At 30.9% G+C, this 144,179-nt stretch overlaps 1 protein-coding gene across 2 annotated transcripts; it reads left to right on the forward strand.

The window, feature by feature from the left end:
• The first annotated feature begins 31,654 nt into the window (after window positions 1–31,654).
• On the forward strand, window positions 31,655–113,197 carry LOC113560320 (zinc finger protein basonuclin-2-like). 2 transcript variants are annotated; one of them, XM_026966104.1, is made up of 6 exons: window positions 31,655–32,405; window positions 41,368–41,459; window positions 56,773–56,922; window positions 73,958–74,060; window positions 108,575–108,813; window positions 109,579–113,197. In XM_026966104.1, exons 1-6 carry the CDS (start codon window positions 32,330–32,332, stop codon window positions 112,627–112,629), a joined length of 3,711 nt encoding a protein of 1,236 aa, XP_026821905.1. In that variant the 5' UTR covers window positions 31,655–32,329; the 3' UTR covers window positions 112,630–113,197. The 2 variants fall into 2 exon arrangements, with proteins under 2 accessions (XP_026821905.1, XP_026821907.1); XM_026966106.1 differs by having other exon boundaries at window positions 41,368–41,456.
• Window positions 113,198–144,179: the final 30,982 nt, after the last annotated feature.

The raw sequence follows: 144,179 nt of genomic DNA on the forward strand, positions 1-144,179 counted from the left end.
TTGCGAGTCACACTGAAAGCGTTTGCCAACCGTAAGACCACTCAAGACACACGTTTGATACAATGATACCACTATCGTAATAAATGATTCGCGGTTTTTTTTCGAAACTAGAAAAAATATTAAAAAAATTAATAAAATTAAAATGTTGAAACGTCAATATTTTTAGAAAAAATAACTACAAAATGGCTATCTTCAATTTATTTTTGAAAATAATTAAATAAAAAAATATATTTTTTAAATTTTTTACCAAAATAAACTAAAACATGAAATATTTATAGTTCTTATCTCTGGAATCTTATTAAAAAACCAGAATTATGATATTTTCATTATTTCGAGAGATATCGCAATGGGTAAATCCTCAAGGGACACCCTGTATATATATATATATATATGTTATAACATTATAAGCAATATTTCAAATATTTTTTAATGTATGTGCTGTCAATATTGTCGTTGTATGCTATTATTTTTTGAATCATAATATACATATACAGAAAAAGACGAAATATATTATATTTAACCAATGCTGAAAGTTTTATTTTTAATTCTATATAAATCCCTATAATTATAATAATAATAATAATTATTATTATTATTTAAATTACTGTGATTGTAGGTGAATTTTTTAGATTATGGTTTCATACCGTATAAGTGTATAATATTGTAAATTAGCTTCTCTCGATTGTCCCACGAAAACAATAAAGAACTACTGAAATACCAACTTTCACTGTATAATAAAATTTCACTCGAAAAAAAAAGCGTTTGAAATACTTAATACAAGTATAAGATGTTTATGGTATTGATAACAGTGACATATTTTAAAGGAACATTTATATAGCAATGATAACTATAGATAGATATAGTGTGGGTACGGGTATTCATAAAAATATAAATAAAAATAAAAACAATAATACATATATATATATATATAAATATCCATTATATCGTAGAAACATTTCATAAATGGACAAAAGGTTATTTCAAAAGTGTAAATATTGAATGATTCACCAAGCATACTTTTTCCTAATTATTACCCTTCCTTTAATTATAAATTCCTGTATGAATACTGGTTTTTACCAGATTAAAAAAAAAAATGAAACTATATTTTTAAATACTCAAAATTTTTATCTACTAAAAATTATCCAGAAATATTACAAGCTACCCATTTTTCAGTCGAAAATATCACTTTTTAACAAATTGTTAAACCTGTGATTTTTTGAAAACGTTGATGCAATGATGCATCTATTACAATGGAAATTCAAACGAGTAGTTTCTAAGTTATGGTATTGCGAATTATACACGAAGGATTAAAATCGAAAATTAAATAATTTAAAATAGATGTAATATTTATCCTAATATTATTGAACTTGTACAGCTATTACAAATTATTAAACTTTATTCAACTAATATAAATGAATAAGGGTTATTTGAAATCATCATAGACCTTATACATTACCCTCTATAACCCTATTATTATTATTATTATTATTATAAGAATTAGTACACAGCGGTCAGTGACGTAAAGAAGAATTTTGAGAGTGCAGTTAATAAAAGTATATCCATCCCACTCACCCTTTAATTTTTGTAAAAATTGTCTTGTTATGCGCAACCATAATTATTATGTTACATTATGCTTACAAAAAATTATTTAAAAATATATTTTAAATTAGATATTAAGTATTTTAGGACAGTTTAATGTATTTTTGTTTAAATATTTAAAATGTATTAATAAATCACTATAGTTCACATAAATAAATTATTATAATTTATATTTATATATGCTTTCCTGTAATAACGGTAATTTACACCCACCATCTACAAGAGCACATGCAGGTGTATAGTACTTAATATTCTAGTGCCACTGTTAATAAGTACATAAAGATTAATAATAAGTCAAGAAACTACTTTTTTCAATATTCAGGTGCATTGATGTTTTAAAAATATCATCAGCTTAACAATCAACTGTAAAAATGTGATGGTTCTCATTTGAATAAAAGAAGTTTGTACTTTGTACCTTCACAGAAAACTCAACAGTAAAATCTAAGTGAAATTGTATTTATGTTGTATTTATTCAAATAAAATCATGATAACGTATACTAAACAATTTGAAAAACTAGAATTTGGATAAATTTATTAATAAACGGAAAGGGGAATGGTGTGTGGACGCTCGGTGAATCGCACTGTGTGTATAATACAACGATGAGAAATAAAATGTACAATACACTTTGAATATAATATATAGTTTATTGAGATATTATATTTTAATATGTTAATGCTGTTTTCGAAAATATTAGATAGCTCACCTATTGGTCCTATATTATAGTAATAAAAAAATGTTCCCAAAATATAAATATATAACTATTAACTATATTATTCTTAGGTTGTTGGTATACCATCGCCTTTCTAATGTTTCCAAAGTCATCGCGAGGAAGTAAAAAATATCGCATTGTCTCCGTAAAAGTAACATCAGTCCAGCGGAATACATGTAGCGTAAGTATAATATATTTGTAGGCGATGAAAAAAAAAATCGGTATAATTTTTTCGTTATGAAATGGAACACCGTGTCATTATTCGCCAGCAGAGTGAAACGATACACCTGAACCGTGACTCGGTAAATAGGCCTTGCACTAATATATGTGCATTTTTAATGTTCGATTATATCTTCAACTCCGGACATAAATCATAAGACAATAATTCAAATATATATTATATGATATATACATTATAGCAGGTACCTATATGTACTGTGTACACGAGTGTATATAGGTACACCCATATTTCGTAAACAAAACGCACAAGGCACGACGAAAATAAATTAAGAAATTTTTTCCCATACTAACCACGAAACTATCGCGCAAATACACACTCGATTTTATTTCGAAATTCTCAGCAAGTTCACGTCACGTTATTATACGCGTATACAATAATATTATATTATTGTATAAGTACATATTATTGTGCTCTGCAGTCTGCATCCCGTCACCCGAGTATACAAATATGAATACGTCGTATGACAAGTCCAGCAATACGTCTTACACTGTACAGGGATAAGTTTATATTAGTATTTAGTATATTCAACATGGTCAAAAAAAAAAAAAAAAAATTCATCTGCCTAATGATGTGTAATAGTGTTGAATCATCATTGAAAAAAAGAAGTAATATGCACTTATTGAGAGGAATGTAATATACAAATCTAAAAAAATTAAAATATGATCTATAAATATACTAAAAATTTCAAAAATAATACGTAAAAATTCATTATTGAAGCAAAAGTGGGTGCGAGGGTTGACCATTCTTTGTAAATCGCCCTTTATATATATATATATATATATATATATACATAACCGGACATCGATTTTTTTCACATTTTTTTTTCTTTTATCATTCCTGTCTGGTTTATTATATGTTGTATTAATATCGTTATTATACATAGGACAATTATTATTATTATTACTGCGTATGCGTACATACAAACATACACGCGTTGTCGACGAGATAATAAAAACACGAGTTTAATCGTTTTATTAGAGTGTGTGTGGCTATAAAAATAAAAGCCGACGCGCTTTATAGTAGGCGTCGGCGTACTTTGAGTTTCGGAAAACCATATATAAACGTATGACGACAAAAAGGAAATATTTACATCGGTACGCTAATAAAAGCGAATCTACTAAGGCTAAACCTATATATGTAATAATATTATATAATGTTTCCCTCGTTTGACACTGTGTGTGCGTGCTCCGCAGTGACGCGGCATCCGCGCGACCACGCGCATACTTACTGTATATTATTATTATTATTATAACCCCTATACACAAGCAAACAGAATTAAACCACCGCCTCATAATACAATAATATATAATATTGAAACGCACCTGCATGTTATATACAAAATTGATTCAAGTTCCGTTGTGGAAATAACGTTGAAATCGCAGATTGCAGCATTAGAATCTCAAATTTACGGTCAATCAACGGCTAATTAGGGCACGTCGACTTTATATCATGTATGTAGCCCGACACCTAAATTATATTATATACACAGTGCGCGCGTATAAATTGGTCAGACGAATGTGGTGAACGTATTAGTCAGTAGGTCCATCGTGTGGCGTATAATATGCGTTCGTCATATTCGTACGTATAATGTCGAACGCATGTCGTATATAACATAGTACTATAATAAATGTATAATGTATGCGGCTATGTAATCGCACTGAATCGTCGTCATAATAGTATATAATGTACATGTCGTTGAAAATACATTAATCGTAATCTATAAGCACGGCGAAACCTGTTAAATAGTACTAGTAGTCTAGAATATACAGTACGTATAGCCAGTGTATGTCATATTGTATTATTATATTGCCTATTTAATATAATACAATATTGTTTACTGTTTAGTGTGAGCTCGTAGCCTCGTTTTCGTACTATAGAAAATATATTATAGCCCTCTGCATAATATTATAAACTACCTCGTACAGCCTAAACTTAAAATTTCACATAACTGATGAAGACTAAATGGCAATTAATAATTCAACTTTTAAAATATTATTATAGTTTATATAAATAAAATTGTTTATTATCTAGAGTCTTGAGAAATACGAAAAAAAAAAACATTAAAATAGTTTTACTGTGAGTTAAAGTAAACTACAAAAAATGTTTGAGGGGACAAAACCAGATGTTACACAGTAGTCTTACATAAATAATAATATATAGACAACAGATAATGGGTGCCTACTTTATAATTTGTGTAGGTCCTAATGGACTATAGGTATATAGTATTATATATATAGATAATAACAATATAGTGTAGGAATTATTGCAAATAATCAAATACTGCTTTACTCTTCTTTTTCGTTTTTCATACCTAACTACATATACTACTATATTAACCTTAATTTTCATTTAGAATAAATATAATTGAATAACAAAGATGGAACATATTTAGGTGTAGTAATTTGTATAATATAAAATAATATATTTTATTATAGTTAAAAACCTTATATTTAATTTCATAAAAAATGAAAGCTAAAGGTTTTGTGACGACATGCGTGTTAATAAAATAATAATAATAAAAGTGCCAAATTTTTCATAAAGAAATTTGTCTGTAACATTCTTCAAATAGCTGACCCGGCGGAAACTCTTCGACATGTGTTATATCACTTAATATCTCTTGCATAACAGGTGTTTATTTTGTCGTATACGTTATACAATTATATTATAATTATTAAACTGTTATGTCGGTTACATATTATTCATGTTTTAATAATTTAATATAATTCAACAAGTAATATAGTTATACAATACATTTTTTAAATAAAACCGAATAAGTAACCATACAGAAACTTAGCATCGATCATTATAAAGTGTAGTGTTTTATATTTTTTTAAGATTATCTCCACCACCTGTCGTCTACAGTATGGTATGGGGCATAGGCTATATCACATTATTATGCGTGGTACCTACCTATTAATAAAATAATTATTACAATAGCTATAGTTTTCATGAATCATATACCTATTATATATTTGTATAATATGATAACCTAACACAAACCTATAACACAAAAAAATGTGTTGTATTTTTTTATAAAAACAAACTAACTGTTTTAATTATTTAATATATGTACATTTAATAATAATAATGATACAATTTACAATAGCGAAAACCTCTGCTTTGATATATACTTTATACAGGTATCATATTTTCAATATTAAACCGTCTTCGATTAGGTAAATATAAATATTACTTTTGTTCAATACATTTTTAGATCAATTTCCATCGTTCTAGTTTTTCTGCGTTTCTTGTATATTGAATTACAACATAGTCTGCATATGTTATAGAGAATGAGTTGGTGATCACGCAACACATATATTTTGAGAATAGTGAAATATGTGTAATAGGTATATTTAATTTTTCTAAAATCAATGTAGAACTGTACGAAAATAATGAACCGAAAATAATTACATATAGATATGCTGAATGAATATAAATAATTAAGGTTTTTAATATTATCATGTTATCATTATTTATTTACGTTTCCTGTTATTTCAAGATGGTTTGAAATAAATATCGATAAAAAAATGTGCGAGAGAGATAAGAAATGTTAATAGCTTAATGATTAATTATTTTTGAATGTAATAATATATATATATATATATAAATATAGGTATGTGTAAATATATCACTTATTCTCAGTATAATGAACCACAGTAGTTATATTATCTAAGTTAAATAATAATTTTTCGTTTTAAATAATATTTTAATATATTATATTATATACCTATCTGTTTTGAAAACATATTTATTTCGAATATTTAAAATAAGTGGTGAATATAATACGTATTAATATACATTTTTATAAACTTAAATGAAACGAGATTTTTAATTAATTTCATAATGTCATTCAATAGCGCTTAATGAAAGGTATATTATATGTTGTTAATTTTAACAACTTTTATACTTATTTTTTAGATTTTGAGTGGATTAACGAATGTATTAATTTTGTACAATGATATGTGTGTGTGTCTTTTGTTGTTGTATGTCTGTTCGCTTTTAAAGTGGAAAGAATGCTTAGATTTTAAATTTTAAATCATTTTTGGTAATAAAGTGAATCTATATATAGTATTTTAGAAAGTCTAAGTAAAAAATTCTCAATAAATGTTATTAATAATTAAAATAACAATAAAAAAAAATTATCCAAATTAGTACCGCTCTTACCTATAGTAGGGCTAGTAGGGGTCGAGTGTGTCACTGTGATGAATGTGTTAAATATAAATTCAACGACTTATAATTGTATACGAAAAAAGATTCTAAGAATATACAGACTGTCAGAACCTAATATAACCCGATAACCTATATATTATCAAGTGTAATTTAAATTATATTTTTTGATATTGCTATAGGTAAAGAAATGTATTTTATTATTATAGTACGTGATACAGTAGTTTGAATTATTTTTTGTTGAAAATGTTGCATTTGAAATTATCAGTATGTATAAAATATAATAATATAATAAATAAAAATTTTATATCCCCATAAATAATGTTTTTGAATTAAAACATAATGAAGTTATGAATATAATATTGTCCTTCATTTTTAAAAAAATTAATTTCGTACAATTTTAACATAAAATACTTATAGAAAAAATTATGCATAAATATATTTAAGATTTTTTGGTTTCAATATGAAGTACAGGAAATTTATGTATTGAATTATTTTCAAACCTTAGTTATTTAAATTATATATTTGATATATCTTTAACATTTTAATTGCAACATTATATTAATTTTAATAATTTTGACGAATTTCGTAAAAGTTTAACTTAAAATATGTAATAAAAATAAAACTGTGCCTATGTAGTTTTAATATTTTTATATGCAGATACTCGTACAATAAAAATTTATTTGGATCTTGTATTAAATTTTCAAGGATTTTGATGCATAATTTCAAGAAATAAAACAAAACAAATCAAAATTAAAGATCATTTTATCATATATTAAAAATAATCATATAAACATTTGGTGAGAATTAAAAGTATTTACAATTATTCGTTTTTTAATTACATCAACACATTAAAAATAAAATAGGATAAATAGTTTTTTCATGATTTAATAATGAAATGTCATAAAAATTTGAAAAATGTTAGAAAAAGTTTTTTGTATAACGAGTTTTCAGGCAAAATTGTCTTGTATCAAAATGATTAACCATAAATTCTTGATATTTTTACCAAATGTTTATGTTTATAGTTCTTTTATACATGGTATAATTTAAAAAATATTTTATCTTTTTTTAGACACTTGACATTTTTGAATCTTTTGTATAAGTATTGATAAAAAAGTATTGCTCAATCAAAAAGTTTGAAAATGTAATACAAAATTCCTCATAAGTAGTTTATTTTATAATAATATATAACTAAAATATTAAAAAAAAAAAATTATAATATCGTATTTTGATTAAAATAATATCTTTAAACCTAACGCTCAGTGCTAATAAATTAGTAATTGTGTGTAAACAGAATATATCAGCTTATTATATATTTAGTTTTACAGTTTTATAGTCATACATGTTTATACATTGTAAATAGTTTTCGGTTTCAGAGAAAAAAAAACATTTTTCATTTTAAAATGAATAAACACAACAACATTGGTTGTATTCTGGTATACCGTACCTACACACCTAACCTAACCTAACCTAACAGATATTTACACTGCAGTTTTGTATTTATTTAATACATATTAAACGTACAATATTTTACTTGAAGTCGTTTTGTTTCAAAGCATTATGAAAGCACGGTTAAAATAATAATAATAATAATAACCCAATACTGAATTCAAATTACTTAGAATAACTTTGTTTCGTAACTTTTACAAAAACTATTATCAATGCCTAAAATATTTTTATGATTGACAGTTTTATATAGAATGGCATATTAAATTATATAATAAATTAGACAACGTAATATAATGAAAATATAAATACGTGAATCAACATTATCAACTCAATAATAAGTAAAATGTATCATAATCTTTACCTAATAATAATAGTACAAGCAAAGATTGGCCGTCAATTTGTACTCTTTATATTGTACAGTAGTATGTTAAATAAAAACATGCAACAAAATATTATGAATTATAACAAAAGAAATTTCTTTAAAATAATATAATTTTAATTTTAAATAATTTCATACATTTTAGTAACATGGTATGCATTTCTAAATTACATTAATATTTTATTTTCTATAAATATTTCCACAAAACTAATTATGATTTTTAATGAAGTAATAGTATTGGTAGCTTACAAAATAATAGTGAAAAATGACTAGGCTTCCTAAACTTGGAAGTATGGTATGATTTTAATATGTACAAGGTACTGTTAAAATTGACACACATAAATAATTATAAGGATCACTCAATGACGATTCTCAATTTATTCATTTTTAAGTGTTCAAAAAATGTCCATAACTTATTAACGAAGATCAAAAATATTTTTTTGAAACATTTATACAAATATATATTATATATATATAACCTTAATGACAAGTATCATTGTATACGAAAACGATGCTGAACGGAGATGATTTGTCAGTCTAGTATAATTAGTAAGAAATATTGATATATGACCCCCCCAAAGTACCAACTAGATTCAATTTCCTTTTCAAAGAGGGGCTGAAGTCAAAAATCAAAATAACTTTATTACTCAAAAACGTGATGACAGACAAAAAAAGATTAATAAATAAAATAAAAAATACATCATTGTAAAATCAATAAATTCATCACTCCGTTCAGAATCTAAAAATAAAAAACTTTATGGATTTGATTAAATGTATTATTTTTTAGTTAATACAACTAATATATCATGGAGTTTATAAGCTTACATTCTATAATATGTGTTTGATATCATAAAATATTTTCAATCATTAAATAATTATAATATACCTAATCGCAAAAAATCACAATAAAGTTTAAAGTAACTACTAAACATAGGTATTTTTAAACAAAAATAAATTTATGAAATGAATATAAAATAGTCAGTAATCGCATTTTAAAATAACATAAATTCTACATCGTATATTTATACTGTTAATTACAGCTAAACTTTGTATAATTTAAATTTAAATATACATAATTATGTAAGTCAAAACACAAATGTACATTACATCATCGGTAGCATATTCCTTTATGATCTTCATCGTATTTAATTAATAAGTTTCTCTGGTAAATTTTAATTTACCCCATTAAAGCATTCATTTTCATTTCGATCACAGCTAAACGTGTCTTTTGGTAATACAAACTTCTTTTTTTTAAATTAAAATCCCGCTTTTTATTTTTAATTATTCAAAAAAAAAAACGTCTTTGATAATTTTAATACATCTAAATCAAACACTTTCAATTTCTGAATATTATTAAACATTATATATTAATAAGGAAATAAAGACAATATAATGTTAAATTAAATAACAGCGTGCCAGGATCAGAAACCGCGCACAAAAAGGCCAGTAACTTATTGTTAAAAATATCCGCTCTGACAAGAAAACAATATATCTCTAAATACCTGAGAAATAAAGTGAAACGCAGCACCAACGGTAGATGGACATAACAGTTTCTATCCCCAGCATCAACCATTGGCTCGAAGATTCATCTTTATAAATGCCCTTTCATCTCACGCAAACACTGAAGGGGCATATCTGTTTCCAAAGTATTACATTCTGAAAATAAACCGGGCCGACAGAAGTATCTGCTGCTACTGCATTCACATGAATGACAACGCCCAGTACACGATATTCTATTGTCCACAATGAGAATTTCATCGCGAGAAGATGATACCCTTCCTCAATGAACAGGTAACCTCACCTGATGAAGTCTTGGTCCTCCTCTGTGGTCTGCTTGGCTTGGCTAGGTTAGGTAACCTAACCTAACCTAACCTTGGGAAAACAGGATGTCTTCAACTGGGCAAGGGTCACATATTCAAAGCCATGATTGAGAAAATTTTCAAACAGAAGGAGAAGGTCAAAACAGATAGGCAAATTGTCAAAATATGAGTACTACTGCTATAGAACCCTTCATGGAGTTAAAAGATGAAGAACGTACGACACACGTTGTTATCGGTATCGCAACACGTCGGAGGTGTCGCCGATTCCACATTCTTTATCTCAATAATTTATGACATCAAGAGCGGGATGACAATCACAGCACCGTAGGACATAACAAGATTCATAGGTTATGAACATAGATCAGACCGCAAAAAGGAGACGAACACACACGAGATATTTATTTGTTATAATAATCATAATAAATGTAAAGAGGCAAGGCGAGACACGTTCTCTGTATCTGTTTATGGGTGCAACGTTGTATTACTTAAACACAAGTTAAATACTTTAACTCACAATAAAAAAATGACAGCGTTGTAGATTCAAAAAGAAAAAAAAGGTAAATTAATATTATTATATCAACCTAACCTAATATTCTATAATTTATAAAAATTGTCCGAGTATGATACATATTAGATTTAACATAACATAAATTCTATATTTTTGTACGTTCACTTTAAGGACTATTATTTTTACTTTATATACATTTTAATTACTAAGAAACTATTCATTTAAATTTTGATTTAGATATATCAAGATTTAAAAAAAATTATTTATTGAATAACTTCGATAAAAAAGAGTGGGTTCTCATTTGAAAAACAAACATTTTTGTTATGAACTCTTTAAGTGGTATACAACGAATTTCAATTATTCCAAAATATATTTCAAAAATTCAAAATTTGAATAACTATATTATCTAAGGAAAAAAGGGCAGGTGAGCTTGGTGAATCGCTTTATAACATAAGACCATATAGCAGTAATATAGTACATGTTTTTTTTTAATTTTAGCAAGTATCGTACAACTACCGCTGAAGAGTCAACGCGAAATAGTGTATGTTTGATTGGCGTTTCCTGCAGCAGAATAAAACCAAACAATAAGTATTATCGTTGGTGTTGAATCTCTCCCATTACAACATGATCAAAAATATTAAATTATTCATGTGTTTGTGTTGCAGGTATAATTATTTCTCTTTTCCATAAAATTTAATTTAAAAAAAAAAACTCCAGTGTTAACTATTTATAAATTCCTCATAATTAATTTCGTATAGAAGTCAAGCAATATCATTTAAAATGTTACAAGAAATATGAGCTGTATCAATAATACGAATATGTTGATTAAAACGATTATGTACTGATCGCAGCACACTAATAGGTATATTCTGTGAGCTGGCCTTAGATGCGTCACAAAATAATTGAAAATATAAAGCATTCACATGTATTTTAGTACGCACATGGTGCCCTGTCATTTTATTAAACACTAAGAGTACCGTAAACAAAATTGGTTGAAAATCATAATTAGATATAAATTATAGTTTAAAAACAGCAAAATTAAAAATGTCTACTCATTTTTTTATAATCAGAAAAAATCAAAATAAACGAGAATTTTTACAAAAACCCAGTATTATTATTCAAATAATTGCTTTGTAACCATCGTTAATACATAGTAAAACTTATTAAATTTAATCTTTACCTAATTTAATGTGGTTCGTAATAGTCAAAGTTTTTGAAGCATAAAAACAATAAAAACAGTTATAGAGTAAGTCATATAGACATTAGGCGTATTTACAACCGTTTTACTCAGTACCTACTTTGCAACACATGCATGAGTATCGCATTAATTTAATATTTAAAAAGTGTGAAGATGCCAACTTTCTAATAATTGTTTTATCCTAAATTTTATTATTATTCATAGAAAACTATTAATTATTTTAATTAATTACTAATGATTAATGAACTAATAGCTACACCAAAAAAATCATATCATGAAATATACACAGCGATGCAGGCTGATAGACCGTATTCGCTCAGAATCATTTTTCGTATTCACTATACAATGATATATCATTGCATTTAAATTAAACACACCTACAACAGTGACCTACTCGACACTTGATATAAACAACTTATTAGGAACCTTGTATAAAAGTACAAGCTTTTGTATCCATTTTTAAATTTTTAACGGCACTTACAAAAGAAAATTGCTTATGGGTATAAATAGCATAAAATCAGTCAACAAATTTTGAAAACTATAACATATATCATATGGAAAAATATAATAGAAAAATTTGGTGAAAATTCCAGGTATCTACGGTTATTCGTTTTCAAGTTACATCAAAAGAATAAAATCGATTTTATACAAAATCGTATTCGTGTAAGAATTCCAGTTTTTTCTTCAATTTATTTTGTTTTTCATGATTATTTAAAAAAAATACAAGACGTTTTTGATTTCGACTTCTTTAAACCTCTAAAACTAGATCTAATTTTTTGTCCAAAACTACCCTTAAAGTTTCAAATCAAAATATTTTATCGACCACTTATCTTGTACACAAACACGCACAAAAAATAAAAAAACCATTCATAATTGTAAAATCAATACATATATTATACATGTATATATTATATTTGCGGTGTGAGCACGATGAAATTCCATATTCCGCAGAGAAACGAATTCGAAATACTGACTTAGCATTATCAGCGGTCAATCGACCGGGACCGAACTATAGGTACCTCCTTACGCGAACAAATGCATGAATACACACACGCACCGGGATTTATCGATAATGAGTGTATGGACCGTGGACGAACGGCATGCCTATTGCCGATTCATACGTGCGTTACACTTGTGTGCTGATCGCAGTTACACGTGCAATGTAGGTACATATTGTACATAAATATAAATATATACATTTAGGTAATATAAATGTATATATACACGTGTAGGTATGGTGTTTATCCTATAAATCGTTTACAACGTACCTACCTAAATATAATATATTATAAGCATTTTTTTTTTCACACGAAAACTGTTGCGGTACCATATTGTGTATACTTATATACTTTGTAGCATCATACACTTTTTTTTAATTCAAATATTATATGCAACCTACTCGCTTCCAAAAAATTGTTCGTATGTATTGAAAAAAGTCTGTGACCAGCATCATGTACCTACACGTATTATATTATTATGTATAATCAGTGGGGCGACAGTCAAAAACGTACTACTTCATACCATAACGAACCAACATCGCAGTTGTTCATAAATACTGAAAATACGGTTCTGAATAAGATGTATAAAAGCGTGCATTCTATATTTTGAAGTAAAAAAATATAATTTTTGAGTTTAAAATTTCAAAGATTTATATTGTCCTTAGAATTCGATACAAAATGCAATATTATCTGGAATTTTTACATGTTGACATAAACAAAAAATAAAAATACATAGTACCTACGTAAATTATATCATAACATACTATTTTCTATTAACTGTATCACAAGACTAATTTTTACACTTTATACATCTTTATTCTTTAAATATCAACATTATTTTTTTTAATATCTCGTAAACGTAGAATAAATGATAATAATACATCTTCCATATATTATTATTTATTTAATTTTATAAAAATATTTTAAATTTAATTTTGATCAAAAATCACCAAGGAAATATAATGTTTTGGAAAAACTGTAGCTCGATTTTTCATATATAATTTTTGATTGTTAATACTGAAAATATTGACGAAATAAAAATTGTACTGATTGACTCTCCGTGATATTTTCAATTTGATTTGATGTAAATACCTATACTTAACCTCAAAATTAAAAATTTTAGCTATAGTATACATTTTGGATTGTCACCTACATATTCTATTCTAGTCTAAATTCTTAAAAGAAACATGTAAGAGTTTTGGAACTCGCTTTATTTGGCTACTATTAATTGGCTGAATAAATATTCCACGTCTTCTAGAACGACTTAGTATTCAGGAACCTAATAGCACCAAGCTAAAGGACACTTTTTATTTGGTCTTAACATTTCAAGTTAGATGATTAACTTTTCAATAAGTTTGATAAAATTATAAATATATATTACCTACGTAAGCGCGTCATTTTTGTTTCTGATTTCTTTTTATAATTTTTTTTTTTTTTATTATTAGCAACACAAATCCAAAGCCGTTCGTGCGATATTCATTGACAATCATATTACATATGGATGAACACTAATAATCATCGCGAGGAAATATTTAGACCGATGATATTTCAATAGTGGAGTCATAGTGGAGTAAGTTGGTTATATCATGTTTCGTTTGTGTGTGCGTTTGAAAATATCGTTTTACAGTATTCCTTTGCAATATTATTGATTACAGATATTAAACTGCACTATACTACATGTAGCTTTAATAGCTTGTATTGCTATACGTAATAATTAATAATATAATACTATACAAATTTAATAAGTAAATTTGCTTTGGATATAAACAGGGTGGATATTCCGCGAGGATTTACCCATTGCGATATCTCCTAAAACGATGGAGATATCTTCATGTATCTATATATCTTTTTAAAGACTCACACGGACAAGGACTACAAGTATTTTATATTTTAATTTAAATTAATGTTTTTTTAAAAACTTATATAGTATTAAATAATTCACAACTTTTCTTTGAAACTAGAAAAAGTATTAAAAATCACGATGCTAATGAAAATAAAATGTTGAAACGTAAAAATGTTCAGAAAAATAAACTCTACAAAATGGCTATTTTCAATTTTTTTTGCACTTTTTTACCAAAACATTAAATTAAATTAAAATATGAAATACTAGTAGACCTTGTCCTTGTGAGATTTTTAAAAAAAAACGTAATTTTTAAATGTCCAATAGTAGAGATATCGCCATGTGTAAATCCTCACGGGATACCATGTATATATTTTTTTTTTTGTATTTTTTACGTATGATTTAATAATTGAATCCAATATTCTAGATTTTATAACACAAGTGTACCGTTTATTGTTTTTAATATTTATACAGGGTAATTATTTTATCATTAAACACTCATTATTTCAAAAAGTATTGACTTTTCAAAATTTTTAGTTTCATACTTTTCTAAGACTTTACATAACATTTAAATTTTTTTTTCACCCTTATATTTAATAGTGAAATCACTATCAACTTTTGATTTTATTTTCAAATGGAAACCTATATTTAAAATGTGATAAAATAGTAGGGCTAATTTTTTTTATGAATTTTAACGTTAAAACTATTATTTTTAATTTAACCGTTAGTGAGTTGTATAGCTACTCAAAATTGGTTGGTTTGAGGTTTTTAAGTGTTCGTCCTGCAAGTTATTACGGCTGTGAGGCGTTGATGACTAAAGATATAAAGTTTATCAATGCGTCCATAGTCGATAACGAGTTTATTACATATGAAAATATGAAACAAAAAATATTATAAGAACCGAAAACCGCCTAACTTTGATAAGCCATGTGGCTAAAAAATTAACAAAAAATAATAATTTGAACCTTAAAATTCATAAAAAATAGCCCTTTTAATTTAGTACATTCTAAATATAGGTTACCATTTTAAAATCAAAAGTCGATGGAGGTTTCACTATTAAATAAAAGAGTGAACAAATAAAATTCCATACTGTTTAAAAAAAGCATGAAACAAAATATTTTGAAAAAAATAAAGCCAATACTTGCAGACGAAATAATGAGTGATTAATAATTAAAAAAAATCACCCTGAATATATTGTCATAATTTAGTATACACCACGATAACTGTGGTATAAACACAATAGAAAATAAAGCTATATAATTATATGCTATATATTTATGTCACAAATAAAGTTAATAATGCATACAATTTATATTTTATTATAACCACTATTTTTATTTTTATTTTTTAGTCGAGTGAAAATTTATCGATTAATATAAATTACATAACTCATTTATTATTTTCTAAAATCACCATCGCTATTTTCGTACAGTTATTGAGCTTATTTAATACTTGAAACTTTGAGACAATATCTAAAAGTTCGTACGCAACAACCATTTCTCATGTATAATTCACCTTTTAAGTTAAAAAATACGCCTCTTGGTATAATTAATTAAATTAAATTTATACTTTCGGGTACCTTCTTAATCTTTATTGTAGACTAATTTATTTGTTATTGAGATTTATACTATATAATTAATTAATTATATACTATATGTCTACATAGTATGACATACGAACGACAGCTAATATTATACCTACCTAAAACCTACAGGAAATTGTACACTCGTTGAGTATTAATATTATATGACACTTTACTATAACCATCGCATCGGCATTGATTGATCGTAACGTCCTTAAAACGTATGATATCGTTTTAAATAATAGGTTCTTAATTAAAAGTATTCATTGTAAGCAAAAAATTACAATATCATTTTGTTATTAATTCACAAGTCATAAAAGTGATGAAATGTAATAATTTTGAATATGGATACAATACAATACAATATGTTTAAGTACTTCAATCGTTCGTATTGTTTATCGTCTATTTATTTTTATTTATTTATTGTATGACTACTAACTATTATACTCATTCAACACATAACATTATTACAGCAAAATAAATAATTGTTAATACAAGTATACGTATAACAAGTCATACAAATCATGTATAGTCAACAGATAATAATATAAACAAAAATAAAATAAATCATTACAACTTAATGTCTAATTTAAAGAGAGTATGTTGGGTAGCCTGCTCGCAGCCCTCCCTACATATGCTATCTTTTGGACACCAAAGTTCTAACAAACTGAAAAAAATCAACCAAAATAGCATATAACGAATACCATCACCTAGCTAATTCTCAGCATTACTGTTAAGTATTATTACTCTATCGTCTGTTAAAATATAATTACACGATCATTAAATTTATTTAATTGAAAATAGTTTATTGATGTCTAATGAATAAAAATATAAAATATGAAAAATATAATTATAATTTTACTAATGCTGTACACTTCATTATGTATACTTTTATAGTTTTATAAGCCGTTTTACGGTTACCTCAGGTATAGCCGGTCTGTGAAATTTATTTAAATAGTGCATTCCTTTTAAAATATAATATATTCATATTGTGCACTTGTATTATTGAAGTACGCTAAAGAGGCTATACCATATCCATACATATATATGTTATATTATGTATTTATGTCCATGACTTAAGTTTATTACGGCATGACTATCCAAAATTTCGAATGACATTATTTCTGTAATAATATTATGATAAGTTAACATTAATTTAATTAATGTAAATCAAATGCCTATACCAAAATCTGTAAGAATAATATCTATAAACATCATTCCTTGAATAGTAAATATTACCAAATATTGACACAAGTATATTTTAATAAAGTATGATGTAGTTTTAATTTATCATGCTATTCTATCCGACTTCACAGTTAAAACAGTTACTTATAAAGAAATATTATTATAATACAGATACAGATACGTCATGCTTATATTTATGAAAGAAACGACTAATTATTAATTTTATACTTTTTATTTATTTTTAAACCATAAAGCTTTTTTTCCATTTTTTTTTTTTTTGTAAAATGCTTTAAAATGTAATATTTACTTAACCTCATAAGTTTTTTATATATAAATTAAAAATATATATACCTAGTCATAATATTTTTTTATAAAAGTTTAAATTTGAAAATTATTTTCAAGTATTCAATTTCACGTTCTAAGCGGATCAATGAATTGATTTTACAATATTGTATATTTATTATTTTTATTTTTGGATGTTTCTAGTTAAATTTTATAGTCACAATGTTATTTAACAAGCATAATTCGAAATCTCAAAAATTACAAATTCTTTTTTGTTACAAATTCATAAAACAATTTTGCTTATAGAATTATACCTAAGATTTGAAAATTTAATATAATAAGGTTCTTATAAGTTTTAAAACTCCTATAAAAAACAAAATTTTACGTGAAAGTCAAATTAATTATTCATGAACGTTTATTTAAGGTTAAGCTTTTTACAGAAATGGATATTCTCCCATATAATAATTATTTCTTCATTAACGTTTTTTGTTTTTTGTTATAATTCAAAAACGACTAACCGTAACAAAATATTTCAACTCTTTTTAAAATATATGAGAAATAGTTTACGCTTTATTTTTCTATAAATGTCAATAAAATATAAAACCTTACTTAAAGTGGTGAAAATTCTTAAAATTGTAATACAAGTTCCCATATAGGTAAGTTGTTTTCATATGTTTTCATAAAATTATTAAAAATACGTACAGGTACTATTTTATTTTGTAAGAATTTGAAGTTAAAATTTTTACAAAATTCGTCATAATTACGAAATGTATAAACTACAAATATTTTGTACAGTAAACAATTAATAAAACCTTCAATTCGTATGACTGAGGTACCTATAACAATACAATAAAAAGTTTTTCATAGGACATAGGTAGTTTTTACTGGAACTAAAAATCTAAAAAAAAATACAAACAAAATTATTTTTTTTATATTTATTTGTGTCTTAACGAAATTACGCATTTTAACGATAAATATTGATCTTAATTATTTTATTATAATTCATAATTTTTATGTACCTATATTTTATTGTAAATTTTACTATACGCAATGATATTTTTAAAATATCCTTGTATCGATTTATACCTAGTTTGATTTTAAGACGTTATCTATTTAGAGTTTAAACTATAAACCTTTCATACTATTGTATGATATTTGCAGCTAAGTATTGCTAATTCATAAGTTAATCACAATAATTATAAAATTTAATAAATATTATATTTTTGGAAAAAAATTAATAAACCTGCTCAAAGACTAAAAGAAAAATAAATGACAATAATATCAAAAAATATTTTATAAATATAGTTAATACCAAATAGATCTCCATTAAGAATCGTTTTTTGTATACAATAATTTATCATTAAATTCAAATTTAATACATTCATTACACTGACTTGCTAGATACTTGATGTACAGTATCACGAAACTCATCACTTGTCTATTATTTTTAAAATATTTATTTAACAATTTAAAAGTTTGTAGAAATGTTTTTAATTTATTATTGTTGTATTTAAAAATATATTAATCGTAGAAACTTGAAACATTTTATTGATTTATAAATAATTATAATTTTCTGTACTCAATAAAATCTAAAAATATTTATGTTACATTAAATTTATTTATATGCATTTGAAAATTTGAATTTGTTTTAGTTTTTATTTTAAAAAATGTGTTTATAAAAATTATTTGATTCAATGTTCAGTCAAAGATCTTGAATATCTAATATTTTATTTGTAATTATTTAGTATTTCACATAAGTTGTTCTTATTCCAATTCAAAAATATTAAAAATAAATTGACACAATGTTTGTATTTTGTTTTATACACACAATGACATTTTTTAAATATTTAGATTAATTTTCAACTATTATCTATATTATCTTATTACACAATAAACCTATTTACATCACGGGTCTGTTATAAGTCAGTGTTTACTTAAAGGTCAATATCAATAATCTATATACTTTATATATAGTATATACTATATATATTATAATATATCATATAATAGGGCCACTAGGAGTCCTGTGGCGGTGCCAGATATCTTTTATTCGGCAATACCGGGCGAAAATGTTTTCTGATGAGGCATTTATGTATAGCTACTCGATCACCCATTATTTTGTTTATTACCATATTTTCAGGGAAGTATTGCTAATAATGTTTTAGGTATACTAAATACATTTTTCTAAATAAATAATCAAAAAATATACCTAATGTATTATTATCACAAATGTATTACAGTAAGACTTCAAATTTCCTCAGGTTTCTTTTATTTGTATGTAACAATACATAACTTTTTATTTTTTAATGTATGGAATTTTAGAAAGTGTGCCGCTAGTATTTACTCTTTTAAGTATATTTATTTCTAAATGTGCAAAAAAGCATATTTAATTTTAATATAACAGTCAAACTTAAAATAATATAACTTAAGTCTAAAAACTCTTTAAAGTAATTAATATTATTTTATATATTAAAAATAATTTACAATTTCTTTATTTACTTACATATTTTTAAAATTAACTTTTAGTGGGGGCACTCGCCCACCCTGGCCTCCGTATAGCCCCGGCCCTAGGACCGATTGGCTTCACTTTTTTTAAATGTTTATAATAATGTGTTCGTTATAATGTGTTTAGTGGTTACGGAAAGAAACATTAGAAAACTTGTCCAAAAAATTTAAAAATTTGTGAAAAACTGAAACAACGTTTGTCGTGTTAACTAGTATAATATGATATAAACATTAAAGATACCTACAATACTATAATAATTAAACATTAATAAATAATAATATAATAAATACAATGTTTATATCTGTTGATTTCATTAGCACATTATTTTAGTTTTGTATAGAATCATTTATCATTGAATTCAAATTTAACACTTCTATTGCAGTGACCTAGTCAATAACGAAGTACACTTAACACCTATTATACATCAGACCAGTTATAATCTTTTGCTCACTTTTTAATTTTTAATTATTGTGCATTGCGCGCATTATGTTTTCATTATGGAATACATGTACCTACAACCCTATAGATTTTATAATACTACAGGAAATTAAAACTTCAAATTCGTTATTTGAAATATGTTTGGGAATGTATCAGCGGTTATGTCTTTGTAATTTTAGACACCCTATATCACGAACTATAATTATTATTTTAATTTCCAAGATGACGTAGTAATGATTTTTTGTTGTGACTTTATTATGATTGATAAGATCAATCCTTGACTGCCCAAGGTTATGTAATACGTTCACATTATATTCCTATATACATAAATATATATAGAGGGAGAGAGAGAGAGAGAGAAAGAGAGAGAGATAAATATATTTTTAGTTAATAACCCCATACTTTGGACTTTTTTCTTAATTTATAACTTTTAGAACATGATCATATTCAAGAAATGTATATTTGCTGACTGGTACAATATTGTGGGCGATCAAGATTAAATAGTTATTACTTATTACATAATATTGTACTTGAGTACTTCTATACTCAATAATTCTGTCGAACCAATAAAGGTATTTGCTAAAAAGCTAGTATTTACGGTTTTTTATCTAAGATTAGCCTTAAATTTAAAATTTAACAATATAACAATATAGCTATATCACATTATTAATTATATACACAATAAGACTAAGAAATTCACTAGAATTAAAAACGGTTTTATTAATCACTGCATGACAATAGTTTATCATAAGCTTATTATTTATTTACCTATTTTTTTAAAATGGATTATGATATATAATTAATTATGATCATTAAAATAAAAATTTAACATAATCCAAACTACTGTATTTATAATGTATAAGTATTAATAATTAACGTTCCTATATACATATATAAAAAAATTTTAACATATGATATTAATATACCTGTCACTTAAAATATAACGATTATATATTTTACACCATTTTATCAAATCATTTAATATAAAAAGAAAAAAAATGTACCTATTATTATTTTTAACGAAATTCGTCAAAATTGTAAAAAATTGGAAACTATTTTTAGTTAGAAATTTACAACAAAATTTCGTTTGATATTCTTATTTTGAAAATGTGAAACAAAATTCCTCATTAGTATTTCATACTGTAACCATAAAATCTAAAAAAATACTAAGAAAATTAAGTATAGATACTTTAGATTCTAATTAGGACGAAATTACTTATTTTAACGATGAATAACAATATTAATTATTTTGTTATATAATTCGAAAAAATTATTCGTAGTAATTTAGAACTTTTAAATATATTATAAATTTTACTATACGAAATGACATTTTTGATTTATTTTACAATAATATTATCTATTTATATTTATATTTTTATAGTTCTGTGTTATTTACAAAAAGGTTTTATTAAATTTTGAGTTACATAATTTGATATAATATAAATAATATAAAATAAATGCAATACATATTATTATAATAATTAAATACTAATAATATAATAAATAATGTAATATTTTCGAAAAAAATTATATCAACCTACCTTAATACTTAAAGTAAAACAAATGACAAACTTTAATAGCTATTAAAAAAATATGTCACGAAATATATTTAGTGATATAAACTGACGAACCGTCTCCGCTTAGAATCGATATTCGTGTAGGTACAATGATGTATCATTGAATTCAAATGTATAGCACCCATAATAGAAACACACTCGAAAATTAATGTAGAGCAAAACGGTATCCACAAGCCCACCATCCTTTTAAATCCAAATGTTTTATTGCTACTATTTTTCACTAAATTATTCTTTAGATTCTTAAGTCTAAATATAGTCAACTGCTAGTATGAAATTCGGGTTTTGTGTATCAAAATTTTCAGAAAAATATTCTGCTTCAGGATATGAAATTAAAAATTTATAATAATATGTAATGTCAACAGGGAAAAAAAATATTTTTAATACTAATAATTTTCTAGATAATAGCATTTTCTCTGTTAAAATAATCACTCTATATAATATATGTAAGTATATACTAATTCGATACATTTTATGTATCTGAGACATATATACGAAATACTTATATCACCTCACAACTAATATGTGAAGTCCAATGTACATTTAACTATTTTATAACTTCTCTTTAAAAACGATAATAAGATGTCAAAGTCTTCAATTGTATTTTCATTAAAAACTAATCAGTAAGTGTATATAATTTACGTTAACAGTATAACATATAATATTTAAAAAAATGATTTGATTTAAATTACATCATTATTACTGTCTGTATATCATGGAGGTCATAATAAAAAAATAACTTAAAACAATTTTTCGATTTTAACTACCTATTTAAGAGAATTTAAATTATATTATTCCAATATTAAATATAGATAATAATATATTTATTTAGTTATAGTTGCAACTGTATAGTATCAATATAAATTTTAATACGTAAACGGTTTACGGTAAACCTTATAATACATACAATATCAACATGAAACTCTTTTCGTCACAACTCCTAAAATATAATAATAAGTTTGCTCTGGCATCATATTTCAGTTATGATAGATATAAATGCATATGACAAATAATATAAATATACTATTAAATACATGTAATCGAAACAATGTTGAAATTGCTTCCTTTTTATAAAAATAGCTATTTATTGTTTTCTAAAAAGCATAAATAATTATATGGGTTTTTAAATAATTTAGTGATTTTCTCAAAAACAAAATGTACCTACTTATCTACATTTACAAAATTAGTATAAACACTAGGTAACACAATTATTTTTATATAGGTAAAGCTATTATATGTATAATATTATATTCATGTACGAAAATCTTAATACAATTATGTAAAATTATTATTTTTGCAATTTAATTATAAGGCATTAGATTTAATTTAAAATAGACATATGTTTATTCATTATAATTAATATTAATCGTTGATTAATTGTCTATATATTATTCAATCAAAATAATATAGTTTATAAATATCGACTATCATTGGTAAAAATCAACAATTCTAATAAAAACTGTACCTATACAATTTATATACAACGACAAATCAATTTTTTCAGTTATATAAATTAAACAATTAAAATGATAAAGAAAATTATTTTAATTTTAATTAAATTTAAACATTATAAAATTGTAATAGAGGATTATAAGATACGTAACATTAAAGTTTGTATTTAATTGTATTGTTGATTTTTACAGTAATATAATTTAAGAATAATGTTTTATAATTATTTATTTTATAATTAATCAAAATAATTACATAACTATAAAAGAAAATACTAATATAAATTTTAAATCTGACAATAGTCAACAAACTATAAATGCAGTTTCCGACAAGTAGTGCGTTTAACATATATAATTTTAATGACAAATTGTTAATTGATTATTATACATAGCACATTTCTATAGTTACTACTAATACTAATTACTTAGTAATACTACTGTAATGCATCTATATTTATACGCATGTATTATTGTAAACCTGTATATATATATATATATATTATGTTAACATTCGTAACACAAGATAATTCTTCTGAAAATAAATATTCAATATTTTAAAGTATATTCTTAATTTAAGTATTATATATTTTTTTAAATAAATAAAAGGTAGGTAAATGGATGTAAACGACTGCATACATTGAAATTTCCAACTAAATTTACTTTAGCAATTTGGCATGCCGCGGAAATTGGTCAATTTAATAAAAACAAGTATTTTGCACACATTAAAATTAAAGTTAACAACTTGCTATTGGTTCATGTTTGTGCGTTAACAAAAAGCGCCACGCCATCAATTAAAATCAAAAGAATGATTAAATTTCATATATGCTAGGCCCCTGCTAATTCATATGATAAGGTCGTGGACAAATTCCTATAATATTCTTGCGTAAATAAGGCCTGGACTGGGTAATATATTTTAAATTCTGAGTGGGGCAATTTAATGTATTGATTTTATAATGATGTAGTGTTTATTTTATTTTTAATCAGTATACATGATAAGTAGTCGATAAAATATTTCGATTTTCAACTTTGATAGTGCACTTTCACGTTTTGGATAGAAAATTGGATCTAGTTTGAACTATAAAGATGAAGAAATTACGTTAGGTTTTATAAGCTTTGAATATAGGTAATTATAGGTATAACTAATATACTTATAACCTAAAGTAGTTATCAATTACATATGAGGCATGATGGATTTACATATAAATATAATACATAAACATCTTTAAGGTTTAATTAACGATTTATCAACAAAAATATCCTATATATAATATTATAATAGATGAGTCATGGGCCGGTATAAACGGGTAGAACACGATTGCGTATGAAATTTTATACGTTGTCAAATTTATTAATTTTACCATATATACCTAATAAATATTCAGTATAATATGTACACTTCTATAACAATCGATATAAAATAATAAAATATACCTAATGAGAATAACTAATTAATATTAAAATAATTAGTAAATAAATAAAATCGTCAATAAATTATTTTAAAATACCTAAATTTTAATTCACTCTGACATCTATAACATATACTACTTATGGATTTTATACTCACCATCGTAAGCCTTCATAATATTTTGAATTCTATTAGTCTTTTTTTTGCCAATTTTTTGATTTTAATTTGGTTCATGTTTATGTTCACCAATAATACTTACAACTGAAGTTTTATGAGCGTCACCATTATAACTATGCGTCTATGCTTGCGTAACACGTTTTTATTGTATAAAGCTATTTATGCATTCCGTACTTAAGTGTTCTTACATGCCTATATTTATTATTATTCAAAAGAACTAAAAGTTTCTCTTTTTCAGATTCGATAAGTTTTATTTTATTTTTTCATATTATTACACATTACACACGTGTTAAGATCAACGATGAACTGAAAGTCAGAAAAATATCGAAAATAACGAGATGTTGTTGTGTCTAATATATTTGAAATCATACATCTGATAGCATAAACAATAAGCGTAGGTAATAAAAGGTAAATGATTATAAAAAAAAAACGCAGTGTCTATAAATTACTTTTAGTTCACTCGTGTAGTCTATATAGTATATACTGATATGAAAATTGGCAACAACGCTTAATACTTCGTACACAATTGTGTAGTAGTTAAAAATTCGTACGTAAAATCGTACGCAATAGACAATATAGTGTAGCTTAAATAAGTATCACCGATAACGAACGTACGCAATCGTGTTTTAACCGTATAAACCTATATATATATATATATACTGTACCTTTTTAACTGGGATTTTGCATTGATAATACTTAAATTAATTGTAAAAACCTAACTTCTAATACTTAGATTTTAGAATTAGGAAGTTTAATTGATATCATAATTACATTCACTTTTGAATGTCTTTTAAAACGCAGTATATAAACGATGTGTTTGGCCACGTGTTACATATTTACATTGTGTGTATCTATTAACTATAATTTCTATAATATCGGTGGGGCCTAGTTGTTATGTATTATATAATAATTAATTATTTATGATACATTTATATCATATAATAGTTTGGTTGCTGTCGTCACTGCAGCCACTACCTGTGTACTGCTAGTTCCAAAGCCGTTTTTTTCTCACTATTATGCCTATTCAGTGCGGATAGCAGACAGCGGGGGCATGTAGAACACCATCACTCTGTTCGTCAACGGCTTGGGCGTATTTATATACATATGATATGTCTCATAATAGTGACGTATAATATATGTTATATTAACGTGTGTGATGTGTGTTAGAGTGTATAGCGATGATGCTCTAGATGAATTCATCTCGCGAGCCGCGTCCTTCACGACGCTACTGCCTATACATCCGAGGGTTGTGCATTGTTGTCGGATGTAGACGTGCATAATGAGTGTTGGATTGAAATGTTCTTCTTATGTTATGTATAATACAGTTGTGTGTTTTGTTCGGATCCCGTGCGTAGGAGTTTCGTCTATACTTATACATCAAAACATAGATACACGTTATAATAATAATGTGAAAACGGATTTATACAATATACACATAAATATATGTATGTATGTATGTATATATATGTTTATATCTCATGTTAAATGTGTATCTAACTGCTATATATATAAATATATATAATATATTCTACACTAGGTAAAGTATTGCTTCTGTAGTTGTTTCCATTTTGATGAAATCTCGGGCCTAGGTATAAATTGAGTCCACGATAATTTGTGTAGATCTTGTAAGTGGTAAATTGAATCCTGACTATAAACATACACTTACCTATCTAGCTGTTGGGCTCATAGAAAAGTTTAAACACAGCAAAAAGTCGTTTTTTTTTTAAATTTTTTTTTTTGTTTGCCATTTTAATGACTTAAAGAAGTTGACGAATGTCTTGTAGAAAATAGTATGGCCATCGCCATACAACCAAATTGCAAGAAAATACAGTTATTTCGCAATTATATACTTGCCACTTATATCTCACCTAAAACTATATTTCCCCCAAATATTTGGTCTAAACTTGGAGCTACCACTGTGCGTACATCATATAATTATGATTTTATAAATTATATATTCTGTATTAAACCGACGTATAAATCCTCGTGGGACACCCTAATGAATAACTGATGGATAATCATTCTGGTGTGGCGTTATTCATTCATTAAAATCGATATATATATATATATATATTATAAATAAAAATAAAAATATAATATATAATATACATAATAATAATTGTAATAATATAAATTATATCATTATATTATATAGAGTGTAACAGGAGTACAGGACTATTTAACAAATATAGTAACATTTGTAATGGAAGTTAGTCAAATAGTCTTGTTACACCTTATATAATATAGCTTAGGTACTTAGTGCCTAGCTACTTGTAACCTATCTATGTATAATGTTTGCGCCGGATAATCATTTAAAAATCAATTATTTAATTGTAGGTACCTCCTACCTATCTATACTTCATTATTCTTACTTAAAACACAAAATAAATAATACATAAAATGAAATCATAATGATGATTATTTTTATAACATTATAGGTATACGTACATATTAATATAATTTGTATTTTACATTATGCCTTATGGCTTATTGGTTACAATAGAATATGATATTGTAATATAATCTATACAATGCCGTACCTTTTATTTTATGTATTACAATTTTATATTCTACAAGTATAAAATAACCCAATTCCTATCTCTATTAATAAGATTATTGTAGCTGTGACGTTACTTTTTAAAGTAATTTTCAATTTCAAGAGAAAATATATTTCAGCCCACCCCCACCCCCTAAGAAAGACACAGGTCATACCTATGCCATTGAATCTATAAACCTGTTATAATGACAAAAATACATTATTATTTAGTATTTACATATTATTATATAATGCTATATATTTAGGAGCTCTATAAATATATTAAATATTAAACAATTATTAAACATGCCTAAGTATTTATAATATTATAAATTATCTTAACTATATTGTCTATATTAAATATACATATTAACATTATACATAGGTATATATTATTATAATAATCTTAAATATTGTATACCTATGACTGAAGTATTGAATACAATTAGTTTATTATTATAATTTAAAATAACTCTATAGATTACAAATAAAACAGTAGCTGCGATGGTTTAGGAGTTTTATAAATTGTTTTGCTTATATTATTATGATGGCTTATTTATTATGCAGTAATAATAATAATAATAATAATAATAAATAAATAATAAATATTATAATGATAATGAATCTAAATAGCTATAATTGGTATAGGGCATATTGGTATATACTATCTATTACCTATTTACGGCTATACGTTATACCTAATATATAGATGTGATGCATCATTGCATCAAAAATATGATATCATGTATAGTATACCTAGTATACCCAATAAGTCGTAAAGTGAATGTTTCTTTAACACGTGTCGAAGTTAAATACATATAATATTAAGTCATTAGTCAAAAAACTTTATGGGTTATTATACGACCTAAATAATACATGACTAAAAGTAGTACTATATGGTATTCCTAAACATAAATATTAAATAATAAAATGTGCTTTAAGATTTTTATCGGTCGACTATTAAAATAGTGTAAAATATTCGCGTGTGTTGATTCCTATACATACATACAAGTTGTATGATACAACATATATTTATACAGGTACATCATAGACCATACTGCTATTGTCTAATAGTGAGAAATATACAAAATAAGTAGTAACTTGAAACTAGTTATTAAAATCAGTTATTAATTTATTATATTATTAGAACTGGACGGAGGTCAAACTCTAAAACTATTTTTTCATTTTATTATAATAGATATTATAACACACACATATATTATATATTCTTTCTACTTCCAGCGTGTGTCAGCATGCACATATTATACCTAATGGCATATGCAATGTTGTGCATCATGATTATAGTTAACTTTAACGAAACACGTGTGTATATATATATATATCAATGAGTTAACATCAATATACTTACATTTCGAATCATAATAGATATAATTTAATTTTGTTTCCTACAATCATTGGGGCAGATTAGCTATAACTATACATAACACACCGTTGCTTGCCTGCGGTACCGATATTTTAATACACCATACACGTGTTACTATTATATAGTTATATGGATACGAGCACCTATCCATATAATATTGACAATATGTATAACTATTAGAATTACCCACACTTTATCTCATAGTTTCAAACCAGTAGGTTAGGTTAGGTTTGGTTGGGTAGCTGTTTTCTTTTGAAACGTGAACCGATTTCAGCAATAGTACCTAATATTCTATAACTATTGGACGCGTTTTGCAGGATTCGTAAATATACACTTACTGACTGCTAGTAAAACACTCGCAATACCTATTTTAGCCATAGTATAGCCAATGTATAATGTTTTGTACTACTATTATCATATAACTATATTATTATTGTTGTTAATAATATGATTATTTTCATTGTTAATACCTAACCTAACAACCAGGCGCGTGCTCGTAACGGGATTTCATTTTCACGGAAAAGCGGTTTAATGACCGCTGCAGTATGCTGCAGTATAAGTACTGACTAAATTAAAAACGGTTAAATAATAATTATAACTAAAAAACAATCCATGTTGTTGCTGTATTTACAGTGCAATAGTCCTTTTAATAGGTCCATTATATATTATTTTCGCAACAAACAAATTTCCAAAAACCTTTTTCATACGAATTGCGTCCAATGTAAATTGTAAATAGATTACTTTAATTCGCATTTAAGACAGACTTATCTCACTGTGCAATGGGAGTTACACAGCATTGTTGTAATATTGTTTTTATATCACATAAAACACAACCAATTAAACATCAGTGCGATGTTCCATATATAATTGTTTAATAAAAATAAACTTTTATATGTCAATAAATAACATTACCTATGTGTTAATCATGGAATAGTGTAATACTGCAGAAGCGATATATTACATTGTAGCTAAATTACAATGTTTCATTTTTTCTATAAAAATACAAAATAGCTATTAATATATATATATATAATATAGATGTTGCATTTTACGACTCGCATTGCAGTGTTATATATTATTTTACAATAAAACATCGGTACAACATCGAAGCGAAGATTAATTGCACAGTGGGTTAGGAGTGTTATGTAGGACCGTCAACAGCAACATTAAAAATTATATTGCTAGTGGTGTATAGGTTGAAAATATTGTTTTTCATCGTTAATTCTTTAAACTAATAGAAAAAATTAAGTAAAGTACTTCACTAAAACCTAACGTCAGGTTACTCTATTATTATATTATAACGTTATTATAATATTATTGATGGATCGGTGAAAATTTGAATGATACAGTTTTGATATCAATCAAAACGTGTTAATTCATTCACGTCATTAATATTATTTTTGAATTTTTTTCTACATTATCTGAATTCAGGGATGCAATTAGTACAAGCCGTAAAGGAAACCCGGAATGCAATTATCGTACGCCACTGATCGCACTTGTTATACCGGGAGTCAGCTAGGACGCAATTCGTATATGCGCAGCCACGATATATTTTATAATATCGTCCTACACCGGAGCTGCACACAGTGTTTTAGTATTTTACGTCACTATCAGTGGCGGTTCCAGGATTTTTTTTCCTGCAGGCAGGAAAGGTAGGCCCACAAAAAATTAAAAATGAGTATATTATAATGTCTAAGGTTAGGCCAGTAGCAGGGCCACTGGTAGGGCCAGGCATTTTCAAGTAGGGCCATGACCCTACCTTGCCCGTCCCCGGCGCCGCCACTGGACTCACCATTACGACTCCTCCTAATAGTTGACAAAGTTAAATTCGGAGTTATTGTGCTTACTTCAATATAAAGCAGTACATTTCGAATCAGACGAAAAACGCTGTGTATAATTATTATGTTAACAATGTACGGCGTGCGTAGCGGGCATTAGTATTATAATAATAATATTATATGCTAAAGGTTACTACCTCCTACCCATCACTGGACCGACGACGACAATATTATTATTATTATTTCTGGGCGTCGTCGTGAACTGTGTGACGGCGCGGTGACACACGACGCCCCGCCCATCCGGTATCCAGCGACAAATGACATCGGTCGTACGGGGCCGTCCGGCCGCTGTGTGGGGACGCCGCCGTCGCAGCAGCAGCAGCAGCAGCAGCAGCAGCGACACCACGGCCGCACTGACACACCGGCCGCCGCCGCCGCATCGCATCGTCTCGTTGCTCTCCGCACGGCCCACACGACGTCACCGCTGCCGCCGTTGTCGTCCGCGTCTCTGTGTGTGCCCGTTTGCGCGCGCGTCCTTGTGTGTGTGAGTGTCAGCAACTAGCCGCCACTGTGAACCGCGCGCAGCAGTCACACACCGCTTCAGTACGCGGTCCGCCGTCTGTTGTGTTCGGCCGCACGTCGTTACAACGCGTCGTCGTTACCGCCGCCTACGCCGCCGCCGCCGCCGCTTGTTTTTCCGTTGTCACGCATTATTTTTCCACAGTGCGTTTCCTCCTCCGTCTTCTCAAAGAAAAACAATAATATTATCGTCGGTACTCGCGTCCGTCATTGTGTATTTAATTCGTTATTTATATACCATACGACAGTTATTACTGTGCGGTATTCGAAGAAAATACAATTTTTGAATGTAAAGTTAATTTGTTACGTTAAAAAAAAAATTGTTCGTGTTTCGGTCAAAAGTGTGTTTTACTCCGACGCCGTGTCACTTGTTGTATTAATACCTAAGCCCGCCTATCCACGCTAATGCAAATCGTCCGACATCGACCACCCTCGCTAATGTCGCGAAACGGTTAATAGATAAAATAATAATTAGGTCCAATTTTGAGTTTTCGCCAGTGATATTCCATTCGAATTCCGCGCGCGTGTTCTGATTTCGACTGTTTGATGGTTATACACGGAGCCGCCACGGGAATCGCTCCAGCCGACATTCATCGGACCACTGAATCGTTATTCAATACCGGTTAGTATAAAGCATTTGCATATGAGCCATACCCGATACCTATATTCTATAATATATTTATAAGTGCGAATGGTGCGATAGATACGATTATGTACTGCACTACTGCAGGTCTGTAAGAACGCCTATGTATAACCTAGTGTATAATAGATTAGAATACTAGCTATATATAATAGCTATAGTGCATCGTACAGATTTAATGTTATTTATTAGCTGATATAGGTACACATTTTTATATATTATATTATAAAATTAATTTATTATGATATTATTATTTTGATTTATTAAAATTTTACTACATATCTCGACCGTATACTTCATTGTAACAGTAGGTAGGTATATATGTGTTTATATTTTGACAAAGTACGCCCGCGGGCTAATTGGGCTAATTTTAATACCGGTATAGGCATCGGTTTAATACCTATAACTATCAGACACCGGTAATTATTAATTACTTTGTATAATATACCTGCACACGTTTGTAACATATATATATTATAAAACAAGCGAATTTTTTTATTCAATACCAATATTAGACAACACGGAATTTCAACTTCTCGCGGTATCTATAAAAATACATAATATTAATATATTACAATCACTAAAAACTAAATAGTACCTACATTTCCCTATATTTACTTATAGATAGATTTATATAGATTTTTTTTTCGTGTTTGAACCGACAGATTTATATAGATATAGAATTTACAATAATAGGTATATATATAATAAGAGAAGTATTGGCATATTGATTGTTGACCTGTGTGTTTTTTTTTCCTCGTATTTCAAACACTTCTGTTCCACCTTTATCTATACCTAACGATATAAAATATATACTAAACGAATTATAGTTGAAGCTGTAACAAAAATAAATATATCACTTACAAAGTCCAACGAAATTCTCACAAAATTCGCTACACAACATTTGAAAAATATTGAAGTAAAATAATATTTCTTTTTATTTATTAATAATATTAAGTATCAGCTATTTAACAGAAATAATTAATGAAATGAAATATTATGTGTCCTGCACCTATTTACTATATAATACATTATATAACTGTAATAATTAAAAAATTTAAAGATGTATCTTATAGGTACCTATATAGTTATCAATTTATCATTGTTGTCAAAATATTTTTATAATGAAAATTAATATTGTATATATATATTAAATATTATAATATAATATGGTTATGTGAATACAATTCATTTTTTTTTATTATTTGATTTTTAAAAATGTATTGATTACAATATACATACTATGATAAATATAATATCTTTATATCAACTGTTATTTCGTTAAAAAAATTTTGGATTTAAATTTATCTTAACCCGTACACTCGTTAATCGTAATGTATGAGTTTAGGTACACCTATAAACGTCTCATACTTACGATATTATTACAATACTCTTTAATGGATTATTCTTAATAATTGTACAAAAAAAAAAAAATATTAAATATGTCATTTATTGTCGGTGCTTATATATCGTTGTTATGTATAAAATATTTGGTTATTTTGTGTTAGAAATATATGAGTAATTATCAGGAAAATCTTATTTAAGTTTGTAAACGAATATAATATATATATATATAAATAAGTTTTGGCAATGTTCATCTACCTATATTTCATTTCATAATAAATATTGAGAGATTAAATTCTGATAAAACCGTAAAATGTTCAAGCTTGCAAATTCAAATGGAAATTTCTTACTACTCTCTGTACAATATGAACATATAATAGAATTTAGAGAACTTTGAAGTATAATATACAATAACAAAATATATCTACAATCATACATTAATCGTAAGTCGCGAGTAATTTCGTCTTTATCTCATGATGAAAAAAAAAAAAACGTTTCTACTGGTTTAATATATACATTTTCCATATTCAACGGAGAGCATTTATTTTGTAGAAGAATATATAATGTTATATATTATCGTCGAATACAAGAATATAAAAAAGGGGAGGCCGGCGTTGTCGCGCGCACAATGACAGCGGGGCCGATGCGCGCGCGTCTCTACCTCCGCCACCGTTGGTGTCGCGCGATTGTCACGCGACTATAATACGGCTGTGGGCGGATCCCGCCGGCGTGGTCCGGATGCGCCGCATGCGTCCCCCATCAGACGGGCGGGTCCGGTGTCGCGTTGTCGCGGCGTCCGGGGGAGACATCGAACGAGCGGTCCGGGACGCGACGAGCGCAAGCGGGGGCCGGACGCCTGCGAGCGACGAGAGCGCGCGCGCATGCGAATCGCTCGCGGGGACGCAGCGGCGGCGTCGGAGACATACCTGGCGCGCGCGGACAGTATCCCGGTCGGGCGACACTTCGGTAACCGTCTTGTCGCGTGACGCTCGTGTGCAGGAGAACAGCGCCGCCGTCGCAGCCGACGACAACGAACAAAACGCCGCCACACGCAACGCGCACGCCGCGAACACGAATCGCGCCGCCGCCGCTTTCCACGCGCAGCTGCTCCGTGTCGCTCCGTCTTCGCCGCCACTGCGACAACCGCCCTCTACACAATATTATTATATTCGTAAACGCACGCGCGCGCCCGCATATTTATATATAAATATATATTTATATTCACCTATAGCGCGGACCTGTTCTCTATCAGCGTTACGCTATAGCGCCGCCGCCCGGCGTTCGATCGATTGACCCACTTTGCCGGACAACGCCTCCGCCGTCGTCGCCGTATTATAGTCGTCACCACCACCACCACCACCACCACCATCCCCCTTTTACGGACACTCGGCTATCAATCCGGGGGGGGCATAACAAGCGGGGGACGGGGGTGGGGCGCACGCCCTGCGCCGCCCGTTTCATGGACCAACTGCAGCAGTGGCACCAGCAGCAGCAGCAGCAGCAGCAGCAGCAGCAGCAGCAGCGGCGGCGGCCACGGCCGTCGTACCACTTTGGTGGTGGTGAGTATGGATTTTTCGACGCCATCATTGCCGTCACGTCATCTCGCTTGCTGCGTGATGGACGGGGATGACAATTAATATTGTCATCCCCTCACCCCTACCTATCACACATAATTTATCAAAACCTACACGTATTATTACTACTATAGCCTGCAGTTCGCATCACACATATGTTGTTTATAATATACGCAGGTTAGGGTACCCATAAGTATAGGTACGCATCAGCCACACTCGTAGACGACGAATCCAAAATTTTTGTTTACATTTTTTTTTTAATTTGATATATTATTATTTACCCTGGGCCCACTAATATAGTTTAGGTATCTATCCGGGGAATGACTACGGGCAACCGGGGCCGGTTATTACAACAATGGTATATGTACGTGCATTGTTTACGGAAGACGACAGCTGTCCCGTTAAAATTAAGAGGGTTATATCATAGGTACATACTTAATATGTATTGTTATTACTTATTATATATATACTTAAATATATATATATATAATATATAGGTATGAAGTGTGTTAGGTATATGCGCTTTGAAAACTATAGACATTGTTTGATATTGACACGGTGATTTTTCTATACGTACCTATGAATTCAAAACGCGAAGATCGCGTTCGTTTTTAACGTCGTTTTTCATTATTAATTTCCATCATATACCCGTACATATTGTATATATATTTGGATAGATATATGTGCATGAGTATAATATATTTATAGTATTTTTGATACATATGTATAGAAGAAATCTACTATGTGATAACTAATAGTCTTAAACGCGCTTCCGGCGTTAAGTATTTAAATATTATTATATATATATATAGGGTAATATCCCCTTGCGTCGCATCGCCGAAACCCATGTGTATTCGTTTATCAAATTAAATACGCGTCGATTATTTGCGTTTATCGTAATCTATAATAAACAAGCGGGACGCGTTATTCGATGGTCGCACACCGTAACGTCCGTAACATATTATTATAATTTATATTATATTTAGGACATGTGGGTAATTGACACTGTTGATACATAAAATACATTTTACATTCGAAAACAATATTATATTGTCAGTGCTTATATTACTATTAATTTCATATATATTTTTAATCATTTATTATATCTCATTTCATTTAATATAAAATATTATTTAAATGAACACATTTATCTATACGATTACCTCCTTTATAAGTAGATAACTTCAAATATAAACTAAAAGTTATAACTTATATACATTACCAATTTTTAACATAACTTAACGGTACACATATATGTATATACATAATATGTATTACATATTATATTTTAATTTTGATCTTGTAGGATATATACATAGATAGTAAAGCTAGTATATGCCTTGTATAATTATCATAATATACTCATAAAGCTCATCATAGTTTTATATAAATAAAACAGTAACCATTTATCATAAGTTTTTATCTATATTCTATATAACAGTCATAAACCGACTTCATATACACATAATAAATCTAATACGTATAATAACACGTATCTGTTATATAGGTACAATATTAAGTAGGTATACATGAAATATACTTCGTAGATTGATGAATGCTATTGAAAATAGAAGTGAAAAAAAATATTTTAGTGACTATTAACTGCAGCGCACATGCGAATAATGTACTGTTATATTATATTATTTATTACTGTATTTTGAATGACTACAAAATGTTATTATTTCCACGGTTGATTGCACTTACATCTATCACGGATAGATATGACTATGCAAGTACGATTTGCAAATCTCATCTGAAATTTTGATTTTCTATACAATATGAAAAAAATAACGGATTAAATAAAAATTTATGAAATACAACATTATTATAAGACCTTATATTTATATGCCAGATACGGTGATATATTTTCGTATATATATGCATATAATCCTTTTTGTATTTTATAAAATGATATTTTAATATTATTCATAAATTTTTTTCTTAAACTTTTTTGCAATTATAAAGAATATGGATACCTTAAAAGTTATAAGTTATAATAAAAAAACACAGAAATTTCTTTTCAATATAACATTATATATTTATATAATTATTCATATCTACTCATCAATATAGTTTATATTATACAATATGTTATGTATGTTAATATATATTGCTAATATTTTTACCTGAACTACATTATTTTTAAATGAAAAATTACGTGATTGATGATCTTTAAGATACATCCTATATAAACTAATTGTAAAGGTAGCTTATATAGGTACTTAATCTTTACTTCCTATTAACTTTATTGTATGTAAGTACATAATAAATACCATATTGTTAAAAATGTATTTATTATGTGTATATATTTATACATATCTAATGTTCTAATGTTCTAATACATTGCGTAACATTATATAACCAATTAAAATATAGGTTATTTATCACTTCAAGGTAACTTATTTTTTTTTTAAAATTATTAAATATCAGCTGCAGCAAATTCAACTTATTGAGTAGGTATATTATAATGTATATAAATATATAACGTATGTTTAATATATCAACAATTATTATGGGCTGATTAGGACGCGAATATTACTTATAGTTATAATTTAACTTGAAATTGTATCTTTATATATTTTTTTTTTTATTTAGAAAAAAATGTGTTAATGAATTAACATAATAATATACAAAGTATCAATTAATTAAAAAAACAAAAATTACCTACACCTTTAATCTGAGCCTATGATGATATAGGGATTTACAGTGCGCGTAATACATAATACATTATTTTACATAATAAATGTAATGAAAATTATTAATTAAATACGTATAGTGGTATAGATATAATAATATAGACTTATAGAACTACCAAATTATGAAAATTAACTAATTCACTATAAACAAAACATCATTTATTGATATTAGTATTATCATTAAGAATTTTTTTTATATATCTAACAGTCGGCAAAGAGTTAAAATTAACAGGACCAAGATAATTTATGGACTTTTGACTAAAAAATGTGTTAGTATACATCACTTTAATATTAAATAATCTATCTTCACTCGAGGGCTTCTCATTCTGCTTAATAAAAAAAAAATTAGATTTTTGTGTACAAACATTATAGCTTTTTTTAATAGCAATTCAAGTGGAAGCACGTTTAATTCCTCATAGTTTAAATAAGTGGACCCTATGAAATTGTTCTTCCTTAAGCATAAACGAATTATATTATTTTGCTGTACTTTTAAAGGTTTTTAGAAGCACCACCCCAAATTACCATACCACATTGCAGTATATATTGGTATAAAGAAAGAAAACTATTCTCAAAGTATGAGATGAAATTATATATTTTAATATATTAAATTAAAATATTATAGAACGTAATTTAACTATCAGACTATTTATATGAATATTCAATTTACGGTTACAATCAGGTAAAATTTCTAAATATTTAATTCTTTTGACTATATTAATTGTTTAGCAGTTACGCAGTTTGATGCGTTTGAACAAGTATGTAAAGTGATTTCATCAAAAAGCGGTACAATGTTATTTATTGAAAACAAACACAAACACGGTTTTGTTAAAGTTTAAAGATAGCTTTTTAATATTTAACCACTTTATTACTTAATTAAAATTCAATCCCTATTAACATATATAATATAGTATTCAATGTAAGTTATATATTTTATTATTTATTGGTCACCGTGCAATATGTGACTAAAAATATATCAAAACTATAATCCAATAGAGTGAACTGCATTTACTGTATATTAAAAAAAAAAAAAAAAAAATAGGAAAATAAATCGGCGCAGATGTTATATGTGGTCGACCGCAGCGTACGATAATAATAGCGATAATAGAACTGCGCGTGTCGATTAATTGAAAAACGATCTAATTTAAGAAAGACAACAGGCGATATAGACAGCAGAACTTACAAATAATAATTACTATAATAATCTGTTTTGCTACGATGGTTCAGTTTAAATAAGCGATCTTGTGGATGAGATGATTATAATAAAACTATATACATAAATATAGTTATAATATGTGTTATAAATTATAATAGGTTTACAAATAAAATATTATATAATGCATCATAAAAATGCCTTTAAAATAAACAATAATAAACGTACCAAGTACCTATACATTTTAATCACAAATAATACTTATTATAAATTATATATTCTATATATTGTTAGTCATTTTTTATATATATTCTGAATGTAAAATTAGGTATATAATATGTAAATGAATTTCCATTCCCATAGGTACTTTATATACTTACAAAGATAATATATATATGAATGTTTTATAGGTACTTAAAAGTTATAAGTCATAATGTAGTAATATGCATAATAAGCAATGAGAATTATGTCATCATCGGGATCGCGTCTTTGTATAATTAAAATGATACAAATTATGTTTAATTTAATTAAGTTAATAATTAACTTGTGACATTCGCGAAACGGTTTTAAAAAAAAAAAATTAAAAATATAAAGCATATAATGAGGTATAGCTACACAATTAAGTCTATATCTATGTTAGGTATGTATATTAGTATAAGTTACACCGATCATCGATCGACGATCGCATTATCTATAGGTATCATATATATATATATATATATATATATATATGTATATAACAATTATACAACTTAAGTTATCGTCCGATGTCTTTACACATATTTTGTGGTGTATAATCGCGTTTGCCACTGCAGTGCATAATATCATAATATAGTATAATATATTATACTCTGTCGTTAAGTTTATTAGATAAGATAAAATATATAATATATATAGAGCTCGTTAATTGAGACGATGAGACTTCAATGCGTGCACAGGTATAATATAAATGTATATTCTATAGGTGCACGTAAATATTAAGTCATTTGTTTATCTACCATATTATATTATAATAAATATACATAGCTACTTAAGTACCACGTTATATAGTTATATATTAAGTAAGTGGTGTATAAATAATAGCAACTGCTGCGACTCCGGGGGTTCTAAAATTCAGGTTATTTCGGTATAGTGGTGGAGCGGGTGGAGCACTGAAAGCAGTGAAAGCTTTGGAAATTCCTTTATAATTTCATCTTTATTTTATATTTAATAATATCTATAAAACATTAATTTCACTAACTGCAGCTAATCAAAAAATGTACTTGTATTTTATTTATTAGGTAGGTATATATATCATTTATATCTATATATTCTATAATGTGCAAGAAGCCATATATATATATATATATATATATATATATATATAAGTAGGCATTATAAATATATATATTTAATACATTTACGCTATTATGCAAGGAATAAGCCACACTGTTATTACCATTTGGTTTATATTCCAGTATTCTAATCGTAATGAAAATCTTTAAAATGTCCCCAAGATTTCTAAAATTAGAATCGTTAAAACAGTGTTATTACTTATAATCACATTTTTCAATAAAAGAAAGTAAAAATCGTATACATTTTTTTCTAGGGGTATTACCCCTCCCCGGACCCCCTAAAATAAATATTGCCTATAAGAACAAATTATTGTAATAATTATACAAACATGTATACATTATATACATTTATATGATACATGGCTATACCTACTATATGTTTATTATTTAATATACTCAGGTACGTTATATACAAATATTTATTATCATAATTATGTAATTTCAAAATTTCATTGTCCATTTTCTAAATTAAAAATCACGCAATTCAAATAAAAAAATTATCTATTATTTATATTGTTTAACAATTACTAGGTACTAATGGTATGTTATAAATATACACGTATGAAGTTTTTCTTTAAATTATATTACCATATAATGTTTATTATTAGTAACTATATAGTTTTTAATACAGTATATTATAAATATCTTTTAAATATATATTAAGTATGTGTATATATGTGGTTTTTAATAAAAATGACCAAAACATAGGTACCTATACCTTGACACTCACGTGACACGCCTATATCATAATATATGATTTCATTGTTATGGTACGGGGATATGTATTTGCGTGTGTGTTTTTATTTATTTATTTTTTTAACTCGCCGTTGTCGTTTTTGTACACAGGTAATGGCAGAGTGATCGGCGCCCCGCTACGCATGCGCCGTCCAGAAGACCAATCGCCGAGCGCTGCTAGTGCCGGACTCATGATGGAGGTGGTAAGACATTCTATATAGATTCGCTTGTAGTACATATATGTGTAATATATATATGTATGTATTTCGGGGACCCCCTCTCACCACCAACATACTGGGTCCCATCGTACCGTATAAAAATATATGCACACGAGTACCTTTAATATAAAATACAATATAAATATAGATACCACACCGCACACACCATAAGCATTTTAATAGATTAAAAAGCTTGTGATGATTAGATGAAAGCTAAGCAAGGATTTTTATCACGGTTGACATTAACTTATCCTTATGTATGATATTTATACTAACGGGAAGGCTCTGATGCTGAGAGGGGTTATTGCACATTATACTCAACAGAATATCAGAAAAAACTGGATAAACCCAAATTTGCCTATCTAAATATAATAACTAAATAACTCATAGAGAAATTAAAGTTTTTTTCTAATTTTGTATAGAATTTAAAATTTAACGACCCTTATTTCTTCACGTATTTTTTTTCCATTACATGTATAGCATGGAAAAATATGTGCATAATAGATATAATATAGAATATTATTGTAGTGCAGGATGCATATCAGAATTGTACATAACCCAAAACAGCATATATATTATATATACAAAGTGAAATACATAATTTTCGGAAAACTTTACTCACCATACGATTATTATATAAGTACCACTATTATATATATTTATATCAAAATAACCTCCATAAAATTTTAACGGTTACCCTTCAACCTGTCTAGTAAACAATAATGCAAAAATTTAGACTATTAATTTCGACTTGAAGTGCAATTTGAGAATCTTTATAAGTACTCAAAAATCATAATCAAATGTATTATATTGGTTTATACAGTATATGTGCCTAACAAAGTCGTACACATAAGTGCACTTATGCAAAAATTTACTAATTACGGTAATAACGTCAAATCTCTCAAATTTTTATACATAAATAGTGTGATCCACTGACCGCTAAGCATGTTTAACCCCATTTTTTTTATTTATAGGTATCAAATTGTAATAAAATTTTGATTTTCGGAGTTAAATAGTTTTTCTGTTATCGAAATGTTTATACAAAGAATAAATTTTCCTTAAAAATGGTGTTATAAAAACAAAAAAAATATAATATTTTATATTAGATCTAATATTTATTATACTTGGACCATTTTTACATTAATTGTATCTATCAATAAATTAATATAAATAATAAAAAATGTTCAAATTATTATAGCCTCCAGATCCCATGAACCGAAAATAGCGATTAGTCGTTTGGAAAAAAAAAGTTTTTTACTTTCACAGGACACAAAGGTATAAAATATAAATACTCCTTAAGTAATAATACAAACAAATATCGAGAATTGTAAAATATAGTCTTTATAAGTGAGCGTATAGGTTCTCGTATCTATAAATTCCAAAATTCGAATTTTGAATAATTGCAATATTGAAGAAGAAAAAAGAGCTATGCACGCTTGATGTATTCTTCATAAAAATGTACACATATCTATGTATAGCCCATAGAATGACCCTATATAATAATATGTATATGAACATATTATATGGTATATACCCGTTAGATTATATAATTATATACATACCTTTATCGTTTTATCATCTGTCCCGGAGGAAAATAATATAATAATATAAAATATAAACGTCGTTTTTATAAACCAATGTGTATTGCAGGACCAACACTATATTATGTCTACATATACGCTCAGGGGATGAAATTTGTCATGTATTAATGGACTCTACTCGAAGGGGGATGCAATTCTTCGTATTATATATTAATGGACTCTATATCCGGTGTCATGGGCGTCGTCTTCGTCACTTTACCAGTACATAATAAATAAATATATTATATATATATGCGTAGTCGTATACGTAGAACCAATATGTATATAATAATATTATATACCTATTATAGTAGTTAACCGCCGTGTGACGATCGATGCGCTTCGGTCTGCTATTCAGCGCGGAGCGGCGTCAACGACGATGGTAATGGGCGCCGGTCACGACATCGCATCCGCACGACAACCCATCTAAACGCATGTACTCACCACTACAGCGCTTTGCCGTATATTATATATTTATATGATATATCTAACGTCGTGTTAGAAAAAAACAGTCTAACACACACACACACACACACACACACTTCAGCGGTGTCGTCGACGAGTCACGAATACGTCCATGTTCCTCTATGTGTTTAATACCTATATAGCCGGTAAAAACAAATTCCCAAATCCTTTACACGCCGTGCGAGAAGATTACACCGCAGCCGTACGTCGGCTGTTCAACGGGGGAGGCGAACTGTACAGTAGACACGTACATGAAAAACCGGTCGTCCGTCCTCTGTGTCACGATTTTTTTTTTTTGTACAAATTAAACGTTTCTTCTAGCGACGGTGTAATTACACGTGAGGGAGAAGGCGGTCTCTCGAGGGGTATGTCGGTAAATGGTTTTTTTTTTTTTATAAACTCCTAAAATTATCTTGGTTTCTATTATTATTATCATTATAATTTTCCAGCCAAGGTCCCCCAACCGCTTTTGCCGCAATATGTACGTAATAATGTAATATAGTGTGTCGTGTTCAAAACGACGACGACGACGCCGCCGCCACCGCCTGACAGTCTAAAGAATTAGTTTTTATATAGTATAATTATAATATATATATATAGATAGAGAGAAAGAGACACGCTCACGCACCCAACAACCGTATAATTTCGCCACCTCCCACTAATCAAATCAATGCAATTTAAATGTATACGATGACGGTCCTTATGTTATTATTGTACGCTTGTAGGTACATGGATATATAATTCACTATACTCGTGTATCTATTTCTCCCGTATAATCCGTTAAACTGCATTTATGGGGTAGTACTTTCATTATATAAGATTTGTGAGTCCTCTGCGTGTTAAACGGTTTGTTTTTATTTTTTGATTCTCTAAAATTATAGTGCGCGCAAACGACGTTGTCTTTTCATAACCTATATGCATTCTGTTGCCAGACAGTTTTTGTGTGTACACGCTGCGATATATATGTAGGACCTGGGTACCTAATAAAATAAATACTAGCTATCTTGTGGCATGTAACCATCATAAAGCGACGACTGCATCATCGTCAGCGATGGTGGTGGTGTACATAATAGCTATACATATAAACTGATAAATAATAATATAATAACCCTCTTTTTCACGGATCTACACAAAATAATAATAAAAAATAAATCTAAAAAGCCTTCATTGTCTTTTTATATATAAGTATATATTAAAATAATAATAATAATCATACAATGAACGATTTAATTTCGTTTTTTTTTTCTTAAATTATAGGCGTGCGTTATATTTTTTTCTTCTCTTCGAGTGAGTCTGCCTACAATTTATTTCGTATTATATATGTACACAATGAGCATATACACTTATACGTAATTTTTGAAAAAAATAATATAACATACGAAAACGATCGCTTTCTTTTAAACTGTGAGTTGTGACCCTTTATTATGCTTATGATGACCGTTTAAAACAAAATCGCGGTGTACAATAATATATCAGCTATACGCATAAAAATAGCCACAACCTTACAGTCAACTATACTGCTGCCAACGCCGCTGTTAGGTATTATATTATTATTAAATAATATATTATAACCGCCGCCACTACGTTGTCGTGTTTACACGCGTCCTCGTAGAATACCCGCTGCGTTAACGCGGTGTTATCCTTTCTTTCCGCAGGTATTTTATTTATTTATTTATTATTTTTTTTCTTCGAACAATAGATATATGATAACGAATTGTCAGTATTACATTGTGTGTGTGTGTGTGTGTGTGTTCGTGTGACAGAATCTTACATGCATTAAAATGTACATTGTAATAATATATATAGACATCATCGTCATCGTTATTCCAACGCACATTAACAGTAGTTTTATAGTTGTTGTTTTCACACTTATATTATACATAGAAGAACACATTTTACGTGTATATATGATGTAAATTGTAGTATTGTACACATCATCGCATGGAGGCCGAAAATCGATGCGTATAAAACCGATGACAGATTATTTTTTTCTATAGAAATATTATTAATTTGGTCACATGGTTGACCTTGCTATATTTTTATTTTTTCCTTCTTTAGGACACTTGTGAATCTTGATTGTACCTGCAGTAGTAGCATACCTATGTATGTACTTAAAAAAAATTTTAATAAAAATATCATGACCAAGGTCGAGTTTTGTTTTTTTTTTTATACAAAATGCGCTTGCCGGATGTCGAATTTCCCTTTGGACGCATTTCCAAAACAATTATCTAAACATTTATCTAATTATGTATAAATATACATAGATAGTAGACGAGTGCGCATCATCTTCTACCGTAAACAAAAAAGCAAAATATACAATATTACAATATTAAATTGTTATTATATATCATATTTATACGAGTAGCGTGCGTTTTCACGGCAATTACACTGTCAAATCGCCGAAACAGTCCGTCGGACATCTCTGTACAAGAGTGCAAGACGTTATTAGAATGAACTCGCGTGCTGACATTTATGTAATTAAAAATTTGTTATTCTTATATCCTGTATTACGACCGCTATTTGCCGTTTGTCGTACACTCGTATACGAATAATTATAATATATATAAATATGCACAGGTATAACACTGGTGTATGCGTGTACACGAATAATTCAATGTAACTAGTGAGTTCCGACTACATAATACAACATGTTTTATGCTGTGAATACGATTACTTACACGTTTTTTATGCTTGATGATTGATTGTTATTCATACATAATATGATATAATAAATATCAATATATAGGTACATCGCGACAATTATCGTACGCTGTGTCTAAAAAAGCTGATCGGTTATTAGTTTTTAGTGAGTAACTCAGAGCAAATTCTTAAATTATCACATATATTTTTTTTGTAATTTACGCAGCTCAGCAGAAAAAAATTTAAACGATTTGTGTATTACTAAATTCGTAGATTACATAATTTTTTTTTTTGTATATTATAATAAGTATTTTTGCGGACAATTTAACTTATTTTTCATATCTTAAAATATTATATTATATTAATACATATGTATTGTATGAATACAAAATTAATAATGATTGTTAATTTCCTAAATTTGAATTTATTTTTTTAATATAAAATAAAATCATTATGCAGATTAAAATCGTTCAATTACTTGTTTAAAAATTTAAAATATCCATATTAATTATTGTTTATATATTTCGATAATTTGTAGTTCTATTAAATCGATAATCTAAACAAACTCAATTTGGGTACCAAAATTAAAGAAAAAAACGGTATGAATTAGGTCCTGGCACAATTATGTATTTTTGGAAAATTCAAGTAGATATAGGTAGTCCATTAGCATTATCTTGGAGATACCACATGGAGGTTGACTAGAAAGTCCCGAAAACTTGATCTTTAGTTTGTCTGTTAGTTTCACTCATGTATACAATTATTATAAAAGAATTTTACTTACTATTATTACATTTTTTTTTTTTATAAAGCTTGCATTGACACTTGTCATAGATTAAATAATTTCGTTTTGCATTTTTTTTCTTAATTAATATTTGTTTTATAATATAGCTTAAATGAATTTAAGAAATAAAGTTAATTTAGAACCAATGGTAAAACAAAGTATCGTCTGTCTTAAAAATATTTATTTTACGATTGTTCCTATGATAGTTTGTGTTGACCTCTGAAGTGATATATAAATTTTAGTTATGTTTTTCGACCGTATACAGCCACGGTGTCGAAAAATGCCCGATATTACGTCATCGTTTCTGTTATCGATAACATTTTGAGATATAAAATCATATATTACCGTGGACCAAATAATTTCAATATTTAATCAAATAGGTAGGTTCACCGCGGACCCAATTTATGATTAATTTAAGCGGAAAAATATCTCGGAATCTAACTACCGATAATCTTTGTCACTCTTGACGTTTCGCGGGAGTCTGTGATATTGATATCTATTGACTAACAATATGTATAATGTACCCGATGACAGCCGTTTTCCTAGTACTTGTCGCGGTGTCTAAATACAATAAAACAGAAGTTTTCAAAATATCGTTTTTAGATCATTTTTCTATCCGCAGTCCTTCACATATTGTGGTGACAGTCGTCTAGAAAAACTGTGCGTGTGTATCATAATATATACGTTAATAATTTTTGCATCATCTTAAAATATATTTTTCTTCGCGCGTATAATGGGTATACGTGGTATATATAGTGTTTTAATTTTTGTTTGTTTGATTTAGTTTTTTCGTTTTTATCATCAAGATATTTTTGGCGTGGACAGCAACATGCTTTACAAGATCATCCTACACTTTAATTCAATCGTCTTATTAAACAAACATACACGCATATGCTTAGAAATACATAACGTTCATACGGTAATAATATCATTATACGCGCGCATAGGTACATGATGCTGCACGTGCACATAGATCCGTTTTCGCGCATTGTTTGATCGTCAGATTAATTCAACGACGCCGCGCTGACATGTATACAATATTATATACATACAGACATACAGTGTGCCTCGGTTTTAATGAAATCACGCGTGCGTTATGTTTTAACAAGTTTAATAATAATAATGTAGTCGTCGTCCTACTGCACTGCACACGCGAACGATTTAATTAATAGAGTTCCCCATGTTCAATTTGCAATATCCTTTAATATATACGTATATATTCAGTGTTTATGCGTAATCCCAAACTTTCGGTCCGTCCCACTTTTTTTTATTATCATTATTATTATTATTATTATTATTATTTAGCGTTTAAATCACCCACTCCCCGCGTGCTGAACATCGACCAGGATGAGGGAGGGGGACACGCTGTTCAAATGTCGTTGTCGGCCGGCCAATTAGAATCGATGATGCTCCGACCCCACTGGGGTACAGCCTCCTTTTGTGTTGATTTTGGAGTGAAAAAAGGGGTTAAAGTACCGCCGTCGGGGCGTTATGATCTTTTTGTTCCCCGGACTCCGGGCTTCCCGTGCATTTTCCGATATTAGCATTTTGAAGAATTTTACGCTTGGTTGACGCGTGTACACTGTACACACGAAAAAAAATAAATAAAAAACACTCGGAACCGTGCGCAGCTGCTGCTGGTGGTGGAAAGGGTGCACAATTTTTTATATCAACGAGCAATATAATATACGTCGTCGTGCGTAAATATAAACGACGCCCCCTCTTTTCTCGATCATTTATAACGCGTCCTACCTCGGTTCGTTATTTTTTATTTTTCTTCATTTTTAGTTAACACAGTGTGTTTTGTATACCAATATACATATATATATATATGTATTTATATACATAAGAGATACAGCGGCACACAGGGAACTCGCAAAGTATCGATTTCGCGTGCATATAATATTATATTATAATGTTATATATAGTACGAAAGGTACGATGACGAGACGGCTCTCTTTTGAATAATAATAATAATAATTGAGACTTCGTCGCCACCGCCGTCGTCACTGTGGCGGAGCCCACCCCATCCGGACAAGAAGTAAGATACGGAGAAGATGTGGCGGTAGCTCGTTATAATAAATATTCATGAAGAGTGAAGTAAAACGATAGGGTTGAGATCCGCTAATTAGTTTCCTAGGTAACAGATTGTTCCCCTCCAACAACGGCGGAGGCCGTTTGCCCATCATTTTTCGAATAAATATTCACATGTTGTACATGCGCGTGCTTCATTATAAATATACGCATATTATAACAACATTTGGAACTGTATAATATAATATCGTAAATATTATAATCGACGTACCTACACATATCATATTTTGTTATTATACGAATTATTGGTACATAAAATGTTATTGTAATATCCGTGAAATAATAATAATTATTATTTTGTATACTATTATAAATTACAAGATATAATAAAAATAAACATATATTATTTGTATATTGCCAAGTATTAAAATATATATAGTGATTATTTTAGTGATTGTATATAGAATAGAATAATATACATATATATTATTTATCATGTGGCTATTGCGTCTCCTAGGTGAGGTCTCTACGTGTAGGGGGGAACCGGTTGTCACTGATCGACTGCATGCGGACCGAGTAACAAGTATTGAAAATAATAATAATAACCACACAAAGCTATGACAAGACGACTTAAGTAGGAGCCTCCTCGGGGTACGGTTGACCTCAAGAGCCTTGCAGAGTGCGCGCGGAGGTATCACAAGCCATTAGCAGCGTCGGAGGCACATCGTTATATCTAAACGTGCATATATTAATATTATATCATATTATACATATTATAACGCATAAATACATACTCATATTATACGGTACATAGTACTTGCGTCCGAGATTATTATCAGTAAGTAAGTTGTATCCCTCTAAAAAAAAACTTCAAAAAAGGACATAGCCTATTTCGCCGTCCAATAGTATTTTTTCAGACATCCAAGTAGTGTCCCAAGTTTTTATGGCATAAATTATATATTTACAGACTATTGTGACAACACAGATTAATTATATGATTCCATTACATCATACATTTAAATATAAATACGAATTATTTAGATAATCATATTAAAAAAAATTATATGTAATACGTATTTTTATAATTTTTACGTAAATAATATAATACACCTAATATTATTTTAAAATCGTCAATTATCAAATATATTTCTATGCTGGCAAACTAATAAAATAAAAACTTAATGCATTTTTAACTAAACAAAATAAAAAGAGTAAACTAAAAAATAATCAAAAATATATTTTATAAGCTTAAAATGTTTAAAATAACAATACAGAAAATCATGAATTACTTATTTAAATTGATGTGGGATGAAATTTGAGTGAAATATGTTTTTAAATATGTTAAAGCGGAATCTGTTTTTCTCAATTTCTTTACTTAAATTACCAATGTTTTGGTTTTAATTTTTTTTTTTTGTTCTATAATTTTATTTTGAGCGTATTTATGCTATTTATTTACATATATAAGTATTAATTTGAAATAATTTTAATACGTTTACAAATATACGTATATATATTTGAGTGATAGACATAACTTACAATTCATAATATAATCAGTATTATTGAAACATAATTTAATATCTATGACGCAACTCGTTTATGACTATTATATCAGGTAGGAAAAAATATAACATGGTTGAGTTGCGTCCCCAAAATGGAACGTTATAATTACCTATTGAATTTATTATTTACAAAATATACCTTATTTTTGGACGCAAGTAGTACGTACCACATTACAAAGATCCCATTAGCAGATCGACGCGCTCGCCAAGACAACGAAAAAATACATAATTATAGCGACGATATTTATTATGATAGCCATGTAATATATTATTGTTATACACATAACATTATGTACCAGCACTTTTGTATTGTGAACGTGTATTATAAGTATGATTTTATTGTTTTTTTTTTTTCCGTTGAAAAGTCATTTCAGAAGATTCATTTGTTGCAGGCTCCCAAACAAATATAAACGATAATTTCGTATATAGATATAATATTATTATTTATTATACATATAGATATCTATTACAGTTCGTAATTTTTTGCCGCAAGTATATTATAAAATATTTGTATTCCCTCGTATTAATAAAACGTACTTATATAGGTATATACTACAATACACCTAATTTATATTATGTGTGATTATGCGAACTCGTAACAACCATATTAAAAGATTGAAAGGAGTATCAATAAATGTTTCTAATTTCCATAGGACCTCGTACACATATTCATTTGTTTTATTTCATTAGACGTGGTTTAAGTCGTCATAACAGTTGTTATTGTATTATTTTCCCATAATATATATATAATAATAATAGCATTAAACTTATATTTATGCATACGCGTACCACAAGAACGCTGTTATGCAAAATATATATATAAATATTATATAATACCAATAAATGTGTAAATGACTTTGTATGTGTAATGTGTATATCCCTAAAGGTCATGTTAAAAATATAAGATTATACTATCAGCTTGCCCTTCCATTTCAAACGTCTATATGTATATTTTATCGCACAGTCATATCGATAAATTAATCCATATCTGGAGACTGGCAACGGTTAAACGGTTTTTAACAATATGTGCGCGTATATATTTATGATGTACCAAGTATATATATAATATACATTTGGGATAGTAGAACCCCTCCACGGGTAGTAATAACTACTTTCACGTTTCTTCTTTAAATTTAAAACCTTTTTCTGTTGTAGGTATAATCGCGCCCACTATAACCCCCTAAAACTATATATTATAATTACTTTGATTTCAAAATGGTTTCACGTCGTACAGGTAACCTACTATATAATAATATATTGTAATGGAATTCGAGTAACCCCAACCTCGAGTGTACTGCGGTGCCGTTTGTCACTTGGAAAAAATTAATTAATATTGTTATTATTACTCTGGGTATGGCGGGTACGATTTAATACCGTTTGTGAGCACATTTATTTAATTTTGGTCGGTGTTTTATAAGACTATCAGCTGTACACATATTATGTGTGTTTTGACTCCGGGGCGTCAATAAATTATAACGTGGGACGAATGTGTTGAACATGTACGACGACGGTATCATAATGTATGATATACCTAGGCAATAATAAAACGGTTCACACAAAAGTATATAATAATTTTCAATTAAATCAAAAATAATATCATATTATATAGTCGATGGGACTGCGTATATGCGATGATCATCTCTCGTTTGGGGTTCGTTTCATACATCGCACTGCAGATTACCGTATGGTGTAGAATATTAATTAATGTATATAGTATAAGCCACATCGATTTATCCGCGCTGATACGAACACTGCAACGAAATAATAAATACATATTATATACGTGCTATAAGAACGTTTATCGGTTTATATGTTATGTACAGAGAGTCGATAGGTCATAAATTGTCGTATATATATATAACATAATATATAATGATAATAATAATATGGAGCGCGCGCAGGGTCGTGACGGCATTGGCGGCATAGTTGTCGTTATTTTTCTCGCTCATTAATTCGGAACTGTTTTTTCCGGCCGCTGTCATACGTCAGACTCGAGGTTTATGCGACGAGGTTAGGGGGCAGGAAGAAGCTTTTAGCCAGATGAACTCTTACACACATATACAATATACATACATACTCACACAATATAGTATATTATATATATATATATATATATATACTGCCCCTTTGGACGCGCATACACACACCCAAACACACGGATGGATGACCTCGTCGATTATTATATATACAGCGTGTGTGTACATTATTTTATATATCTATAGTAGTTATAATAATAATAATAATAATAATAATATAATCGTATATAGATTTGAACATGCTGCTGTATATATACCGCCATGTGGTCGTCGTCGTTGCCGCAAACTTTTATGGGTGTCGTAAAACCGCAATTTCTCTGGTCCCGAGAGATTATAAATAGACGAAAAACCACCGCTGCTCTCTCGCGGAAAACAGTGCAGCGAGCAGGGATTAGTATATCTATACATTTATACATGAGTATACTATATACAGCGACTGTGCTTCACGTACGCGGAATATCCATGTGCCATAGCCGTGTTTTCCGCTGTAGCGATAAACGGTTTTTGATATTATAGAATATTATATAGATATGTGTTATTTTGAACTAGGGCCAAAACACCACACGGCGTCGCCATCGGCTTCGTTTTATTATTATTTTTATTTACAAGGGATATTATATAACGCCGACAAATTAAATAATATTACACGCTTTATACAGCTGTAAAGTACCCACATATTATAGACATACTTCTACCGTATTGTAGGTACCCTACTACCTACATATAAAGTATGTATGTATGAGTGTACACCGGAGGAGGTGTACATTACAGCAATATAAGCAATACGTTTTAATTTTTATCATATTATCGAGACGCAACGTATTTGGAATATACGGAATTTTTCGGAAGTCACGCGATCCTCTATTATACACAACAATATTATTATAACGTGTACTCACTCGTTTTATTATCCCCATCCCCCTTCCGCGTACCTAAATATATTATTTACATAGACCTGACATTTTAAGGACACACTCTTCGAAAAATAGATCAATCAAGACAAAATAAACGCTTGCAGACTTTTTTCTTCATACACCACGTATTGTTTTAACATAATATCATATTTTATTATATCCGTGTTATTCATATTGAATTATTGACTTCCACGTGAAAAAATATTAAGGCCTAAATTGTATAATCGCGGTCCTCCTCTGTGTATAGATAGTATACCCTATACACGTGCCGTGCGCCATCGCCAGAACCACTATGTAATAGCATAAATAGCAGTAGCAATATATGTAGGCGCTATACAGCGAAATTTTCTCCAAGTTTTTCGCGTGTCCAGCGTGTATATAATATAATATACTTTCCTCTTTATTTTTATTTTTTTTTTCCTTTTTATTGCTGTCATTATTTTGTTACTATCGTGCCGCTCTTGCTAGGTTGCCGCGACTTTGACCTTTTTGGCCCCTATACTGGACACGCGACATTTTATATGCGCATGGTACTTATATATTATATAGTGTATTAAATTATTATATTATTTTATATACTTGTTTCGCGCGACCGTTTCGGCTCGTCTCTCGCCCTATCCTTTCGCTACCACTAAACATTGGGTAAACTGCCATTGCCACGTTGCCGTTGTTATTGATGTACATGTACACAGTAAACGAACACACACACGCGCGCATATAAGAAAATCACTTATAAATATCTAAAAATACTATTAAACTCACTCGAGTTAAATAAACGTGGCTTATTTTAATTATATACCTATATACAGGGAATGCATATTGAAACAGTATGTTACAGTTATAGGTTAGTAAATTTACAAAATATTAAAAAATACTTAAACCTATATAACTTACTTAAACTCGTAAACTGCTGGTATGAATTTTGTTTTGTATGTACCTTTGTACCTATCAAAGTACCTTAAATTTTTTTTTTCAAATTAAGATTGCAAAAAAGTAATAGGTTCCTATTTGAGTTTCTTAAGTTAACCCCTTAACCCTTCTCCCTAAAATATTGTAAAAAATATAAAAATTACTAATCATTTTAGAATTTTAGATATCTATTCTAAATTAATAAAAATTTCATATTCAAATATTTTCTCTATTATGAATAATTTATATTTATATAATAAAATAGCTGTAAATAGGTACATTTTGAACCACTATATATCGCTGGAAAAATTTGAACTTATGATCTCCATTTTATATATTTTATACATACATAAAACTATTATTATTTGACGTTAAATATTATAGGATAATATTGTATTTTATTACTTTATTAGTACATATTAGTATTGAAAATTACACGAAAATCATAGTTACAGTAGGTTAATTGCCGTTGTCTTTTATTTATTACATATTTATTTGTTGTTAACAATTGATGTGCTGTAGAATTACGATTTATCTTTAAAAAAAAAATGTCGTTTACTACTCAAGAGTATTACAAATAATGCCATTTAGTGATATAGTATAAAGGCCAAAGGGATTATATCATGAACAGGAGAAAAATACGCTATATAATGCTATGTTAACTATATTTACTCGCGGATCTATGTATAGAATAAATGCAAACGAATATGAATTGGTATTTAAATGTTTATTAAAAATAAAAATACAAAATCTGATTTCTTACTAACTTTATAAAACAATTAAAAGTACTTAGGAACAATAAGTTATATCTGCTGCAGTATACGATACATCGTATGTATAATATATGAGATGGATTTCATGTACATTTTAAGAATAATTGATGATTACGTTATTGAGATTAATAAACTGCAGAATTAAGTGATGTCTGTAGAGCGTAGTAGATACTAATGAGTTATCATCAAAATCTATCTGTAGCTTTATCTGTACTCTATGTATTTGTGATGTGTGTCGATTCATAAATGTTTGATAGAAAATGCTTAGGTATCGTTTTGCAAATCGTCAAATGCGATGATTTTTTTTTTTTAACTAACCTTTTGTATAAAATGAGTTAATATAGAATATTTATTTTTAAATAAATTGGTTTCTGATTTGTGATATTATAAAAACATATTTGACAAAACCTAACATTTAATAATTATTTAATAAATACTTTCAATTTTTTTTTTTTTTTTATAGTTGTATACTTGTATCTATTTATTGTTTGGAATTGAAATAAATATGTCTTTAAATAAAAAAATTAAACAAAGTTTATTGAAATCGTTTATTATTGTACCAGTTGCGTATGTCCATCAGATCAGACAGTCGAATTTCCAACATTACAAATTCTTGAACCACACATACAACTAAAAAACGTTCTTTAACGGCCAATATTGATAAATTAAATTCATTTTTTATGGGATTTATTAGATCTTAGACCCCCCCAGAAAAAAATTGAAAATACGCCACTGCCAATGACAAAGGGCTTGAAAATACGATAACACACCAAAATCAATGTATCAACAATGTTAAGAGCGCTGTTTAAATCTCAATATAGACCCGGAAAAGTAGGTGTAAAAGAAAAAAATCATAACATAGATAATATCTATTATTATACTATACTACTATAGCAAATTAGCAACGACAAACATTATACACATCACACAATAATATTCTAGTTATACATTCGGTGTACTTATTATATACATCTATATCGTGTATACAATTTCTCCTAATGTTTCCTTCCGAGCAAGTGCCTCTGTTATTAAGAAAAAATTCTATATCAGCTGCGCCGATGGTTATAATATATTACATTGTATATGGCATACTATATTATTGTCGACGATCTTGGCCGAGTCGATCGAATTTAATGTATAAAAATTATACTTTAGGTCTGTAATGTATAATATTATAAAATATGAATAACTAGTTATCGAGTGTCCTTCATCCGCCTTGCTAATTTACCGACGTTTGTATCAAGTCGTTTCAACAGCCGGAAAGTTGTTAGTGTATATTGTATGTACTATATAATATACATATATTATATTCTCTATAAAGATAAATATTATATCTTAACACAGTGGCCGGTTCAGTGTAAACGTTTGACGTGTCCTATGCTTGAAAAAAAAACAACAATAAATATAATTACAATAACACTTTAAATGTATATGTACATTGTACATAAATAGGTATACCACTGGCGTCTTGTTCTGGTATGATACGTATATAATGTGCGCGAAAGATCACATTTATGAATTGTCACCTTGTTGCTCATAATTTTACTGTGATTATCATTCTTTGTAAACATCAACTTATGTACGGTCTTTTTATTTGTTTTTTCCAGTGGGCTTCAGTAGCATCGTGGTTCCTGCGGCCTGAGATGGCCGGAGCCAGCGTGCCGCCGATCGTCCCTCAACCACCCCCCATGCCAATCCGACCTTCCCGGACGTCTACTGATCCCCCGCAAATGGCTATGCCTCCAACCATATGCACCGTAAGTACAGCATGTATTACACGTCTAGCTGTTTTTATTCCATATGTTCTTATGCACGATCGATTCTCATAAAACATTATTTTACGATGTACACACGCACACACAATAAAAAATACAACTTATTGATTTATTTATTTACGTCTATCTTCGCGGAGGACATTTATGTGCAAAATATATATTATATAATAACGTACGATTTAAAACAATAACTCGTCAGTATACCATGCGTATATAATATGATATAGGTGCAACGATATGTTCACCACCGTCCTGCACGACGGCACACGATATGATAAAAATATACTTTATAGCATACCTACAATATAATATCCACATCGTCGTTTTCACATTATATAATATACGACCCATCGTACGACCAACACGCCCAATGTACGAAATTAATTTTGTTATTATTCGCATTATGTAATATTATTTACTTTTCCGTGCGAAAAAATCGTGTTGCTCGCCGTGTTTTACACCGCTTGCTGCAGTATACCGTACTTATATATAGGATACAGCTATAGGGTCGCTGCATTATCGCCGTCGCTGACATTATGTACTTATACTATATGCCTACTCGTATCATGTGCTGTGTCGGAATTCCATATTATAATTTAAATATATTATGTGCGTAAAGTGTAAACGAAAATAACAATAAATAAATAATTGCTATCAGTTTTCCTATAAGTATACATGCAAGATGTGTATACACATCATATATATATATAGCTTCTGCTAGAGGATTTTTATTTATGAAATGTGGACCTATTAGAGTGGAACGCTCGTCCCGCCACGGTAATAGAGTATAGTCGTCATCGTCGTAATAGTAGTAAAGTCGTCGTTGACGGGTACCGCGCCCTACCTCCTTTAGATTGCTGCTCATCCATCAATACCAACGTCGGATTTTGTGATTTGCATTTGAAGTGAAGATAGACTGATGTGCACGTATACATAATATAATAATAAATAATAATATATATGGTGTAGTGTCAGTGTGTACGGTAAACGGCAATATACCCATCGATCTGCCGGTGGATATTGACAGCCTCCGCCGAGCGATAGCTGCCCAACGTCGGTTATAAATTTATAATATTGTAATATAGGTACCCGTTTTATTTTACATAATTTCCATTTCGCTCTATATATATATTACCACTGCCTCGTCGTGTAGTTACGTATATTATATTATATTATGCATCCAATTGTGATATATTCTATATACCCTAAAATATATTACAATATTTATTATCTAATAGTTGCATATGTGTACGCTGTACAGGTCGTAGCAATGGCGTAAAAAGATAGGTAAAACAATATTCAACGATGTTTTCGCCAATTCACAGTGTAAAACTTAAAAAAAATAACTAAATACATTTACAAACACCATATCCTTACATTTACGTATATACACCGCACGGCCGCCTTTTACACTGCAATATAATATAGCGTACTTGTGCGCACACTTTTGCTATACTATAAATGTATAATAATAATATATTACACAACAATGCGATAACGACCACTAGAAATACACACACGCTTTCACGATGTATAATAATACCCTATTGACTGCGTACATGTGTATGTGTCCCGCGTGTAATGTGTATATAGTGTCGTTTTCCCTCGCTATACTTATACATATATTATATTATCTATATATATATATATATATATATATATATTCACTCTTGTTTTTAATGGGCCGTGACAGGCGTCGCGCCCGATCGGCTCGATCAATTTCAATTACACAGCGTCGCGACGTCGTCGTCGTTGTCGTGCCTAGCACCGCGCAACGCCACGATTTTGTAATTTTTAAGGGAGTTGCATGTTTTGTGTATAAGTGTGTCTGTGGACGCGCGCGCGCGAGTTGGGCAAGTGTGTATGTTATTATTTTTACGAGGGGACACGTCGATAGAATAGAAAAACGGTGTCGAGTTGGGTTTTAATGTTTTAAGTGACGCGCGACAATATTAAGTTTAATAACATACGACGGAAGCACTTGACATTTTTAACGTCTGCTGTGTAATACATCGTGTAAATAAATACATCATACAATATTATAATGTGACAGTCTTGAGTTCGATGGGTACCGTGTGTATGTACTGGCTATGACATACATAATATATACATTATACGTATTTTACTGTACAGATGCGTCCTTCTCGTCACCATCGCACTTGACGACCTTGCGGTTACTCTACCAACTATATACTTAGGACCTTATTGTCGTATAGTTAATAATTATACTCGCGTCTATAGCATACGACAATCGTTCACGATACATGCGTAGTACCTATATAATATACTACTAATAATAAAATTCGATTCACAAACGTTGCGGTTATGATATTTTTCGATTTACCTTCAGTGAGAGAGAGAGAGGCGCTGGCCGAGCACAGTGGGTAGAAATTATATACATACGAAATTGACATTATGACATCGTATAATGTATATATATATACGCGCGCACGAGTGTGTATGTGTGTGTGTGTGCGAGTGGGTATGCCAATGACAGTAACAATTTTGAGTGGCCCGGACATTACATTATGATTAGAGGTACCGGTAGGCCTGTGGGCGTTATTTTTTCTTTTTTTTTTTACTTCTATATGAGCTCCGTGCTCAGACCGGTTGAACGACGAACGACGACGACGACGACGACGACGACTATGATGACGACTAAAGCACTCGGTATGTGCACACGACGTATATTATTATTATGTATATACCTATGCACTAGAGGACATCGATCGACGAGTATAATGTATATGTGTGTAAATGTGTAGTAGTAGTAGAAGTTGTACCATGTTATTATGGAGATGAGATGCACACATATATAAAAGGTACGTGACTGTCATCTCGGGGCTGATTACAGGGTGTCTGTCACTGGGGCCGCCGCAGATTGCCTCTCATATAACTGCCGGGCAATATATAGGTACTGGTATAGGCAGGTACAAGAGGAGGAAAAAAAAGCGGTGTGTGTGTAGTAATAATAAAAATGATGAAACACCTGCAACCAATTTTGTATAAATAATGTAATATATTTCTTTGGCCCGCGGTCTCTCGGAGATCATTATCTTTAGGCGGACACCGCTGCCACATCGACTCTTCTATCGCCGCCAAAATATGACGTTACACCCCCTATTTTCCTTTGTCTCCCTTTCTCGTTGCTAAAACCGATGCTACATTACGGTAACGACCACAATATCACAACTAAAACGCGCATGAGAGTGTATTAATATATAAATATATATAGAGTAATATACTAAATAATCTATTTGAATACTTTACGACCATAACAACGGAAATATTTTTATGGAATGTTAACTACGTGTAATATCACTACGATTAATTACTACTACTACCACCGTTGCTATACTATTATTACTATTAATACTACTACTACTACTACTACTAATACTATCATTACACAATAACAACCCTTAGTCGTCAAACAGATCTAATATGAGAGAAAATTAAAATCTGATTGAATTTACCGTATAAAATTAAAGATATAATATGTATATATGTTTCTCGTTTATGTATCTACATAGAGTGAACGTAATGTGCATTATAATAATATATTAGTAGTATGGGCTACTATATACCCTAAACTCGTGACGCTATGTGTGCACTGTGCAGTGGGTATGGAGACCCTTCTTCCGGCACAGAAACTGAAGGGATTATAATTTGCTTGTTGTCCCCTCCCCTTACTTACTCCTACCCATTACCACAAACAGCACAGTAAAATTGAACTCGCGCATGTAGAACGGCACATGATGGCCACTACAGCTTGTATCTGTGTGTGTGTATATAACTACAGTGTGTATGTGTGTTTTGTATAATATATATATATATATATACATATTTATAGGTACGTGTGCAAAAGGGTTCAGCATTAATTCCATCCGGTCCCCGTTGACAGGTCAATATCCCCCCAACGCCCCAACCACCTCCTGCACTACCAATCTATCGCCTGCGATGTACAACCGTCCATCTTGCATCATTCCAGTTTATCCTGCTTCAGTCATTCTGCGCAGTCGTATTTCTCTCTCTTTCCCTCTCTTACCATCTCCCTCTCTCTGTATTACTAAATCCCTCTCCCTTGTGCCACACGTTATCGGTTTTAATATACGCTCTTTCCATGCACGCCTATAACAATAACGGATAATATAATAATACAAATTACAATATAGGTTGACCGACCAACCTACCAGTATCAGCGGAGGGGGCAACGTCATCCGCAACCCTTTGCGTATATGGAAATTACATTTTGCGGTGCACATAATATTTATATCTATAATAGGCGTGCAAGTGAGCATATTATAATATACAGTGTATTGTTGTTTATGTATACTATAAATTGTACATAGGTACACCGCAATCATATTATATTATATCGTAGCGGAAATGCATGGCGACTGTATTTTCAGAAGGAATATATAACTATATAATATAGTAGAGTCTCGATAACTCGAATTTAAGGAAGATAGAATTTAACTCGACTTATGTATTTTCAAGTTACATAACTCGAAATTTATTTTAAATACGAACAAATTCGAGTTAGCAATTATTATGCATATATTTATTAACTAGAAAATTGTATTTTGAAATTAATTTCTTGTATGTTATAATAACTAATAATTTAATAATTTGTTTATATATATATTATTTCTGCACTTGACTCGAGTTGATGGGTCACGTTTATGATATGGGAAGTACCTGTATTATAACTAAATAAATAAATAATATTACCTATACCGTTCTCGCTGTAACTGTGAAGTGAGCGGAGCTTTTTATATGTTAAAGACGCGATTATGTTCATGGTGACTGCAATATAGAAAGAATCCATATAAAAATAAAATAGATTTCGGTCAATTTACGTCATTGCCGCACATTGCACGGTCACCGTGTGATTGATTTGTGCGGTGTCCGCCGCCCCACTCCCGGTTCTTGAACGCTGCGGGCGTATTGCATATGCGTTGTATGATACACGCGATATATTATTAAATTAATTGTCGTCTCATATTTTCGAGAGAAAAAAACAATTCGAAACTAATTGGAAAATCGGCAAGCGCGGCGACGTAGAGTAATATTCATAAAATTATTATATATTATATTATACTTATACATGGATTCCGAACGCGTGCACATAATACAAATCGATCGTCATAAGCTACAGAGATGGTTGTCTCACGACGAGTCCTTGATACGATCACGACCAAAAGACCAGTCAGCCGAGCGGGATACAATGGTGAGCGCGTGTGTCAGTGTCTGTATGTATGTATGTGTGCGGGCGCGTGTAAGTCCGGACATCGCCACACAACAATGTTATAAGTGAAGAAATTATCGAGCACCTAAAACCCGATGCTGGGCCAACAGAAAACCCACACATTACGTCTTTCAGAATTTTGGTTAACCATAACGTAACGACAGCGGGAACAATTCAAATTATATGCTAATCATTTCACTCATTATCCGTATAACAATCGCTACTCAAAATCCTCCAAATATGTTGAGTTTTCACCTTTCCAAAAAAAAAAATAATAATAATAATAACTTATAGTTTTTAATAATATTATATCTGTAGGCCGTATGTACATAATTTTATATGGATACAGCTTAAAGTAGGTGCACTGAATATTATGTACGATTTTCACTGTGTATGCCCATCAACAAACAGCTCGTCCCTCCCACCCCACCCACCCCCTCTCCGCCGATAGCAACAACGCTCTTATACGAATTTATTCACAATACCATTGCATATAAATCTGACTCGCCTAAATGTACACCGTAGCCACTTGAACTCTCCGCTGGCGAACAACATTGTTGTTATTATTTTTTTTTAATTAATGCAGCGCACAGCAAACGCGAAGGTTCTTCGTGAATCTGTATACATATATATATATATATTTGATATATAAAAAGTATACTCCTTTTGCTGGGCATGCTCCCGTGGCTCATTATTTTCGAATATGTATGCGCACATAGACTGGGACTGGAATTGTCCAGAGATTAATTACGAATATTATAACTGCTATTAAAATACTGCAGCCGTACATATTTCCTTCCATCTCGATCCCCACTTTCCCTACCCAAAGAGTTCGGGCGGAAAACTTATTCTCTACAAGGGTCTTTGCCGCACCCGTGGTACCTACTCCGGCATTGCTGTTTATTATTTGCCAAGCGAAAAAAATATTTATACGCACCGAGAATACTTCGTCGTGTGTACTGCAGTTCTTATATACATAATATATATATATATATTATACATAAGTATATAAATACAATATCATATCTTCGTTTACACACCCGCGTGCGCTGTAATACGAAAATAGTATAGAATATAATACATTATACATACACACTTAGTACCTACTTGTGTATGTAATATACGCCTCGAATCTACCGAAACAATATTCCTACGTAATAAAATAATGTGCAGATGTATTTACACAACATGTATTAGTGACGAAGATGAGGCTGTTCTTATATAGTATCACGTTTGATCGTCACGCGATGTGAAAATAACTCGTGTGTGTGGTGTGTGTGTGTGTAGGCCTATACATACATATATATATATATATAATGTGACATACCCAATGTGCGTACGACGAAAGTTATGTTGATACCGTGAGAAAACGATGAAAACGGTCACAAATCAATCCTACGCGGCATTATTCCGCGGTATGCACATGCGAGAAAAAGATAGATCGTAACATTACGATGAAAACCCCAAAGTCCTAGATAATTAACGACGAGTCGTCGACGAATCTGTAAGAACATCACATACATTAGTATACGCAATATTTAAGAGTATATGTACTAATTTATGTAGAAATGCGTAGAATACGACGGGCGGAGAGGAAACTACAGTCGCTCTTGAAAATATATCAAAATACATACGTCATATAAACCGTGATAGATATTTAAAATTTAGCTGTGGTTGTTTTTTTCCTTCTATTTTTATTTTTATTTTTGCTCCGGAGACCGTGCTCATCATTTTCTAACAACACTCAATTTTCCACCTACATTGTTATATTGACGTTATTATGCTATTTCATTTCGATATATTATATTATGTAAAATCGATCATTGAAAATCACCGCGTCATTTAAGATTATCCAAAATATTCGCGCACGTAGACCGCTCGGACTCACGCATATGATATACTACATTATAAGCTATAGGTATACATATGGTTTAGCGTAAACTGTAGTATTATTATATTATTGTGAGTTCAAGTTTCTATTACAAAGCGCGTGTTATTATCGTTAATTGACCAACGCGTGATCGGGATTATGATAATGTTATTATATTATATAATAAACACGGGTGTAGTTATATCTCTATATAATATGCACGAATAATATAGTAATAATAATAATAATAATAAAAAAATATATTAATTTGTTCATTCTGCGCGAAGCGCATTCTTACGCGTTCGTAATATCTAATCGTGTTCGACTGCGATGATTTTTTCAACGGGTTTCTCGTCGGACGCTTTTTGAACATATATATATATATATATATGATATTACTCCCAATGCAAAACCAGCAACTTAACGATTTCGTCCACCCTACCCTTTCGCCACCGCCATTCACCACCCACTTGTCCGTTTGTTCACTGTAATAGGTATACGTATTTTACCACGAAACGCGTGTTTTCATAATCTCGGTCTTCTTATCGGCCCACCGACCGTTTTGTAACAACACGTTCAGCAACAACCCGCAAACAACAGACCCTCTCGCCCCACATCGAGGCGCAGGACAAGGCGTCGGATACCGTGTCGTGTCGACGTGTAATACATGGAAATCGCGTGGCGACGTACGTATTATACACCGGTGCAGTTAACGCCTACATACACACACACACGCACACAATCTGCTATAATATAAATATATAGAATGGGGCGGGTTGACCGCCCTACCGTGTCATGCGTCCTTTATACCTGCATATACATACACTCGCATTTATAATGTATAATGTATATACGACGCAGATAACTGCGACGGTAGAGAGAGTGAGTTGTGTGTCAAGCGCGGCAATCGACCATATCGCGTATAGGCCACTCGTACCCCTTTATAAACCTATAACCAGCTACAGTATATTTTATACATAATGAACTATATATATAATATAGTTTGGATATAACTGCGCCAGGACACGCCATCTCTGGAGCGAGGGGAGGGATAGGAAAATCTTTATTTTAATTTATCGCTCTGTCCCGCCCACTACCTTACGCAAAAACCCTCCTCCACCCTTTAGAAAAATCCTTCCACCGGGCCGACTCGGAAAACAAACAGATACGTTAATTCCGGTGTGTGTGTTCGTCGCGCGTGTCGTGCACGGCGGTGGAAAATGTTTTCCGTTAGGAACGTGGGTGGACGTATGTAATAGTAATAATAGTATTATATTATAGCTGGCTGAAAGTGTATATTATAATATATACGCACATATATATATATATATATATACCTAATCGAATATGATGGAGAACGACGTGTCGTGCGGTGTTCGCGTTACACGCGTATACAATAACATAATAATGATACAATAATGTACGTATAAACGACTAAACCGCTATACGCATACCGTGATATATATAATATTATTATATTATTTCTCATGCGCACAACGATTCTTGCGCACGTGGTTAATGCATATTATATAATACAATATTCCTTTGCAAATATAATTTAAATTATAAAAATCTATTTTTCCCTCTTCTCCGGTCTCTGTACAATTTATCATTGATGTATATTGCCAAAATTTGGTGTTCTATGATCGAAAAAACTGTCGTGGGAGGGTAATTTAAATTGAGAAGTTCACACAAACAAGCAAACGATGGTCAATTGCATACACACGCATAATAATACCCTGCACTTTATTAAAATGGTTTACGCTCAGTCATCGTATTTCTGTTGTACATTTACTACCGCCGTAGCTACATAGAATATAATATACAGGTATATACCTCGGTATTGCGATTATTTATATACTATGCTCTTTCATGAGCGTGCGTGTCGTACATATTTCGGCAAACACTCTCTCTCACACCTATATGTATTGCGAGCGCATAGTGTATGCTGTATGTACTTTAGATCCATCGTCGTGCAAAGAGCTTCGTCATGTGCCCCGTAAAATTGTATAGGGGCTAGATGTGGTTTTCAGACTGCGACGCATTCATAAAGGCGATATATTATAATTATTACACCATATTTACACTTTGCATGTACACTGCACTTTTCTCCTATCATTCCGTATCTGTATATTCAATATATTGTATAATACATTATACATTTATAAATATACAAGTAATATTCTAATATGCTACAGTCTACAAATATTAACAATAACTGAGGGCAGCTATTACAACTTATATACAAGCTCGACGCGTTAACATAATGTATATTATATATTACGTAGGTACTCGTAGGAAAATATCATGAATTATTATAATATATTAATATACGATATACCTATACAGTATGCATTCGTTAATTATCGTCATTGTCACCGTAGACCACTCCTGCATCCCTTTATCGTCGTACCGGCATTCGACTGTCACTCTCTTGGTGTATATATAGAATACTGAAGTTCTCCGGAACCTAAAAACGTATCTAAGCTAGATACCTCACCATTTTCATTATCATATATATATATATATATGTGTGTATATGTATATATGATTACCATCTATGCCACCCCGGTGCAAAAGATTTCCGCTAATGCGATGATGACGACTCAAGTAATTCGATTTCCCCTTTGCAGGGCCTCCAGTCCGTTGGCACGAGTACATAATGTTAATGTATATATATATACACTATATAATATACTGCACCGTCGCACAATAGGTGTGACACAAAGAAATGTGCCAATCACTCGACTCTATTGGTCTCTGTGCCGCAATTTCGATCGTCACACGGACGCACTTGAACGAAGAATTCTATCGCCGTTGCCACCTCGTGTATTACGGTCGAACGGTCGAATGGAGTGGCTCTTGGTCGGTCACCGATACCCTATAATAACAAATCGTTACGTCTTAAAACATATGCCGTTTAAGTTGGGTTATATAGGTGTTCGCTGCGTGCAGACGCCGATAATAATACAATATTCCTATTATGATTGCGAGTACTACCTGCGATAATATCGAACGACAGTCAGCTCTTTTTGTGTGTGTATATATAAATACAATAATGTTATAACAATATGATTCCCTCCAACCTATCCCCTTCACCTTTAATTCGTCGTCGTCGCGCGGTAGCCGTGTCCGATCGTCTCGCATTCTTTTACTCATTGAATTTCGATTTTTCTAAAAATCATCAAACCGTCATATGTATATGTTTTGTTCATATCATCGTCGTCTTACTATTATATAAACTTATTATTTGTTTCTCTTTTAAAACATTTTTTTCGATTTTGAGTTAAAAAGGCCATCCAATGAGGTCGATATTATTATTCAATCCGAAATTGCGAATACACGGCTACCAAATAAATTATGCTACAATATGGCGGCTATTATCTATACATAACTAATTATTATTATTATATATTAAATCCGTATTAAATTTAGTTATATTCCACCGAGGAGCAGTGTCAAATTGTATACAAAGAAAAATTACGTCGAATTTATCTAATTAAATATTAACAAATAACAATACACCATTAAATTTGAAAATTAAAACAAATTTTTTATATATTCGTATGTGCTGGTGACATCACGACGTTATCAAGTACAGCCGTATAGCATATACATATAGATATAATATAATAACGTCACATCTGGATTTCCTTGGGCACGGATGACATTGTTCCGTTCACAAGGTAAACTATTTTGTTTTGTACTCGTGTACTAAGTGTTACGTGCGCAATCTCATCCCCACCACAAAATCATTTGACAAAATAAATCACAGTAAAAAAAAATAATAATAAACAGTAATTACATAATACTCTGCACGCTGCAGACCGACCAATTTCCAGTTACATTTATTATATATTATATTTATGGTTTGGGGTTAGGCCAACGATCATAAACTAATCGTGTTTGTAAAAGTTGTCTCCGTGGGAATAAAATGATATTTTATTACGGATGGGTTGACATCGCCGATGCAATTATAATATCGCGACAACTACGTTCTGGAACTGAATGTTTTATTATACTCTTAACTTGCTCATAACATATTTATAAATTATTCAGTGAATTTATACTACCCATCGAAAATGATTATCTATCATCGTATATTATAAATGCTAATATAATGTCTTAAATCGTCTATCACCGATAGCGGCAGTAATCACGCCGTATCCACCAATTAAAGAATTACATATAACTATTATATTGTTTATATTATTTTCAACTTGCGTCTGCCGCCTAAAGGTATACGGTGGCTAAGTATGCACTATAAACATATACACTAATCCGAAGGCAAAATATGCATTAAGTATGTCGGGAAAGTAAGAAATCCGTTACGTTCTCCAAACATATACGTCTTAAATACGTTAAGGTTAAAAATAAAATAAACAACCGTCATTATAATATTAAATAGCTGCCTAGTCCGCTTGTATGATCGTAGATTTTCCGTCACGTCGAAAGGGTTAAAAAGTATATTTCCCGATTGGAGGTGGTTATGGTGGTGAGAAAGGGGACGCGTCACGTGGGGGGAGAATATGGCAAAAGTCAAAATGGCGCAATTACATTGTTGATCGAAGGGTTGAGCTACCGAGGCCGATAAAACGAGTAGTAGAGATGAAGTGTTCAGTAAACAACGGGTGGCTCTGTATAATATTATATATATATACATAGTGCAGCTTATAGCTTTATACGCCCGCCACTTCAAGTGGTCCCCGGGAAAATTCAGATCATGAGAAAATATAATAACGTGCCCCCACGTTAATGCGCTACACGACGTGGTGGGGACCGACGATGGCTTTTTATTTCGCCACTCGAAAACGGCTGCAAAAAAAATATATATATTTATATATACACATACCAACACGGCAATACAATGGTAACGTATATGATATACCCAACCGGATATAATTTCAATTATGTATCTATTCTTTATATTATATGCTTATTTCTATACACCATGTTGTACATTGGAAAAAAATGAACTTGTCGTTATAGTCAAGTATAAGGTTTAGCTGCATACCTACAGAAAGAGGCGAATTATGAAGAATATGATTTTATAATATTGTGCTAGTTTTGATAATCGGTGTTCTGAGTCACAATAATTATATAATAAATAGCGGGTACAGTAGCAGTACCTACTTTAAGACGACTAATGTATACAGTCATTACTTTATATGTTGATACCTAACTTTACCTATCTTTATGTTCTCCTAAAAATGTATATGTATGCGGTATAAGTACTTTTAACTACTAAACGCCTTAGATTATTATAATTATGCGTAAAGACGTATCATGAACGGGAATTGCAAATTGCAATTATTATAATAATTAATCATATATTATTATATATAAAGCCATTTACTAGTTTACTATAAAAAAAATACAGTTTGGTGGAGAATATTTGGGGCTCATCATTATTCGTTCCAACCTAATACATATTAATATAAGGAATATATTATCAACATATATAGTAGCATATAGAGGAGTATAGGTATAGGTACCGCAAACGACAGATAGCAAACGTCGTCAATACTTCTTTTGTACAACTGTACTTATTATGCCATTGGACGTTATAAGTCACCGGAAAGACGGATGTGTAAGCCATGAGTAACAGGTATACTTTTATGTAATATAAGTACACATATACATTATACGCGATCCTATATATAAACACTGAGCGTACCTACCTATATAAATATAATACAAGGTATATAAGGTGTAACAAGACTATTTAACAAACTTCCATTACAAATGTTATTATATTCGTTAAATAGTCCTGGTACACTCTGCAGTATATTGCGTACGCACGCGCGTTCACACACAGACACATGCGATAAAGACGTTTTGAAGCCAATTGTCGCAAATTCTCGAATAATCCCTCTCGGAAATATAAATTGAAAAACTAAACGCGTGCGTAAGAGTGTTATGCGTATGATGCATGTATATATTATATATATATATATGTACATTATACATGTGTCTGCCGTCTCGACGTTTATAGATTTCGCGGGAGCTGTAGGATAAGGCACGCATATACTCGGCAACCTCTATACGTATATAGCCGCGTAATATATACTTGCATAAATCATAGCAGCCGAATCTCCGGGGAACGTACACGCCAGGGGTCGGCGGCGGTGGAAGAGACATCATTTACTTGACACTGACCTCATATATATAAACGTATTTACACCGCGCGCTCTCGTTTCTCCAACATTGGCTGCTTCTGTTGTTACTACGCTGTCACGGTCGCCCCACGAGGGTAATTTTAATCTGTCAAATATAAAAGTATAGTCGGAGGACGAGGAGATATGTGGGGAGCAGGACAGAAACGACGAGTCTGCAGCAGTATATACTATAATATAATATAGTATAATATAATATTATACGTCACCTACCCTGGAAATAAACGAGTCTAAACCGAGCAAGCAACGTGTCTCATTCTCGCAAAACACAATAATAATAATATATTATAGCTACGATAAAAACGCGTCCCTTTGAACTCCGTATAAGATAGCTGTAGCCGGAGGTGCTGATGAACCGACTCGTCGGTGTATCTTTCTCCCTCTGTAGCGTGTGTATGAGACGATTATACTTTTTCGCAGCCGTCATCGACGTCGTTAGAAGAGAGAGATAGAGAGGAGAGACAGAAATAAAAAATGTGTATTTGAATTTATTACTTTTGCATAACACCACAACTTTACTAATGCCTATATATTCCTCGGCCCTCTGTCGACAGCGGTGTTAAGGATGTGCGAGAGAGTAAAGAAAAACGGAATTTAATTTACCGACTTTGTTCCCTTGACTTACGTCTGCGCCGACTTTATACATAATAATAATACGCTAATATCTCGTATGTACCTATATACAATTTAAATTTATAATAAAAATAATAATAATACATTATACGAAAAATATAATATATACCCATCTCCGTACTGCACATTGTATTATTATTATTTTTCTGTATTCAATAAATTTCACTTACCACTACTGTCGTATAACGATATATTATAAATATATATATATATTATATTATACATAGCCGTTTTTCTTATAACTAAATTTCATCAAAAATAAATATACACGTATATAATATGTATATTGTATATAAAAACATAAAAAAGTATGTATATTAATCTGTTTCAATGTATTTTATCTTATTTAAAACTCAACGTTGATGAGACAAGTCCGAGGTGATATCTATTAAAAGAGCTACAAATATATCTGCAGATATTTTAATTTTAGATTCTAAGTGAAACGATATGTATGTATGTTTTATTTTTGTATGTTTACACGATAAGTAGTGGATAACGTTTTTCAATTTTCAACTCTGAGAGTGGTTTTGGATGGCAAGTTGGAATAAATTCGACAAAATCTCTAAAATTATAAATTATTTTGTAGATATAATTTCATAAAATAATTTATTTTTATACCTAAGATTTAAAAATTGCAATGCAATGTTCTTTATACGTTTTACAAATTATATTAAATCAATTTCAACCATAAACCAAATAAATGTTTTATGAAGGTTTGAATTTAATATTTGTACCCTTTAATAACGGGTTTTCTTTCCAAACGACTTTTACGGGTTCAAATAGAAATCACTTATTTGAACGATGGTAATTATTTTGATATAATTTAAAATCACAATTCGTGGAAATTTAAGGTGTTAACGTATATTATAGTACGTAATATGAATTTTACTATACGCATCGACTTTTAGAGTTAATTAAAGGTAATATCTATTTATATTATAGATGTATTTTTGCTGTTTTATGGAATTTACATAAAGATGTTATTAAATTTTATATAGGTACATTTTGTATACATATATATTATTATAGTAGTTAAATACTCATAATATAATAAATTTAATATTTTCGGAAAAAATGTATCAACCGACTAATAATACTATAGTTAAAATATATGACTTTAATATTGATTTGTATCAAAAATACAAATCGTGAAATGTACTTGTGTTATAAACTGACAGCTCAGGTCGTCTCCGCTCCGAGTTGTTTTTCATTAAATATATTGATATATTGAATTTAAATTTAACATACCCATTATAGTGATCCACTTACACCTAATGCACAGCAGAGTAGTTACTGACTAACCACTTTTTTTTCGTTTTGATTCCTTGACTTTATTAATATATATCGTTAATCGTGTTTTTCGTATTTCTTATCTGAATTTTCGAATTTATTATAATTTTATGTACCAATAAAATATAAATATAGTTATAGTACATGATATATATATATATATATATCGACGAAAACTGGCTTTATAACTTCATCCAAGTCTCTTCTTGCCCCGAGGGTAGCGCGCCAACACTCCACGTCTTCCACAGACTCCTCTGCGCAGGGCTCTCGTATACTCTTTAGACTATAATTTTCAACCCTTTGTGCATAATATTCCCGTCATATATCAGCTGCATAGTTCCACATATTTAACCAGAAAACTCTATATTATATAAATTTACTAATACAACATAACAACTTTCACCAACGCCATTTATGTTTTTGTTGTTGTCTTAAGAAAAATTTTGTAAAGCTCATGTAAAATCTATATTATTTTCCACCACTCTATGTGATGAAAATTAAATATGAACGATGGTATAGCAGTTTAATATTATATGATATCATTGATATTGTTAATTATACTGTCATCTTGAAAACACACACACACACATCGTTCGTTATATCTAGATGTTTAGCAAGGGAATTATACAAAACACGGTAATAAACCAGAAAATTCCTATTCGCTAATATACCATTGTCACTTTTTTCAGCATAGAGTATAGACACATAATAATATTATAAATTGTAACAATATATAGGTTGATCAGTCGTAATGCATAAAACATTTGGATAATTTTATGGCGTCGGTCATCGATAAAATATTGAAGTATTATACCTATTCTGACTATTAATACGTTATACTATAACATAAATAATTATTAAAGATAAATAATTATTTCTATAAATTATATAATAAAGGATTATGTATAATTTAAAACAAACATCATAAGCGTGTAAGTCAGAGTCAACGTCAACAGCCTGTTTACTATGGGTATATTATATATTATTAAATATACTCAGGTATAAGCTATTGTTTGCACGTCTTCTGTAGGATGATCGTTGCGTCTTGGCCTCCTAAATATGTTTATAGTATGTGTGTGCGTGTGTGTGTGTGTGTGTATGTGTGACAGGTGATACTCGTGATGTCGAATTATTATTATTTAACGATGATGATTTTCGAAAACGAATAATCGTATTGAATAGTAACGGCGACGGAACAGTCCCTATATATAATATAGAGGTGGATAGGTGCACATGGAAAAGGGGGCACAATAGATTCCCCACACACATACCAAATGACAATGACCCATCATCTTAGTCTCGGTCTGTTATTACGACATTAAGGGCCGGTATAAGAGGGCCGTTTCGTCATTATGATTATTATTTTTCACACCTATTCCAAAACCGATCCACCGTGTACACACGTGTATATCTATCTATAGCCATATGTGTGTATGTACTACAATGACTTTGGGAGACTTCATTAAACGACAGATTGACGTTTGGAACAATAAGGGCGAATCGGAAAGAAAAAAAATAATATAACGATAATATGCTAGTGGAGAAACTCAGTTTGTTTTTCGATTCTTTTGTTATTCCGGTGGTGGTATAGCTTAGTGTATATATTATATATAAATAGTTATACGTATATATGTTATATAAAAAAGGAATCTCCGCGCCTAATACACTTGCTCTCACGGTATATGAGCGTGTGTGTCAGAGATATAACACATAATATAGTCTTTCGTGTTTGTGCGTGTGTGTATATGTGTGTTGTTTTTATTGCTACAAAATAATTATCAATTTACTTTTCTGCAGGCCATCAGATGTACGGTACCGGGATGCGTGTGCGATTGTTTTACGCCCGGCAAACTTCACATACGATTCTGCGACGCATGCGGTCATGGATGGGTCCCACACGGTAAGTGAACCATTTAGTTTATTTTTAAGAAATCTCATTATAATATATAAGGTTCTTTTATAATATTACTTATATAACCTCTTTCAAACACCACGTTGTACAAATTGCCATGGCGCAGACTTAGGTCAAACCGATAATGGTCGTTATGAACTTATGTATTATATATATATATATATATATACAGACACGTTTTCCTCCTGCATATCACATACCTCTTTTCGTAGGTCTAAGACCCCTTTTGTTATTATTATTATTTTTTAGGGTTTCGGAAGTCTCCGCGGGGCTGGTAATATATTTCCGGACACCCTTTACACTCGTTGTTCTCTTCTTTTTCTTTTTGCTTTTTTTTTACTTTACGGCTAAAGCCGTGTACGCTTCTGTTTAATAAAACATGCAGTTTATACGGCAGGCGGTGAGGGCAGGCCGAGTTCCCTGGAGACGAAGCGAAAATCGATTTGGCCAAAGTCGACCCACCCGCCGGCCCTCCAAAATTTTACTCTCGGCATAATCATTTACAGCCTATATACCGGTATAACCGTACGGTGGTGAAGAGAGAGAGAGAGAGAGAGAGAGAGAAAGAATGGAAGTGACCTGAATCCAAAATCAATTGTTTTTTTTTTTTTTATGGTATTTTTTTCGTTCACTTATTTACTATATATGCAAAATATACGACGTTTCTATCATGTTTTATATGCGTATTATGTATATTATATACCCCGTTGCTCCGCAGTGGTGTGTCAAAGATACGTCGGCGGCGACGATTGCGAGAGAAATGGCTTAAGGGTGCACGCAATTAACCAAATGGAAAACTATAATACAAACAGTCGATTCCCCACAGTGCAATATTATCTATCACTATCGGGCAGTCCGGTACCAGTATGGAAATGAGCACATCGTCGGTCGGTCCGCGTATAGTACCGTTGTTAGCATAACGTTTTCTTGGGTCCGCATAAAAACCACATAAATATACTTAGTGTTTTTTTTTTTTTTTTTTTGTTGTCCAGACCCGCCATCGCGTAGATATGCACATAGACCCTTACATATTATATGTACAACAAATGTCTAAAGGCTGCAAAAGGCGTAGAAAATATAAGGAAAATAGGGAAATAAAAAAAAAAAATATATATATATATATAGATCTACATACCGTTATACATATGTAAATGTAAATGAGTTGTACCTGTGTTCGGTATGTGTAACATATAAACGTGCGCGTACATTGTACGTATTATACAAGGTAACGCACATGCAACTATATAGGCACCTACATATATGTGTGATGTGTAATAAATAAATCGCCATCCAAGGGCCTATTATATATATATATATATATATATCATATACAGTGTTTGAGTATAAGTCGTATAGGTTTTCCACGCCAATTGAATACGTAACACATACTCCGGCAAACAAATGTCGGTCGGCTTGGGCGCAGCGGTATCCGCGCATATTAAACGAAGTACGATGTTAGGCTATATATATATATATATATATATATATAGTCGAACGACGTTCCGCGCAATCGGCAGAGATTGATTACACGCGATTGAACACATATACGTGTTTATATTATTGTAAAGGGGACATCCGCCACCACCGCCGAGGGAATGACATTTTGAAAATTTAATACGGTATAACCTATCCGTCAAGTCGAAATAGGATTGACAATATAATATAGTCGGTGTGTATATAATATAGTTTCGACGGATTAAAAACGCGTTTACGGTGTACGCTGGTGTTCCGGATGATGTTTATATATAAATATTATTCAGACGGCTGTCAGCCGTTATATTATTTTATATGACGCATAATATAAAATACTATATAACGGCACATAATAAGCTTCTTGAGAAATTTTCACAGATTTACCGTGGGTCAGATAGTTATTTTTTTTCGAAACAACAATTTCGCATAGTCCAATTATCTATATTGTTGTACCGTATATACATATAGATCCATATATAATATATACTCGTATATATATATATTAGTTTATTTAATTCTCATATTATTATATTCTGTTCTCGCCACGTATATCTTACCTATATATAATATTTAACAATTTTAACATTATAACATACTATAGGCTTGTCACGTGCGGAAGACTTTTGGCTGCCGTAGGTGTGGCCAACTCCCGTAAACTGCATATACGATGGACAACGTAGGTACCTCCTATATTATCTAAATTACTCTCTCCGCTCGTGGAGTTTCGCGTTTTGTTTTCGTGGTAGTGAGGTTGACTGACTCGGTGTCGTCGCTTAACCATGACGACGACGAATCTCATCCGAACAAAAGAAATTGGCCACACGCGTACCATGGCGTTGTATAATTATTACATTATTGTTGTGTATACGACCGCGGTCGCGGCTATGAGAAAATCGCTTCATATTTCGTTTTTTTCCCTATTAATTAAAACTCCCGCCCACCCGTGTAAAACAATACAATGTGAAAAACTTAAGGCTGACCGCAGCTACTCTTGAGTGTCCACCGAACCCAATGACAACGAGTTATTAACTAAATAGTATATTATATATTCCCTGTTTCCTTGTGTATATTATATTCTATAAGATATGTACATTTTTATAGTATATTTGTGTATACGCGTGGCCAATATATTACATTAGATAATTTATGGTGAGACACTAATAATAATAATAATATAATAACATTATGATATTCAACCGTAGTACATCGAGGAACCTGAGAGAGCAGCAGCGCCATCGATATTTAATAAACGCATATGTAAAACTGTAAAAGACGCCATCAAAATCTCCTTGTTTATCAGGACTTGAATACCAAAATGTGCGTAAATGCTTATAATTATATTTTGCGCTCACAACCCTTGCTGTAGCAGTGTATTACACACTACAGCACGTTCGAATGACAAAGTGATTTCCACGCCCTTCGATTTATATTTTAAATACGACGTCGGTAGCGTATTATAAACCGTATATATATATATATATTTACACACATATGCACTGCACGCACAACTACGCACCTCATCGTAATCGTATACATATATATATAGCCCAGCCCTGTCGATGACGTACCTCTAGAAGCCCCATGATTAATGGTAGGTTACCCCGTTCCCTGTATATATATATATAACCCTTTAGATTTCTCTCACTCCCTCTCACAACGTCTGCATTTCCTTGTCTCCTCCGCTCTACCTCTCTGTGCCAAATGCCGATTCTGTCGATTAATTATATACGTTCCTAACTGGACGCACACAACCATAATGTATTACGAAAAGCTGCCGCCGCCGTGGTATACAATACGCGATATATAATATATATATATATATATATATTATAGCTACTACGCGGCAATGACCCCGTAGAAGAGAAGGGTTGCAGCGGATGCGGGAAGTGGTGAGTGAAAAAAGATTCAATTAACGTCCGGCTGGGGTGGCGGCTGACGGGACGGTTAGAGAGAGCACGGTAAATCTGGCCAAAAAGTACGCCACGTATAGAAAAGGCCTTGTTTGCTTCTGTGCTAGCATGTATGCGTTACAACTTATGATGATATATTATACATCGAAATATTGTTTATTTCTTATTACGGTATTGCAGTGTTTTGTATCTAATTTATAAAAGATTATATTTTAATAACTCAATTATATTCACGTCGACTATAACATATTATAAATATACTCGTCGTCGTCGTCGTCGTCGTCGTCGTCGTCGTCATCGTCAAATATTAGCTTTGCCCATAATAATTCTCGGCAGATATTATTATTATAAGCGACTTGCGCTCTCTGAACTCACCGTCTATATACATAACAAACATACCGAGCCGGGAGGACGACGCGTTCTCTGTTTATTTTACGTCAGCGTCTCGTCTCTCGTTGTGTTTACGTTATAATTGCACGGCTTTTGTTGTTAAACATTTTCCCCGCCGCCACCGCCGACTTTTGCTGTTTGAAACTTTCGAGTACTCGTCCCGTTGCAGATTCACACTACTGCCACCCCATCTCCACCATTACTAAAGCAAAACGCTATTTGCAGCAAATTACTGCATTCGCATAAATACAATATTATATATTATAACGTATAAAATGCAATATATACGGATTTCCTGTTTTTTCTTGATCTTTTCTACAAGCGTGTTTTTACTCCCTTATTCCCGTCGTATTCGCCGTTTATATTTGATATGTATACTATATACGTCAATATTAATAACAATAATTACGAAATACACTATCAAAAGTAAACATTAACTTCATAGATCGTATCCGGTTAATATTATATTGTTATTATTTTATTAATATTTCAACGACGATGGCGACGACCTTTGTATTATGATATTGAGCTACCGCGGCGCAATTTTAATATTATCATATACGAAAGTCCGACAGTCCATATTTCACATAATATACATCATCGGTGTCAAAGTTATTGACACACAACGCAGAAATCGATAATCCGCGAGAACGACTTAAGCGTGGTGTGGTAACTATAATATATATTATATTACTATATATAGGTACCTTCGCTATAATACGATTGACGTAACTGTCAATATTATATATATATAACCGTATGCACTTTGGCTTTGTTTTAGCCACGCGCGTTATTTAAAATAAAAATCCAATTTATTTTCCTCGAATATTAGGCACTATCTACATTCTACACATACTATATTGGTGTTTATAAATATCATACATTTTGTTATAATGTTATAATAATAATTAATAAGTAAAGCAATCCCAGATATAATAGTAAACATAACTATATTGTTTAATTCCTACAATAAAGTAATTTTATTAAAGTCGCAACTAAATATAAAGTCGAAATAGCTAAATATGTTTAATTAAACTAATTTAGTATTTATAACTACTTTTAGAGATTGTGATTATCCCTTTGTTAACTCGAAAATACGATTAAAATTTAAAATAAAAACCTTTATTTTTTCCGTATACATAATATTCCAACCAAAAATGGTTAGCGCGGCTGCATGGTTTTATCAAAATGTGCACTAATATGCATATAATTGTACAAATATACATATATATTAATGCGCTATATTGTATATATAATTTGTAACGACGTACAATTTGATCGCACTGAATCCCTATCAAATAAATATATAATATATTATTATAATAATAGGTACCAGAAATATATGATAGAATTATTTTATATATGTATAGCTGTCTTTATTATTTTATCGATTTCAATGCCCTTCCCCCCCCTATACTGCAACACTCGAACCGTTGACATGATGAATTCGTCAGTATAATGTACAGAAACTCAAATCCTGACGATTACATATCATATTTTATAATAATATTGGCATATTGCTATTATAATTTATATTTTAAATTAAAGTATTAATAATAAAATTCAAGAAAAATAATGCGCAATCGACTCACTTAGTGATTTTACCACTAATAAGCCAACAATTCGAAATATTTAAGAGAAAGCTATAATAATGCTTTTTTTCAATGTTGAGTTATCAAAGTTTGAGTTTTTGCATTTAAAATATATAAAAACTAATAAGTATATATTATACAGTATAATACAGTGATGATGTATTTTTTGGCACGTCAAAATGGCTTATTATAATATAAGTATACTATGCGCTTTTGACTGCAACGTATATATAAATTGCAATCGCCACTCACTATAGGAATAACTGCATGTAGTCTGTAGTATAACATTATATTACAATATAGTTTACTACGTCGCCGATCGGGCGGAAACTCAGAATGTAAGTTGAAATAGTCGAGGAATAGTATATTAGTATTAGATACCTATGTAGAATAATATTACATTATTTCCTCGATAATTTTCATTCATCATGAGATTTTATCGACCGCAAAATGCGGCTCGCTGACGATCTATTTTCCTAAACCAAACATATCATTTTTCGGTTAAGTGAAAATTGCACGTATATACACATAATATATATAATAACATATATAATATAATATATAACAATCGATTGTTATAATAAGGTGTGGTATAGTGGGTATATATATATATATATATAACTATATAGCTATAACAACGAATGCTGTTATTTTGGCCGCAAAATCGTGAACGTCACAATATATTATATACCTACCGTTAATACCTGTAATATATTATATGAAATCTCTGAAGGTTTTTCAAAAATTAATGTTCACATGTAGTGATGGTTATAAGTTTCCATTTATATGTATGCGGCACGGCTATCATTGCGGAGTAAAAATAACGTTGGTCAGCGGTTTACGCGACGTGTATCATCATCGTCGTCGTCGTCTCGTACTCTTCGTGTAAGTCCTCCTATTGCACAACGATCGCACGCATGGTCGTCTCATCTCCGGTATTTCGATCACGTACGGCCACGGGTTTCGTGCGTGTGTACATGTGTGTAATATATCGGTCGTACACTTTGCGGCGTAAAAAAAAAAACAAGCAACGGTTACATATTATATATGTATGATGCGAGGAGCTACCCGACGGAAATAATAATAATATGAACACGAGTCCTGACGGTCAAATCTGCATGATTGGGAAAAATATAGAAAAGAAAGAGCGAGTGCAGGGGTGGCCAGTCGGACGATCGATGGGTCCTCCGGGAAATGGTTCTTATCTTTTGCCACCGCTCGTATATATAATAATAATAATAATAATATATAACACGTCTTTTTCTCTCGCCATTGCCCCTTTTTCACATTATATAATATTATACCGTTACATTAGTTGTGTGTATATGTGTGCGAGCGCGCTCATGATATTATACACGACCCTTACATGCGTATATATGCGTGTGCGAGCAAGATTCTGTATGCCAGTGCGTATATATATATATGTATAGTGTTAAATGACGTGTCACAACACGGGTTGTATATAATATTCGCAGAGCCACTACACTGCCGCTTTACCGATATATTGTATATTAATATAATAAAACGCCACCTTATTCGCCCTCATTCGTCACAGTCCGTCAGAACGGTGTGCGCTACCAAGACGGATCAAAATGAATCAAAAGTTCTCGAAAAGATTACGTCGAGTTATAAAACGTATATACCATGATGTATATTATATTATTATCGTTATTATTATCAACATGGTCCTTATCAGCATCACGTTGTACGTGATGTGATTTTGTCTTTTATTTCAACCGTAAACCACTGACAGCTGAAAGTTTAAGAGAAACTATTTACAGTCCATCGTACTTAACGATCAATCCTATGGAAAAGTTTTGACATGCATATTAATTAAAAACTTTACTGCGGACGAAACGATTGCGCGCGCGGTGTTTGGCGTCCGTAATATAAGGTATAAGCATGATGTACGCGCGCCATCGCGCTATAAACGAATAAAAAAAAATTATTTTCAAATAATTTTCCCTCCTAATATAATTGCATTTATTACGTACGTATAATATTGTTGCGTTATGTACATATACTAAAGCTGACGATGATCTTGCAACTATATCTCTGTATAGTATATATATTTACGTTTTTATTATTGCTTTTAATTCTGGTCCATTGTTCAGCAGCAGTGTGTGGGCGCGCCATGATTTCTTTTGAAACATCAAATGCCCTGTTGTTTTGACGATTTAATCGGATCGCTTTGCTTTTCGAAGGGGATCGCGCGACTATACATAGTATAGTACAATGAGTGGAAAAGAGGTAAACACGCACAAAAGGCCTAACAAAAGGGTTAATCGTCGGAAGAGAGAAAAACGGTTCCTTATGAAATTAGCCCCGGGCGGCGGAATCTCTTTTTTCCTCCGGTTCTCCGTCGTTCCATTCATGTAGATTTTTTTTCGTTGTTCATTATTAGCAAAGACTTCCGCAATTAAGATTTCAGTATGCTGCAGGAAAATGAATCCATCAAAAAAAAAAAAAAACAAACAAAAAAAAAATAGAAAAAGTGAGAAGGCAATATGCCATCAATTTCGATTATCGGACACGACGCCATGCGAGAATCTAAAAATATAGAAATTAATTGATTTGGATCATCTCCCAAGTGTGATTTTATCACAAGTGGGTCCCCGCAGAAGGAAACACAAACCAGACGCATGAGCACCACCACTCGTAAATGGTGTGTATGTGTGTATTTTTAGAGACAAATTTTGGCCACACGACCGACAAAACAGACATTAGAATAACTTATTAGAGTTCATCTTTTACAAAAAATCCAATGAATCCGAACAAATATTATGTGTACATATTTATCACGATACATAATATATTACATGCATACATAAAAGACCCGCTTTATTTAAAATAAAAAGTAAAGTTATTTATATATTTAAATGGTTTTGGTGTGCATTATTTAATTTTTCGACAGACACCGCTAAAACAAAATATATTTATATATCAATGCATTTAAACATAACGTTAACGTCGGATCGATATCGAACCCCGCGGGGCCCGTTCTGGTCATTATCGGATCTACTCGCGCAGTGTATCGTCGTGACAGGTTAGCGTGCAGTGCTCACTCCTGCGGGACACGTCAAATATATACGTGTGCGGTACATACGCTACTATACCACTATACCACTATAATATATATTATCATTATACAGTCTTTGACGATGACATTCACCTGCCCGTCTCTTCGAGACCCTTTTTTTAAAAGCTTGACGCACAATAACTAAAGTAAAAAAACAATAAAAACTTTTTCTTTAATGTCATTCCTACCATCGTCGACGATTATCTTGATCGCACGTCAGTGGTTTTCATGTGCGCCAAGAGTGCCCTTAATTTAGCCCGTAGGTAGTGGCTAGCACGTTATTATGTCACACACACACACACACACACACACACACACACACACACACACACACGTACTCACGCAAACACATACATGTATAATATATACATAAATATATTATATTTATATGTGTACACGTGTTGGCGGTGAGTATAATATATATCATACAATTGCACGCGCGCGTACACATACCCCCCTTGACCGCCGCAGTTATAATTTCCAAAATAATAATTTGTTGTGGTTTTCAGGACACGGTCGAAAAAAAACGAGTATATGTGTTTCATTATGATTTTAATTATAACCGCGTAATTTTGTTCGTCGCTGCCACCGCCCCCTTTTCAGTTGAGCGCGGCGTCCATTAACAGATAAAATAATAATTATACAATCCAACGGATCTCGCGCTGTTGTGCTACAGGTACCTGCTATATAAACGAGTATGTGGATAGAAAAAAAATATTATTATTATTAATCCGTCGTCCCCTCTACCCCGTGCGGTTTTCCAATTCGAATCTAAAACAACAACGACCATGTAATAAATTGTCGTAATGTAATATTCGTTCGTTCAGTTTTTATTTATTTTTTTTTATACGGATAAACCGGTTTTGTTTTTTGTACAATCTGCCAGTACCGTCACCCCAACTGGCGCGCGCACGCTTTTAGTTATAGACGCGCTGTACACAACTTTGAAATTTTAATGAAAATGTGAGGAACTTTTGTCGGCAGAGACGGAATTGTTTTATGTTTACTAATCAGCTGCGAAAGGGTGCGCGGAGAACGGCATATAATATAATATGTATAAGCGAGCATAGTGTGCGGTGCTGCAGTATGCAGTCCGGACATAACTCAAAACTTTTCTCCAACGGACGACGATAATAATTAAAGTCTTGAGGGGAAAATCGTATATTATACGAGACGCGCTCTTTTTGCGCGCGATATTATTGCATGTATATATATATATATATACGACTCGTTGCGCGCGACGGAAAACGCCGCCACTACCGCCCAATTACACGAGAGATTTTTAATTAACTCGCGCCTGGAAAAGGGAAAAATAATATATTAAAACATAGTTTTTTTATATCTCTCTCTCTCTCTATCTATGTATCTATATATTTATCTCGCTCGTTTCGACAGTCACCATCATGATGCGATACGGGGAAGTATAGTGGACGAAGAAAAGGACAAGTGTTTATAATCGAATCGTCGAGAACGTCTTTGGCCACAGGAGACTGACATTCCTGGCTGCGCGCATTGTTTTATGTGTCAGCAACGCCCCCCTCATTATGGCCCCGCGTACCTTTTTACTCCGTTTCACTTTACCAGAGAACGGACGCGCGCGCTCGTATATGCCACTTAATAACGACACACGCGCGTCTGTCGGCTGGTCGTTCGGTATTTTCGACGCGCTGTATATACGGACGGTGCCCAAGACGACGTTAAAGAAAAAGAAGAAGAAGAAAAAGAATATATGATAATATAATAAAATACGGCCATGGATGACCTGAGGCGAACGCCATCACCATAGTCCAAAATGTGTTTATAACGTATACACATGTTGTTCTTGTTCTTGCGTCGGTTGGATATACGCCGCGCATATTCATATGAGAAAAAATCAATACGATTACGATGATAATATTAACAATATAATATACGCCCTCCCCATTATATAAAATAATATTGTATGCGTAGGTATATATTAAAATGTATGTATAAAATTATGGGTGATACCATGCGATCATGTCTGTGCACACATATTTTCATGGTGAATTCGCATTTTTCGATACAAATGTCTGTCGGAAAAAAACAGACAGCAGTTTATCGCGGGGACGATTAGATACGTCGCAAACAGAAAAATACGTTACGTTAAGTTTTAGTGAAAGCCACTAAACAAAAAACAAAATTCGGTCGACTCGACGAGGTACGATAATAATATAAGTCGTTCAAATCAAGTCTATTTTCGAGCAACAGTATTTTTTTTTTTTTTTTTTGGTTCTCTTTTAAGCCGACTGGCCGACCAGACACGTACGCGTGAGATTGATTAATACAACGACGCGCTCGCGTTCGCGTTCTATGAAATCGTTTTAACGGTCACTGTGCGGTTAAGAGCAGAGCGTAGACGAAAAAAAAAATAAAGGAAAAAACGAATACGATATAATTTACGAGGAAGCGATGCATCATTAACTCTATGATAGCAGTAAAGACGGCAGCGACCCGTTGATCCAGGGGACGATGTTGGAGACCCCATCTTCGTCGTTCTCGTCGTCAAGTGTTGACTATATATATATACTTAATACAACATAAAAGCGACGAGTTAACGAAAAATTACAATTGAAATACGACTACATACTATTCACAGTATAATAATGATAATAATATTGTATAGACGACTAGGAGATTTATTTTAAGTAAAAATAAAATCGTGTACAATGGTGCCACTAGTGTTTTCGTTTGATAATATTATATAATATATAAATGAATAGGTCAAAATGTTAATTAAGCGTTATTATATTATTTATTATACATTTATGATATACCTATGAACCGAAGGTTTATGTGTACGACTTTTGGGAGGTTTTTATTTTCCGTGACGTTTATTACACGCGCATATAAGTAGTCCATTATGTCCGAAATGATAAATCGATGTTTTCTTTTGAATCAGTGGTAGCGGTAGTACGTCGTCGTCATCGCGTTTATCGTCGTCGTCGGCGTCGTTATCAACGCTACCGTCGCCGCCAAAGAAAATGTACTATACCTACACTCTCTGCAGGCTTTTTCGTCCGCGTTCTAATTAAAAACTGTTGCGTAATCACGCGTGTGTCGCTCTACATCACATCACTATCTCTGTACGTCTGATCATTTATAATATTATAATACATTAATGCTTTATTATAGTAATATTAACGTTTTCAAGTAATAACTATATACGCGTTTGCTCAGTATGGGTATTATTTATTTTGATATAAATCGTCTTCATCAAACACCGATGGCCAATCACCGCATCCGTACCTTGGATTGAAAAAAAATATTTCTCCTAACTAGCCAAAGGTTATCCGCATGCCGATACCACGTCGTCAGTGAATGATGATTAGAATTATTATATTACTATATCACCACATCCGTTTAATGTGCACTTTTTTCCGAAATTAACACTTATTAGTCAATACATATTATATGTATATAATAGATAGAGGTACTTATGCGTCAGTCTTATCTACCGAGTTCTATGTCGTGTCCGATGATGATATCATTATAATATTATATTGTATTTATCAGTTTGTGCTGTCATAAACAACTTCAATGTCGACCCGTATTCGATTTTTCTCCGATATGAATATTATAAATAATAAATGTATTATAATAATGTATTTTTATTTTTCACGTTTAATTGGCGGTTGACCTCTCTCTATGTAGTCTTGACACGCACTCTCTGACTGCTGTATTTTTTGTGTCGAAAAAAAAACGTATTTAATATACGACGTAATGATATTTCGACCTCATTAGTGACAGGAAGCTTTATTGACGGTATGGTAGTGCGGGCGGTGGTGGTGGCAAGAGTGTGAAAAAGCCAATAATATCGCATCGAATGTGTGCGATAACGACAGAATAATACTACAATATAGAGCACGTGTTTTTATTATATAATGCGCATATATTGTAATAAGCCATAGTCGAATGTTTCAATAATTACAAGATGAAATTTTTGTATAGAGTATTTTTTTATAATTATATACATATCATATATATATATTATATAAAGTAGTACTTATCCGTTATACATAGATTTTATGTAACATGATATATAACAATTTTACATTAAAATTACATTTGAATGTATCAGATCAAAACTCAGTCTCAAAAGTATATACGTACGTATTCCATAATATACCTAAAACTAATTTTGTCAGCTCGTCACACCACTAGCGTGCTGTACACGTGGGAGGTATTCGTTTACGGTGCGCGGAATAATAATTATTATAAAGGAAATCGAGATGGCATATTTCCGGAGCATTCTTCTCCTTCGATGATCGTATAGAAATTACGCGATTTTTTGGCGCGTTTTGTGAGGTCTCGATATATGCACTTGACGGTGCGGCGCGCACGAAGATAATAGGACCTTATTTTCGTTCCGAGTTATGATTTCGTATTTATTCTTAATCGATATTTGTGTGTGATGCAACGGTTGGAATAGGGTACCATCATATTCATATATATATATATATGTGGTATACCTATTCATCATTTTTATTTTTTATCGATTACGTCTTTCAATTCGTCGTTGTCGTCCTTTTTACAAATACATGATGTATGTTCGTGTGTGTGTGTGTGTATAAATATATAGAAAAGGATCAATGTGTGTAATTATAACATCGGTGCACAACAAAAGAAACCACCCTGATGATATATCGGCGACGGACAGGTATAATAGTATTATTATACGAGTTGTAGTAGTATTAGTTGTGTATAGTATTATAAAGTAGTAGTACACAAGGAGGCAACCCGCCGTCAAGTCGACTCTTGTCGGGACCGCATTTTATGTTGTCCGCGATTGGGTCAATGCAGGCGTGTTCATAACCGCGGAAAATGCGAAATTGCGACGGCCACTAGACCCAAATATATATATTATTATGCTATATACGATTTAATTAATTATTTTTACCCTCGTCCGTTGTCAATCTCCAATAGGCCGTGTATACGCGGGCTTATGGTGACTGAACACACCGCACACGCTCATCGACGTTATTGTATATTATATAATATAATATATATTTGTTGGAATTATATTTCAAACAAAAACCCTTATATGTATATAATATATGTATACGTTGTCATTGCGGGTTGTACCAACCTCCATACACACACACACACACACACACACACATTCGTTATGTGCATAGTGCAGGGAATGTATGCATAGAAGAAACGTTTTATAACAGTAACGAACGAATAAAAGTTTGAAACTCGTTATTCACCGCCTCGCATAGATATATATATAAACACGATTATGACATCCAACGCAGTTTAATTTATTATTATTACTGCACATCACGTGCGGCAGACGATGACAACGGACGATAGTTATTATATTATTATTTTACTGTTGAAATTGCCATGCCATTCAATCGATAAATTGAGATTAGACGCAAACCGGCTCTGTATATTGTTATATGAACCAATTTAAACTTTTGTGAAATCAAAATTAAAAGAAGGAAAAAAGTTCGGGATTACAAAAACATTGAGATAACGTTCGACTCATCAAATCTCTACTGCGGTATTATTATTGTGATAGACATAACAAGAGAATATAGTATTTGAAGAAGTGAAAAATAAAATTTTGCAACTCAACGCGCGCGACTGACGGATCTCGTCGACGACGATTTTTTGAAGTGAACGGTACGAACCACCTCGCCCCCGCACACAATAAATAATAATATTATTAAAATCATAATAATATTATAGTCGATTATAATAGTCGTTGACGACGATATATATAGTGCTTTTTCTCATGAATAATAATTTGACATGCCGTCGTCTGTCACGCATGCTCGGCCGCAGGTATACACAACTATATAATACGCGTGTGAGTGTGTGTGTGTGTGTGTGCGCGCGCCTTTTTTTCATCATCTCCGTCTTCATCGCGGTCGTGGTCGTAGTCGTGTACACGGTGACAAGGATTTTGACGCGTATCACGACAAAACCACCGGCCCAAGGGGACAAACAATTGCCTCGCCGATCATCGTCGCCGTCGTCGTCGACACTGCCACTGCCGTCACCTCCACGATATAATATTATACACACGCTCGCGCTCGCGTATACGCATCATGCCGAATTATTGTTATTATATATCGCTGTAACGCGGTATATACAATATATGTATATATACGTACCAGCCACGGTGTATTTTTTATTTTTCAATTTTTTTTTCTTCTATCATTTTCGTGCGGTCTGTGTCGGCACGACCGGTTTCTGTGGGAAACTACTCGGTCATATCAGTCACGTTGCCGCTGTTATACGATGACGTTATAATATAGCATATACGTAAATACGCGTACACATTATACGTATTGTATTGACAACATGATTTTTCCCGAAAGAAAATCGGATTATCTGCGCAAACTAAGAGGAGAAGAAAAACCGATGAAACTATTTTTTTTTTTTTTTTTTTTATTTAATAAATTCAAATATACCAACAATCATATCCATGAATAGAATCACAATACATTTTAGTTAATTTACCCCTAAATTCTTTATGATGGTAGCGGGGTAAATTAATTATTATTAAATTAAATTGTAATTTATATTATACAGAGTTAAATTTTTAATAATAAATCTAAAATCATATAAATACATTAATTACTATTAATATACGTATAACAAATTGTTCCAATAGAAATGTATCGATCGTATTTGATATATGATTATTTTTATAATTTAAATTATTAAAAAAGATTTTTTTATACAAGTCACTGATGGGAATTGAATTAAAATATTTTGGATCCAAATAATTCAATAACTTTTTCCCTTAACTTTTGTTAGCTTAATTTTTGTGCACTTTATATGTGAATTTCATATGCGCCATTACACGATCATTATGTTTATCTGCTTGCACAAGGACAAGACTAATTTTACTAATTTTAAAAATGGCTATCTTTATTACAGGTATCTCACTGGTAGAACATATTAAGTTCTTTGTATAGTTTGGACATAATTTTATTGAAAGATATTTTTGTATCTCAGATGATTTCAGAGCATTTTTTTACACCCACTCCACAATATATTATTACCATATTGGAAATTGATTTATATAGAGCATTGTGTACAGTAAACATAAGTAGGTAAGAAACTGTTAAAGTTAAACAGTTTAAAAATAATTGTTCTTTATCCCATATTAATTAGATTAATTATAATAAAATATCTATCGTGCTGCACAACACAATCGATAGGTATATTGAGTTTTTACGAAATATTATACTTATTTATATGCTAATTATAAACTCTATACTATATTTAAATACTATAATAATATATATTCCTAAAGATGTATGCACCGAACCGTACGAATAGTCTCGTATACATAATATAATATTATTAATATTTTTATAATATACATAATACTATTATATTATAATAATACGATAACGTCGGCTGTGGTGTATAAAAATATGTTTCCGGTTGGTTTGTCGGTCACCCCCAAACTTTGACGTCGTCGCCGATGTTTTTGAGTATTATTATTACTTTTTCCGAAGAATTTGCTCAAGTCAAAGAAACTACAAGGGAGCAAAAAACAAACAACAACAAAAAACCTTAAATCCAAAATGAGACTTTAATTTCGCTTATAACTCGCAGTATTTGTGTATATGTGTATAATGTACGCATAAACACAACAAATTAATTATATATACATAAACGGGCAAAAGTCCGGCGCCACGTGTCTCTCATCGGCGGAATGTTAATATTATCGTTTGGAGCGGGTGCCTGCGTTCACAGGTCGTCGATCAAAGGCTTTTCGAAACTTTCAACATCAGTCACCCCGCACTTATGGAGTATTTAATTTTTTTCGTCAACATATACATTACGCGAGTATGAACACATTATGTCTAGATTGCATTCCGCGACCAACGACTATTATAGTTGTCACTGCAGTCGTGATTATATGTTCTTATAAATTGTATTCATCGTTACATACACACACTTCATAATAATATATTACGCTGCTCAAATCCAGCACAGTTGTATCGACGTTATAATAATATATTATACTTATTTATAACATTCCGTTGTCCGGCGGGCGACTGCAGCACACGAATATCGGCCTCGGGCGTTGTCGTTAACCGAGAAATGTGGTCGGGACGAGCTTATAATAATAATAAAACAAACCGGTGTTACGACGGTGTCACACTTCTACCGCGACGAGAAAACAGGTGACTGTAGGGTGTATAATATAATATGAGTATTATAATTATAGAGGTATACGATTCATTTTTGAAAAATAAAGTATTTCGAAGTTTTTTGACCATAACATTCAAAGTATGTTTTTAGCGCATTTTTTTTTTCTAAGTACCATTTATTTAAACACGCCAATTACACGTTTTGAAATAATAAATTCGAAAAAACCACTTAGGGTTTAAACTGCATTTAAGGCATTTATGCTCGATCGATATCTATGTACACTGCGTAATCGTACTATTTCAGTTTATATGTGATCGTGACGACGGTCGATCAAAATTCACGCGGGAAAAGTAAAAGTGAACAATTCGCGTGGCGGGCGTGTAAAAATTGAAGACTGCGTGTCTATTCTTTTTTAATAGGTATACCTATATAATATGATATACAAATTACAATATCATTATATTCGTCTACACTTTTTTTAGAATTTACGGTATTAAAATAATATCAGAGATGAGTAGAGAAACGCCGTGATGGTCGTGTCGCACCTTTAGTCGTGCAGCGGCGACGTTCCGTCATCAAAAACACCCCGCGGGGCAATTATTATTATTATAATACTAGTATCGTCGTCATTATTGTAAAACGTGTATAATAATAATAATAATATATAAACATATAAATGTATATTATATACCTATGTTGTAAGTTTACGACGACGGTTCGTGTAGTATAATAATAATAACGTCGCCGTCGTCGTTTTCGTTTCCCTGAAGGACAAACCGGTTTGCGGTCACGAAATCTATTTCTGATCGACGACGGATACTGATGATCGTCGCCGAAGGGACTTTATGTGTGTGTGTGTGTGGGGGGGGGGGGTTAAATGAAAAAAGTCCTCCGTGAACTAGAGGCTTTTCGGCTCGATTTGTCACCGCCGCCGCGTACGGTCATTAGATGACGTTGTAATAAGTATATATATTATTATTATTATTATTTTATTGTACACACCAAGACGGGGCCACTACTAGTAATTTAAAATATTTTTTTAAACGCGGTGTATATATACGCGTATTAAGTATTATAACACGAGCACGCTGGAAGACGAGGAAAGAAAGAACGATAAAAAAAATATCAAATATTATTAATGAAGTGTCATTCCTCAAGGTCTCCTCGTGTACTCGTGTGTATTTGTGTGTGTGTGTGTTTACCTTACGACAGAGACGCGTATTATATTATATATGCAGATAGTTAGAGTGAGACACAGTCACGCCGGAGACGCTGCGATGGCGGGTGGGTGCATCACATCATAAAAGCGCACAATATTTTCGTTTGTCGTGTGGACTTCAACTATACGCATTTATCCTACCTACATGTAATGTTTTATATGCTGTATGTCGTCGAAACAATATAACTATAGCTTATATATATATATATATATACATTACAATTACAACGTGCAGGATATAAAATATAAATATTTTTTAATTAAGCGCCCGGCGCCAACGGACAAATGCAACGAAGACGACGACGACGAAGACGACTTATACACCGCGGGTCATATTATCATTGTACCTCTATGTATTATGAACTATTATTATTATCATCATTATAATATATAACTATATCGCAGTCGTCGTATTTTAACGGCCCCCGAGATCTATTGTTTCGTTATTAATGGCTTCGGTCTTGGGGTTGACAACTCGTTTACTGCATCGTACCTATACGTACTGCACGTTATATTATTATGTGCATGCCGCCACGATTCACGCTCGACGCGTAAAACGTAATTTTACACACTTAAAATTAAATATTTCATTCAAAGGCAAACGATAACGAGGACGACGCGTCAGTCGAATTAAAAGTTTATACACATAACAATATAATGTAAATATTATTATTATCATATTTTGTAAATTATATAACGACCTATACGGTTAACGTGAATCTGTTTATTTACAACGGTATAGTATATATATATATATGTATATAAATAATATATTATACGTTCACTTCGTTTTTTATAATATGCGCACCTAGATTATTTGTCACACAATAACGTGCGCTCGGGTGTCGGCGCGGTTTGAACAAATATTCGCGTCTAATATAATATATTGTTATATAATGCGATGGTTAGGCTTTTTTCGTTTTTGTCGAAATTCCCAAACGTCTAAGCGATATGTCTTTTTTACGGCTGGTGAGGGAAACGAACTTATCGCGAAACAAAACCAAAAAAAACAACTAACCTATATGGAAGTAAAGAAAATTGGTCGAACGAGCGCAAATTGCAGATTGCAACGGATTATCTTGTATGATGATCACCCATGTGTAGATTGTATACGCGTTGCACACGTAAAATATATATACGATTATATATCCAATCCGTATATATATATATACGCATACCGTGTAATTTGCCGAAGCGAATATTATACACCAACGTTCTGACGATAAGATGATTAGAAGAGGACTACTTTTGTCGGTCTACTTGTCTGCCCCCGCTGTTGCTGTCAAATTGAGCCGCGCGGTGTATACGGTTTTGTCAATGATCTTTCGACGTGCTTGTTAAACCGTTTGTTTCGGTCCTGAAGTGAAAATTTTCATAGTGTTATACACACTATAATATTATAATGTGACTAAAATATGTATTATATTATACGTATAAAATATATAATATAGAAAAACATTCATCATAATCCGGTTTTTTTTGCATGTACGACTTTGGAGTTGTTATTTTTTCAAACCATTTCGTATATGAACGTATATAATATCTGTGTGTATATCACACGAAATAAAACGATAACGCTTCAATCTGGCGCATCATCCTCAGTCGTGTCCGAATCATCGGTCTCGTCACACCACTGGCGGACGTAATTTGATTGTATCCGCAGCTTCGATTCCAAAAGTCGGTCCCTTTCTGCCCGTAATTCGTCAATTCTTGTCCTCAGGTCTTCAATCTTCTGGTGGTACGATTGAATTTCTATCAAGTCTTCGTTGTCCGGTAACATACGCACGCGGATGAACCTATAATATAAATTTATAAATCATAGCGAATAACAAATTATAATTTTTAATTGATATAAAGGTCCACCGAATGTGTGTGAAATGTAATGGCTGTAATGCAGAGTGCGAAAAAAGTCGATAAGCGAAAAGATTAAATTTTAAGTGAATATTTTTTAACGTCTGTATTTTTATTATATTCTTTTATGTAGGAAATAGGTATTAGGTTTAGGTATAGAAATACTCTATCGGGTCGGCCGGTCTTTTCTCGGCACGGCAGAGTTCAAGAATGGCTTTAGCTAGTGCCGCCGACACGCAGTTTTCCGTTAAGAAATCTCCAAACTCGTGACGTTTCCATTTATCACGCCGTTTTCCACAGTCCTAACAAAAAATTAACAAATAACTACCGTAACCGATGATCGCACGTTATTTTTTTTTATTAATTTTTCGTGTACCTCATCTGCCATTGTCGCCAAATAATCTTCGTTAGCACTCATCTCGATACGTATTAATTTTGTACTATTACATATTATATTTACATTTTTTTTATTATAACACTTCAATTAATCAATAGTGTATATTGCAATAATATTGTACACCGTTGTTATTTTCGGGTATTAAACATGATGAAACCAAGGTGATTTACGTGCAGATTGAAGTTTCACCATGCCGATTAATACATAATAGGTATATAGGTATATAATATTTTTTTATAAAATTAAAATTATTAATATTTACACTGTTAGAATAAAATGCTTCGTAGAGGTTAGATTCGTACAGAAGGGAAATTATACTTTTAGCAATGTTCCACATTGTGGTATGACATCGTATACCGGTGAACATAAGTATAGGTACCTATGTCAAAATTGTATTATGATTAGAATTTAAAAGAAAAATGAAAACTAAAAGACACAAGAAAATATAAAAAAAATTTAAAATTTTTAACTTTTTAACTTTTTTTCTTAGAGATTACTGTAAAACCAATATTTCATTAGTTTATGCATATTTAAAAATGTTTAGTGCAGCTTCGTAAAAAAAATCGTAATATTATATTTGATGAAAAAATCGAACGTGTTTAAAATGTATAGACTATAGGGTAATCGTTATCGTGTAATATACGCGTGATACGATGATAACGATGGTAATAATTGTAATAATCGCGTGATCGTCAGTAATCAACCGCGGGCAGAAGGTGGCAAATACATGAAATTGATGTTGCGGTGATGGTGGTATGGGTGCCGGTAAAACGTAATCACAACAATAATAATAACATAACACAAGTATAGCAGTATAACGACTGAACCGCACAGAAAATTGTCCGATCGTGACACAGCCTCCGCCGCCGACGTATGTATACTGCCTCGACTGTTGTATATATGATAGCATGATATTATTACGTTTGCCGTCTCGCCTTCGCCGCGAACTATCGCGTCTTCTCGCGTCGCCTCCGTCGCGCGCCCCGTCCGGTCCGCGGGTCCGATCGTGATGATGACCGCTGGCCCGACAGCCGTCATCATCATCATCGTCATCGTCATCGTCATCGTCGTTGTCGTCGTCGCACCGCACATATATATTTTAATACCACCGCTGGCACTGTAGTCTGTATACCTGTAATAATACACACACATCATACGACGACCTATACACAAACATAATATTATATAGGTGTGCGTGCGTTTGCGTACGACCCCGGAGGCGAGTCGTCGTGTAATTAACGTTATGACTTTGACAAATAATAATAATGGTCTCGCGTTACTCGGAATGCGGCGGCCGCAGGTCCCGGCAGCATTACACACACACACACACACGCGCGTGCGAGCGCATGTGACCACGTATCTACTATCTATATATAATACATATACGTATATATATATAAGGAGTCGTTTTTTATTTTTTTACGATCCGGACACATCAAAATCACACACACGCGGCCGTGATTGTGACCGTCATCATTACTCGCGTACGCATATAAGAAAAAAATCACTATATATCTTATAATAATATATAATATAATACCTACGCCTGCACTGTAAGCGGGACACATATACACACATATATATTATATTATATAGATTAAGAAAAACTAGTCGTGTCGTTCTCTTTCTCTCTCAGCGCGTCTCCCCGTTTACTCACCGCCTTTGCGGCGGTAATTACTGCGTGCACATACGTGTGTGTGTCTCGTCGCGGCCTGCTACTAAAAGCGCGTTTTAATTGCGCGCGCGCACACACGAGGAAAAAAAACCAATCACGCACACAAACGTGGGTTTTATTACACACGGTCGGGCCGTCGAGCGTTGTGTTGCGCACGTTTACGCCGTTTGACGTGTACCTGTACGGCGTACCTCGTGCACCAACGGGTATAGTAATAATATAATATTTATGTATTGATTTACGTTTCGTCGTATAATAATAATTGTTGGCGGCGACGGGTCGCGAAATAAACATTTAAAAATAAAACGTCTGTGCATATATATATATGTATATATGTATATGTATACATCATGCACACGTATTATTATTATAATATATAGGTACGACGCATCTTTGCGCGGGTCTCTCTCACGGTCGATGCGGCGACAAACTTGTCACACACTGATGTAGTAGAAAGGGTGTGCGGGGGCGACGACTACGACGACGAGAGGACTTCCCGCGGCGAACAGCGCGACACACCACCCTGCGGGGGGCGCCCGTTGGTCGCCGACGCCGCCGCCGTCAAAGAGACCGCACCTATTTTCTTTTTAAATTGGAATCATGTCATTCCCGCTGTTTATTTATTGTTTCGAAACCGCATTAATAGGACTCGGCGCGAGTATACCTACCTACCTATATAATATTTATGTGCGTGCGTGTGCGTGCGTGTGCAGTTGTTGTTGTTGCGGGGGATTGCGCGCGCGGAGGGACCATGCGAGAGATGAGAGACGATGGAGAATAAAAAATAAAATAATATTAATAATATTGTGTCGTTTCGGTCTGCGGGCGCGCACGTATAGCTGGGCGTTACCTGTTCGCTGCAGACGGTCGCCGCGTCTTGTATAATATAATATAGTGGCGGCGGCAGTGGTGTCACTATGCGCGCGTACACAATACGCGCCGCCGCTCGTCGGGCTATTAAAAAAAAAAAACCCAACGGAATAGCCTCTCTGCATCCTTGCCCGGTAGAGGTTGATTAAAAAATAAACGATTTTTAATCTATAAGTGGTTTTTTTTCTTACACACGAAATTTACGTATACACACATATATATATATATATATCGATGTCGGCGGTGTAAATATAATAATAATTTAATATATACATTATAATATGTTATGTACTACATGGCGCGCGAGGATAATCTAACCTAACCTTATAATGTAGCAGTGGTGTGAAGAACAAATCGATTTCGCATCGACCTGCGTGGCCGCGTAATACTAATATATACATTTATATAGTGTATATATATATATACTACTTATGCCTTTATGGCTGTAAAATATATACGATATTATATATACCTTATTACCTTAATGGTACACGGTATACATGTATATCCAACAAAAAATAAACATACATATTATTTATTATAAGCAGGGGCTTTCGGGGAAATGGGAAAGTTTGAGAGAGTAGTGTTGGGTGCACTGTAGTCTGTATAGCTGATAAAACGAAGGCGAGCGAAGTTATTCTTGTAAAAATTAAGTACTTTGGATCATATATTAAGATCAAAGCTAAGTAGGTACTTATACTGTCATTTGATAATAATGGATCACGGGGCAAGGTCGCATTTCGATGAATACGTTTTACATAGATTGTCTGAGAGATGTGTTATAATACGATCAAGGCGTCCCGTGTATTATGTCAACGTTGGTGGGAACGCATACGTTTGAACGGACATTATCCAAAAAACGGAAAATGTCTTTAGCCCTTAAGGGCATATCACTTACTTTTTATTTTCAATAATAATACTTGGAAAAATATCGTTTTTTATTTTTGTAGAGTTTATCATTTCTATTTTCTTTCGGTTGTTCCTTTGAGTACATTGCTAGCCTACATACATGGTAGACATGGTAAATAGAGTATCTCTTCGTCGTCGTTGTCGCTCGTCAAACTTTGGAACACTTATAAGAGAGTATACGTATAATACTTACAAATATGCCATGGTTAGTGGTTTTTTACAGTTTCGACGAATGATTCCCAATAAGCGCATTACTGTGGAGTGTGGACAAAACCTTAAGGTGGGGAAACGCTAGTCTAATATAATTCTATTATTATAACCAACCTTTTTATAATGACAACCAACATATTTACTGTTTGTTGTATATGCGACCCCCACTGGCCCCACTACAAAAAAAATTTGCCTAGGTTTTTTAAATATATTATTATCAATATAGTCGCCTAATCAGCTTACAAACATCACGTGTTGTCGTCAAAAGTATTTTGCGACCCATTGTGATTGAGAAACACTACATTAAACAATTAATAGTCTTTTACGGTCGACATCGAAGACTAATTTACACCACGTCCCTATACAATAGTAAACAATTGCGCAATAATTATTACCGTTGTTTTTTTATACTAAAATGGTGTATCAACAAGTGTTTTTCAAATGTGTGAGTATATCTATAAACTTATATATATATGTATAGAAAGAGAGAGATCGGCATATAGTTGTGAATGGTAAAAGTACCCCATTGTGTGTGGCAATGTCAACCACTTTATTTCCCCTCGTACATATACAAGCGTCAACCACCACGCGATACAAAAAGTCAATAAAAAAACATAAAAAAGAGGGTAAATCCGTCCGAGGGAAACGTTTACGACGCGCGATTTTCCCCTAGGCCGATAAAAGAAGATTTCCTTTCCTTTCCTTTTTTTTTTTTTATTATTTTGACACTTACACGACTAATCTTCCGCCGGTCTTTTTTCCCTTCGTCGACTTTATTGTTTCCGCTCTTATAATATATAATATGTTATACCTACTACGACAATGCAGAGACGACGAAGGTCTTGTTTTGGTGTTATAATATATGTGTTGTGCGCAAACGCAACGAAATAAACGAATCATATTATTATTATTATGAGTTATTAACTGAAAACCTTTACGATATCGTACCTACGTATGCAGTACTTGCATATTATAGTATAATAATATATTTAGTATACCTAGTGATAAATAACTGTGGAAAATTATAAACAAATATAGAATAGGTACGGTACCCACACATTGTTATTTATATACATATTAGTGACTGGTTCAAAAAAAAAAAAAAATTGACAAATGCTTCTCATCAGCGTGTTCACGGCGGCTTGGAGGTACCTACTACCTATATATTATACTTTTCATAAACGACCTTACATAAACCATGGTCGCAGTAATGCGTTATTGACATACACGAGTGTGTGTATGTATATAATAATAACGCGAGCGTATCTGTTCCTTCTATACATATACTATTCCCGCGTGCACGCTGGACCCCCCTCGGGTTTAAGTGATCAATGGCGCTTACATACAACACATATAATAATATATAGACTCATAATATGTGCGTACACAATATATAGTTGGTACGACGTGTGTGTATAAGTTTTTGAGCGCTTTAGACGTACACCGCCAAGTGATGTGTAGTTCTCGGGGTGTGTGTGTGTGTGTGTGTGTATGTATACATATATATGTCGCATATACCGTATATATTACACGATATATCTTTCTCGTTAAAGTTACATTAAGGGCCAAAACCATGAAGTAGGATCCAAAAATAATAACTCTACAACTGTATAATACACACGCGTCTCTGACCTCATCAGCTTCTGACATTGTATTTGAGTTTTATCAGAAACGATTTCTTGAGTACCTATATATATTATATATACGTACTCGCAGTGCGTAATGTATCTACGTTTATATACATATTATAATATATATTACACCGTAACATAGGCGAACGTTTATTATTCGAATTTAAGCCACCGTACTTACAAGCTGGGGGTCTATTTTCGAAAATGATCGACAAGAAGTCTATATTTGTCATGATCGACTACAGAACATTATTCTACAATATCATTCGACGAAATTTCGTTGCATGCCTATCTACTGCAAATACTACTTAATACGTTTGTCGTACGAACCACAATAATATATAACCTAAAATAAGATTGATTTTTTATCAGAATTAATTATTATTTACTCAAAATATTCTATTTTTAATATTAATCTTATAAAAGTGCAATTGTATTTATAATAGTGAAGTTACAAGACATTTTATAAATAAATATATATAAGTTAAATTCAATTTCGTCTGTTGGTATTTTTAGTTTTGTAGAAAGCTATACTTTCAGGGACACCGAATTCATAATACCTAATTGGCTTATCATAATCTGTATGCGGTGTATAATAATCATGTCTAGGCATGGACGCATGGTCCATATATTATACGTTAAATTGAGTAAAAAGTTAATTTATAATATTATGTTTACGAGTTCCTAACTCCCTTTTTTCGTTTTTGTCAATTGTCGGCGTGAGTTTAAATTTATTTTTTTACGTTACACTAAATAATTCTTAAATACGTTTTAGGTATATATATATATATATATTATTGCGTTTGCTGATAGCTATTTTTCTTTGCGAACGTAGGCGTGTGTGTTTGTTGTACAAATATATATATATATATATATATATGTGTATATAATATATATACAGATACGTTTTGAGACGGGCGTGAAAAATTCCGCTTCAGTTTAACGATGTCGCGCCGCGACCGTCGTTGGGTAAACAGCTAGACTACAACATCTTTAAAAAAAACATCAAATTAAAATAAAGCTGTGAAAAATGCTCCACGACGCTTGCCCATATACATTTAATATATGTCTAAACGAAAAAATCAACAAAAAATATCTGAACAACGGGACTGGACTCATCATACGCGGCAGCAGCGGGAGGATAGGTAAATAATAATAATAATAATAATATAGAAAAACAGACTATTTCAGTACGTTATTATTATTATTATATCGTCGCCGGTGCGGCGGCGTATAGTTCGTCAATCGATTAATTGATCGCTTTTAGACGGCCATTTGAAGGTTCATTTGTTTACGAAATCGTGCGGAACCGCTGCTGGTCACGGTTTATTAGGCGACCGCGTCCACCGCCGCTCGATGACCGCGCCGCACACATTTACACGTTCTTATAAACACATAATGATAATATCCTATACCTATGTATAATAGTCGTATATATATATATATATATGATGACTATTATATACAGTGCACACAATCCGCCGCACAGAATGTCAGAATGAGCCATATAAAAGATACGAGTGAGATGGATAAACGGTACATTATATATATATACGTGTGTGTAGTATATAATTTATATATTTACACGCGGAACACAAACCAGTCACCGTCTCTCTGTCTCTGTTACTGTTGCGGACACAATGCATATTCTTATTACAAACGCAGTTTTTGTTTCTTTTTTTGTTTACCCTCCCGGCTAACCGATTTTTATTTGTGTATAATTTCGTGTTGCTAATTGCTGCAGTCGTCGTTGGTCGTTGCTGTACAGACGAGATACGTAGTCGTTCTCACGCCGGCCATCAACCATCTGTGCAGCGTTATAATATATATATTTATATAACTTCGGCCATCTAATCGGGAACGACAAAAAAAGAAAAAAAGAACGAATTTGATATTCTTCGCGCGCGAATAACCGGAAGTGTATATAACATGTAAAACGTCGTGGCGTAAACGTTTGCGCGTACCTATATTGAATAGTTATTCGCATCTCAAGGGCGACGACGGTCGATTTATTCATGGAGCGGGGATTACGCGTCCTTGGCCCGTCACGACGGCAATTCCCAAAAGATCTTTTTCCTGCGTGTATTATTATAACAAAAATTTATCTACACATACACTTATATTATACGTGGAAAATTTAAAATATTCCTTTTGCACCAAAAAAAGCATTACTTGTATACGTGCAGTATATTTTGTGGGTTGGATAAAATATTATAGGTTTCAGCGCTCTCTCGACGATTATAATATGTACAACGGCTAGTGCACAAAACGCTCGTTTTTGCCCCTTTGATGTGGCTGGCAATACAACCCCCGCGGGGCGACAACGACAAGCTCCCAGCCTGGAAACGTCGATGAGCAACGGACGCGAAGGGGTGTCATTTTAAATTACCTCAATTGCCCTCGAGCCAGCATTGTCATCAGCAAAGGGACCTTTGTTATGGAGCTCATCGTCGCCGCCGCCACGTTTATATTAATGCCCTTTGGAATTTACATTTTCAATTATTATTAACGAACCAAAGACGCCACTCTTCACGTACCTACCATAATAGATACACATTGTACATATACTTATATATATATATATATATATCAATATAAAATAAATGCGAACCGCAGCTATTACGTTTTTGATTATTATATTATACATTTGTGTTAAGTTTTTTTTTGTCATTTACCCTCGTCGACCCTCGCAAACCAATTTCGTCAGAGGTCCACCAGCCAATTATCCATGAAAACCAATTAACCCTTGCACTTTAGTATAAGTACCTATATATTGTACATATATATATATATATACGAATGATAAACATGTACAATTGTATATTATGTTATTATAATGTATAACATGCTGCCACAACACATGCGCAAGGTTACATCGGGTTAGGTACAAGTTAGTGCTGCAGTTAATTAAATCGACAATAAGCTTTAAGCACACGGTGACCGTTGGATGAAAATAACTACGAATTTTTTCTTGCAATATATTGTGTTTCGTTTGTATTGTACGTAATATATTAGATTACAATATCATTTATGTGAAAAATATTTAGTGTAATAAATTGTTCGTTGCAATAAATGTATAAATATTATAATTCAAATAGCGACAAGCGAATACCTCGAGGTATGTTATGGTATACTTAATATTATATTGGTATGTGACGTTATACATATAACGTTCGCTATAGTTAATAATAATATATATAAAACGACTAGTATATAATATGTATATTGTACATATATATTATAATTTTATGACCGGCAGCTGATGTGTGTCGAGTGATGGATAAAAAAAAACACGGCGAGTGCTTATACTTACTCAATACTCATATTATATTTGTATTTTTTTCAAAATCGCAACACTGTTTTATCGTCGCCAAGAGATGGTATATATTATTTTAATCTTTATTCGACCTTGGCGATATATATGTGTACCCATACTACTTGACCGTTGACCGACACCGTGTATAGTTAATAAACATACATCGTAATTATATATACATGCGCATACGTTCGAAACAGTAATTTTTTTTTTTTTTTTTATAACACTGATGTATATACGACTATACTTATACACCTATACGGCTACACCTATGTGTATATGCGACTCATTATTATCATTATTGTTTCGGTTGTATTTCAATTATTTTCGCTCGCGTACGGTCTTCGACGATTTATCTGATGCATACCTCTATAGCAACGTGTGCAGTCCACACATGTACCTCATATAATTATACGCGTACAGTTTAGATATATCCATACATATCTGCTCATCATAATATATGGTCATATAGGATATGTATTATATATACCTAACGAGGACGCGTTTATCGGCTGTTTTCCCGTTTTGACCACGTTGTACATCGTATAGCTCATAATAGATATAATAGATAGGTTAGGTTACCTATAATATGTAAGACATCATGATAAATATATAACCAACAGTTTGGTAATTTACCTAGCTTCAGCGGTGACGATGTATGCAATATATATTTATTATTTTACTCGCGCGCGCACACATACACACACGCACATAGAATCAAGACCGCTAAATTTGCATAAATTATCCATCGTTGCCGTAGGGTAACGATGATCGTTTTACGCGTCTGATGCAGTGATGATGCCTGCAGGTCATGTGCATTGACATTCTGTGTCCGACGTAAAATAATAATAATTTTTCGCTCAGTCATGACGCAGCCAGCAGCACCGCATATAATACAATAATAATCATCTGAATAATATTCCGGAGACTCGCATTACCATTAGGTAAGCCATAATAATACTATTTGACTTAAAATTGCCCTTCCGTGACGTTTTAATAAATATTTCAATAGTTCGAGAACTTATAAAACTTACGGAAACGTGAATAAAAGATATAATAAGTATACGCATGAATATATCTAGCTATCACTGTATCAGTATGATGTAAATGTAGCAGAAACTATATCTAGATGACTATAGATGATAAGATGGGACATTCTGGTTTTGCACAGTAAACAACGTATATTTGAGACTTTATAGATTATATTATATAAGTAACGATGTATGATATATTATATTTATTTCAATTATTTATTCTGCCAATACTATATCCGTACCTTAAGTCTTTACTTATATTATATATATAATATATATATATATATATATTATAATGTGTATAGGTTGGTACCTCAAAATAAAACGCAAATTGGGCGTCACTCCGTGCATGATGGGAAAAACGCTGCTTCCACCACACTGAAGCACGCAGCTCATTTGCGGTTCTCTTGCGGTCCGCAATCGGACCGCATTGATCAGACTCTCAGTCGTATATTACGGCGCGTAATGTCGTAATTGTAATAATACGTCGTGTGTGTAATTTTTGTCCGTGAGAAAACGAGGCGTATAAATAGGCACTATCATATAATACGTATGTGCCCGGTTTTATAATTTAGAACTATATTATATATATATATATATACTCGCGGGTTGTGCATAGGACACACGATCGTCGTTTCTTGCATATTATAATACCATATAGATATCTAATACAACCTATATATACATAATAATGATAATATCAGGTGTTGCGGTCACAAAAATATATATTAGGTACATTTGTGTACCAAGGATGGGTACGTTTCACTTATATATCTATAGGTATATCTATTTTATATACACTTAAATGTATAATATAGTTCCTAATCGCACAAGAAAACATGACTGCAGCTATATAATAGGTATATGTGTATAATAATGTACATAATATGCAGTTTGCGACTTGAACTAGAAAATTTAAATAATTCCAAAACCTAATTAATTTCATCATTATCATAAATATTTTATTATAATATATAATATGACATATAATACGCAATCACCAAAAATCTAAATAATATTATTATCTTTAATAACATGCCTTCCAATGATAAACCTACAGTAAATAGAATATATAGAGATTATAGTATAAATAGGTATAGATACCTATTAGGTATACACACACACATACACACACACACATATATATATAGTAAATATCGTCCCCGTTCATGCAATAATACACACCAAGTCCAAAACATGATTGTTAAGAATCAACTTTGGAAATTTGTTCAGGACTTTAAATGTATACTAAATTAAACCTAATTTTATTGTTGTTAGTTTTAATTTGTTTTCTTTTAAAAAAAGTGATTATTTATGAATGGTCGTGAATAACATGGCAAATTTACATTTCATACATATGTATAAAAATATTAAAGAGAATATCTAAACATATAAAAATACGATAAAAATTAAAACGTAAATACTTAAATACAAAACGTAAGTTATGTATATATATATATATGGACTTCGTGAACCATATATATTATATAGATTATGAAAGATCTACACTCTACACACCACGCTCTAGCTATACAAATATTAAATATACCCATATACTCGCATGCCTATACACCTATATGTATAAAAATATTGTATACATACATGTGCTATAATATAACTAAAGTAAGTGATGTATATATTATAGTCCCTATAGGTATATACCTTTATATACCTTTTCCTATATAGCTGGGAACACGGAGTATATTAGTGTATAAACCGACGCTATTAAAAAACGGTCGTCGTAATAATAACGTAATTTTTCTTTTATGAAATATCGTTCGCGGCGTCTTTTTTTTTGTTGTATATGACAGCAGCAGCAGATGTTTGGCGCGTCCTCTTGTATATTATCGCCGCCGTTCGTACCGATGGGAAAAACGATGATCGTTTGCAGTTGTGTGTACAAAGAACAATACAATTTTTTTTTAAATCGTAGGTAATACGCTCGTCATAACATAATCTCATCTCTATATACTTCTATACATACGCAATATCAGGTAATGGGCTTGTTATAAAATATTTGTAATTTATTTACTTTTTTCGTATATATAACGCAATAAAACGCCATTTTTTTGACACAACCAATGTTGGCAGTTTATTCATTGCGCCGCGACGTGTGTTTCTCAGAATGTATTTGTATAAAATGTAGTCGTCTGGCAACGACGGTACAGTGGTGCGGTGCGTCGCATGTGTCACTGTCGTCGTCGATGGGAGGAGATTTGTCGCAGTTCGGTGGGCGGAGCGCCGATCGGTGGTTGACACGGTGTATGACACAGCCGGCCGACCAATGGGACGCACCGCCGCTGACGGTCGAGTATTGTGCCCGGGGAGACCGTCCGGAGACAAACAACGCACGACAATAATAATAATAATAATAATAATAATAATAAAATAAAATATTATTATATAGTCGACATCAAGGACCCCACGGCCAACCAATAACAGTACGGCGGTGGCGCAGTCCTCGTCGTGGAGAACGTTGTACTGCAGCTGCGTGCTTTTTTTTATTATCCGACGTTCATATTATTATATTATCGTGGTCCTCGCGCCACGGATTATTATTTATATTTTATAATAATAATACGAAAATGGATCGTCGTCGTATGCATTATATATATATATGGGTATTATAATAATATAGAGAACGTGTTTTTATTATTATTTCCAAAGGGGGTCGCTTGTTAAATGCATGTGATGTGCGTGCCAGTGTACTTGTGCATGGCGCGTATTATGTTCCAGTCCCTTCGCGATCGCGAGATATATAATACATCGCATATTCGTACCTACATAATATAAGCGCTCCCTTCGGCCGTCAAACCACCTCTCACCCCCCGATCTACGCTTGGTCGCCATTAGCGAATGGTGAACTTAAAGTATATACATAGGTATAGTACATATATGTATATTATATATATATATTTGTATATGTGTGCGGTGTAGTCGTCGCGTCATTACGCGTGCATCGTAGACGACCTTAAAGTGCATATTATATATACATGCGTATATATACGATATGCTTACATATTATATCATTATATACACATATATATATATATATATATGCACCCACTCGGTAGATTATTATATACGTTTTCAACAATGACGAGACGAATATAATGACTACACCCCTCGTTCCACCCCTCCCGACCACTAGAGGACTCACTACTGCAGTATACGCATGTATTACGCCGCAATCGCCGCTGACGAGCACAATGCTCGCTATTAATATATAATAATATACGCGCCGGGCACCGGCCCAGAAGTTTTCAATCTCATCACTGTGCTTGGGTATATAATATAATATAAATGTATATACGTATACGATAGATAGGTATGAGCCGCGCGCGTATACGGTTGACAGGTTTCATAATATCAGAAAAATACGCATTTAATCACTTCTGCTGCTGGCAGTCCGTTGCACTCGATCAACGGCTGCGACGACGAGTAGACGAGTAGTCCGTTTTTAAATTATATAGATATATGTAGGTACATCATCGTCGTATGTTACTTATAATAAAGGTTATATTTGTATATAGATATGTATAGGAAGTATATATATATTTATATATACATATATAATAAGTATATATATATAGGTACTCGCAACAAGCAATCGTTATCAATCATGTGCCACCCGATCATCGTTTTCTAGTACACACATTTTTTATGCTCTGTAGGTTTATATAATATAATATGTTTAAATTATAGGTGCCTAATAGGTACAACTACGATATTGGATTTGACGAAATTATAAATGACTTTGTACATAGGTACTTATATTTATTGTTTCTTGACAATACTGCTAAAATGATCACAGCATATGTTATTAATTATTATGTATCGTATATAACTCGATCACGGATTCATGTCTTGTTGTTCGTACCTAAAATATATATGATATATTATATTATAGTCATGACGACAGCCATTTTGAAATCAAATAATATAATTCGGAACATATATGTTGATGTGGTGGGGGATCATGTTGAGGTGCGGTATACGAAAGAAAATGTATTATGTAACAATACGATATAAAAATCGCGAGGCTCGTACATTATCTTTTTGTGTTTTAACAATAATAGTAGGTACCTATACCTAATATTAAATTTTATAAAAAAAAATCAACAACAGGAAATACGATCAGAATATTTCAATTGATAAGTTTTTTCTCATTATTATTAGTTAACTGAGACTGCGGCGCTTCATTCCAGTTGGATTGATTTTGGGACCAAACGCAATCTAACGGTCGAACGAATCGAAATACGCAATACGTATAATATGATCGGTTGTCAAATTAAAAAAAAAAAAAACTATTGTTAGCGTTCGTTGGAACGCCACCGCGCCGCTGAAAATGTATTATTTGTATAATATTATATTATTATATTTAATAATTGGAGCCCATTGTGGATGCGGTGAATAGGTCAGGTAGAAAATTATGTCTAGTCCCTTTTTATAAAAATATAAGCCATGTGCACGTAAGAGTATATCTGTACTGCACTGAACCACGCTCGTCATCATCAATCCCACGGGTGTTTCATTTATTATTTTATTGTGTGTGGGTACTGCAGGGTAATGACCGTAAGATATCTATATAGAGGGATCCTTACCGTCATCATCATCGTCGCATAACTATTAAATATCGATGAGATCCAAATATGTTTATATGGTGCAGAACAACTTCCTCTTTGCTAATATAATATAATAGCTTTACTTACATGGCTTAGCTATTATAATTGGAAAAAACGAAACGTATTTTTTAAATAAATATTCTTAATAAGTATATTTGTTTTTTGTTTAACAGCTCTCGACAAGCTGGGATTCGGTGGAGCTTCCTTGGGAAACGGCGCTGTGGAGCCTATCCAACCAAACGTAGCTTTCGACATCGCCAGTCTAGTACTATACGGCTGTCAAGCACTACCGATAAGACTCAAGATCTTGTTAGACCGATTGTTCAGCGTTCTCCGTCAAGACGAAGTGTCAGCCGTGCTCAGAGGGTTCGGTTGGACGCATGAAGACTATGCCAGGGGTTATATACTTCAGGTAATATTATGGTCATAATAATACATATAGTCGTAATATATAAATAAAACAGCATGTAGTGGAAGGTGTGTATATGTGTATGTGCAATATGTTTATATAAGCTAGTGTGTGTGCTCCGGACGATAAAAGGGTTAAACACACAAAAACGCATCGATAGATTCCTAATGAACGACTAAAACGACCTTATATCGATGTTTGTTTTTGGGGTCGTCCGTGGCGTTGGTGGATACGTGACGTGAACGTCGTGTGAAGGGTTTGGGAAAAACAAACCAACCTGAAAGGGTTGCAGTAATTTTGTGTAATACACGACTCGTGTCCGTAAGTTGACTTTCTCTCCCTCTCTCTCCCTCTCTTTATATATATATATACATGTTACTTATAGTAATGGATGATTGAATTACACACACACACATAGGCGCGTACATTTAAAAGTCCCTAGGGCTAGCTGTCTTGCGAATATACGTAGCCGAGCACGTTATTTCGTTAACTATTGTTTTCATTGCATGACCACCGACGGTCATTACGCTATGTGTGCCTCGGGCAGGCGTTAAATTTAAGAGTCGTACTCTTGGGATTGACAATTGGCACGAAAAATACAAACAACTACACGTTTTACACGATATATATATATGACATAAGTAATTTGATCAATTATTTCTTAATGTATAATATGTTATATTTAATTTTTAAAATATCGAGTTATTGCTATTTAACAGGGTAATATACTGTAGTTGCTTATTATATTTTTTGATTTTATCTTTATAGGAACCACTCGGTGGTGGAATTTTGGAACGTTGGAACATATGTAGCCCAGAAGAAGAGCCGCTTGTGCTGCAACAGTTTTTGAGATTCGGAGAAACCCGAGCAGTTACACAACAATTGCTGTTGCACGGCTTAGGAGCTGATTTTCGGGCTTTACCCGCCTTGGAGACTGACATGAAACGGCTAATGGAACGTCAGAAACAGCAATTGAACAATGACCATAAGTCCGGATTTGACATCAATAAATTCCGGACACGGACACCACCTCCGCAATCAATACCGTTGTTGCCGCTACCACTGCCTCAACTTACACCACGACTTCAACTAGGCAGTTCCCCGCCTTCACCACCAAAACCAGTGTTTGGGTTCGCCAAGCCACCAGGTGGACTTCCTATGTTACAGCCACCGCCAGTTGGTAATAATGCTTGTAATGGAGCAGGTTCGCCACCGGCCGGTAGTCCTACCAGCAGTGTATCGCCACTCAACAAGTTACAAAACATGCAGCCGTTTGACTTTCGAAAGATGCAGTCAGCTGCATCTGGGTTTGGTGGTGGCAAGCCATTGCAAGTCCCATCGGGCCGACGGTCAAATAACTCATCAACTGACTTACTGCCGCCACCTCCACGCCCAAGCCAGCAGCAACAGCAACAACAACAGCAACAACAGCAGCAACAACAGCAGCAGCAGCAGCAACAACAAAACGACTTCAACAACAAGTACGGTCCACCCGACAGCTTAGCCGGCAGTAGTGATTTCGGTTCCGATGATGGTGATGAAGAAGAAGAAAACTCACAGAGCGCGTTGAACCTCAGCAAAGACAGTGCTCCAAAAGCGTTACGCCCGCACCGGGGTCACGTTCGCAAGACTCCACAGCCGTTAAAAAGACAGTGGGGATCGGCTGGGTTGCCGTTGAATTTAGGTACTCAACTCATTAACCCAGCAACAGGAAAAAAACGCGTGCAATGCAACGTTTGCCTGAAGACGTTTTGTGATAAAGGGGCACTGAAAATTCACTTTTCTGCCGTCCATTTGCGTGAGATGCACAAATGCACCGTAGAAGGGTGTAACATGATGTTTAGTTCTAGACGTTCTCGAAACCGGCATAGTGCCAACCCTAATCCTAAACTTCACTCGCCACACTTACGTCGAAAAATCTCACCACATGATGGGCGTAGCTCACAAGCCCACCACCCGATGGTTATAACTCCATTACAGGCTTCTGCTATGAATCAACTAGCGTTTGGAGCGTTTCCGTTATTGACTGGTGGCACTGACTTGAGAGCTACTGGATCTAAACACAGTTCCGCGTCAGGCCTACACCTGGCCGAAGAACTACGTCGCTCGGCAGAATTTTCATCGGACAACATGGACGAGTACATGGACGATGAGGAAGACGGCATCGTTGTGGATGGTAACGCAGTGGACGATGATGAAGATGACTCAGAGCACCGAAGCGATCGGAGCTGCAAGCGAATGTCGGAAGATTCTGAAGACGACGGTGGTAGCACTGCCGCCGAACCACAAAACAACCATCACCATCTCAACAACAATAACAACATAAATAATGACAATAACAACGATCGACCACCAATAGTAGCTATTAAGAATGTGCACAAGCGGAAGAGCATGAACCCGACGAGGTTTGCAGCTGCAGCTGACCTCAGCGATGAAGGAATGTCCTGTGCGGACGATTACGGTTCGGTCGCGTCACCCAAAGATAACAACAACGAAGTAGCTCCCGCCGTCTGCAAATCGGAACCCAATTTAACTGACGAAGATGACGGTTGCTTAAACCTTAGCAGGAAACGGTTGTCACCCAGTCCCGTAACTGTGGGTGGCGGTGGTGACGGTGACGGAAGTGGTAGACAGTCTGCGGCGGAAGGAGTAGGAGGTGGTTCGAGAGACTCGTTACTGTCCGAAGAAGATGACGGGCTGCTAGAAGAAGACGATGACTTGGATGACGACGTGGACGATGACTTGGACTTGGACGACGACTTGGATGAGGATGCGGACGACTTGGACGAGTGCGACTCTGAGAGTGACGGTAATCATCGCGTATATGGCGTGTTTGAGAACGGCCGGTTCGTGGCCACAGACGACGTGCCTGTGGACAAAGACAACCCGTGTGCCTGCATGGCGTGTGGCAAGACGTTTCCTAACCAGTTCGGTGTCAAGTCCCATTACCAGCGCGTGCACCTGAAACTAATGCATAAGTGCATAGTGGACGGCTGCAACGCGACGTTCCCGTCCAAGCGGAGTCGGGACCGACACAGTTCCAACCTAAATCTGCACCGGAAACTGTTGTCTACGTCATCGCCGTCGTCATCAACGACGGAACCACCTCGGCAACAGTCTCATCACCGTCAGTCATCATTGCTGCAGTCATCGCAGCAATCGGTCCAGAAGCAACTCCAACAGCCTTCGGCCTCGCTGCCACCACCCACACCGTCGTCGCAGCAACATCCGCACCAGACCCATCCAGTGCCCGCGCCTGTAGCCAGCAGTGCCGCCACCACCGCAGCCAACATCATGGCGGCTGCCGCTGACAACCCATATGGAATGCATGCCGAGTTCCTGGCTCGCTTGTATGCCGATTCGCAGCAACAGTTCCAGGCGTTCGCAGGTGGCAATGGACTGATGCAGGTTCCACCGCAGTTCGCCAGCGGCACGTCAGTCGGCTCACCGTTTAGGCACTTACCCGCAGCCGCAGCGGCTATGGCTATGGCGGCTGCGTCCGCGGCCAATGGATGTGGCAACGTGACATCACCGCCGTCCGCCGCCCGGCTGGTGTACTCGGCCGACGAGGACCTGCCAGCCACACCCGACAAGGAGAATGGCAGCATGTACGCGTGCCGGTTCTGCAGCAAATCGTTCCCAGACAAGAACGGCATGCGTGAGCATTACGAACAGCTGCACATGCACGAAATGCACCGATGTAAGATGCCCGGGTGCGGTATGGTGTTCAGCTCTCGAACCAGGCGGAACGCTCACGCGGAGAACAGCCATCAGCAGCAGCCGGCCTTGTCGGCAGGCGCGCAGGCCGCCACGTCGTGACCTCGACCCGTGCCTCACCACCAGCGATTTCCCGTGCCGCCGCCCTGGTGGTGGTAGATGCCGCACGAACGTGGTATAAACTACATAATATTATTATAATATCATATCGGTTGATGTGGTATGATACGTTTTCATTACGATACTCTTATTATCAGTCCCCACCTATCGCTCGTCTTCCCCTTTCACTCACCATCTACTACTATATATGTTATTCTCGATCACCTGTTGTAAAGTGTTTAAGAATTTAATTGTTAAGTCCCCGCAGCAATCTTTTTACTTTTGTTCTGGTGCTCAAGTCAAACGTTTAACCTCATCATCGTCGTTTGTGTGTACAATAAAATAATTAATTAACAATATGCGTCTTATACTACTCGTGTATGTGATTCGACTTACGATTATATAACGTATTCCCATCACCCTCAACCCCTACAGTTTTACGAAGCGAATTTTTATTATATAAACTTTATTATAACTATTACATATACGTATACGATGTATGAAAATATGTGATTCATTTTTGTTAATATATATTTATTATAATATTTACTATTATTATTATTATTATTACGATTTATATATATTATTATAAACGATTAATATTATATCGTCGTGGCTGTTCTACTTAAGAACATTATTATTATTATTTTTTTTTATCGTAGCATACATTAATTACTATGTATAATATTATTTAGAAATGAGTAGAGACAAGTGCGCGCAAACAATATATACGACTATTAATTTTAATATATACCTATGCTATGTATACATTGTTTTTACATATTAAAGGTTGTGTTGAGTATATTATGTATATATATTTATAAAAATATATATATATACATATACATCATATTAATCTAGTGAAATATCTTTTTGTAAATAGGTATGAGTAGTTTATTTTAGATAGATACGTTTATTATCTTGTACTACGCAATATAACAACAATTTATAGTGAGTTTTTAATAATTATTATATTATTATTATTATTGTATATAAAATATGTTTCGTTTAACACGTGATACGCGTTATTCATTATTGCAGTCATCGCCGTGCATATATAATAATATGTGTAAATATTATATTATATATAATACGTCATAGGCGTATTATATAAACATTGTAAGTTATATTATATATACACGCGCGTGTGTGTGTGCGTGTAAAATAATGATACGCGTAAGCATTTCTCTCTCGACTTAATCAAAAACAAAAAAAAAAAAAAATGCAAAAAAATATCTGATATAAGAAATTTGATAATATTTACTAGTCCTTATCTTTTAGAGTGTATTTTGTAGGTACGGCAATATCATTGTAATAATAATAACTTTGTACGCCTTACAATGTATTATTTATTATATATTATATTGTGTGGACGTACGTTTTTGTGCAGTATAATCGACAAAAATATATATTATTATTATTATTATTACTATTATATAAGTGTTCATTTTTTTTCCCTAAAAATGTCTATACAACAATAAATAATATTATATAGGTTGTATATTATAATATATCTATTAATATTATAATGGCCAATAAGAAAATATATCATATATATATTATTGATATGTGACAACTATATACTAAATTATTATACTTGGAAATTACTTATTTGCAATTCACGCATTTTAAGTGCACATACTGTATATAATAATATATCACCTGATACAAACATTAAGTTTCGTAATAACAGGTAGGTATATAGTTTAAATATTATAAATTATATCACAACTATTATTTTTGCAAAACTCGACGGACGTATCGGGATATTTTTTAAATTAAAAATATAGGTATCCAGACCCTATGTACAACATTGGTTGCACAGAAATTTAAACATACAGGTACTACAGGTACCTATAAAATATACAATGTATATAACAAATATACTACATGTGTGCAGACGAATGACGGTACCTACATTTATACATGACTACAGTATCGTCAGTATCAACCGACTAACTGCAGAAAACCCATTAAAATTTAAAACTGATTCGGCAAATGCGAATTACTTATACAAATTACCTAATACCTCTTTATACCGTGGCGGTTGACGTCGCGTATCGTAAACACAGAAAACCGACGGCCGCATGTTATTTCGTTACTTGCGTCCCCAAAAAGGTATATTTTGCAGGTAATATATTTTACCGGTGACTTGCGTCTCATTTTAGGGACGCAAGCAGGCTGTATAATTAGTATCGATATTATCTACTAAAATCACTAAAATTGATGGTTCGTAAACTATACTGTATATTAAACTTCACTATTTTTGGGATAGGGATAGTTCAGTTTATGGATACAATTTATCTATACAAATTATGGTATATCATAATAATTAGGTATATTATTTAATTAATAGCATTAATACCAACAAAAAAAAAGATAACAGAAAAATAGCATTTATAATTAGAATACTTAAAAAAACAAATCAAAAGTTGAAAAAAAAACGAAATTTCCCCATTCAATTTTATAATAAACGTTTCATTTAAACCTTGTACTATATACTTTAAATGAACTATAATTATTATCATCAGGACAAAATGTAAAACACATGCATAATATATATTGACATGAATGATAGGTGACAACATAATGTTTTGGAACTAATACATTATAAATTAAAATAAACATGAATATATTTTTTTTATTGACATATTAATTTTGATTATATTGATATTTTCTGGACGCAACTGACACAGGTACTGATAATAATTTCGGATGTAAGTAGTATATATCAGCTTACCTACAAATAAGGAAAATTGTAAGTTTCTACATCAAAGTAGCAGGTAAAAAATTACATACGTTAATTTCTATTAAAAATATTAACAATATTTATTGAATCAATTATGGGCCACTAAATTATGTTTAAAGAACTATTATTCATTAATTATTTAGTCATTGTATATTATTTGTACATATAAATATATAATACAATCACTAAACCATCATATAATCCAGTAAATCAATACGATCTATGGTGGGTTAATTTCTTGTTTTATACGGTAGTACATTTGGGCATAATAGGTTAGGTCGCTGTATTTCGAACAATAAGCTTAAACATTAATCTCACAATATCACTTATAAATTATAATGATGTATTATAGCAAAAGATGTTTTTAATTTTTCTTATCCAGTCATCAATAAACATATTATTTAAAAATTCAAGTATCAAATAATAATCAATGGTAAAATAAAAAATAGAAATAATTCGTTAAAAATAACAGTTTCTGCTGTTAAAAGTCTTATACAACAAGTTTTTAGTACACAGGTGCTAATAAAATAATAAATCAGCACATCATAAATTAAATAAGGTACATACGTTTTATAACAAAATAAATAAACGAATGATAAACAGAAACATATAAATCAAATTTAAATTATACGTAATCAAATGACGTTTAACGCGTAAGCATATATATATATACATAAATATATATGAGCATTTTTATTTCTTATGCCTGCACTGTATTGTAAAAAGTTACTGCGTGCAATTGTTTTCTACGTGTCATGTCTTTTCACATAAATGTTTAAAATGTTTAAATACTATTATAATATTTATACTTTATCGATAGACGTCATAATTGTTAAAACGATTGGCGAATAAGTTTAATACTTTAGATTTATAAAAATTATCAATGGAAGATGATATTGATTTAGAATCAGTGCTTGAATTGGGGATGGACGTGAGGGGACGGAGTCCGCCTTCTTTTTTATTTTTGTTTAACATACCCCTTCTATTTATATGAAACGGAACGCTGGAAACGAAACATTTGCTGTGGTGAATTTGTCAATCATCAGTTTTATCTGATGCAAAATTATACCTATAACCTATAGCCATAATATTTGTATATTTGTATCGACTATGAAAAAAAATGGTTAATAATAATGGATAATTAATAATATAATCAATCGTTAGGCTGCGGCGACCACATCTAGACCTTTCTTCTATGCGACCACTACGATCATAGATATTGTAAACGTGTTACTATTTTTCACTTTTATTATAATAATATTTAAAAGAAGAAGATGTCAAATCTATGAGTGTTTTTTCAACAAATTTTACACTAATTCACTTTTAACATCGATTGGCCACAGTTGAATTAATTGCTCATATTTTATAGGAAATATATAAAAAAAAATATTCATGACTAGGTGTTTATAAATAAAAAACTTAACTAAATGAACGTGGATATATGTATTACTAAAAAAGATCTTGTATAATAGACAATTATTATACGTTACAATTTTACAAACACTACCAGACAGAAAAAATTTACGTTTCCGTAATATGTACAATGTTTCGAACAGATTCATATGTCATTCAACGAGATCACAGCCACCGAATAATCGGATCAGAATCGAATCGCACGCGTTGTCAGATCATTACAGCGACACACGAGACGGGCAGCTCAAACGAGAGCGATACACCCGTAACGCGGAACTCTGACGAGTCAATGGAACTGTGCCATATGCTCGCTAGGTCCGACGTACGCGCGACTTATCATTTCTGCGGAACGTAACCTGCCGTAACTCTGCGCATATGTCGACAATGCCGATAACGCACAGGGAAACGGAGTTTTACGAATATACGTTCTGTTTGGGAAACATACTTGATGAACACTTACGAATAACGTATTCCTACAAATGACTGTTTATCGCATAACAAGGAGACAGATAAAATAAAACATGCATTAACGCAAATATTTATAATACAGATGTGACTATCAGTGTTCGCGCAAACGCAACAAACCAACAACTGACGCACTGCCCGAACGGTGTCAGACTTATATTATAGGCCACGGAACAAGGCCAAAGTCGAATTCTGTTTGTGCATAATCACTATTTGATAATACGAGTACAATCGATGTAATGTGCAGGCAGCATAATAATATGTCAAAGATCAAAAAATATAGATACCAGATGCCTTCCCTAATCGCGCAAGTCTGCCCGGGGTGGGTCTTGCTACGACGGAGGACAGACTGTGAATGTCAATGCTTGTCGTTTCGCCGGGCCTTTAATACCCGGTGTTCTGTGACGGATAACCAGAAACCGTAGAAACCTTAATAGTGCAATCGCCGTAAAAACACACAATTTAATTAAAAGTCATCATAGGAATAAAATGATTTTAATAATAATACAAATAGCGATATTGATAATAATAATAATAATAATAATAAGATTAGAAATAAGAATAATAAAAAGGAAAAGAAGAATCTAGAACCTTATCCGTGCATTCCCCCCCCCCACCGAACGGAAAAATCCCTCTTGTCGGGCAAAAATTTAAAAGTTAAAATATTTAACAATTATTTATTATGTAAAAACTTTCACGGGATTTTAAGACTTTTCCAGAGTTTTTTTCCAACTCGTTCTTTTCGTATTCGCGTAGTTTGCGTCTTTTGAAAGCCGTGTGTGTATACGATTTTTTCGCCGTTTGCGTTCATAGCGGTTGCGATCGCAGTAACGAATACGACCGCCGACGACGGTCCCCCGGACGTTTGCCCATTCGAAACCCATTTGGCGAAGTACGATAATGTTTTTTTTTTTTTTTTTTTTATTCAATAAATTGCGACAATTGCGTTGTATATATTTATATTATTTTTGTTGTTCTCGGTAGCTACACTTTTACGTCATACTTATATCTTCAACCACGAGTTGTGCTGTATACCATAAAAGCGTTTATCGACGACGTTTGTGTCGCACAATACTGTATTCATGTACATGTGTGTATTGGTGATTTGGGGATTATGTGTGGGGATTATGATGTGGGGGGCTTTGCTCCGCAGTCCGCACAGTAATGATGTGATATTGAATTTTGTGTGAAACGCTCGTTCATCCGACATCCATTGAGTCCCCCTTCTAGTTTTTTTTCCAAATCAAGCACTGTTTAGAATACAAATAATATTACCGAATAACTAAATATTTAAATACACTGTTTGGTTAAAAAAATAATTGTTAAACTGTTTGTGTGTCACACGCGTATCACAAGCACGTATTAAGTTTATTATCTATATCGTCTATCGAAGTAAATTTCTGGCTATCTAATGTAAAAATTATAGTTAGGGGTACAAAAATATAAATAAATTCTACATTTAAATCAAATAGTTTGTGATTTTTTAAATTAAATTAAAATACCATAATAATACCACCATGTTTGCAAGACTTATACAAACGTTGTCACAATGTTTAGCAGTTTTTTCTTTCTATTAGTTCGTTATGAAATATGCAATTAGCAATTATCATCGTTAAAGATAATTTTCTGTGAAGATAATATTGCAAAAGCTCATATCGCCTATAGATGTTGAATATCGTCAAAATATATAATAGGTATAGGTACTGTACGTAGGCTGCTGCAGGTTACGCGTGCGTGACTCTTGAAAGCGCAGGCGTCACTCAAAGGTATTCTGTGTACGGTATATTATGACAACCGTACACAAGTGCGACTTCAGTAAACGTAAAAAGCAAGATCGTAAATTTTGATTGTTAAGCTATGACGTTTATAATATATGAAAAAACGTAAAACAGCCACACACGATCTCGAGACATTTAATAATTTTAACTGAATGGTAATTTATATGTCATAAGTAATATATGCGCATACCGTATAGTTAGTTATAAATGTATTATGATTATTGTAATATTGTACAAGATTTTTGTGAAAATTTGAATTTTATTGATAGCATATCGATAGGGCTCATGTATGAATACGTAAGGTACTCTACAACGATTTTCTATTGTTTTTTTTATTTTTAATAATGGGACACAATAGTATTAGTGCACATACAAAAACAAGAAAATTATATTATTATTTTGACTATAACAGTAATGTTACTAAATAATGGGCGTTTTTTATCATTAAATTGAAATTAACTGTATTTTACTGGTTAACAATTTAGGTATATTAGTGGTTATAATATGTATAATATAAATATACAATAGTGCTATAGATACACAAAATTAAAATAGGGTAGTTTTGAATAGCTGTTTTAGTTTAGAACGAAATCGTAAATATAAGTATTAATATATGATTTATTTATGTATTAACATAATATAATAAATAAAAATGAAACACGTACATAAAGTCTATGTTTTAAGTCCACAAACATTTAGTGAATAGAATTTAAAGTATAAGTAGCTTACCATACATTTATTACCTTTTAACTCTTGACAGAAATTATGATTATCAGATGTACCTATATAACTATTAAAGTGTTAGTTTCCGTACATTTAGTAAATTTAATATAAATTATGTAACCAACAATAATTTATTACAGAAAGAATGGTTCTGCTTTTATTATTAATGAACATGTATAACCACACTTTCAAACTACCTAAATCACGTGCTATCGTGCTATCAAGTTATGTCCAAGAATCCCAAAATACTCCTATAGTTTGGTTTCTCCAAATATTTCTTGATAAAATCAAAAAACCAATTTTTATTTTTTAAGTAGGCAAGTGTGTACTATTTTGCTGCACAGCAGATTATGAACTAGATTATGGTACTGTTCAATTTGAATCCTACGTACAAGTATGTATCATCATAATATACGAAAAACGATTTAAAGCAGAAATGCCTTATAATGTCATTTCGAGATATGTTTTTTTGTTGCAGCTATTGAAGTCATTAGTCATTAATTCATTAGGTATTTTAATTTTAATAATAATAATAATAATAATTATAATAGTTTATTTTCAAAATAATACTTCACATAAAGATAACAATAATAAAACAATTAATGACGCCCCAATAGCATAGCTTGGGGTGGGTGCAACAAGTTCAATACAATACTAACATATTACAATTTATTATTTATAATAAACATATAATATTTATATTATTATTAACGTATTACATTATATATACTTTTTCCATTTGATGGGGGGTTGGCCCATTGCAGTAACCCCCAACTTGGAGGACCAGCTAACCTCAGCCACTTAAGGCCAGAGTTATGGCTATTGCAGCATCCAAATGAATAGTACTGGGTGATAGGAGCATCACTTTCCCTACGCCATCTTCATGCCCATAAATAACAAAAACAACCGATATATTTTTATAACTTTATCATCATAAATATAAAATGATAATAAAAAAAATTTTGAAAATCGATTTTCGTAAAACTTATTGTTTTTATTATTTTTTTTCTTAATTTTAGAAACATATTTTTAAATAAATTGTATTAGATAAACCAATCTTAGTATCGTACTGTATCCACAAACTCAATTCAGCAATCATCGATCGAGTAGGCTTACATATGATTCACTTTCTCAATTCTCACTAATTTAATCACCCGGCATTAGAAAATCATCAACACTGCACAGGTATATTTTTGGTAATTTTTCAAGCCTTTAATAATGTGTGTCTAAAGTGACTTATTTTCAAAAAGCTAATGCTCATATGTATTTAATTCTCAAACCATACTTAAGGCAAGGATTGCCATTTCATCATATCATACCTACTAACTAAACAATAGAATATATTAAAGACTCATCACCAGATTCACTGCATATATTCCTATAAATTACAAATTGTATTTTAAATTAACAATACTACTTGGCCACTTTTTTTTATGACATAGCTATACTGTCGACTTAAACATTGGAATACTCAACCAACGTAACGTTATAAAAAGATCAACAAGTTATTACAACAGTTAAAAATTTTACCAACTTACATTCCAAACGTTTTCATCCAAATTAATCTCCAATACTTATCGCGTCTTTAATGCGAAAAATAAAACTTTCCTTTATATTCCTGATAAGTGATAATCCTTTCTGGAAACGCAAATATAATCGCAATTTATTAACCTAATAAATAAATAATTAAATGAGTTATTATCATTTACCACTGGCTAACTACCAACTTCCTCTTCTCGCTACTCACGTATCTTATAATTGGTCATCATAATAACTTATTATATCATATTTTATATGAAAAAAAAAATAATAATAAAAATAAAGGTATGCATCTCATTTCATTAATTGTTTTAAGTTACTGTATTTTACCTCTCCGTATTCAATTAAAGATTAAATAAATATTCTTTTTTTATGTACATGTACATTCAGTAGTGTAAATGTGTAATTGAGGTGTAGCAAGTGTAACATGTGAATATTTAATTTTTTTCAAAAGTATGTTAAAAAAGTCTCGCATCACTGAAAATATTCACATTCATAGTTTTTATATACTTAAATTATATTAATTTGAAAAATATAATAAGTTGACTCATATATATTATTTTACAAACATATCAATTATAACCATAATTAACCAATTAAACATTTTGTTCATCAATATTTTATTGAACATTTTTTTTTTTGAGACCATTGAGAAAGAGAAATGGGGATTGAATATTGATTCTAAAATTTAATAATTCACAACACTAAAAATATAAACCAAATTACGCCACGATTTACATTAATATCAAGTCAGAATGTTATCATCTTATCTATTTTATATTATAATAAATATGCAACCTTTTTTTTAAGAGCATACCTGAATATTAAATTTAAAATTGTCCATACATTCCTAGTACAATTTCTGTATAATGTACTCGTACACCTTTTAATTATTATATAAATGCTCACATCTCTAAAAGCTATACGTCACGTTCGTCGTTGTTCTACATTTTTTCCACACGACATTATTATAATATATGCTGCAGTGTAATATAAGCATTTTATTAATTAATCATAGTATATGTATATAATCAATAGTTATAGTCATAAATAAAACACGTTTCACATATATAGATAATCACGTGTGTTAACGATACAATATAATATTATAACAGGTATACTTTTTATAATTTATAAAAAAACGACTGAAGTCTTTTAATAAACTGTCTAGTTAAATAAACAAGAAGACTAAATTGTTGTACTAAAATAATTATATTTAATGGTAATGATAGATCTTTAAGAGTGTGTATTTGAATTTAGTTGAGCCAAGTAATGTTTTTTTAACAATATGTAATTTCTGAAATAATCTTCAGCGTGAATCATTTGCTAACGTTTGTATTCTTACAATAAAACATACTAGAATATATGAATTACTGCATTACTAAGTATATATTATAAAGATTGGCAGATATTGTATAATTGCAACTGCAAAGTAATTTTTAAATAAAAAAATTAATATAACGTAACGGGATTAAAATATGTACCTATTCAATTTAAATAAATCCCTTTCTGCCTATAAACAGTTATAAATCGTATCGTTTCATAAATTACCATACATTTAAACATTATAATTATAAGGATAATTTAATCACAACTTTGTTAATCATACATTATTTAATTTAATTTATAACAATGTAAATAATATACCATCACTTTGTATCTCGGGTTTTAATTTACTGTAATTAGTCTATACTTATTTATTTACTTTTAGTTAATTTTATGAAATTGTATTAATCGAAGTATTATTTTATTCATTTTTTTTTTTTATTTATTCAAATTTAACATTTAATTTAAAAACTCAACACATTCAATACTACAAACAGCAGCTACTTCCGTATTTGTTTGCAAAATGTCAATGATCAAAATAAAATTATACCTATGCGTATTGTATAGGTACACGATTTGTGTGACGTGAAAAAATTATAGTATTTAAAATACTGGACGGAAAATATTTTTTTTTAAACCTTTTTGTATAAAACAAAATATATATTATATTACTATAAATAATAATTATAATATAAAAATAGCCGAGTATTGGCTTTCCGAGTTTTGATTACTATATTGCATTCTCACTCATTCATTATGCACCATCATAAATGTATATTTTTGTTAAGTACTCCATCCTGGAATTACAACTGAAATAGTCCTACAATACTGTTGTACTACTAGTCTATGAAGCATCCATGCAATACAATACCCACCTATTATACATAGGTACAACGTTCAGATTTCAGAAGCAGATGTTTAATTTGAACGTCATCACACGAGTGCGAGTTAGATTTCAGTTGCGTCTATGTTTGTCGCACTACAAGATCAAGTTTATGAAAAAATAAATATTGGCATACGTAAAAAGTAAAAACCATGTGCAGATAAATCATACAATATACCATTATCGCTGTTGCTGCTACAGAGTCGTCTGAAGTAATCGATATTTTAACGGTTTAACGATATTTAATTCATATAGATATATTACTATAATAATATAGCTTTATATGTATGCATTAAAATTATATTATTATTCTATAGTATTTTCACTTCAATGATCAAAGCCGAACTTGTATCTAACTATTATTTATACATATATATATATATATAAGGTATATCTATGTTATACATGAGTATATAATACTATATAGGAATATCGGTATGTTATACGCATACTATGCTGTACCTGTAAGCCTATATGAGCCTTGTCTCTAAGGACAAAACGGCAATTTGTAAGTGAATCGCATATATAGGTAGGTATATTTATACAGTAATTTTCATGATTTCACAACAGTATATTGCACGTGATATAGCTGCAATCCGGTCGATGGCTAGTAATATACAATATTATTATATATAATGTATATGTAATTATGTACAATTCTTTACTCTGACGAAAAGTATAATATTACGATTTTTATATTTATGTATGTGTTTGTAAATATAGATGTGTAGTACTGTAGTTATTATATTGTTATCATTATAATTTTTATTATTAAACGTAACCTGTTTGTGTATAGGTAAGTTGGTAAATATATATTATACAAATAGAGTTAAACAATTCGAATCGTATTCTTTTATTTATTTAATTTTTTAAGGCATTTAAAAAAAAAAATATGCATGGATAAGGTTAATTAATATAATCCCCATTGCAGTTATAACTTTTGTATTCGCTCGTTATTCAACATTTTTATTTTCAGATACACAATGTAAAAGAACTGAATGACTAAAGTATAAATGTGCAATATATAAAACGTACCTAAAAATAATGACAAAATGTTAGCCTAATATTTATTTTTTATTTTTATGCATATAATGTAATCTGGCATATATATAATTGACACTTATTTAATTATATGAAATATAAATAAACACAGATAGAATATTGTTTCTTTACTGTTTACGACGTCAACAGATTATTGTATAATGTATATATATACACAGGTTAGGTACTATATTATATCTACTCGTATTATATTTGTGCAAGACGAAATAGAAAATTTTACTTATTTAAAACTTCACTTTGATGAATAAACTTAAACTAAAACTAACACACAATTTAATCTAAGAATAATTAAAACAGTAAAATATTTGCTAATTTACGTAATTTCGCCATACTCTTCTTCGATAGTCAATCATCGTTATTTATATTTATTATAATATCAAATATACCTAATTATATAATATATTCATAAAATGTAACTGTATATAGCAACCAAAACGTTATCTAGATTATATGTATATTATGAAACATTATAATATTATAGTTTAAAAGTGTGTATTTATGTGTAACTGTACTATTAAATATTGTACAATGTTTAGTATACATAATATTATCACAGTAGTTCTTAATTGTATACAATTCATATACAGGGTCACGCAAGAAAAAAAACATTGAAATCTTCAGGACGCTAGGTATCGTTTATATAAAACCATATTACCATTTTTCTGAATGACCCTGTAAAAAATGAGCTGATATAGAATAACACGTGTTGTATTCAGTTCTCTGGGTTATGATACAATATAGTTATGTAGCTTTGCGATTATTCGGTTGATGAAATAATCACGACAGATCTTGAAACGAAACGAACGCTTATATATTTTAATATTATAAGTCATAATGATTAAAATTTTATCACAATAATTAATAATTATATTACGTTTATTTAAAATAATCAAATTTAAAGAACTCCAACCATATCCACTTAATACAAGTAGTTAAATGATAATATCAACATTTAATACTATAAATAAACCAAAACAATAAAAAACAAACAAACAGTACAATATTTTAATGAACACAGTATGACCTATTATATAATTAAAATAAATACATAATTCAATAATATAATTTATTATTTAATATTTTCGGTTGAGGATTGAGTCATTTTAGTATATGACTGATGATACATACAATAGTTTTCGAGTGCAAAATATTAATATAATATAATATATCATTATCATTCTTCGATAGAGTATTCTTTAAAATAGTTTTATTAAATACAAATTTAATTGTATATATTTTTATATTTAAATTTTATTCGCATGTATAAATATCAGTTTATCGAGAAACAATATAGTTATTAAACGGCTACTATGAATTTAATCATAAATTTGCTCCTGTAAATAAATAATTTTTAAAAAATAATCACTATTATAAAATATATTAATATGTTATAATAATTTTAACTATCCTAAGAAGATCTGCTTTTATGTTTACATAATTGTATGTATATTGTATAAATATATAATATTTTATTATACACTATACAATGAACAGTATACCAGAGGTATTCAAACTGGGAGTCGCGTTAAAGAACCGGAAACTAAAATGAAAAAAAAAAAATAATCAAAAAAAATATCGATCAAAAGTTAACATTGAGAAGATGAGAACAACTAGGTAATTCTAAACTATAGAATCAAGATTGAACATATTATGATAATATGAAACTTAAACAAGCTAATCCATCTCACTAAATTTTAGTTTATTTTTTAATTAATTTGTATTTATGAAGTATAAAATATTTTATTTTATTTTTTCTATATTATCTATTTATTTGTAAAATGTGATAAATTAATGAATATTAATAAATTATAACAATTTAAATACACTATATATCTAACTATTATAAGCATTGTTTTTTCGTCATTACTAATTTGGAAGCCGTAAAAATATTGTGAAGACACAAAGGAGCTGTGGGATGAAAATGTATGAATACCTCTGCACTATACCATAACAAATAACAATAAACTCTTTTATAAAAGCGTCTAACATATTTTTTGTTACATATTACCATAGAATCCTGACACGTATAACTATTTTTGATTACTTTACTAAATGTATGTTGTATAATGATAATTATTCGGGTGCTACAATAAGATTTGTGCTGAAATCGTCTCACTAGCTCTGTACATTCCTATGTACATTTCCTTTACGAAGTCCGACTAACTAAAATAATTTATAAATAAGAAAACTTGATATAGTTATACACCTAAATACTTTGTCAAATTAAATTTCAAAATTCTTTCGTTTTTCCACGTTTGGAATTTATTTGTTTACTGTTACATCATTTCAGAGACTTAAAAGTTTTTATAGTTACGTCCACGTAACAGTAAAATAATAAGAATTTTTAAATTGCATATACCTACAAATATTTAAGAACGATAAAAAAAAAAATCAAAATTTTAACAACAATACCTATAATAATATTTGATTATAGTCCTAAGTCTCAAATTTGTGTTATTTTCTTTTATTTTATAGTAAGGTATAAACGGGAAAGAATATGTCGGGCATAAGTACGTAAAATACGCCTAAACGACCTTTTTTTTTTTAAACTTTATCCTCTACCTCACATACTGGTAATTTACGTAGAAGACTTAAGAGACAGTGGCCTAGAGACGTACTAAAATAAAAATTATAATAATACTTGATATGTGCCCGACCGGGGGGTACTGATGAGTGCTGAGTGCCTGCCCATAAATGTTAATTTCCTGTCACTAACCATTATTAACTATCAAATTTGCTTATTATAATTATTATTGTATAGATTGTAAATTATTTTAAATAAATAATTGAAGAAATCGTTAAAAACTCCATATGTCATGTATAATATAGCTATTAAAATGTAAGAAATTTAAAAATTCGAAATTTGTTATTTTATTTTTTAATGCTAGTTACATAAATTTAATATTTTATTATTGTCACCAGCATTGGATTTTTGTCTCTTATGAGTTCTTAAGGAGAGTTTAATTTCGAACAGATGCTAAAAGGACTTGTGAACCTATATTTTATATATACTTTATGTATATTATATACATAGGCGCAACTAGAACTCTATTTCTGGGTAGGCTAAATTGATATCAACAACCCGTGGGGGCTTTGACCCTACACCACTAGTATTGATAAAATATAAAACTAGGTGGGCTACAGACAAAACTGGGTGGGCTAAGCCCACCCAAGACCCCCACTAGTTGTGCCTATGATAATAGTACAAAGTATCCGCGTTCTGCTATTTTATAATTTTTATACCCAACCGTAAAAAATGTCCGCATTTGGCATTTTTAATGCTCAATCGTACAAACTGACCTAGAACCCTTTTTTTATACGTATATTTCTTCTGGCTGTATAAAAGTATTCAAACTCTTCCCAAACAGCTAGACAGATTTTTATGAAATTTTGTGTGTACGATTAGGTCGTTTCGAGAAAAGTTTAGATATACAATTTGATCCGATAAAAAATACTCTTAATTTTTAATTAATTTATATTAATTTACATGATTATGTTATCAATAGTAAAATCTTCTACATAATTTTTCATACCACAGGGATACAGTGATCCGATCATCTGATTGTTTGTCTATTATAAAACATGCATTTAATCAAAAACCAATCAGTGTGACAACGGTAGAATGTTTTAATTTATGTTACTACTCTGATTAAATTTTGCTTAATAATAAATCAGTACTTTCGAAAGATATGTGTGTAAGTGACTGACTCTAATTGACACCGTATTGCGAAACGCATTTGAAGTATATTCTTTTTTGGAGTTTTATTAAACAGTTTTGGAATAGAGGTAAGTAAAGTTACTTCTGCTAAAGTATGTAATATGATCACTTATAAGATCAGTTTAACTTATAATAAATAGTGATCAATGAACTTAGTAATGTATTTTATATATAATAATATGTATCAAAATATATTTAATATTTGTATTAAATACTAACACACTACCTACGAAAATAGTAAAAGTTAAACTAATACACGAACAACGCCGAGCTGGGGCTAGTTGTCTTATAATTTATAATATGCGTAGGTAAGCTAGTTTTGTCTGTTAAATGGATATAAATATAAACATTGCACATACTATAATATATATATATTATGATTTATATTATTATATGTTTATCTGTGTCTTATGTGTAGTAGGTATTTTATACCAATAGGTGTTTTATTCTTCGCTTGATTAGTTTCGTTACACTTGATTACGTTATCGCAGAAGACGTTTTGAAATAAAATTATTTGTGCTGTATGCCTGTATAAAACAATATAATTTAATATTATGTTTGATATTATAATATCGGATGGAATGAGTGAAGCGTCTACAATTTATCAATATATATATATATATATTTTAACGAAGTCATATCGACATTTAGTGATGTATTATGTGTCCATAGTCTATCTCTCTAAATTAATAAATCCCAAACGCGTCATTTAGAGCATTATTTACGTATTTTTAATGCACAATAGGCATAGTTTTTAGTATTATTTAGTAATATTTTTTTAATTATTAAAAAAATAAATAAATGTATCATTTCTGCATTTAGAGTTTAGACGTATTACGTATAAATTAATATTATAGTAGGTACCTACCTATATCTAAGATATGTCGATGTAATATATTATGTGTACTATTCTTTCTATGTATAATTCATAATTTGTAACATGAACATAAATTATATAATATTATATTATAATATTATAATAATAAAGGATCACGACAAAGCGCTCTAGACCTTCACTGTCAATGTCATTAAGGACCCGCTCACGAAAATGCATTTCACGCGGGTCAACGTACTCTTTTTCGGGTGTCAATCTCATAATAAACATACAATAATATTGTATATCTAAATATATAATAATATAATTCTTGCACCACATCGCCGAAGCCTATAAATGTACATTGTAGATCGTAATAGTTGATATAAAAGTAAACTATATAAAAAACACAGCGGCGCACATGTACACGTAACTAACTAATAATTTTAAAATATTCAATTGCTGTACAGACAATTTTATCTGTGATTGTAGCGTGTTAAATTAAGATTATTAAAATTATTTAGAAATACAAGGGTTGTTTAAACGGGTTAAAAATACTGATGTGAGCCTATAATCCAACGATGTCATTGTAAAACTAAATGTAAATTTAATAAATTAACTTTGTATATCAGAATGCCTTAGTAGTATATCGTTCAATAATAAATTTACCTATTTAGTTTGTATAAATACATTGTAATATAAAACATTGGTTATACATTCTTTTAAAATTATACTAATATATTTCCAATAAACAGTTAATTATCTTTTAATCATTATGTGTAATGAATTTTGTGTTGAAGGCGACTAATTCATAACCATACATTTTTACAACTATATTCATTTTGTTTATGTCTGCATAATCAAATCTTAGTTTTAGTCTGCAGTAATGATGATTAATAATGATTAATCAATCATAAAAATATTATTTCTATTAAAGTGTTAATGACATTTGCGTTAGGTAGGTATTCGCTACAATGACTAACAGACAATATCAATATCCAATAATAATAATAATAATAATAAAAAAAAAAACAGAATTAACGTAATTTAGCCATTTTTAATAATGTCTGAATATTATTAACTGTTCCATTTTAAACGTCAAATAAGTATGTATTGTGTCATATTTTGTTCGTAAAAAAAATTTTTTATTCATCATCTTGTACTTAAATGAAAATAGTTAATTTTATCTAGTATCATATTTTATGTAATAAAAATAATATATAAATACAATCCCTAATACATACATATGAAAAAAAAAGAACTTTTAGTATGTTTTAAAAAAAATCTACAAATTGATTGATACAACATATCTTGCATTTTTTAATAACGCGATAAGCAGTTAAAATTTGCAAATAATAAAAATCCAAAAATTGAAAAACAATTAGCTATATATTTTAAATAACCAATGCCAACTCAAATACAGAAATCTTTTAAAAAAAAGTGGAAAAATATATTTACATAGGTACTAAATATAGTCCGTATAACTACGGACTGAGTTTTTTGTTAAAATACTTTTACAATTATACTTAGTTTATTGACCTATAATGAAATTATGATAAATAAAAATCTTAGTTGTAAATTCCACGTTATCTTTTATTGCAAAAATTTTGCGGTAATAAAATTTGAGTAATAATTCATTGTAGTCAAACAATATTCGACCAATTTTTTTATCGTGTTTTTTAATATACATATATTTAGTTATTAAAGGTTTATCTATTGAATATTGCATAATATTTTCGTGATCTTGACATCTTGCTGAATCAATTTAAGATAAATTTATTTAACATCTAGTTGATATAAAATAATATATTAAATTTGACATTGCCGTTCATAAACTTTATATTTATTAGTTATTGAAAATACATAGGTAAATATTGTAATTAGGGCACGGGATTTCTATAGGAGTTTGCATGTTTTTAAATAATCATTAAAAACATAGCTAAGTAATATAAAAATTTGTTTCATAGCAATACGAGTTCATATTTAAAATTTAAAGTTGAATATTTTGCATATTTGACCATTTTTCATTTTATTAGTGCATATTTGACAATTATTTATATGAATAGGTAAGTTTTTAATTCTAGAATAGTTCAATGTAAATCTGAATGTAATTAGTACTGTATTAAAAATATACAAATATATTCAATTTAAGTAGTTTTTTTGAAAACATTTAAAAATGTTTATTTTAGATTAAAAATCAATGTAAGATGAAAACAAATCTGAAAAAAAGAAAATAATTAATCAAATTTATCTATTTATGTATCATATCTACAAATATTGTTATTGTTTATTACAATAAATATACTTTTTTTAAATGCATATTTTAAGGATTCTTAGGGCATGTCAAGTCCCTAGCCCTAATTATAATATATACACGTAAGTATTAATTACTCGTATTTAGGATACTACTATTTCTACTAATATAGATATTATTAGCTAGTATAGCATTACAGGTGTTATTTTTCTGTATATCGTGTTCTAAAATCTTTAGTATCATAAAATTATTTTCAATATACCAGAAATTCAGTAGATGATAATAAATTATATAAGCTATAATGTAAATATACTTATAGATCGTTAATACCAAGATAAGTGCAGATCAATAATTATCATATAGGGTTGTGAATTTGTAGAAAAATGCGTCAAATTTTTAACTTACTGTAAAGACCATTTGGGTTCTTCGCCGCAATCACCACTTCTCTCCATCTGACTCTGACTGTGACTAGCGCTTCACCGTTCAGGATTCCTATAGTCTTTATGACTCCTGTATATCCTTTATACTAAATTATTTGATCATATTATATAATATCGAAAAAGTTTTTAACAACCTGAAACTAGTGTGCTAAATAATGAGTTTAACGATGTTATATGATTTTAATGGACTTACTTGAAACAATTAATAAATTTCAATATTTCTATTATTATGTATTTGACTATTTCTAAAAATCCCTGTTTTTATTTTCAACAATATTAATTTATGGTTTCTAAATTTACTGTTATTTTTTCACTATTTTGGCCGGATATCATCGAAACTTTATTGGTAGTGAAAAACTTCGCACGAAACCACAGTAATACAATTACAATATACAAGTGGTAATTGCTGCGAGAAAAGTCAATAAACGTACCTGTACCTATACAGCACGAATTATTACCAGAGGGGTCATAATATGTATAATATTGTAATATTATGTAGGTATTATTTGGTGAAAATAATTATTTTTAAATTCGTTTAGCATAAATGCCGTGTTCTCACCAAGACCGACGGCATTTTCGTTGTTATTTTAACACGCATGCGTTAAAGGTATCGCGTAAATTATAGTATATATACGGACTTGCACTGGTAAATTAGGCGATACGATTTACGGTAGGCGAATTTTATAATAGGTCGTTTTACAAAACACGTTTTGCGTATATCCGGCCATTTTATCGCATAAGACAAAATATATACTCGTTTATGTATAATAATATTACTTTATGCATCTATAATAAGTTAATAACGCTCTACACGTTAAAAACATATACGTAGAGGGTACAGGTGTACATAAATAATATTATAATCTACACCTATTGGCTATTATACATATTATTTAGGTACCTATGTATTATTTTTATAAAATAGGTAAAACACCGGAGTCATGACTATCAAATGTGCCTATCATCAGATTTAATTGATGTTCTATTCTGCTGTTTTATTATATACGTAAAACTTACAGTGTGCTAGTATATTCATATGTATATAGTGCATATATAGTGTGTACCCACGTATATTATTATTTGATACGAAAAACGGATGTTCTACTGTTCTACGACGGGAAATAATATGGATATTATAGGTACGTGCCCAGTCACGGATTGAGCTGCATATAAAAAAAGTGCTAAATATTGTATACACATTTTTACGTATATTTTCAAACACATAATTTACATAGCTTAAACTCTATAGTTCAGTGCTTAAAGTGCATATTGCTTTTATACATAAAATATAAATACATTTTCAATTATATAAGCTCACTCGTTTTCTACACTTCTATAGTACCCTATAAGATAAATGATAAGCTTAGATTTCTTCGATTACGGAAACTACACAGTATAATAATTGTAATATCATTGATGTTCAGAAGTGTTAATACATCGTAATCACAGTCCATAAAACAACAGTAAAAAATAAACAAAAATATATGCAGTAGGGTAGGTGATTCAACTCCTAGCAGACATAGTGAATACAAATATTTTTTAAATCCGTAGCTCCGTATGCACTGTATTTCGTATTTCCGTACGGTCGAAAAAATGAACACACCGTAGCTCCGCATTATAAAAATATTTTTAATTCCAAATGTCTCCATCTGTAAAATAAATAATGATATTGCACCTATAACAGTGTAAAACCAAGTTGAAATTAAACTATTATATCTGCAAAGCTATGTCTAATCATTATTGTGTACCAATTAATTTCCCATGTTTTTGTGATTCAACCAATCGACATTAATTACTGATCAGTTCTCTAACTAGTATAGTTGCTTAAAATATTATTATTTAAAATATCAAGTTATGATAAATCTATTTAATTGAGTGAGTCTTTTCATGCCGAATTTGGTCATTTATTTACTTCAGCACATTCAAGTATTGCAGTTTTTATTAAAAATATATTGGCTACGCAGATGGATTCTCACATACAAATGAATTCTGCCAATAATAATGAAAGTAAGATAATTAAAACTTAACAAAAAACTAATATGCAATTTATAAATAAAAAAATAGAAGTATATAAAGACAACTAAATTGATAGATATAATTTTTGTAAAATGTCTAACTTCATAATTTTATTAAATTTAATTTTATGCAGTTTAAACCAGGATTTTTATTTAATACACTGTAAATATGTGGGAAAAAAATGAAATTATTGAGAAATATGTAAAACACGTAAAATAAAATATAATTTATTATATTGGAAATCGCTTGAACCGAATTTATCACTTACCTAGCTTAATTCATCAAGTCACAATAAACTTATATATTTGCATAATATAATTCCGAGCGCTAGTAATAGTTTTTATATATAAAATAATGTGCGTAACGGTGTTATAATATATATATATATATATATATATATATATTATATTCATATACACATATACCTATATAAAATTGTAGAAGAAAAATTCAAGTGAAAAAAAGATTTTACAATTTATAATAATATAATACGTTGATGAAAGGGTGAGGAAACGATAAAAATATATGAAAAACCGGTTTGATCGTGTGCGTATTTTTTTTCTCGTATTTTTATAATTATTTTATGACCCACCGACTAGAAAAAAGATACTTATTCTTTGTCTCCTACAATTTTGCGATAACAAGCTTTATCGATTTATCATTATATCTAGGCATCTAGCGCTTAAACTCACACTATCAGCCAGGTATTATATCATTTATAGGCATAAAGTTGTATTATAAGCAGCATGCGACGACTATGCGTTATTATTTCCGACAATTTGTAGCTACAAAAGCTTCTGTATACAAGTGCACATAGTGTATATTTTATAACTTAGTGGTTCTAATTTTTTTTTACACAAATTACATATTTATGTTCGTTTAAAAAATTATATATTTATTTAATTTAATAGTTTATATCTTCAATAATTACATAATATCCCTTATTTAATTGACTACTTTAAGTAAATTTACCAAAAGTCACTAAACTAAACTTAAATAATAAATTCTACACAAATATTTACAGTAGTGATGGGCATAATCAAATGATTTTGATAATCGAATGATTAATAATCGAGACATTTTCATAATCGAGAGAATCTCTCGAAAAATCACTCGAAATTAAAATCGTTTACCTATTAATTTGATATAAATAATTGAATATCAAAAAAAAAAAAAAAAAAAAATACTCGAAATATAACTATAGATTATTATAATTTATAGTAAATAAATTATTTTATTTTATTTTATTATTTGTCGGTGTACTCGTAATATTATTAAATTATTATTTAATTAAATTAACTTTAAGAATTATAATAACGATATTATATTAATAGTTAATAGTATAATTATTAATTATTATTTATTAAATATTCTATAAATAAAAATTATTCAATTTACTCATATTAAAAATAATTCGATTACTTGATTCATTTTTTTTCATAATCGAGATATCTAATATCTATATCTAAATATTAGAACCTATAAATACTACCTAAAAATGGGTTTTCACTGTTTGCGAAAACATGTCGTCACAAAACTTGTAAAATATTACTTTGTGTGTAAATGATTTTCCACCATCTAAATACGAAGCATGCCGAATTTGAGAATCATTATTAAAAATAATAGTAAAACATCAAAACTGACAAACTACAATTATAAATTAAATCCTCTAAACTTTATTTAAAGACACGATGTCTATAATATAAAAATAAATAATATAATATACATTATGATTTGTGACGTACAGGTTGTTTAATATTATGTAAAATTAAGTATTATTAATGTTAATAAATATATAGATAGTTAACACTAAATAAAACACTTTGGTATAGGTATTATCATACATGGCCTCTGTAGCTCTGTTTCAAAGGTGTCATAATATCATAATAATTATTCCATAGTATGTATTAGGTATTTTTTTTTAGGTGAAGCAATACATCAGCGAATTAAATATATTTTAAATCTTGCAAAATAGTCTGCTGCAACAATTAACACAATTATAAATAATTGTAGAAAAAAATTAAAACAATATTATATTTAATAAATTGTACAAAATTGAATTTCAATCAAATGTTAAAATAAATTAATTTAAATAATACAATAAAATAATAATTAATACTTAATGTTAATTATTCATGATATATTAATAAGATGAGTGTATATACTACGTTACAATATTATTATACTTAAATTTTTTTTTTAATTATTGAATTTACAATCGAACATGAAACTATTATACAATTGAAATATATTCGTACACACAAAACTGTGCATCCTTTCTTTAAGCAGCTGCTTGTATTGAAAGTTTGAATTCTAAATATTTAACATATAAACGATGAAATTATGAAATTGTGTGAATAATAATAATACAATACTACGGTATTAATACTACTTTGTAAAAATATATTAAAATTAAATGAACAGTATACAGTAAATACCAATACTAATGAAAATAAGCGTAAGATGGAGAGTGATGCGGTAAAACAAATATGTTTACATAAGTTTATAAAAAAAGAAGTATTAGATACTTAAAAAAAGCAGTGATTAAAAATTATCATTAATACTATGCAACTTTAAATTTATTTAAGTTATTTAAATGATTTACAATTATTGTCATACATTTCTACACAGCATTTTTATACGATTTACGAAAAACATACTAAAATGTTTATTATTATTTATTATTTAATGCAATATTATACTTATATAGTTATATATATATTTTTTTTTTTGAGTTTAACGTTATAATATTATGATTACATATATATGATATACAATATATGTATATTTTTTATGCTTTCAAGCTAATAGTAGATTAGGCACATTGGTAAGCAGTTTATTTGAGTTAATACTTAATATACATAATAATATTTATAATCTTATAATATAAATCAAATATTTAGAATAAAATATGATATTCTGCATATAATATACTCCCACACATACTTAGTTGCATGTATTATTTATTTATACTTTGATCGTTAGTTGTTGTCGTATGTATTTTGTACAATGATATCTATAGATAATATACCTTTCTAATGGAAAATCAAACCTTCTAAGGCAATGGGTTGTCACAAGTTAGACTACCTGTTGATACTATTATAATAATTATAATAATAATAATACTATATAGTTTCTATTTTTTTAATAGTTACCTGGTTACTAAAACTATCTATCTACATCCGTCATGGGACGCCGCAAAGCAAAAGCACTACACTATACAACGTATATGTCCGCGAGTGCGTTACATATGCCGCGCCGCATCCTTTTTGTGTGTATTATCAATATAATATTTCTTTGCAGTGTTGGGTAGTAAGGTAACAGAAGTAACACATTACTGCAATGGTGTTACTTTATTAGTAACGCGTTACGTAATTCCGTAAGAATTCTTTCCAAACAATTAAAATGTAATGAAATTCACTATTGATAAATATAATTTCTATAATATGACACGTAACCATTCCGATTTGGCTGTAGTTACAATTATTATATGAAAATTAAAAATTAAAATAATCAGATAAAAATTACTTTAAAATAATACGTCTATAATGCACTTACTGGGTATGTAAAAACCAAATATGAAATGTAAATATATAAATTGTAACTCTCCACAAGACGCTTAGTTTTTAATGGTTTTGACATGTCAACTTGTTCTATAATTACAATAAAAGTTAATTACATTTATTAATTATCTTCTATATCTAAGTACACAGAACAACGTTTTCTGTAAGACTATAAAAAGCTCACGTGGATTGGTGTTATTAAGTATTTATATGTATTAATACTATTAATTAAACATTAACAGTATTAACTATTAGGTATAATAATTGTGTAAACATTGTAAACACTATTTGTTTTATAGAAATAATAAGAAAAAATTATAAATGTTCAAGAAAATTGTTTCAATTTAAAATATGTGATGTCATTTTATAATATATACCTAATACCTATACAATAATTAATAATTACCATTAAAACAATTAATATTAATTTTTATTTAGTATATTTGAATAATAATAAATTAATAATATTTTTTTATTTTATAGCATACAGGACGAACCTATAAAAATTATAAATGTAGTGTAATATGATATAATATAGTGCAATACATAATACAATATTGTTATAAGCTTAATTAATATTGTTATGTATGCCTATTCATTTTTTTTTTTTGTAACCAGAAGTAACGTCGTTACTTTTTAAATTAAAAAGTAAAGTAATTTCATTACAATTTTATTTGAATAACGAATAAAGTAACTTAACCAACACTGATTTTTTATAAAATGTGTATATTTTAACCATTACATGCTTTTTAAATAGACTCTACATTAAATTACCTCTGAACGGTCCAAGTAAAAAAAATCATAATAATCGAAAATTATGCAAAACTGAATTTCACGCGTTTTAATATAATATAATAATGTTGTGACGTTGTCGACATGTAATATTTAAATTCTAATTTATATAGCATAATATATTTTATGTATTACAAGTATAATGTCGTATAATTTATAATAAATAATAATATTACTTGATTTTAACGAACAAAACATGTTCGTTGGAAAAATTCGACAGGTGTCTCTATAAAATTGTCTCAATATAAAAATAATTAAATACTATTATAAATTATCAAAAAAGGGTAGGTATATCAATAATAAGTAGGGCTAGGGACTTCATGCACTAAATGCACTAAAAAACCTTAAAATATGCATGTATTCATGCCCTAAAGAATCACTAAATATGCTATTAAAATTTGCATTTAAAAAAAGTTTATTTGTAATAAATAATAACAATATTTGTAAATATGAATATATGATATATAAATAGATAAATTTAATTATATAGATTAATTTGATTAAATATCTGAGATAATTATTTTCCTTTTTTCAGATTTGTTTTCATTTTATACATTTGAGTTTTAGTCTAAAACAAACTTTTTTAAATTTTTTTAAAAAACAACTTAAATTGAATAGATTTGTATATTTTTAATATATTACAAATTACCTTAAGCATTACATTGAACTATTAGATATTTTAAAAGTTGGGAATTAAAAACTTACCCATTCATATAAATAATTGTCAAATATCCAACTATACATTTTAAATATAAACTCGTATTGCTATGAAACAAATCTCTAAATTATTTAGCTATGTTTTCAATGATTATTTAAAAACATGCAAACTCTTAAAAATCCTAAGCCCTAATAATAAGTTATAATAATGCAAAAACTCTAATTCAAATACACATGAATTGAATCCATAAATATTATTAATTGTTTTAAAAAAAAAATTATTATTATTATTCATATTATTTTTTCAAGGTATTAAAAAAAGGTTGTGTCTCTTAATCTATCAACTCAGATGATAACTTCCTAGCCACCTATCTGACTTACCTTATATTTCTAATTCTCAGTTGGTTTATTTAGTAACATGTATTTTTATATTTTATGAACCGAATGAGCTATTCGGACGTACAGTTAGAAAATATAGTTTTCGTATGATTTTAGTGATGATTTAGTTAATTTTCCATAGAGCTACTAGTTCGTCGGCTGCATCTACGATATTTTAATTGTAAAAACAGACTTGAATGTTTTTACAATAATGAAATAATAAATTTTTAACACTCTAAAGTGTTTAAACTAAATATCAGAATAGATAAATTATGATAAGTAAAATACTTTTTGATACAATACGACGTAGGGTCACATAAATACATAATTAAATAACTTGTTATCATCATTTCATAACTATCAGCATACGTACACAATTAAATAAAAGTTATAATTAAAACTAAATAAAATATGACAATGTTTATAAATTTTAGCTTAAATTTATATAAAGAAAAAATTTATAAATTGCTTCTGTGTTTTATTCATTTAATGTATTTCACTGTGTGGCAGTGTGGCTGGGTTATAATGAAATACTCGTATTTTATGATTTATGACATTTTTTAAATACATAAAAATAAATGTGCACAACAACGTTATTGTTTCAAATCAAAAATAAAGTATACATATAATTTAATTATTAGACAATTTGACAACATTCAAATTACATTTCCATATTTGTATTATTATTAACAGTTTATTAATGCCTAAACGACCTAAACAGGCAATTTTTACGTAAAAAACATTGGTAGATAATTATGTACGTTGCAATATAAAAAAACAACGATAAATAAATAAATCTACCATCAAGTTAGAGACTAGGAACTAATTTAAAAAAAATGAATTCGTAAAATTAGCATGTTATAACATTCTGTGTATAGGCCAAATTGTGGCTATGTAGGGGGATCGTTAAAAAAGAAATTATTTCTCGGGTAGTATGTAAGAACATATAATATGTATATACACACGAGGCAGAAGGTCCGGAGCACATAATGAGCAATTAAGAAGAGGAAACGTAATTTAGGTCAGTGTCCGAGTACCGAGAAGTAAGAATGAGAATTTTTAAATTATTTTATCAGAGTAGTTATGACGAAGATATTCAATCTTAGTGATATAGGCAACGTAGATGAAGGATTTGTATTGGATACGTTTAATAAGCAGCTAGTCTTTAGCCTGCAAGTTAGGGTTTGAAACAACCACTTAATAGTTCGTAATCTAAAATAGAACAAATCAAAGCTAAATAAAGCACATGGAAGTAATTGACAGAACTTAATATTTTAGTGTTTCGCTTTGAGAAACCCAAAACTTTGAAAGCTTTACCGACAGTAATATTAATATGATGATCGAAGTAGAACTAAGCTAAATTCTAACAATATAATATGTGCATATTACATATACGTAAAATACTTCACAAGAAATGACTAAGAATAAATTAAAACCAAAACAATTTCTGTATGGCTTAAGCCGAATATCGTTCAAATAAAATATAATAAAATAAATTAAAGACAATTAATAATTGTATTCTTCACAGACTCTTTCTGTACATTCTCCAATTACTTATAGAGTTATATCATACATTAGTTGTGTAGGTACCATGATATATATTGATGGTTACATTTTTTTCAGTTTATTTACTATTTATACAATATAATCGTGTGCGCGTATATTAATATACCTACATCAATATTGTACCTGTACATTTTAAACAGCTAATATTTTAAAAACTGCCCAACATTACATTTTGTTCCGTCAAAGTGCATTCGTTTTCGCAATTAAAAACAACAGCTATTCCTATAATATTAATAACGTTATGTCTTAACTATAATTTCCAATCAGTTATTTTAACAAATATTAAACGGTAAACATTGTAATTCCCACAGTGGAATGCATAAATAACACATTTTAAAATAACATATTATGTGGATATAAACATGAATATAGAGAGCCTGATTTGTCGCATTACGCGCGTGCGCGATGTCCGATGTTTTATATTACCTATATATACAAATAGTACTCACAAACTTTATGCCTTAATAAATACCTAGTCATAAAATACGATAAAAACTAGGAAAAATAAAAAAATTAAGAAAACTGGTTTTATTAACACCGAGACCATTCATAATATTATATAAGGCGGTTAATAGATATCCATCGTTTCGTTTTATTTCAATACATGTACATTTTAATGCAACTAACAATAAAAGTTTGGGGTCACGGTAGTTTTACGGGTTTGGGCAGATGTATTATACAATAATTAACGATCGTATTTAATGTCTATCGTGTACATAGTTTATGTATATTATTATAATAGTGATGACTACTGGTTGATTTCATTGCCACCGTCTGGGTACCCGCAAAGTTCTATTTCATGTTGTCATTTGAATATTTTTTGGTTTTTATTACTCAGTGTTATTTGATGAGATATTTAACTATAAATAGAAGACCCCAAACTGTATAAGAATATACATCATCTGTATCATGGAACTTTACAAAGCGGTAATAGCTAGAATACGCACGACTTTCTTTTTGCACCTTTATGTGCGTATTAGCCGATGATTAAAAAAATTGATAACTTGATTGCTAAATAACGTATACAAATAAGAATGAGTTTAAACTTACTTTAAACCTTCTCCACCCAAACCAACACTCAGTGCTACATTTTTATATTTCAGTTTTAGTGTACTTATCATTTCACTGACAAATCGTTAATTTTTTTAATAGATTTTCATGATAATTATATTTTAAAATTGACTAAAAAATTTAAATTATAACAATATTGACAATTCTGCTATAATTGTGTTGAGCTCGATTTAGCCAATGAAAAAGTTTCAATATAATTTTATTAAATTACAATTTTATTTTTCTGGAAAAATGGCATCACCACTGCTATATATTCATATTTTATCACTCAATATTCTATGGATGTAGTTGTAAGGTCGATAAAATTATGCATAATACCTGCTTCGTATTTTGCTCTTTTATTTAAAAAAAAAGTATGATGATCGGATAAGTGGTTTCCGAAATGATTGGCATTTAAGATACTCACATATTGTGTTATTTAATATATATGCAGTATCACGTCAAAACCATGAATCTAAAAAAGCGAATGTCAAAATAGCGACGGAAAAATAGCTAAGCAAAAAATAGCTAAATGACATAAGAGCGAATGTTCAAAACATTTTATGCTTAGCTATTTGGCCGTCACTATTTTGACATTCACTTTTTTGGTTTCGTGGTTATGATGTTGACTTAGACATATCCATGTCGACATGTATCCTAATAGAACCCGATTTTAGCGCTCCTTACCAGATCCAATTGTGAATCTAAACCATCCTAAAACCCTATCAATTAAACATTTTATCAAAATTGGTTTGTAGGTGTACACACGTACATTAATATTAATATACTATATCTTACAACAAGTTTTTAATTAGTGCATGTTGTTCGCAAAATCAATAGCGCATCCGCTTTTATATACTTATCAGCGTGGCTTGGATTTGTATGCAATAACAAATTGTAAAATATGCATTTTGTTTACCAAAATATGCAAAAATACGCATTTAAATTTTTATAAGATAAACACTAAAATATAGTTACAAAAAAAAAAAATATTGATTTATTGAAATACATCAGTGATAGGCTGTTTGTCTTAATATAATATAATAGAGAAATAAAATGTATAATTCACATTCAATAGTGGAAATACTTTGAATGTTATGTTTAAAAAATTGGAAAATTTATGTTTAACAAAAAAATTAAGTTGTTAACTTTAATCCGTAGAACTAGAATTAAATACAAAATATTAATATTAAATTATAAATATATTATAAAACATGCATTTTTCACATTTTTTTAATCGAAATGTGCAATAATATGCATTTTATCCAAAATATGCAAAAACATGCAAAATAAAAATACCATAATTTATATCATCAAGAGGTGATTCGTGGACATCACTGACAAAATCAATAATCAGAAGTCGCAAAAATAACATTCTGTTGCATATAAATCCTAGCCCTGCTTACCAGTTATCTATGGCAGCAGGTTTCAATATTTATAGGCATACACATACACTGTACTGCAGGTATTAAAATAAAACTTTGTTGAAATCAGTGTTTATATTAGGCACCGTTGAAAAAAAAATTAAAATAATTATACAACTTGTTGAAACACGATTGCGCTCGAGCCTAATTTAGATACTGCCCTAATTGACATTATAAACATTTGTCTTATTTTTTTTTTTTCATTAGCGTATTTTATCAAAATGTAAAAATAAATACATATATACTAAATAATTTTGATATTTATTTTATAAATAATAAGAAAATACGTTTATGAAAAAAAACATTACAAATGTTTATTACACCAAATGCCAATAAGGGCAACAAGGGTAATACCTAAATATATATACTCAAGCGCATTCGCGGTGTGTTTTTCGTAGGTAAAAAGGTAAAACGGATTCAATCGTCCTAATTACTAGAGCGCATTTGTTTTGCGTTTTTCGGATGTAAAAAAGTAGGGTCGGCGCAATCGTATTATAATCATGCATACAATTCTTTACGATTTATAACTTTGTACGCTTTCCGGTATTGAATCTTGCTTCAGCTGTAGGTACTCAACATATATTATGTAATTCATAACGATTACGAGTATCTATACAAAACACCACTGTCCACGATATAATATAGGTAAATAAACATAATAATGGCATACCAACCCACGACTCATCGGTTTATTTACGAATTCTAAAAAATTACACACCACACTTGCACTACTTAATATCACAATGATAATACGACGCGCGTTGATAATCTGTTCTGCGGTCATCTGCGTATGTTTCTATGATCGTAATTATAATATTATGCAACACTTTATTACTACGTGTCCAATTATATGAATGATATCAAATCATAATTATAATTTTTGTGTATCGTACTCGGGACATAAAAAGGTAATGTTTAAATTGCATTCAGTTTAATAAAAATA

Source organism: Rhopalosiphum maidis, chromosome 4 (assembly GCF_003676215.2).
Source record: "Rhopalosiphum maidis isolate BTI-1 chromosome 4, ASM367621v3, whole genome shotgun sequence".
Classification (NCBI taxonomy): Eukaryota; Metazoa; Arthropoda; class Insecta; order Hemiptera; family Aphididae; genus Rhopalosiphum; species Rhopalosiphum maidis.

What these genes read in the sequence shown, in the direction of transcription:
- LOC113560320 (XM_026966104.1), top strand. Translation starts at nt 32,330, where the DNA reads ATGGTTATACACGGAGCCGCCACGGGAATCGCTCCAGCCGACATTCAT. An exon ending in CCGGACTCATGATGGAGGTG is followed by an intron (nt 41,460 to 56,772) that starts GTAAGACATTCT and finishes TGTTTTTTCCAG; the next exon opens with TGGGCTTCAGTAGCATCGTG. An exon ending in TCATGGATGGGTCCCACACG is followed by an intron (nt 74,061 to 108,574) that starts GTAAGTGAACCA and finishes TTTGTTTAACAG; the next exon opens with CTCTCGACAAGCTGGGATTC.